This window comes from Tubulanus polymorphus, chromosome 5 (genome assembly GCF_964204645.1).
Source record: "Tubulanus polymorphus chromosome 5, tnTubPoly1.2, whole genome shotgun sequence".
Lineage (NCBI taxonomy): Eukaryota > Metazoa > Nemertea > Palaeonemertea > Tubulaniformes > Tubulanidae > Tubulanus > Tubulanus polymorphus.
In genome coordinates, this window is record NC_134029.1 from 20,218,016 (window position 1) to 20,338,478 (window position 120,463).

The 120,463-nt window shown below is 40.3% G+C and overlaps 3 protein-coding genes across 3 annotated transcripts; all 3 read left to right on the plus strand.

The window, feature by feature from the left end:
* The first annotated feature begins 25,226 nt into the window (after positions 1 to 25,226).
* Positions 25,227 to 26,470, plus strand: LOC141905940 (death-associated protein kinase 3-like). Its single transcript, XM_074795054.1, has one exon. It carries the CDS (start codon positions 25,270 to 25,272, stop codon positions 26,227 to 26,229), a length of 960 nt encoding a protein of 319 aa, XP_074651155.1. The 5' UTR covers positions 25,227 to 25,269; the 3' UTR covers positions 26,230 to 26,470.
* A 28,322-nt stretch (positions 26,471 to 54,792) lies between these two features.
* On the plus strand, positions 54,793 to 81,580 carry LOC141905072 (uncharacterized). The gene is made up of 20 exons (XM_074793807.1): positions 54,793 to 55,015; positions 63,685 to 63,801; positions 67,429 to 67,592; positions 68,039 to 68,141; positions 68,903 to 68,954; positions 69,749 to 69,862; positions 70,133 to 70,240; positions 71,694 to 71,828; positions 72,078 to 72,197; positions 72,872 to 73,005; positions 73,128 to 73,344; positions 73,853 to 73,936; positions 74,145 to 74,249; positions 74,653 to 74,812; positions 75,188 to 75,354; positions 75,454 to 76,132; positions 76,335 to 76,520; positions 76,629 to 76,799; positions 77,099 to 78,336; positions 78,469 to 81,580. The coding sequence occupies exons 1-20, from the start codon at positions 54,897 to 54,899 to the stop codon at positions 79,276 to 79,278; spliced, it is 4,983 nt and encodes a 1,660-aa protein (XP_074649908.1). The 5' UTR covers positions 54,793 to 54,896; the 3' UTR covers positions 79,279 to 81,580.
* Positions 81,581 to 83,844: 2,264 nt separating this feature from the next.
* LOC141906470 (HEAT repeat-containing protein 5B-like) lies at positions 83,845 to 113,030 on the plus strand. The gene is made up of 36 exons (XM_074795771.1): positions 83,845 to 84,016; positions 86,332 to 86,477; positions 86,715 to 86,926; positions 87,387 to 87,495; positions 88,080 to 88,229; positions 88,865 to 89,033; positions 89,527 to 89,696; positions 89,785 to 90,034; positions 90,624 to 90,770; positions 91,206 to 91,459; positions 91,957 to 92,068; positions 92,168 to 92,320; positions 93,017 to 93,116; positions 93,485 to 93,594; positions 93,980 to 94,143; positions 96,131 to 96,214; positions 96,641 to 96,916; positions 97,363 to 97,484; positions 97,818 to 97,977; positions 98,152 to 98,341; positions 98,713 to 98,882; positions 99,240 to 99,573; positions 100,186 to 100,425; positions 100,962 to 101,062; positions 101,149 to 101,226; positions 101,331 to 101,399; positions 101,614 to 101,790; positions 102,366 to 102,570; positions 103,043 to 103,279; positions 103,362 to 103,524; positions 103,930 to 104,036; positions 104,475 to 104,756; positions 105,938 to 106,165; positions 106,345 to 106,502; positions 107,141 to 107,354; positions 107,851 to 113,030. The coding sequence occupies exons 1-36, from the start codon at positions 83,908 to 83,910 to the stop codon at positions 108,177 to 108,179; spliced, it is 6,279 nt and encodes a 2,092-aa protein (XP_074651872.1). The 5' UTR covers positions 83,845 to 83,907; the 3' UTR covers positions 108,180 to 113,030.
* The last annotated feature ends 7,433 nt before the right edge of the window (positions 113,031 to 120,463 follow it).

Consider the following 120,463-nt stretch of genomic DNA (forward strand, 5'->3'; position numbering starts at 1 on the left):
CGGCTGGGTCATTTTGTAAACTGCAATAGAATTTGTCATCAGTTCATTTCTATTACTGCCGGGTCTGTTAGACCGATCATGATTTACAGGTTATACAGGCGGCCGGGTGGTCGGGTCAACTTTATAGCTCAGCAGAAATGAGAAACAAGGTATGAATTTTTTAAGCCTTGGGGCCATTTTTCTGAATCACGTCCTGCCATCTTACCGCAGAATGGAATGTCGCGGACTGTAAAAAAAAAGAAAAAACTGTTTACAGCTCGATGAAAGGACGGCGCTGATTATCAGGTAGAACGAGAGCTAACTGATTGATATATTTGTGTGTGTTTTACAAGCAGGACACGAAGACGAATCGATACGTTGAGTAGAGTTAGTGACACACACACACACACACACAACTCGCTGGCTCGTTCGCACAACACATTCTGATTGGATTCAGCTTTCTTTCTTTCAGCGCGCGCTCTCTCTCTCTCTCTCTCCTGCCGGCGACTCGGTTCGGATTATACGCAGCCAGTTTGTTGAAATGATGGGATCATGTCGCGTTAGCTCTACTGTCGTGGACTTATGGCGCAGTCACTTCATCGTAGGTACGGCGTTCGCAGTTTGAATCTTACCCTGCCGCGCGGCTGGGAGGCCAGGCTTACCAAAACTGGCCGGATTTACTATGCAAGGTAGGTGGTTATTTTTTTTTTTTTTGATTATAAGATCGTAAAAAATCGGGCTTTTTTGTTTATTTTTCTATCCAACTATAGCTATGAGTCACTTTTACCTTTTTGGTACTCGATGATATCGGGCATAGGAGTCCTGAAGGTACAATGTTTTAAAATGTTTGAAAGTCTCGATATATATATATATATATAGCAATTGCAACTTGTTTTCAGCTACTTTCCTATAGGTTTTAACGATATTGCCGAGATCGATACTTTTTAAATCGAAACGCACGTATCGAAATATCGCGTCATGTGTCCTATGATAACATTCTTCGTATATCATTCATCGAGTTTTTTCTTTATCGAGTTTTAACGATAAATCTTTAAATCCGATGTATTATTATTCTCGTCGATGCCACCGGTAAGAGTTGGTGCTGGTTACGTTTCGGGAACCCCATCTGCGGGCGAAACTATAACGCGATTATAAAACCGGCGCAAAATTCCTTTCATCAGACGTCGGTTGAGAATAATTCGATTATTTCGACTGTTGCGCGTTCATTTCATCGATTATTCGACGCTTTTTTTTTTCGAAATCGTGCTAAAAACAGGATAGGATATGTAAATTCGAACGAAAAAAAAAAGAAGTTAATTCTTTGATGTTTGATGATTAATCTCTGGGACGGGTTTGATTTCTCGCAAGCGCAGCGAGACTACATGATTAAATGCGTTCTGGTGTAGTCAACCCATGTAGCCGCGCGATCGAGTCGGCGTCTCCAGTTTATATTTCACCACCACCGCCACCACGCATCCGACTGACACAATATTCGGCGGATAATTGAGGTTGACAGATAACTAAGGGTGACTGTTGATTGAAGGCTAAATGAATCAAATATAACTGCACCTCAGGAAACTTGTAGCTGACAATGAGGAAGTGCTTTATTAAATAAGCGAGAATGTACTTTTCTCTATTTAACCTCATCAGGGCTGACTTAATAATATCCAAATGTGCTGGAGATAATTTGAAAATTTTAAAAATTCCACCTCAGTGTGGGCATTGCGCTATAACGTATCTACACCGCCGTGCGGCGTATCTTTAGTTACTAATATTTCACCGTTTGACAGGTGCTGCCATCTTTCAATAGGCAATTACAGAACTAATACTAATGACATCAATACAAAGTTCATATCGCTGATTTATACACCGCACTGTGGTGTAGACGCATTGAAAGGGTTAAACAAACCCATGTATTGAACATTCTTGGCTTCGATCATTGGTTTCATTGTTTTCATTATCTTATTAGCCATTATTAGCTTTAGATAATGTTTTACTAATTTCGTGAAATAGAGTGGTTTTCATTTTCTAATGGGTTTAGATATAATCAGAACTCATTTACACAGTTCAATGAGATGCGAAATAAAATGAGTAGAATTGAATTTCGAAGCCAGTGAGCTACTTGTTGAAACAAGTCAAGGTCGTTTTGTAACTGCAAGTCTAGTTTGATACTGCCTGGATTATGTTAAGCTGAGCGTTTAGTTAAGCACCATTTCTGTATGCGCAGCAAACAATCTTTTCGGCGATGTTCTCTCGATATACTCTCCTAAATGGCGAGTCTCTTTACATAAGAGCGATGAATATAAAAAAGCCAATGATCTTCTTTGATCTGCACCTCATCAAAATGAGACCATGCTTCTACGGCTTTCTACAATTGCCTGGATTATTCATATTGGCTACTCGGTAGTCGGTCGACCGCTGGATCCCCGTAATGATTTCATAAGCGTCTCTCTCTCAGGCAGACGCAACGCCAGATGAATGAATATTTTTCCAGAGGCGTTGCCATTCGCTTTGATCGATTTCCTTAAAAAAACCACGTTGAAGTTTCCGTCTTTTTTATTCCTCGAAGTTTTTTAGACGCAAAAGTTTCATCTTTTTTTTACTCATTTTATACGATCTGCCGGTCCAACTGGTCAAAGCTGATGTTCCATTTCATTTGTCTAAACGCGGGGCCAGTTTCTCAAAAGTTGGTTGGAGATAACCTGTGGATAGTTGACACGGTGACAATTTAAAGTCCATTGTCGCTATCCACCGGTTATCTTTAACCAACTTTTGAGCAACTGACCCCTGTTGTTTTTCCATAGCGCTTTTTGGTAAGCCGATCAAAGTCGCTTCAACAGCAATTTACTGAAAACGCGCGTAGACGAATTGCCTACTTAAGTCGCTGCTACTAAATCTTCCACGCAGCGATATATTTTCAAAGGCAGAAACTGCGATACTCTCGAAAACAAAAATACGCAGTTTTCGCATAGAATCCCCGCGCGGAAAAATCGCACGGCAGGTTTGATTCCCTCGTACGACCGGCAATTTCGTCGCGAAGAAAAGTAACCGCCTAAACGCCGCAATTTTCTCGCCGTTGTGAATACCAACAGCGAATATCGTACGTTCGGTTTAGTCGTGTAGTTTACTTGATTGCTACGCGGTTCTGAATGCGGCGTTCTTTTGATAATGACCACCGCGAGAAAAAGCGATTCGGATCCAATTTGGCGACAATTCGCGATGATTCGTGAACGCGCGGCGCGCTCGACGGCGCGCACCGGGGGGAAAAACATCGAAATCGACAAACCGCTGATGCCCGACGTAAATCTCCAGAGAAATACATTTCGAGCTTATTGAGCTTATTGTGCGGCGTTAGTTGTAATGAAAGTAGTATTATATTAAGGAAGAAGTCTTCAATATTGTATTTGTCAGATTTAAGTGGCAGCTGATCGGATGAGTGCTTTGCATTGCTGAATGTTGCAGATGGTAAATGATGACTAAGGAAGCGGGGGGGGGGGAAGGGAGAAGGGGGAAATGACTGCAGTCTCCGATGATATTGGCATCCAATCTCCGCTTCGAAATCACCAGGATATATTTGGGATTCGTCTTGGTCTTAATTCAATTGTCTGTCGAGGGGGGAGGCGCTGACCTGGACAAACAGGAAAACCTGGACAAAACTCTGGGAATACAAAAAATCTAGTTAAAGGAAATCTGGAAAAACTCTGCAATTCGGATAATGCTACTCATTTCTTTATCAATACTCGATTCATAAGAAATGAATTGATTGTAAAATTTCAAACCAAGAAATTCCTCACCGGATTTACTTGGGAATTGTTTCTCGGAATAATCAGAGAAAACTCTAGGGATTTGGGAATTCCTGATGGAGATTTAACCAAATATATGTAACCATTTTTTCATTCAATCGAATCACAACTTTTCCTCGACAGGCTTTTTTAAATCTTTCTTTGCCGAATAAGCTTCGAGCCTTTTTTGCCTCGCAAATCTTGACGACGAGAAAGTAGTAAGCGCGATGTTGATGACTGAATCAGGGAATCTAATGTATTTTATCGTATATCAGCGTCAGCAGACGTATCGTTGCCTAATCATCGATACCAGACGTTAATAACATTTTAATAATTAATCGTATTCGCCCGTATCTGCAGCGTGAGGCGATGCTGTTGCCTCAGCATCCTCCCGAGCGTCGAAACTACCGGGTTACATCTCCGAGGATTTTCATCGACAACTCAATGCCTTATACCAAGAGTGGATCCAGGTGGACTTATTGATGATTGGTTGATTTCAGTGCGGGAGTAGTGTACTGCATTTTTGTACATCGAAGTGCCCTTTTTTGGATACAAGGTTTTCAAAATCAGCCCCACAGTGCAGGAGTACACTAATCTTTTTGGGACATCAAGTGCCTTTTTTTGGATGCGACAAGTTTCTCTACATTAGCCGCTCAGAGCAGGAGTACACTAGTCTTTTTGGGACATCAAATGCCCTTTTTTGGATACAAGTTTTTCGAAATCAGCCCCTCGGTGCAGGAGTACACTTTTGGGACATCAAAGTACCCTTTTGGGAAATGACATCTTCAAAATGTTTTTCAAAATCAGCCCCACAGTGAGTACCCTAGTCTTTTTGGGACATCAAGTGCCCTTTTTTGGATACAAGTTTGGATACAATCAACCCTTCAGTGCAGGAGTACACTTTTGGGATATGACACCTTCAAAATTGCTCTCTGGATCCGCCCCTGGTCTGGTCTGGATCAGATAGAAAATTTCGTGAACTTCTCATCGTGAAGTTCGAACTTTCAATATGAATGAGAGTCCTAATATCTCGAGACCTACGTTATCGAACATGATATTACCTTCCCTGTTGATATAGAATTAAACGACCATGCTATATGCTGCTCAGTGAGTCTGCATCGTGTTACTCTTAGTCACACTCGTTGCGTGTGACAAATATAATTAATATTTCAGACGCTAAGCCATTTGCGTTTACAAATTTAATCATCGCGAATGATTGAAATTGAAAGTTGCTCCGTGCGTTTTCAATTATGTCGCTGCATTGTTGAACTGTCCAGATAATCACATGGTCAACATGAAACGACAATGTATTCTGTATATGAGTATTATAATCAGATGTTATGGTAGATTATAGCTGCGATCAGGCGAAGATGATTTGGCCCGGATCAGACCCGTGTCCAATTTGGCCGGTGCCCAATTTGGCCCGTGCCTAATTAGAGAGCGCGTTTACACGTAAACCATTCACTTGATACTAAACAATGCTATGACAAAGCGAGGTCACTTCCAGAACCAGTTTGATTTACACGCAATAATTTGACCCGCGCTAAAATTTGGCTCTGGCCTGGACCGACATGTTTGGTCTGGCCAAATTTGGACAGGGTCACGTAGGCACGGAGCCATTTTGTACCCGTGTCAATGGATGGCCCCCAGGCCTAGGCAAATAGGCTTGTGTGATCGGGGCTAGATTCATTGTGCATTGTTTGGAAAATATTAGAGATTCAGTTTGCACAGTATCTAATTCAAATTCTCACTTTATCTTCATCCTCCCTCGGCAGGGATTCGAGCCTGATGGCATCGCTACACTCACGAACCCCTGCCGCCGTAGACCGGGTTCACAGATACAGGCGCAGCTTTGCCGCACGAAAACTTGCGGCACCAATCAGATTGCTTGTTGTATAATCGCTGAGGTAAATTTCACGGAAGAACTTTAGATGGGAAAACCTGGCTAGAATAAAACGGGATTTCTGATTGGCTGATAATGACATCATCTAAGCTGCGCGTTTAGCTGCACACTGGGTCTAGTGTGGCAGGGTTTCATACTGTGGCAATTTCTACGCCATCAGGTTTGAATCCCTGCCGGGGGAGGATTATTATCTTCGACTGAAAACGATCTCTTCAATCGGTTGATGAAATTTTAGGGATAAAACTCGCGTGGAAAAGACCTGTGCTTTCAATGCGAGCTGTTACTATTCTTATATTAGCGAAATCATTTCTGTGCGTTATACGCGGCGTCGTCGTCTGTCCGCGATTTCGTATCGAACTCGGATATTTTAGATGGTTATTTATTATCGTCTGATTCGATTTACACCTCGCGCGTCTGTGAGATATTGCGCCGAGATTATTAACCGCGCGCGTAATTGACTACGATACGATACTCCCGACGAACATTGCGCCGGCGTGTATAACTACAATCGATTAAGCCTCTGATTTTACGTGGTATAAACCACCAAACGATGAAGAATACGAAAAATGAATAGAAATATGAATAGAAAATTGCCTGCTTGAAAATCATCGACGTAGTTTATTTGTTGAGCTGGAAGATGCGGAGAATCTTAAAACCCTTTCAGTGCTGGCTAATTAATACCCTATAGTGCTGAAGATAATTTGAAAATTCTTAAAAATTCCACCCTAGTGTGTTGAATAACGAGAATACCGCTATAGTGCGTCTACACCGCGGTGTGGTGTATCGTTAGTTACTAATATTTCACTATGTTTGACAGGTGCTGCCATCTTTCAAGAGAGATAATTAGTAATTACTAATTAAATCAATACACCACAGTGCGGTGTACTAGCAAAATCCATCACTGATTCGTACACCGCACTGCGGTGTAGACGCACTGAAAGGGTTAACGCGGTATAACTACGCAAATGAAGCGCGAGATACGAGTAAAATATAAATCCCACAATCACGAGATCGAAAAAGTTTTTGAAATATCGAAACTATTGAAATTAATTAATTGAGAACCCGAATTTTACGCGTTACTTGAAAATGGTTTTCAGTGTAAAACCGAAAATTCGGGCTCTTAAAATGAATTTTAATAGTTTTGATTATTTTGAAAACTTTTTCGATCTGAGTTATCATTGGCTGAGCTGGATCATCGTTGTATTGCGCGCTGGCGGAAAGCGCATTGTCGTTCTCAGTTTACGCGACGTTCTTCGGAAAACGGAATTCACGTCCCCGCGTCGGCGGAATCGTGTTTCTTTACGACACGCTATTCTAATCCCGACGACAAGATGTTATTGTACGGGAGATGATGTCGTAGATTACGATTATGAATAATTCATTCTGCGATGCTCGCGCGCCGCGTACCTCGTCGCACGGATTTTGTTTCTAATCTTTTCTAAGTTTTTTTTTAATGCTATTCAGATTTTTTGTTGAACTGTCTCATTCCGAACTGGATTTCAATTTATGATTTTTATGTTGAATTATGTAGTTTGGCTACAATATCTCAGAATTATATACATGCACTGTTTTTTTAATGCTATTCGTTTAGATTTTTTTTAACCCTTTCAGTGCTGACTAATCAATACCCTATAGCGCTGGAGATAATTTGAAAATTTTGAAAAATTCCACCCTAGTGTGTTGAATAACGGGAATATCACTATAGTGCGTCTACACCATGGCGCAGTGTATCGTTAGTTACTAGCATTTTACTGTGTTTGACAGGTGCTACCATTTTTCAAGAGAGATAATTACTAATTACTAATTAAATCAATACACGGCAGTGCGGTGTGCTTGCAAAATCCATCACTGATTCATACACCACACTGAAAGGGTAAAAGAACCATCTCATTCCGAACGGATTTCAATTTACGAATGTTTGTTGGATATGTAGCATGGCTACGATATCTCGGAATTAGATACAATGTACTGACTCTAGTTTTTGATGCTATTCCTTTTGATTTCTCGAAGAACTGGCTCATTCCTACGACCGACCGAAATTCAATTGGTCCGTACGTAATTTCATGTTCTTTCGGCTGCGTTGGCTTTAGATTTAAGGTGATGGACTAACGCTGTTCTTGATGCCGTTTCTTTAACGGTTTCTTTCTTGTCATTGTGTTCATACAATATTCAGTATAATAGTCAACGTGTGAAGGTAAAGATTTCCTATTACCGGGCACACAGGCGCTAAACCTCGTTTGAAGGCAATTTCCATCGCCGTTAATCGTCGCTGTTGGATTCTTTGATGGAATCTCTGTACAAACCCCCCGCCCATATACCGCCACCCCAGCCTACCGCCAGGTTTTCTCAATGTACATCTCAATACAAATACATAGTAAAACACACCCCGATGTACCACCATACTCTGTATACCGCCGAAATCATTCTGCATCGATGTGGCTTATATCGGGAGTTAACTGTTATTCGGCATACATGTTGTTTTACCTGTCACTGATCGTGGGGCCTTTGATTGCTACGGCGAGTAGGGGGCGCAACTGCATTGCCAAAATCGGAGGAAAAGGGATAAAAAGAAGTTGTAATCTAACAACAAAAGTATATTTCATGGTTTTTAATAAGGGTCATATTTAGACTGAGACACAAGTTGCACCCAGGAAATCAGCGTGTGAGTGCGCTCTCTTTATTAGGCTCTCTTTACTGGCTCATTCCCACGACCGACCGAAATCCAATTGGTCCGTATGTAATTTCATGTTCTTTCGGCTGCGTAAGCTTTGAATTTGAGGTGATGGACTAACACGGTTTGTGATACCGTTCCTTTAGTGGGCCGATTTCGGCTCGATGATGCGTGCCAATTTGGCCCGGGCCGAATCGTCTCCGCGTGATCGCGGCTATATACGCCAGTTTTACGTTGTCATATGAACATAAGCTGAGTCGACTGTTTTGAGTTAATTTTCATCAGATTTTTGCAACGTGTCGCGATCAATTGATTATCCGTCAATCGAAGATGCGATGACCACGATGCCGCAACCGCGTTTCGCGCTAATTCGATTTGCCAGCGCCAATTGTCGTCGACGGCGGCGTCTGATCATACGTTTACGCCGGAACCGCGCCGCGCGCGAGTCGCAGACGCCGGTTTCCCACGTCCAGTCGACTAGAAAAGATGGATAAGCCGACGCTCGGCGGCGCGGAGTATACCGACGACGATAAAAACAGCGCCGAGCGAATGCCGCGCGCGTGGAATCAGCCGTGAAATGGGCCACAGTTGACGGAAAATTTGCCAATCTTCGGGAAGAACGGCGGCGTAAACGACGCAACATCGATCGTGTAAACGGTTGGTGTTAGTCGAAATCGTTGCTCCGTGGAATAATTCCATTTCAATTATCATATTCTGTATCAATTACGGCGATTTTTAGTCCCAAACGGAAAACCTTTTAATTATCGGCAAATCTTTTTTGAATCGCCATCTGCCGCCCTTGACAACTCTTATAGCCTAATAACGTGCCATAAAGTGGCGCCACTAGTTGCACCGTTTTGTGAGTCGCAGGTGGTTTTTATCTCGGCGCTGATTGGCTGTATTTCATGTGATTCGAAGCGACTTCTGCGCACTAGGCGACTGATGGTGTGATTTCATTGCCGAATATACCTAGCATGCTAGAGATCGTCAGCGATCTCTTGTTGCCGTCGACCATTTTCGGTCGAAGTTGCCATCGGCTGCACGTTTTAGGCGATATTCTAGCGAATTCGTCGCTTGTGAAGAAAATCAGCAACAATCTGTTAAGAAATCGCTTTGTTAGCGGCGGACTTTATAGATGAGGATATGGCCAGGTAGTTGCGGTATGTAGGTGGTGCATTCAGGAATCAAAATGCTATCGATGGTTTTTATCTGTTGAAAAATGGACTGGATCAGGGGGATCGCACATATAGGATCAGCTCTGGGGATTGATAAATCAGGGAGAGATTTGAAGATCCTCAGCATTGATAATCTAAAGTATAACCTGAATTGATGAAATGGGGGAGATTGGTATACTCAGCGTCGTTAGGGTATATCCTGGGGATTGATAAGTCAGGCATTGATAATCCCTGTGTAACCTGAGTTGAGGGGGTGGGGATCGGAGGTATGCTCTATAGTCGTTAATTAGCCGGTGATGATGTGGGATTTATGGTAATGCAATGAGACTAATGAGACTTAACATATATATACATTCGCGGGACTTCATCATGCATGTATTCAGAGACACTTACTAAGCAGACGGCTACACGCAGTCACACTTTATCAGTTTCCCATTCGAGAACGTATGAAGATCATTTTCATCAGCCCGAAAGTGTTTCATTAAGGCATGAAGTATAAAGACGAAGAGAAAGGCCTTATGTTCGTTTTTTTTAATGAATATTCAGATTCTTGTCAATCAAATCCCATTTTACTCAAAAAGGAGATACTCTAAAATATGTTCACAACGATAATGATATTGTTTGGAACTGGTATATATAATTTTAGCATTTTTAGCGGGTGAAAAAATAATCCAATTTTTTATAAAGCGCGTAGTACAGCACATGTGGATCGGTATTACGCAAATGGCCCAGGCCAATGCATCGAGACAAACCATCGACAGGAATGGGTTAATTAATTGATTCTGTAAGCCCTCAATGCTGACCACGTCGGGAGTGATTTTTTCAGCTGACTGCCGCCGTCGTCTAAATAAAACGCCAGACACGGATCCAGTAGTCATAGATACGCGTGTAACACGCAGGCACGCGGATCCAGGGTTAACACTACAATTAGGCACTACCCGTATCCATAAAAATGCAAATGTCGCAGGTGTGAAGCCGTTGGCGTCTCTGCAATGTAGTTTTGAATTTCTTGGACTGGGGTTGAAAAGTATCATGATCTGATCTCATTTCATGGTATCTATAGGGGCTTTCAGAAACAAACCGGTCACTTAATGTGGTCGGTGATATGTCGAAGGCTACTTGAAATTCTAGACCCATCCTCCCACGGCATGGATTCAAACCTGATGGCATCGTTACACTCGGCCACAGCACAAACCCCTGCCACACTAGACCAGGTGCGCAGGTACATGCGCAACTTTGCCGCACGAAAACTTGCGGCACCAATCAGATTGCTCGTTGTATAATCACTGAGGTAAATTTCAGGGAAGAAGCTGTGCACTCGGTCTAGTGTGGCAGGGTTTCGTACCGTGGCAGTCTCGATGCCATCAGGTTCGAATCCCTGCCGTGGAGGATGTTCTAGACCATGCAATACACACGGCTATCACGGCCTGGATCCGCACCTGGTATATATGTGGATAGAATCGACGCACTAGAAGACACCGAACAACCATTCACTGACATTGGATCATAAAGATGTGATTGAATGGAAGATGTGATTGAACGGCTAAATGACTTCCGCGAACAGACAAATTGCTTGATTGTAGACTATTCAGCTATGGTTAGGTCTGTTTTTTTGTTCGAATGGTCAAAGAGCATTACCGCCATCATTGTAGAAATGTTGATCGCGTTGCCTGTATTCAGATCACCAAGATGAAGTTTCTACGTTCTACGACTTACTGAAGCACTTCATATTTGGTCATTTGAACCGCTATGGGGCATTTTGTAAGCATTTTGAAAATACAGCGATATTATGTCAAGTAGTTGGTCTAGATACTATCCCATGTCAGCTTTTAAGTTAAGGTTCAGAAAAATGGAAGCATTGAATGGCCTGCGTGAAACTATGAATTTTCAAACTTAAGAAATTTTTTAGTTCTAAGAAGTTATTAAGTTAGTCTAGTTAAGTCTTTATTTCTAGTTAGTCTAGATACTATCCCTTGTCAGCTTTTTAGGTTCAGAAAAAATGGAAGCCTTGAATGGCCTACGTGAAATTATGAATTTTCAAACTTTAGAATTTTTTTAGTAGTTCCAAGAAGTTATTAAGTTAGTCTAGTTAAGTCTTTAGTTCTCATTACTCTAGATACTATCCCTTGTCAGCTTTTTAGGTTCAGAAAAAATCGAAGTGTATAGTGACAATGCATGAAATTTATCATGAAAGTTAGAAAACTTGTTAAGTTTGAAACTGTACTTAAGTTAATCTCCAACTTGCCGGATGCGCCAGATGTCGGACAGCGGCTCACGTTGATACGGAGCGGATTAGTAGAAATTGTTCGGAACTACTTAATGACAATCCGCGAGCGCGCGCGCGTGATCGATTATCCGTCTGATTAAGCCTTCGTTTGAAGATATAAAGCCTGACCTTATCAACGCGATCGGTCAGTATCAGGTATATACGAACGTATCGATCCGTTCTACCGGAGTCCCATTAGTCATCGACGGTATCACCCCCGCGGAATTATGTATTGGCTCGTGTATCCGCATATCCGCGTGTGTATCGATTCGACATTAGTTTTTTACGTTTGCGCGCCGGTAAAATTCAATTAGACGATGTATATATATATATATATATATGTGTGTTACGTTCATCTATTGCTGCTTCATATTGGTTATCTGACTTCTGAGACCCTTATTTTCATCCTGTCTTAGCTTCCTTATTAGTGGGTCGATCTTGGTGAAATTGGGCCACAATGTTAGTATGAGGGCCTACTTGTGTGGTGCATATAGAATGGGCCCAGTGCACCACCTAGCAACAGAACTAGACAGTAAACAAATTTTATGTGACATGACCCTGAAGATGACCTTATTACTGAGCAACAGGGGGGGAGGGGGTCGAAATTCAATTAGTTGTCTTGACAAGGTTTAGTTATTGGCCCTAGATACAACGTATCCAATGGGAACTAACGCATGGTAATTTGGGGCTTCAAGATTTGAGTCTGAGCCCGAGAAGCGCTGTCACCTGTGGCTTGTTTTAATGTCTCAATGAAAAGTTTCTTGAGTATTTATTGTGGATTTAGTGGGAGAAAATATTGAGTATCTGTGTCCGATGATTACTCTCTTTTCATCTTTCCCTCAGACTATATATTTAGGATTATTTTAGTTGAAAATACAGCGAATGCTATAGGCCTAGAATCTGAATGGCCGGCACTTACTGGAAATCGGGGTAAAGTCCGGGAAATTTGTTGAATTAGTATCCTTGTATCATTGAAAACAGTTTATGTATTTGACCGGATTCTTAGCTGATCAAGTCAGGGAAAACAACGTTCATGTCGGGGAAAAGCGAGCCAAATAAGAGTGGCCACCCTGAAAATCATTCATAATCAATATCATTAGTATGATCTAAAATCCTTAGCTCAGAAATACACTGTGAACATCAGTGTTTCTGGATAAACCTAATTGCTGCATTTTTTTTTCAATCTGTCTTTTTGACTCGAAAAATCCCTTGAAAAAACTCCACGCAAGAGAGATGATTGGGAAAATGGACATTTTATCTCTTAAAACTAGCTGATGAAATAACTCGGGATTATAATCGACCTTGAAAGAGGTTCTTCTCTAGCAGACGACGTCGATCGGGAATTTCGATGTTTTTCGATCACGTCGTCGGCATTTTTAATCACGATTCCGTTCGCTGAAAGGGATTAACAATTATTGCTCCACCGACGACGGTTCGATGTCTTTTCCTTTCATCGCGCGCGTTCGCGTCTTAAACAGCTAATCTCTTGCGGGCTTTTCGCTGAAAAGAAATCTAATTTTCGAAAAATGGATAATGGTTCTTTATCGCGCGAGTTTGTCGTTTCTGGCGCGCGCGCGAGTGCAACAATGAGAGAAAAGACCGTCGTAACGTCGCATCGTCGGCGGATGAAATGAAAGCGTATCGGGAATCGGATATTTTCGATACGGGATTTCTATTCACGAATCGAAAAATGAAATTTCGTAATCTTCTTGATGTGTAAGAATCTCTATTGATTGAGTTGGGAAGCGATGAAGTTCGGAGCGATTCTCGTCGTGGTTTTATCAACCACGCGAATTCGTTCATCATCGAAAGTGTAAAATTCGTCCGTATCTTCCATTGCTGGTGAATATTATCGATATTAATGTATTCCTTCGATTAAACATTACAGTGAAACCTCGCGTTGTGTAATGAGCTCGGATGAAACTGTTTTTCGAATCTGAGAATATTATCGGATGTACTGAACTGAGAATTTCAGTCCACATGAGACCGTTTGATTAATTTCGAACTTGTTACATTGAAGTATTGGGTATAGAGAGAGCGGTCTTTCTTGTCCCTGATGTTGTTTTCAACGACAGGCCCAGACTTAGGGGGTTCGTTCATTTAGGGGTGCGTTAGATTTCAAAAGATTCACTCGACCTTTTTTCATTTGTTTTCGATCAATGTACATGCTTTCAAACTTGATTATTTGAAGCCAAATTGTGAGAAAAAAAGCAAAATTTTCGCCCCACATATGCTAGAAGTTGGGAAATTGCTTTTAGTTTTTCCAAAATTCTTGGCAAAGAGCCTTTCGGAATGCCGGACATATGTGCGAGCACCTTACAAAATGTTTCGCTTCCATGAAAACTGTTCCACTCATGAAAATAAAACCCCCACCAAAGACATGGCTGGCTATGGGCCTGAACGAGGTTAGACTGTACTACTTATGATGATTTGAAAATATGCGAGGAAGGTACTCAAAAGCTGTACGCACCGCTGGTACACTGAGGTGCCTGATGGTATATTTCTCCCTTAAGAACCGGGTACAAAATATGAAAGATATTTCATTGCCATTGGTTCTGTGATATAAACTTGCTTAAGACAGATATGGATGGCAATGAGGGATCTGGAAAATTGGGCCAATTCGGTCAGAAATACAAACTTCAGTAAATTCCATATGAGAAGATATTAACCGGATGAAACCCTTTTTTTAAGTACAGCGCATCGAGAAAGCTTAATACATGGTAAATAAGATGATTGATAAAACTGTCAGACGCAAGATTTAACAGATGATTGATAACTTTAATAACGACTGAAAGTGTGTTTGCTTATCATTTCCCAATCCTGCCTTTTTGAATTGCCTTGGAAACATTTGAATTGGCTGACAAACCAATTTATGTAGTGTAGACATTGGGTATGGGTGTGGGTGTGGTAGGGTAGGGAATGGTCTGGTATGGTATGGTATGGGGGTATATATAAATGTATGGGTATGGGTATGGTAGGATAAGGTAGGGTATGGTATGGTACGGGTAAGGTAGGGTATGGGAAAGGTAGGGTATGGGTAAGGTAGGGTATGGGAAAGGTAGGGTATGATAGGGTAAGGAAGGGTATGGTTGGGTAAGGTAGGGATATTGTGGGGTATGGTATGGTATGGTAGGTTATGGTATGGGTAAGGAAGGGTGGTAGGGATATTGTAGGGTATGGTTGGGTAAGGTAGCGATATTGTAGGTATGGTAGGGTAAGGTAGGGTAAGGTAGGGTATGGTTGGGTAAGGTAGGGTATGGTAGGGTAAGGTAGGGTATGGTTGGGTAAGGTAGGGTATGGTTGGGTAAGGTAGGGTATGGTTGGGTAAGGTAGGGATATCATAGGGTATGGGTATGGTATGGTTGGGTAAGGTAGGATATGGTTGGGTAAGGTATGGGTATAGTTATGGTATGGTAGGGTATGGGTATGGTAGGGTAAGGTAGGGTATGGTTGGGTAAGGTAGGGATATTGTATGGTATGGGTATGGTAGGGTAAGGTATGGGTATATACCGCTTGCTTTCTGGTAAACCGTCGAATATACACTTTTGTCGAAACTGAAAAATCAATTTGGAATTTTGATTTTTGTGTCATACTCTTGTTTCCGATATCAGATTCATTTATCTCTGATATTTAGTGACAGTAAGCTGTAGGTCCCTTATTAGCTTATTAAATAAGCAAATACTGAAAATCACTCGCAGTCTCCTTTATCTTTGAACTGAAAAAAAGAGGTTGCCATATTCGACGGGGAAAAGAAAAACCATTTTAGATGGAGTGACCATATTCTACGGTTCAACAAAAAATCATCTAATTGATTTTCTATATTCAATGCATATATCGATGTTTTATCGATAATTTAATTAATTCCCCACATTGACCAGAATATGCCCATATATGGATATTTATGCATATTCAGTTGTTCACCAAAAAGATAGAAGATCCATATTCAGCAATAATATGAAAATTCTAAAAATGCCAATTGCCAATTTTGATAACATATTCATTCAGTTCAACTGCGACATGAAAGTGCATATTAGTCGGTTTGCAAGAAAGCCAGCGATACACGTCAAAATATTAAAGTTTTTTTAACGAAAAATGCCCACTTATGTTCTTCCAATTACGGGGTTCTGGCATTGAAAGATATTACCTCTTCGCCGTCAATTTCAACGTTCCTTTCGGATCAGATTTCTGCGCTCACAGCTTCGGCGTGTGTCGTCAGTCGGTGAGTCGGTCTGTCAGTCGTTTTGACTGTGCGTCATCATTTTCAAGAAGATGAGCTATTAATCTCGTAAAATTCAATCGTGAATCGTCATCTTCGTGTCAGCTTGATCAATCTTCGACGACGTCGCCGAAAATGAAATTCTTTTTTCGACGGTCTTTTAACTTACTATTTAGCCGAATTTGCGACCTTGACAGTAACGCGGAGAATGGCCTCCGGATTAAACAAGCTGAGAATTATATTGTAGATTTGAGTTCCGAAGATTTTATCGAAAAATTTGATCGAGGTAAAGGAACTGAATTTAACTCATTTGATATGTCTGGGTTCAGACATCAGGCATTTTTACCTCTGGCATTATTACCTGGATGCGTTGCACAGTCACAGCTTAGGTTTAAGACCAGTCTAAACCCGTCTATGGTTCTATAGCCAATTCAACTACTGTAGATCTTCGGGGCCCGGTTTTATAGACTGGTATTACCTTTAACCCGGGGGTTAACTCAATTGAAAATGAATTAAATTAGCTCCTGGGTTAACCCTTTCAGTGATGACTAATCAATACCCTATAGCGCTGGAGATAATTTGAAAATTTTGAAAAAATCCACCCTGATGTGTTGAATAACGGGAATACCGCTATAGTGTGTCTACACCGCGGCCCGGTGTATCGTTAGGTACTAGTATTTCACTATGTTTGACAGGTGCTGCCATTTTTCAAGAGATATAATTACTAATTACATCAATACACCTCAGTGCGGTGTACTAGCAAAATCTATCACTGATTTATACACCGCACTGCAGTGTAGATGCACTGAAAGGGTTAAAGGTAATGCTAGTCTATAAAACAGGGCACTGGGGATCAGAAAATCTGTTCTTAATAACTGATAGTTTGTTATATCTAGTATGAAATTATCCCATTTGGGATGAAATTATTTTTTTGTAATAACTGATAATCATTATTAGTCTTTGTAACAAGTTTCCACTGTATAAGGAATCGTTTACGGTATTTGAAAGCTTTGAATAAAATGAAGATTTTCATCAGATAGCTATGCTTAGCACTGAATCGGGCTGATCAGTTGATAGTGAAAGACTCTTCTTTACTCTGTCGTTGTCATCTGTCGACTATACTGTTTGAAAGGGTTAACACCGTCCGTGTCTGTTGGATTGATGAGAATTTTGATTTCATTTCATGCATTTATGATCATTTACTACGCAGAACTGATCGTATAAAGCCCTGTGCAGTGTTATCATTGATTTTTGCTTGCACCCGATCGTACCGAGATAACGGAAATCCTTTACGCGTCAGACATCACCGTTAAGATAGCCGAAATACCGTGAATCAAAAATTCGGAGACTCAAAAAAAGTTGGAGATTTTTTACGATGCGTATGACTACATGAGAAAATGTAGTGCGCGTCTAGTTATTTTCACTTCGTTGAGCATAAAAGTTGCAGTAAAAACCATTTTCAACGTATAGACGAAGTTTCAGAATCAAGTCTTGGCCCTTTAGAATCTTTAACCCACATCCGCGGTTCATATCGAAGCCAAACGATGAAACTTTTAACTTCACAATATTATCTATACGATTAGTTACTTCTCTGTGCTATCGCAACCACTTGAATAAAAAGACATTCTCAACTAAGACTCCGTTTCAAAATCTAGTCTTGGGCCCTTTTTAAGTGTTTAACCCAAGTATCAAGTGGATGTGACGTCCTCATAAATTTAGTTTAAATCGAGACCAAACCTTATACTTCACTATTATCCATGCACTATTGATCAATTTAGTTAGTTCCCTGTACATGCACAGCCACTTAACCCTTTCAGTGCGTCTACACCGCAGTGCGGTGTATAAATCAGTGATGGACTTAGCTAGTACACCACACTAGGGTGGGATTTTTCCAATTATCTCCAGCACTATAGGGTATTAATGAGTCAGCACTGAAAGGGTTAATAAAAAGACATTTTCTACTAAAGACTCCATTTCATAATCTAGTCTTTAACCAAACTATCGAGTGAATGTCTTCATAAATCTAAATTATGTCGAAGCCAAATGGGAAAACTTTACCCTTCAAAATTATCCACTATTGATCAAGTTACTTCTCGGTAATATATCGGAGCCACTTAATAGACAGACGTTTTTTCTCTCGCTTGTCACAGACTGTCGTCTCGTCAGTAGCATCTTCTTACCGTGTTTTCTTATTCATAATCGAATTTGGCACATTGTCAAGCGCGTCTGTTTTTATGATAGAAACTGACGTGTGTTCAGCCGCGACGTGTCGGAATACTGATGTAACTAAACAATATTACCCGTCGATGAAATATTTACGATTCGTCGTTGCGTATTACCTTATGCATTGACATCGCCCGTTATCAGATTACGCCTGACTTTGTTGATACGAACCCGGAGGTGTTTGACGCGTCGCCGATATCTAGCGAAAAGTAAACCGACGTTAACGGGGCTAGTAACGACGATGATCGTAAAGCCTAGCGCACATCGACACTGCGATTGGAGACAACTAGTTGCAAGGCAGTTTTCGGCGCATGAGAGGAACTGGCTGGATACGATCAGTTGCTTGAACGTGTCGATGTGAGCGAGCTTGCAATTGGTAAGCGTCGATCTATCTCCAGTTCCACCCAGTTGCTCATGTTCTACTTTTGAGCAACTGGTTGTACTCAATCGCAGTCATATCTGTCGATGTGCGCGCTCTGGATCTCGACGATCGACACGCGCCATGCAGTTGCTGCAACTAACCGGTTGTAACTAGATTTCGATGTGCGCGGGGTAATCGTTCGGTAGCAACTAGTTGTCTCCAATCGCAGTGTCGATGTGCGCTAGGCTTAAGGGATGAACGCTCGTATTCTCATCGGTATAGAGGCTGAATCTTCGTAGAGAAGAAAAGATGTTTGTATCAATGAAAGATCCCCCTCCGGCATGAGTACTCGTCGTAATAACAAGGGTATCATCTATTAAACGCAGTCAGCCATTGATTTCTGATTGGGATAATTGCTTAAGAATTTTTCACAAAAAAAAAAACATTTGATGATGGCTGGACGATAATAGTCGGTATGGCAGTGTTTTCAGAAATTAACAAGCCAGGTCCCTTTGAAAAACAGGAGGGTCCCATCATATGTCACAGTCCCGGAAATGAAAGCTGTTTTGAAAAAACAGGCGGGTCCTTTACAAACGACAGACGGACCTGGGACCTGGCTCTTATTGAAAACACTGTATGGGCCTCAATGGATTCTTCAAAAATGATGACGACGAATATGGATGAAGCCGACACTTTTCTAACAGATCATTCATTCGAATTGTGTTTCAAATCATGCATATTATTTAATACTTCGTCACGTTTCGGAAGGGTGGGGCCACTCACCTGAAAATCGGGGAATAATCAATAGTCAGGGAAATTTCTTTTCATTAAAAAAGGTCGCGGAATTTTGTAAAAAGAAAATAAGCTGGAAATCAGGGAATTGTCACAGCAGACGTGTTGGAAGCAATTTGTGATTGCCGTGGCCAAATGCCGATTTTGGACAGGTTCTAAATATTTCTGCAGCGAATTTACTTAATCTCTCCAAAAACGTGGTATTCAAAGAATACCGTCATTGAGTAAATTATTGCAGCAGCTTTCGCCGCTGCCGTCGCTGCACTTCCAACGACACTGCACAGGGAAATTTGTTTAGATTCCTAGGTTTAGCGTGAAATAAAAAAATCAAACAGTTTCCATCTATGTATTTGACCGTGTAAATTGATTCTTAGCAGGTCAAGTCAGAGAAAAAAATGCATGTCAGGGAATAATGGCCACCCTGCTTCTGCCATTTTTATAATTTTGGTGGGTATATATACATGTATAAAGAATTGGTTACAGTATTTGAACGATATGAACGAAACAATGATTGTCATCGGATAGCTGTAGTTAGCGCTGAATCAGCCATCAGGAGCCATTTTAGTACCTAAACCCTTCCACCCTCGAGAGAGTGAGAGAACTACACTGATTACCGGGGACATGTTGATATTGTTGCCGACGGGCAATCAGCTTTCCCTCTCATTCTCGCTCGGCGGATTTATATTATTAGCTTTTCACGTCGCATGTATACACAATGGGTTTCGTTGACACCCGTTCCGCACGATACACGATACACGATACGCGTATCGATACCGCGTGCGTCTGCTCCGTCGACGTTTCGGCAGCGGCGCGGCGGCGACGACGGAGTTACATGCGCCAATTTGACGCCCGAAGCGCCGCGTAATGAAGCCTCGTGGCTGCTCGAACTATGTACATAACGAAAAGGAAAAAAACGAACACTACGTGATTATCGACGATCACGAAATCGCGCACATGAGATCACCTTATTTCGCGTCGATTTCTGTACTTCGAAAATCATCTGCCCGAAGTTCAGTTCCGACTTCTAATAAGCCGGTATATCCCGCAGTGTTAAGCGCCTTGTCTCGATTCATTTGTTGTTGGGGCTGCACGTTGCGTTATTGCTGCGTCTTTTCATTCGGTTTCGGTTTCAAATGAATTTGCTAGGTGGTGAACGTCGATAGTTTGCGAAATGTTTCAAATTTCGCGAATCGATTAACATGTAAGCCGTGAACGTGCACAGACTATAGCCGCGATAACACGAGCATTTTTGGCCCGTGCCAAATTTGGCTTGGGATAACTGCTCACAAGGGTGCCAATGGGCCTGAGCCTTTTGGGCCAGGGCCAAATTTGGCCGACCAAAAACGTCGGACCAGGCCCGAGCCAAATTTTAGCACGAGACAAAAGATTGCGTTTGAATTGCAACTGGTTCCGGAAATGACTCACTTTGCTTTGAACATTGTTGAGTATCTGATGAATGGTTTGCGTGTGAAGGCACTCTCTAATTAGGCACGGGCCAAATTGGGCCTGAGCCTGATCCGTGCCAATTTGGCCCTGGCCAAATCGTGTCCGTGTGATCGCGCCTTATTTTAGCCCGCCTTGAAACTTGTAATCATTAGAATGGTCCTTGAATCATTTTGATTTTACTGACATTTCTGGTTTCAGCAGCTATACACAAACTTTTCGGTATCATCATTAATGTTTTCAGATATTCCAGGCATGGCCCGGATCAGACCCCGGTTAAATTTTGCCCGTGCCTAGTTAGAGAGCGCGTTCACGCGTAAACCACTCACTCATACTATTAACGATAAAGCAAGGTCACTTCCGGAACCACCGTGCATTTGCACAGAATTTAACCCACGTTGAAATTTGGCATGGGCCTGAGTCTGATGTTTTGGTCAAGCTAAATTTGGCCCGGGTCAAACAGGCACGGGCCCTGTTGGCACCCATGTGAACGTTGGCCTGCGCCAAAATGCTTTAGTGCTCGTAGCTATCATTAATATCGTGCTCTCTCGCTTTGATTTGTTTTTTTTAATGCTTTCCGCGTCTTCAAATATTTGATCCACGTTACTCGATGGTGGTTTTTCCTCCGCGGCATTCAAGTAGGGCGAAGGGAATTGTCACAAACTGATAAAAACCATTTCATGTGTTTATAATGAGCCTGTTTTTATTTCGTCGAACCTCGTCGGGTTGATGCGGTTTCAGCTCACTCGACTAGCGGTTTCTACGTTCACAGCGGTCGACAGTGGAAACGACGTGTTCATCCATTAAAAATGGATAGGATTGCCGCCGCCGCCTTAGTCGTTGTCGTCGACGATATCAAAGATTTGGCTCATTACCATTCCTGTGAGCAACTTCCTTTCGCGTTTCGTAGAATCGAAGCGTCATTCCGCAGTTACACGAAGAATTTCACGCTGGAAATGAACTGAGCGCGGCGCGTGCATACGATCAAACAATCTTGAGAAAAAATACTGAAATGATCTTCACTGCTGCTGCTGCTGCTGCTGCTGCTGCTGCTGCTGCTGCTGCTGCTGCTGCTGCTGCTGCTGCTGCTGCTGCTGCTGCTGCTGCTGCTGCTGCTGCTGCTGCTGCTGCTGCTGCTGCTGCTGCTGCTGCTGCTGCTGCTGCTGCTGCTGCTGCTGCTGCTGCTGCTGCTGCTGCTGCTGCTGCTGCTGCTGCTGCTGCTGCTGCTGCTGCTGCTGCTGCTGCTGCTGCTGCTGCTGCTGCTGCTGCTGCTGCTGCTGCTGCTGCTGCTGCTGCTGCTGCTGCTGCTGCTGCTGCTGCTGCTGCTGCTGCTGCTGCTGCTGCTGCTGCTGCTGCTGCTGCTGCTGCTGCTGCTGCTGCTGCTGCTGCTGCTGCTGCTGCTGCTGCTGCTGCTGCTGCTGCTGCTGCTGCTGCTGCTGCTGCTGCTGCTGCTGCTGCTGCTGCTGCTGCTGCTGCTGCTGCTGCTGCTGCTGCAAATGGTGCCGGTAATTTGTTTTCGCGTTATTTCACCGTGTTTTGAATTACGGGCCGCGTTGTCGCTAATGTTTGTCATCATCGAGTTGAAATTAAGAATAAAAAACACATTTGAAGTCGGTGCTATATTATTACTACTCCGCTACACTGCTATCATCACGGAGACGATTTGGCACGGGCCAAACTGGCACGGATCAGACTCCAGCTCCCTCCCCCGAGTCAAAATTTGGCCCGGGGCCTAATTAGAGACCGGGTTCACATGTAAACCACTCACTCAATACTACTTCGCAGAAATTTGGGGGGGGGGTTTCGGCACACCTTGGTGGCACCCTGATTATATGAATGTTTCATCAAAGCTTGTCATATTTTGTATCTGCAGGCAATTATCTTTCATTCAGTGTGTAAGGCATCAAAATTGGAGTAGTTCTGACCGAGTTGATACCATTTTGAAATATAAACTGCTACCTAATTAGCCGAAATAAAGAAATCGCTCGTGCAATGTAGGAAGTTTTTGAATCGAAACGGTAGATACGAAAGGGTTAATGTTAAGATTGCCTCCTGGGTTGAAGCAGTACGTTTCCAATGCTTTATCTTTTAGAGTTAAATTCAACAGAGAACTGAGTAACTATTAATCCGGGGCATTAAACAAAAAGAATCGCTTTTAAGTCACGTGTCGGGGCTGTGCAGTATTCTCCATCTTTGAAGATGATCACTGTTCTGTCTGTCTGTCCGTCCGTCCGTCCGTCCGTCCGTCCGTCCGTCCGTCCGTCCGTCCGTCCGTCAGTCAGTCAGTCAGTCAGTCAGTCAGTCAGTCAGTCAGTCAGTCAGTCAGTCAGTCAGTCAGTCAGTCAGTCAGTCAGTCAGTCAGTCAGTCAGTCAGTCAGTCAGTCAGTCAGTCAGTCAGTCAGTCAGTCAGTCAGTCAGTCAGTCAGTCAGTCAGTCAGTCAGTCAGTCAGTCAGTCAGTCAGTCAGTCTGTCTGTCTGAAATAAATGACTGTCAATCGTTCAGATTTTTATTGGTGCATTCAACGTGTGGGCGCGCGGTTTCAGATCGTATTTATACGCGACGCGAAATCTCGACGATCTATCGAACGCGTTCTGAAAGAGACAATTTTCTCGCTCTGTGTCGGCGGGTAACGAGTTTATCAAACAAAGTCCGCGATCAATTTGAAATCTCCGTAGCGGGGCGCGCGCGCGCGTGATTGATGCGAGTTCCTACGTATATACTCGCCACGTCGTCGGTTTGCGACCCGGGGTCCCGATTATTGCGCTCGGCGGACGGTTTATCGCCGTGGTTACCGCCGGCGGCGGCAGCATCGATTACGCATATGATCGCCTCGATATTTTATCGATGGATTTTTTTCTCTCACTCGCGAAAATTACGAGCGTGAACGGGTTTTAATGAAGTGATGGGTAATAAATTTCCGACTCGACTCGGATCGATGCGATACGGCGATGGCTTCTCGTGATCGGCTGTTTTATCGACTGCGCTTAATACGCGATTTCGGTCGTAGAAGATGCAAACCTTAAATCAACAGTGACTTCGATTGCGACGGGTATCGAGACGTAAGCCACGTTCACTAGCTACCAGTGGTTAGACCGTTCTAAATGGGTCCGTACCTGGATTGTGTAAATTTAGTGCCTAATCAGAGCGCGCATTCACACACACAAACGCATACCTAAAAAGTGGTCAATTAGAATGTGCCGATTGAAGATTGCAGTTTATCAATATATCTTTACACATCAATCTATGGTAAATTCTATTAGGACATTTTCAGAACAACAGATATTGGAACCAGTTTCTGTCCACATACACGGAAATTTAGTCCGTTCCAAATTTCGATGCGGCTAAGGCAAATGAGGCTTAGGTGAAATTTGGGCTAATCTGAATAGATGTTTTGAGACCCGCTCTATGAATTCAATTAGCTACTGAGAATATATGCCCCGCAGGCATGGCCAGTTTTGAGGCAAGGCATAAATCAATGAAATTTTTTCGAATATTGAGGTTGCTTTTATATATTGAACTCATGATATCCTGTAGCTGGTTTTACAGATTGATATTTACTCTAACGAGGGGTTAACTCAATTAAAAATGAATTGACTAAACCCGGGTTAAAGTTGATACCAGTCTGTGGGCCCAGGGGCCCGTTGCAAAGTCATGGCTTAGACTTAAGACCAGTCTAAGACCAACTAAGTTCTAGAGCCAATCTAACAACTTAAGAACAGTCTTAAGATTTAAGACCCTTTTTGGACTTAAGTCACGACTGTGCAACTGGCCCCTGGTGTCGTTTCCATAGTCATGACTTAAGATCAGTCTAAGACTATCTTAGTTCTATAGCTTATCTAACAGCTTCAGACCAGTCTAAAGATTTAAGACCAATATCGGACTTAAGTCTATGGAACCGGCCATTTGATAATGACAACACTTCAGGAAGAATCAGCCCATAGTTTTCATATGTATTCCGAAGCTTTTCTAATGAACGAAATTAGACCCGTGCGACAATCTTGGATACATACCAAGTATGCTCGTTTCCAATTCCTATGTTACTCGTAATTGAATTGAAAATATTTTTGGAATGTTTTCAATCGAAGCCGACAGCTCAGGAATGTTCGGCAGAAGGTGATCTTGGTGTGGGATATAAACCTGAATCATAACCGCGCGGTAGACGTCTTCTTGAGTAGTTTGTATATTACGCAAAGGTTGCGGATTAGAAAATTCTGGAACGCTACGAACAACAACAACAGGCCGACGGTCTATCCTCCTGTAGCAGCGATCGGCGGTGATTAGTCTGATTTTCATATAGGTTCGTAGAGCTCGAAATAACCATCAACTCATCCTCGCCATCGTACGTAGCGCTCATTGGATGCTGAGTCGATCCATCCCTGCAGCTATTCACTCATTATCTATAGCTCCCGTAGCATGCTTATAGTCGATGATACCTAGGATAGGAAAGAGCGAGAGAGATGACTGAGTTGGAATTTCGAACGGAGAACTTCGAAGATTTCTACGAGCTGACCGACGACGTGCTCGGCAACGGCCGGTTCTCGGTCGTGTGGCGTTGCGCGGAGATCGCGACCGGGCGCGAGTACGCGGCGAAAATCATCAAGAAAAAACGCTACAAGTCGAGCAGTCGGCGCGGCGCGCTGTCGATCGACGACATCAAGCGCGAGGCGGCCATTTTGAACGATTTGGCGCACGAGAACGTGATATCGATACACGACGCGTTCGAGAATGGTAACCAGGTCGTTCTGGTTCTCGAACTGGTGACCGGCGGCGAACTGTTCGAGTATCTGTCCGAGAAGGATCATCTGACGGAAGCAGAGGCTGTCGCGTTCTTGAAACAGATTCTGACGGGCGTCAAACATATGCACGAAAAGAACATCGCACATCTAGACTTGAAACCGGAGAATATAATGCTGATGAACCACGGCAGTAACGTTTTGAAGCTGATCGATTTCGGCTTGTCGAAGAGGATGGCTCCGAACGAGGAGTTGAGGGAGATGATGGGCACGCCGGAGTTCGTCGCGCCGGAGGTGATCAATTTCGAGCCGTTGTCGGTGAACACGGACATGTGGAGCATCGGCGTGATCGCGTACCTGCTCGTCAGCGGCCGGCTGCCGTTCCACGCCGAAAACAAACAGGCGACGTACGCGAAAATATCGGCGAACGATTACCGGTTCGCCGAGGACGAGTTCGCGTCGGTCAGCGAACGCGCGAAGGATTTCATCGCGAGGTTGCTGGTGAAGGATCCGCGCCGGCGTATGGACGTGCGCGCGTGTTTCGAGCACCCGTGGATGAAAGCCGCGGACGACGACGTCACCGGACGCAAACAGGAGCTGCTCATCAAACTCGAAGCGATGGATATTAAATCGCTGAGGACTTACGTTACGAACAAACGGATTAACCTAGCTTATCGGTCTTAATTACGATTCATGTTGATACATATTGTATATATCATAAATGCTTCCGGCTTAGATACGGATAACAGCGTGAAGCACGGACCGGATTAGCGACGACAGCGGGCGCCGCTGACAATTTCTTATTCACTCGGGATAACGATGATTTTATTTTCATCCACGGGAAATTTGACGATGTCCACATTCTCTCTCTTCTTGATTATTAATTAGAGACTATAAACGGTTCGGTTTTCCTGTGAACCTGTTCTTTCCATACACTTCAATCGGAATTAATTTTCTTTTACGTGCCATGGAGATATTAAACGAACACGTGATTCTGCGTTGTCTTCAAAACGTCGTTTGTTTCTTCTTTTTTTTTGGTGTATGGAAACTTATTAGAAAAACAATGTACAACTTCACTACTGGGAACATGGTCAGATTTCATAAGATAAAGGAGTATTAACTTTTGAGGTTGAAAACAAACTGTTTTTTTTTTTAACCCTTTCAGTGCTGACTAATCAATACTCTATAGTGCTGGAGAAAATTTGAAAATTTTGAAAAATTCCACCCTAGTGTGTTGAATAACGGGAATACCACTATAGTGCGTCTACACCGCAGCGCAGTGTATCATTAGTTACTAGTATTTCACTATGTTTGACAGGTGCTGCCATTTTTCCAAGAGAGATAATTACTAATTACTAATTAAATTGATACACCGCAGTGCAGTGTACTCGCAAAATCTATCACCAATTCATACACCGCACTGCGGTGTAAACCCTCTGAAAGGGTTAAACTTATTTGAGTTAGAAACACTTTTGAATTGGAAACAAAGATTTTCATTTCGATTTTGACCGGTCTTTTAGTTAGTTATTGAGTCATCGCAATGCATCTGGATCATACAGATGATTTGGTTTCGGTAAAAATGGCTCGGACTAGACCTGAGTCGATTGAGAGAGCATGTTCACTTAAGCGAATCACTCATTCGTTACTCGAATAGCGCATAGGTATCAATGTACATAAACATGATTGTATCAACAGCGTAAAAAAAATGCCTGATACGTTTTCTGACACGGAGCTTTCATATAATTGATAATAGTCGTGGATAGAAATCTTGTTACCGCGCGTGGTTTTTTCTATACGCAGAAATGACTTCGATTCAGTTGATTTACTGAGCGGCCCACGACAACAAATATCGCGTTACTTCTCCCCTCGGCAAACAATACAAATATCTATTGCAAGTTGACAACGAGGCGGGCAGATTATGCACGTATGTTTACAGCAACAAATAGTTGCAAATCACATTGAACACGATCTGATCTGATCCGATGTTCCAGCGAGGAGGAAGAGGGTGATGAGGAGGTTGGAGGAGGTAGACTGATAATTGCAGCAGCAGCAACAACAGCGACGCCGATTGTCAGCCAGGTATACAATATCTAAATACCCTATTTATTGCCAAGAGTATTATATATATATATATATATATATATATATATATATATTACAAGGTTACTTATATATCAAAGACTAATCTGCTTGTAATGTCTGGAAGGTTGAAATGCGCTACATATCCATCCATTAGCCATTCCACGTTTAGTTACTTTATGCCACTATATTCTACTATCCACAAACAAACGCGCCGTTGTAGTATTAACGAAACGATAATTCTTATTTGTTAAGATAGCAACTGAAGGTCGGGCTTTCCTCGTTTATCTCGCTCGGGTTACTGAAAACTCGATCTGCTGGCTGTTCTAGTCACTCACCCTATCACACCCTCGCTTGCCAGGGTTTGATTGCCTACCGCCGAAGCTCGCACGAACACAAACCCTGGCCGCAGCCCAAGATTTCTTGGGCGGACAGGGCGAACTTCGGTTATCGGAGTTAGTCGACTATAGTCAAATTAAACTGAAACCAATTGTCATTAGTTGGAATTATGGTTCGAAAGTATAGTGAAGCCACCAGATGAGCACAGCCGCTGTTCAGACTTTGATTCCAAGATGGCCGACACTATGAAATGTGTTAAGACCAACCTATAGTGCGTCAAGTTATAAGCTCCAATGACTAGTCGACTAATTTGAAAACCAAAGTTCGCGTATTAAGCCAATCAGATGGGTTCTTTTTCATTGGTAGGTTCGCTCTATCAATACCACGCATTTGATTGGCTGTAGACTGGTGGCCGCTGAGCGGCAACCCCATTGTGATAAACCGATGAGGGGTTCGTGTCCAGGGTCCGCATTGGCATAACTTCGGCGGTAGGCAATCAAACCGTGGTAAGTGTTGATGAGCCAATCACTGAACGAGGTGGGAGACTGTGTTGATGTAACACGAGTAAGATGAATTACTTTCGTCCATAACGCGATCGTCGAAACAAGATATTTATTTTTCGAAACAACCTGCTCTTGCCGATAATACTTTTTTGTGTTGACATTAGTTCTTACCGACGGAGTCGTGCGACAATCAAGTATAGCAAGGTTCGCTTATGATTTATTCACGTCGAAATGCCGACGCCAGATTGAATGAGCTAATATTCGGAAACGACTATGAGCGGGCGAGGGGGATATATCGTACGTCCCAGTGTTATACGCACGCACGGATTCTCGACCGAGAAGCGAACGTGGCCATTAGCCAGCGGTGAAAACTCATTCACTGTACACACACACACACAAACGCCCGGAGACGTGATAAATCATAAACCGTTCGTAATAAGACGTTTTCATATCGCGCGATCGGGACTCGAAACCCGATGTTCTGAGACCGGTAGAAATTGCGCTGTTCAGCGCGAGCGCGCCGATGATGAATCCCATTTCTGATCCGACTAACGCCGATGTTTATCTTTGTGCGACACACGTGGGAAGTTTTCATCACCTTCTGACTGTTTAGTGGTATTAAATGATTAGGATCTCGGTAATCGATCCATACCTACTAAATATTTGTTTTGACATGTATTAAGCCGACAAAACATCGATATCAAACGCTCGTTCTCGTTGTCGTCATGACATTGATGTCGTTGATACGTCTGCCCACCCTGGTAACCGAGACCCACTTGTGATAAGCAGTGTTTAGATTTCAGGTAGAATATCGGATCGCGAAAACTAGATCGGATGTCGATTTGGGTATGGAGAAACTAGCTAGCTCCCTCGTACAGATTTGTGGCGTGAATCTTTTTTATCCGATTTGAAAATTGACCAGTGACCGATGAGAGGGACGTTGGTTATCGGGGCTATTGCTCGTGGGAAATCAAATCTCGGCGACACGTTATAACCCGGGAACGCCGCTCCGTCGACGTTGTGAAATAAATCATCGCGTTTCTATGTATCTCGCAATTGACAGGAGTTCAGTTTTGCCGACCGTGAAAGATTCATGGATGCAGATTGAGATCGGGTAGATATAGAGTACAGATCTAACTACGACTACTGTTTGGGAGTAGTTACAACTCTTTACAGAGCTCAGTTTCTCCTTATGATATCAAAATATGCTCAAAATCTGAATGGTACTGGGGTCGAGATCGGGTAGGGATGGGGTAGATACCCCCACAGTGTGGGGTTGAGATTAAGTGGAGATGGGGTAGATATCGCTATGGTACGGGGGAGGGTAGATATCGCTGTGGCATTGGGGAGGCTAGATACCACTTTGGAGTGGGCGCGGGTAGATACCACTGTGGCACAGTGGAGGGTAGATATCGCTGTGGTGCGAAGGGGAGGGAAGATATTGCTGTGGTACAGGGGGAGGGTAGATACCGCTGTGGTGGGTGTGGCACGGGGGGGACGGTAGATCTGTGGCACGGAGAGACTGGGTAGATATCGCTATGGTACGGGGGAGGGTAGATATCGCTGTGGCATTGGGGAGGCTAGATACCAATGTGGAGTGGGCGCGGGTAGATACCACTGTGGCACAGTGGAGGGTAGATATCGCTGTGGCACAGGGGAGGGTAGATATTGCTGTGGTACGGGGAGATGGGGAGGGTAGATATAAAGCGCGATACGCCTCATTATCGTAAGATGCTGTCAAAGCTACCGTCGATTTAATTTGTATTTATACAATCCGTCTGCCACGACCTGCCACGATCTGCCACGACGGCAGCAGCCGCAAAATCAAGCGGCGTGTTTTGAATCGCAGCCGATGGAAAACCAATAAACATAATCTTTCACCTTCGTTTGTCTTCGGTCTGAAATTAGTTTAGCGTTTCACGTTCTTCGCGTTCGTTCGCTCTCTCACTTGGCTTTTTCGCTGATTAAACTGTGTCGCCGTCATATTCCGTGTAATTTGGAAGAATTGAAATCATCGTCGATTCTTCGTCGTCGTCGTCTGCCTGAAGATTGTGAACGTCGTCGCCCGATTGAAACGAGTCGCGAAGAAAAATGATGAACAGGATTTATCATTTAATCCGTCGTGAAGGCGATCTTTGAACTTCACGAGTCACGTTTGGATTCGCGCAAAACAAACAGCGTTCGACGATGAATTCGGAATGAAGTTAAGAAAATAAGACGCTTTTTTCGCTTAGTTTCAGAATTCGTCGAAGTTGTTGAAGTCGCGCACTGATTTTTTTTGCGTCTTTGAAGTGGAATAACTTTGAAAATCTCGTGTTATCCTGGTCCCTAAGACTCCTTGATAACTCTTTCAAAATAGAAAAATGCTTTAATGATGCTCCATTGATTCTAAACAAAACGCCCAAAATTCTTTCAAAACTTCAATTTTGAGGAATCGGCAATTAGAAATTTTTGTCTAGTTTGTAGTTATACATGGGCTATACCCGTAATTCAATACAGTTGGGACCTGGACTTTTGTACTCTTTTAAGTGGTTACCAAATTAGTAACTGAGTTTAGGTAGTCCATAGGATAAAAATTTGCTTACAAAACCACTGAATTAATGGTTAATTGAGATTGTAATTGGGATATGAAAGTGATGCTGATGCTTCATTGAAATTTGAAATTATCGGCGTAAGACTCCTTGAAAACTCCTTATATCCAGGAAATACTGATCTGTAGGGACCTTGCTGGTTATAATCATGGGCGGAATGTTATCGCGCAGAATTTTCTACCAGCTTTTAATAATTAGCGATTATTACTGTAAGTTTAAAGGTGAAGCCGAAGACCGATGAATATACCTCGTGGCTGGGCGAGATTGCGTCGTCGTCGTCGTCGTCATTTCAGAAGCTTGATTAAATCAGAAAACCATTTTTCGCTCAGTTTGCGAAGTGTGCTTCGCGAGATAGGAAAAGTGTTGAAGGCTAGCTTTCATATAAATGCGTAATCGGGCTTTCTCGTATAGGCAGCGCCGCGGTACTGCCGGGCAATCGAGCGAAATATTTACGACCGAAATTAAAACGTAATTCATTCGCCATTTTGCCGCGTTCGACTTCATTAATCTATGGCCTCGATTTCGCTTTGAATAATGAAACCCGATTTATTATGAAATCTCGACGCCAAGCCTTGGTAGTGGGGGGATATTACCACGCTGAGACACCGATGAAGAAAGCTGATTCATTCTTGGCTCGGAGTAGTAAGACTTGTCTGCAAGTTCCTGGTAAACCCGCGGCACCATATGTCATCCAATTCCTCGATACCTCTCATTAGTAACCATGAACTCAAATAGTGTTATTTCTAATTTGAAGGTGTTGTTTCCTAGTCTTGCATTTCGTTACTCATGATGAATGGTAGAGTTTTTCAAATTCTAAGGATGGGTCCCAGGAAATATTTCGATGCGCCGATTATTGCTTTTTATAGCTACAAAAACCTTCTGAGCTATAAGCTGATTTCTTTTTATGGTTCGGATGGTTTACTTTACTTGAAATACCATACTTTTAGTTGACTGCAGTGGATCGTCTTTCAACTATCAGTGAAATCATGGTTTCTATTTTGCCATCTGGTGGTGAATCAATCTAACTTTCCGCAATCCACAGTCGTTTCCGAGACGGCATCACTGAGCGAGCGATCACCTTCCAGCATTGTGCATGCACAAACCGGACTGCCATCTTTTGCATCAATGCGCAGTGTCATTGCATTTTCGTTCGGTCGCGTGCTTCACTAGTAGTCGTCTGAAATTTCGACGCAATGAAGTACCGAGGCGCCATCTCGAGGAGTAATCTGAAAACGAATGAAAAACTGAAGTGTCTGCAACTTCGACGCACTCGAAGTCAAAAATGCATTTAGGCATGACATTTTAAAAGCTTGGACGGGTTATTTATTTAGATCGGAAAAATTATTCCGCTTCTTAACGTGCTTCTTAACTTTTTTCATCTTTGTAAAAGCTGTCTGTTTATTTTTTCCCGATAATGCGCATGCTTCTGAAAAGGAATCTTTTGCAACAAAATGATTGTGGTGGGAGTCATCAGTTTTAGAAATACCTGAAAAACATTGTTTTCATATCCTCTCATAAGTCTACACTGGTGGATGTGCTTGCTACGCCTGTGGCGGAATGGACTTCGTGGTATCGCGAAATCTGACTAATCCACGCAATTAGATTACACCAATGCATAGTGATGTATGAAATTATGTCTTGTCGATCTCTCTAACTCTCATCAAAGTCTACCAAATTAAGAGAGGCGCAGTGGCCAAGTGGTTTAAGCCGCCGGTCACTGGTCTGTGTTCAAACCCTGGTGGCGACAGAGTTTCTTGGTCGAAGGTTCTTCTCTGGTCTCTCCCTCATTGGGAAAAAGAAACATCGAACCATGCGTGGTGCTTAGCGGATTGAGGGTGTTAAAAGATTTTTAAAAAAGAAAGTCTGCCAAATCGGTCAATTTGGGCGTATCTGTGACAAACTCGAATCCACATCCGAATCTATAAGAATCGTCAGATCAGTATGTGTATACATATGTCGAGTATGATTCAATCGACGATTCGACCGTCAACGACGATGTCGTTACATTTAGATATTCGATGGTGAACACTTGTTTCCCCGCTGTCGAGAATAGCGATTCGCTTTAGTTCGCCGCCAGCATGAATACAGCCTACATCATCATCATTCGCTGTCTGTAAGACGAAATCAATTACACTTAGCGTGTTTCGTGCTGTTTCCTCCTTCGTCCTCTTGCTCTCGTCGTCCTTGAGAGCCGCCGGTTAATGGCAGAAGAAGATTCGACGCGCTATCCGTTCTTAATCAGTATACGCCGTAATTCGATTGCCTCTTCGCGCCACTAGAGGGAGTTCTTTCGGGTTTGATGGACGCATCTTTCCGCGAGCGACGATTTGTTTTGTACACATGCTCGACACGAATAGAGTCGCTCAGCTCGAAGCGAGTTAAGTAATTCAAGGGACTCGAGTTATAAAGGCTTGATTCGAGAAACTGGTGTTAATGGGATTTGGTTAAGATCTTAGCCTGACCGTGAGCCTAGCTAGCACGGCAGGATATTAATGCGAAAGGTTTTCTGACTTCGGTGTTTGTGCGTCGCTCCGAAACAAAGATATCAGAAACAAGAAACACTGATATACAATGATCATTTAGTGACGACAAGTGGATCACATGACGGATTCAAATCACTGCCATTTTATATCAAGTGATCGCCAGTGATGCTGTAGTTTTGTTTCGATGTGTTTTTTTTTTAATTCACTGATGTTTAACAAAACATAGGAACACAAAATCTGTTTCTCGTTTTGAAGTTTTCCTCATTGCGTGCCCTAAGCCTTAGATCTCTGGTCACAACTGACCTCGCGTATATATGTGTCGACCACCATGTTCCTCTTCATAGCTGTCCGCATCCTTTCGGTCAAGGACTGGCAGAGTCAATTGACCCCACAATCTATATCGGGTCCAAAATAACATCTCATTTTTCAATCATTTTCCGCCATAAAGTGTAAATGTCACCGTAGTCATGCTTGTCTGGAATAATCAGTGATTTTTTGGTCACCTCTCTGAATTCATTGTGCAGTTTTTCTTCCATTCATTCTCGTGTTTGATGGTGTGTATTCATTGCTCACCTATCATCATTCAATCAATGTAATCTGTTATTGGATCATACTACGCTACTCCATTTCCGTGTGAAATTTCCCAGATGTTACGGTGCTCGAATTGGCGGCGGCGTTTCCCCCTCGAAAAACCACGATCTCGAATATCCTGCTCCATCCATCATGAATCTAACTAACATTCTTAAAGCTCACACAACACACAGGGAAACAGAAACATGAAACAGAAACCGAGTATTTCCCTGTGTCGGAAATGAGAAACATGGTTTTGGGGATAATGTATCTCAGATCAGATATGTTTCAGAGAAACAAGAAACATTTTTTTAGGAACAAAGTTACCGATATCAGATATGTTTGAGAGAAACAAGAAACATCGTTTCAGGAACAATGTTTCTCAGATCACACATGTTTGAGAGAAACAAGAAACATGGTTTCAGGAACAATGTCACCAATATCGGACATGTTTTAGAGAAACAAGAAACATTTTTTCAGGAACAAAGTTACCGATATCAGATGTGTTTTAGAGAAATGAAAAACATGGTTTTGGAAACAATGTTTCCGCGATCAAAGGTGTTTGATTCCGCATTTTCGCGCGTCATGCGCGTCGGGCTTTAAAGCGCGCGAGCGCCGAGCATTCGCCATCTCTGACAATCGCGATTATTAAAAAGGAACGAGGAGCTCAATGACTGATAGCGTTTTAATATCTCGTTTCCGCGTGGTTTATTCACACCGACCGAGTAATGAAGACATTAATGGCCACCGATACTCCTCGATATAAACGTAATCGGTGATTAATAGATCGGTAATTAATTACCGCTAGTTACGTTCGATAGTCTAGCCGTCGTGGTAAGTAACTATCTACTCGGCGAGTAGGAGAAGCACGGCTGTCGTGTCTTGTCCGTGTTTTGCCTCGCGTGTGTGAAATGCTTATACCGCGCCGGAGCCGTGCGAGCCACGCAACGCATGCACGCGCGCATCACCGGTGCATTCGAGAGTGGAAGAGCGCGCCGACGGTCGACAACAATGACAATGATAACCGTGGAAACGAACGCGACCAAACTACGCCGCGGCGTTTTCGCTTTTGCGGAAGTATAATCTAATAAGAATAATTTCTAGTGACCGAATACGAAAACTAATTAATTTTTTTTGCGGCGACCTGTTTTTCGCTGCGTACCTCCGACCCGGCACCAGGCAATCATCGATTTCGGGGACGATGATTACTTTACTCTTATTAATACCGATAGAATAATGGAATATCATCGGGATTATTTCGTAATAAGCCTACACTCGCGGGATAAGGAGTCGCATCTCTATTTCTGAGTATTCGAACCATTGTTCCTACGTCGTCGTCGTATGCATCGTAATGATCACGTATTTTCGACGGGGTACTTCGTGTTTCTCTCTCTCTCTCTCTTGTACCGAGTCGTCATTGATGTCGTTTCGTCGTAAAAGCCGCTGTCGGTCGCCGGCGTCGTCATCGTCATCGTTCTGAATATGGGTAACAAACATTCGAATTCGAAACCGTGCGGCTGTCTGTCGCCGAAACGACGACCACGGCTCATTCAAGTCGAACCGCAGTATAAAACGTAAGTTCATCTTTAACCTTATCATCAATCTGTGTCTTATTACTACATTTCGTTTGACGAGAATCGAATACAATTTCAGATTTCATCAAATTTGCGTTGTTTACATTTTTTCGTTTTTGTCCTTGGGACCAAGTTGCCTAATGGGGAACCAATAGGGAACCTACCAATAGGGAACCTACCAATGCTACTGTGGCAATCGTGGATTCCACTTATGGCAGGCGAGGATCCACCAGGTTCGCTAGTAGTTAGCCTGTCTTCCGCATTCGATTTCTTCTGCATTTCAGTAAAAACTGAATGAACGTTTTTGTTGGATGATTAACTATTATAATTAGTGATAACTATACCGACCGCTGAGTGGGAAAGAATTAAGCTTAAGTAAATTTAGTTGGTCTTGTCATAACATATGGATTTTGGCGCCTGAAAATGAACTAATTGATAATAAACTAGTTTGATACTGAGTGCTCGTCGCGCCATCTGGTGGTATAGCTGGTGTTACGGGTCCCTATTGCCTGGCCGGTTCATGTTGACTATAACCAATGGATTCTCACAGCTGCAAAACTGGACCCTGAGCCAATTTGAAAATGCAGGCGTTTGAGCAAATAATGCTTTCAGTTGAGAAAAATTGGAACTTTTTTCCCGTCAGTTTCATCTTGGAGGCAAGAAATATGAGTTGAAAAATCAAAGTAATCTACAACTGCAATCAGTTACTAGATGTCTTTTCATTTAGCGAACTTTAAGGTTCATTAATTACAGATTCCTCCACATTCGACAAAAGAGCGCTTTATCCTTTGGGCTATGATGCGTAAGTCGATGAACCTTTCCATTTTTACGCGACCGTTTTTTGAGGACGCAAGACACGTACGTAGTCGCGGAAACCGACGTTTCGAACGATCAGTATTCGGCATCGATTGTAAACTGATAAGAACTGATATTTAGACGCGACTTCCATTCGATATATTCTTCTTTGATCTCGCCGAAGATAACGCGAATAATTTATATATCATCGGCGTTGTCAGCGGCGGCGTTTCAATAGTTTCAGTCGATTCGCTGCTCTCGTCGTATTTCAATATCGTATGCAAATATCTCGACTATAAACGCATAGCATTATTAGAGCCACGTGTAGATGATCCGGCCCAGGTCGAATTAGCCCGTATTGGACCCGAGTCAAATTTGGCCCGTGTCTTATTAGAGAGTGTGTTCACTCATAAACCACTCACTACATACTGAACAATCAAAGTGTCAATTCCAGAACCAATTGCAATTCACATGCAATAATTTGGCCCATGCTAAAATTTGGCTGGGGCCTGGTCTATTTTTTTTTGGATGGGCCAAACAGGAACGGCTCGCTTTGCTCCTATATGTGAACAGCTGGTCCGGGCCAATCGCGGCTATACTCCTGATTCAGTACCAGCACTTCAATCAAGTTTGAATTGACCATGTAGACCTTCGAAATCAAACCAGGGGCCGGTTGCATAGTCGTGGCTTAGACTTAAGACCAGTCTAAGACCAACTTAGTTCTATAGCCAATCTAACAATTTAAGACCAGTCTTAAGATTTAAGACCACTTTCGGACTTAAGTCACGACTGTGCAACTGGGCCCTGGACAGTATGAAAACATTATCGATAGAGCTGGGCCCATTGTCATGAAGCCCATCCAATGCATGGTGAATGCGCTTCTTCATTGTTTTTGAGTCTGCCTTCTAAGCAGTTAGAATTGAACCTGATTCCGACCAGGACAGTATGAAAACATTATCGATAGAGCTTGGCCCATTATCATGAAGCCCATTGGTTGCATGGTGAACGTGCTTGTTAATGGTTTTTGAGTCCGTCGTCTAAGCAGTTAGAATTGAATCTGATTCCGAGGCCATTCTGCGACTCTTCTTGCGCTGGCGTCTTCACATTTGAGCACAGACGCGAGGGTTTAACGTAAACACAATTCAATTGAATTCGAGCTCGACGCTCGTCTTAAGGGCTCGTACAATAGGTCGCGTAGAGAATGGAACTGACTCGAATAATCGATATCGCCGAAGAGATAAGCACGCACTTCGCCGACGCAATCCATTTAGGAAGAGCTGGTATTTGATTGTTCGCATGACTGATCCAGTGATCATTCGACTATGTGGTTCAATAAATTGAATTGCCTGTTGAACCTTGTTCGAGACTCTATTTATTTCTACAATATGAACTGCCTCCTTATCCAGCGCCGCAGCCGCTGAGCTCGCAGCGCTCTGTATTAAGCTGTTTATGAATGACGAGGTTCAGCCCCTGGTTGTAGGTATTTGATGATTATGAATTTACTGACGCGGCTGCATTACCTATATCAACGATTTTCTCACAGCATCGGCAAATTGGGAAAAACTGACATTTCAAAAATTGTATTTCCCCGTTTGGTAGCGTTTGCAGGTTTGGAAATATTTTAGCATGAGTCAAAGGATTGCATGTCATGGTTCCCATAGAACAGGGAAATTGGGAAAAACAAAGGAATTTTGAAATGATGATTCCCAGTTTGGTAATATTTGGGAATTTCGAGAAATTTTCCTCAAATCGGGGAAATATTTGGGAAATTCATTTACATTTCACGTATCGTATTTGCCACGTGCAACTTCCTTCAGCAATTTCCCTTGAGAATCACCTTTATCAACCAGTCACCACTAAAATGTTGACTGTAGTATATGATCGTATCTGTTCATTTCCATTTGGGAAAATTGAAAAATCACCCATGAAATATTTGGGAAAAACCTTTTAATTCATGTTACTGCGGGAACCATGCCATGTGTATGCTTACCGGTTCGGAAAGTGACTCAAATCACTTCAGTCTTTCAAATTTGGTATGAGCCATATATAACTCAGGGGGTCTGATCCGTGCCAATTTGGCCCGGACCAAATCATCACCGCATGATCGCGGCTAGCCTCGAGTAACTCGCTGTTCATACACGCCGATCAATCTTGATATTTTGCGTCCTCAAATCTTTACGCGCCGATGTTGTTTCTGTATTTCTCGTGTTGACTAGGGACTTTTTCTGTCGGCTTCCAAAATTCGTGATCGATCGCCTTGTAATCTATCATTGTAGTTAAAAATGCCTTTGTTAAAAGAATGAAGCGATAAATACTTGTTATTGATTTAACTGTTTAACTGTGTAATTGATGATCTGGCGGCTTTTCTCAATTTCGAAGCTTATCAATTCATTTCGATAATGGTTTCCCTTAATATGATCCAGTCTTCGGGGAAAATAATAAATCTCCTCAACGGCGACGGCAAATATTAGAATCCAGGGAATGATCTGAATTTTTCCCTCCAGGGTAGTGGTGGGGATACGTGAGATAGTGGGTACCTAGGAATAAGCGGAGTCTTCAGAGACTTTTTAGATGTAATGTAGTTATTATATTGTAATACAGTATGTATAATGATGAGCCGAGCGGGATCAATTTTGTAAAGAAATCTTAAGTTACCGAAAGAAACCATTGATGAAACACTATTAGTCTTAAGTTGTAATGATGATGTGGAGAAATCCCATTCTCGCAAAGAAAAACTATCCAGAAATGGTTTCCTCTATTTTTGTTAATGATTTATTTTCAATGTTTTGACTATATCCTTATAGTCATCTGAAGGAATATTACAGTATTCATGAATGTTAAAAATGAATAACACACATGACAAGGAAACATGGAAACAAGAGACAGAAACATGTTTCCTACATACACAATGCAAGGAAACATTGTATCAAGAGACAGAAGCATGTTTCCAATGCACAGGATGCAGGGAAACAGAAACAAAGACTGAAAAATGTTACCAATGCAGACCATTCACGGAAACAAGAAGCAGAAACATATTTCCAATGTATACGACACATGGAAACAAAGAGACGGAAACATGCTTCCAATGCATACGACTCAGGGGAACATGGAAACAAGAGAAAGAAATATGTATCAAGCGCACAACACATGGAAACATGGAAACAATCTATAGAAATGAAATGTTTTCGAGCGTTTTCCTGTGAAGTGGGCGTATACGCTAAACGAGAAACATGTTTCGATTCTGTGTTTGCCTGTTTCCGTCGCATGAGTCGGGCTTCAAGGAAATCTGATCTTTTCTTCCCGAACGCGGGATTTTTCTGTATTACCGAAAGAAAACCTGCAAACGGAATCGGTCGAATCGAAGAACGAACGAACGACGCTTCAGCGGTATCAACTCGAAATGGAACCTAAACTCCTGGCGTAGAGACTTCAAACGAAAAAAATAGAAACCCACCTGACGACGAGACGCGAAGATATAATCCGATTGATAAACTCTAGTTACCGTGGAAACAAATACAATACGGTTCAGCCATTCGAAGAGCGATTCATGCCGTCGAATATAAAAGGTTTATCAGGAATTTCTGCGCGAAATGAATTCTATTCAGTACCAGAGACGACTGAACGTGATGAAACGAGATATTGTAACCGGGTTTAACGACCACGAGGAATCTAAGTCGTATTGAATCACGAATAAGGTGTGATTATGAATAAAACATTTGAAGTTGACTGACGAAGATTAGTTCCGACAATCTTCAATTCAATTAATATTTATCGCAGACGCGACGAGTAATTACTTTCTTGTCTCACTTTGATTTTTTTTTCCTGACGTAATATGTCTTGTCACGTACCTTGCAAAACCAAACCGTATCAACGCGTTAATGATTTATGTCTATTTGGCAATGTGGAGTTATGGATCCCGTCGAGTCAAAATCTTTCAACTCAGGAGATGAAATTATTCGATTTTCAATCTGGGTCATAATGTATGAAAAACCGATTTAGTCGACTAAATCCTATTCAGTCAGCTGTTTTGTCAGTTGGTTGCTAAGTCATGATAAGCCCGAAAATAAGCTAGAATCTTAAGACCATTCAAGAGCGAAATAACTGAACTGGTCTTAGTTAGATCTAATGGCTGGCATAGGTCTGCAACTGCTTGCACGCGAGGGCGCAGATCTAGGGCTAGCAGATGCAAGTTGACATTGGCCTGGCTTGTATCATCCTCCCCCCGGCAGGGATTCGAACCTGATGGCATCGAGACTCGCCACAAACCCTGCCACACTAGACCGAGTGGACAGCTAAGATAATGTCATTATTAGCCAATCAGATATTCCGTTTTATTTTAGCCCGGGTTTTCCTAATAGTTCTTCCGTGAAACGTACCTCAGCGTTTTTTTTTCTTTGAATACCATGTTTTTGAAGAAATTAAGTAAATTCGCCGCGGCAATATTTAGAACCTGTCCAAAATTGGTATTTGGCCGCAGCAATCAAAAATTGCTTCCAACGCGCCTGATATAGCTGGCAGTCGCGAGGCCAACCTACGCTCGGCTTAAGGCGTGATTGCGTATCTAGCCGGTCAGATTTGAGCATCGTCGAGTAATAAATGAGACCGTAGCTTCTTTCCGGTGCGATTAGAACGGTGTTTATACCCCGATTGCTGGGTGCGGAGTGTTACGGTGTGATTAATGACACGATATGTCTTTCTCGTGACCTTTCCAAAGGCTTTAGTATGTCACGCGTAATCAGTAATCACTGGCGGCCAATTCGTGACGAGTTTGCCCTCATGTGCGATGCGTCTAGGATTAGACCTGTCCGGTCAATGTTGACCAGTCGCTCGCCCGATTATTTTCCAATCTAGTGATCCATCATTAACGCGTTGACACGAGCAAACGAGGAAACTTTCTAGATTACGAAAAAAAACCAGTTCCACATTTGATATCAATATAGCCGCGATCACACGGAGATGATTCGGCCCGGGCAAAATTGGCCCTGATCAGGCCCGAGTTATATTTGGCCCGTGCCTAATTAGAGAGCCACAGAAACCACTCACTCGATACTAAACAATGCTTAAACATAGCGAAGTTTCAGCAATTGGTTCAGCGTGTTTCCCATGCAATTCACATGCAATAATTTGACCCGTGACCCAAAAATTTGGCTCGGGCCTGCAGTGTTTTCGATAAGAATTTAACAAGCCAGGTCCCTTTGAAAAACAGGAGGGTCCCCCCTAAGTCACAGTCCCTCAAACGAAAGCTGGTTTGAAAAACAGGCGGGTCCTTTACAAACAACAGATGGGTCTGGGACCTGGGTCCTGGTTCTTATTGAAAACACTGGCCTGGTGCCATGTTTCAGGTCGGGCTTAACAGGCATGGGCCCATTTGGCACTTATGTCAGCAGTGATTCTGGGCCTAATTTGGCATGGGCCAAAAATGTGCGGATGATCGCGGCTTATATACCCTGTTACCAGTCTAGCATGTAGTTAAACTGGTCCGGAAGTTGATGTTTTTACTCTTTAAATCTGGACCAGATAATTAAATCAAGGAACATAGGTAGTTTTTTCTTCTCTAAAAGAAGCGCATTCGATACTCAATAACATCTAATGGATCGCGAAAACAAACGGATTTCGCCGAGATTCTACATTTATATCTTGTAAAAATTAGACACTCTGCACTTATTTTTCAAACAGTTCAGAATGAACATCACATATGAAAATCTGCCTTTTCTGTATTCCTCACTTCAGCTCCTTCTGCTGACCTGAAACGAATAGACTTTAACTGTGTTTTCTTCCAATTCCACGATCAGCAGAAAGGTGTACTTTCGTGCTGGTCGACCAGTTGATACCGTGCGTATGTTGTAGAGAGACTATTAAAGAGGTGTGCTCTACAATCGGAAGCGATCCTTTGTCGAACATCTCTTAAAATCCGAATCCAGACGAGGAGAATACTAACTAGTATATTTTCGATGATCTGATGTGAATATTATTTATTGATGTATGTCAAAGCTCGCAACTCGCAGGTCGGCCTTTTTGTTATAGTATCCGGAGCTCACGACTCGCAGGTCGGCCCTGTTCTGATCTGATCTATCCTGAGCTCAACTGAACTGAGCTGGACTGGACTTTCTGAACTCTCTCAAAAATGTTAATTAGATATTCTTTAGTGATGACTAGAGTTGACATAAGCGTAAAACTGACATGTGAGAGAGTGCCAAACTTACATTATACTATACAGTTCATGATGATATTAATTATCTTTCTCCAAAGTTGGTAATTACTAAATCAAAAGAGTATCTACTACAATTGTTATTTTACTGATAATCATAAGATATACATCTGACATTGAAACTATAGTGTAAAATCCTCATTTCATAACAGACCTCCTCTTGTACTGGCTGTAGGGCAGACAGCTCTGGAACTTCGACCAATATCCCCAGACATTTCCAGACATTTTCGGAATTCTAATGATATCTCTTCCAAATTCAATGAACGTTCTGCCGACGGACATCGCCTATTTTCGTCAAACATTGTTACAACAAGATCTAGAAATAGTTTCTAAGTGCTTTCCTCTGATAGGCTATAATTTGTCTGAAGCTCTAAGAACTCCTAAGACAGGCATTTATCGGTTTCAGTATTCCTGAAGATGACGACACGTCGTAATGAACCACTAGCGCGAGGAAACCAATTCAGATTCTGAAAATATTTTCTTAGAAAATCCCACTGTACAAAAAAGAAGAGCTTTTTGTATTGTCATGGATCCTACAATACAGGACCCAGTTCCACAGTCGTGAGTTAAAGATTTGACTCTGAGTTAGAGCATTGAAAATGAACTAATTTTAACTCAGAGTTAAATCTAATTCACAACTGTGGAACTGGGTCCAGGATGGGAAAAACTTTGGAATTTCGACATGATAATTTCCAGTTTGGAAATATTTGGGAATTTGAAAAAATGTTCCTCAAATCAGGGAAATATTTGGGAAATTCTTTTACATTTCTCATGTTGCATTTGCCAAGGGGAACTTTCTTCAGCGATTTCCTTGAAAATCACCTTTATCAACCAGTTTTTACGCATATAGGACAAGCTGTATAACCACTGGCCAAGTGAACTAGTTCTAATGGTTAGCACGCTTGCTTTCTATGTACAAGACCCGGGTTTGACGCATAATTTCACTGTCATTTCTCTTAATCATTACATAGTCACCACCAGTACGATTGTATTTGTTCATTTCCATTTGGAAAAATTCTAAAATCGCCCATGAAATACTCGGAAAAAGCCTGGGAATTTTTGATTCATCAAACTGTGGGAGCGATGTATCGCGAGATTTTACCGTATCGTTTTTTTGGCTACCCCTGCAATATGTTATGGAAGCTTGTATCGCGAGAGTAGTCATCGATATATACGGTACTTACTGCTGCTATTTTTGAGAGTTCGTGATCAGATAATGTATCAGGGGGGAATCGAAGAGGATTCATGTCACGCTTTTGTGTGTTGTTTGTCTTATTTCTATGACAGGACGTTAATTCTTTTCTTTCACCTGGCCAAACAAAAATTCCCCGCAGTCCGGGGATAACGGATGACTTGTAGCCGCCGTCCGTGCTCACGGGTCTCTGCATCACTTTCTTTTTTAAGTAATCAATGCCTTTCTATTCGACGTGTGGATTCTATGCGTGGGCAGCGTATTTCCTTGCAGTGCGTTGAAATTCTCAAGTCCCACGGTCGTAAAGAAAGCCGAAAAGTTTAAGAAAATATGAAATCGTTAGAATTAATCGTAAGATCTGAATTTTTAGATTTCCGCTAAAAACCATTTTCGTCTTTTCGGCATTCTGCTTGTGGAACTTTGATGTATTATTCACTCGTGACTCGGTGCGAAGTTCTACCTCGTATGCGACGCGTTGTGAATCTCGAAGCTTTTCCTTTCGATGTTCATGAAATATTTAGCGAAAAAGAATATTCGAAATCTGTTACGAAATTTACTTTCATGCCCTGTATCAAATCTCTGTTAAACGTTGTCATTTCTGCATTAGCAGGGGTGGATCCAGGGATCACTGTCGGGGGTAGCACAACTTATAAAATGGGCATTTTGAAATTAAAAAGGGCATTCTTAAATTTTGCTTTTCGCCGCAAATTCCAAGTAATCTAAAGTCCTGACCCGAAGTGCTTTCTAGTATCTTAACTGCATTGAGATGTAGTTTCCAGGTAATAAAGACAGAATCTTGAAGAATCGTGTGCTTATTGTTCGAAATTATCTACCTCGTCTTGTAAAAAAGTGCCCTTTTCTACTTCATGGGCATGACCAAAAAAATTTCAAGAAAAAGGCACAAGATTTTCGCGGCGGCAGCACGTGCTACCGTCTGAATCGGCGCCTGATCAGTAGATTAGTTTTATCTTTGAAAAATTTGACGGTCTAAAACTTCCTTGCGGTTCCTTTTCAACCAGCAAATACTCCTTCAGACGCAAAATAAAGTACATTCTCATATCCAGCTATACTCAAACTCCCATCTCTGCGATGACCCTTTATACTGATACAATTAAATCGCTCTTCTTTTTCATTGTCTTATTCTACTCTTCTCTTGTTTCCTCTGTTTTTCGTTTCAAGGGCCTTCTGGCTTTTGCTTGGCCCTCATAAGAAAGAAAGCCTCCTTTTATTTTTGTTTCGTTTGTAAACAGTTTTTAACTGAACTATCAACATGAATGATGTTGAAAATGAATTTTAGGCATCGAAATGTTACCTTACGGTGCAGAGAAACTGTGCATTCATAATCTAGGCGCAGATACAGGATGCAGATATTCGTCTGATTCTGTGACAATTTCTTAGAACTCTAGAAAACCCGATTTTATCAGTTTATTTTGAAACAGCAATATCGAACTTCTACGAGGAATATGTCCTCGTTTCCAGACGATTTCCAAGAAATATTGGAGAACAGAAATTCTTAGAGGAATATATTCGCTTGTTCAGAGTTGGTCGCATTCAAGGCTAGAGGATAAAATGTGCTGGAGGGTAAAATGTTTCGACTCAATTTGCGTGACCTTCTTAAACGATATTCATCTATCCAATTAAAATGTTCTCTTGCATTAATAGTGAGACTAGAGACTGCCCTAGAGGTAGAGATTATACCGAGCTTAATGAAGAAACACTTTTTTGCTTTGTCAGTAGAACTGTATTTAACTATCTCTATTTCACACGTATATATATATTTATATATATCAAAATATGTCAAGTAAACGATCAAAATGAATCGTTCAAATTTTTAAGATATTTACTCATAGCTGAAGAGCGCTACCTTGCCTGTTATTGCGAATCATAGAGTCCATGGGCTACTGAGGGAAATATTTGGGAAGTTTATTTTACACTTCACCTTGCATAGTTCTGGGATGTCGATTGCTCGCCCAAGGGCAACTTTCTCCAGCAATATTTCTTGATGACCACCTTCATCAACCTATCACCTCTAAAATGTTGATGTTCCTGTTATATGGCGGGTGATATGTGCGCTTTTACGATTAACCCATTCCGTTTGGGAAATTTGAAAAATTGCCCATGAAATACGTGAGAATTCTCTCATTCATATAGCTGTGGAAACTATGTGTTGTGAGTTGGATTGAAATGAAGGGTAATTCGATTAAGCATAAGAGTGTAAGCTTATATAAATACAGCTGAAACCTTACAAGATGAATATCTGTCCCTCCCAGTTTGACATTCAGCTTATGATACTTTTACCGTTCTCAATATATATAAATATATAATAATAATAATAATATGTGTCTTATATAGCGCTAAATCCAGCCAGGCTGCTCAGAGCGCTTTACATTTTTCGATATTATTAACCCGGCCAATTTTATACTGTAACATGTATCAATCATCTCTCCCTGGGGAGAAGTAACACCGAGCTACTAACAAACGCTCAGGAGTCATCTATCGGGCCAGGTACCCATTTACTCCTGGGTGGAGAGAGGCAATGAGGATAAGCGTCTTGCCCGAGGACACTACGGCAATGAACGGGGTTCGAACCCACGAACTGGCTTCCCAGAGTCGAACGCTCTAACCACTCGGCCACACCGCTCCATATTGATGTTTTTTTTTACGTGTAGTTTTATTATCTGAAACGCGATTTCACCTTTTCCAGGGTTGTACTAGATCTTACAGGTATGTGACTTAGACAGCCGGATGAGAAAGAATGGTGAATATAGTGGTAGTGCATGTTTTGGCTTGTCTAGGGAGTGTTGCTGTATGTGTCCGGGGGGGGGGGAGGCAGGCAGTGGGGGAAGTAATGGAGAATGTAACAGACAGATCGATGAAGTTCCTGTTGTAAATATATGTGACTTAAACAGCCGGATGATAATGAATGGTGAAAATGGTGATGGTGAAAGCGCATATTTTGGCTTGTCTAGGGAGTGTTGCCGTACATGTGTCCGGGGGGGGGGGAGGCAGGCAGTGGGGGGAAGTAATTGAGAATGCGACGGATCGATGAAGTTCCTGTCTATGTTTGACGTCGGGATAACGACACGGGAAATTAGAAACACCGCCAACAGTGGTAAAACATTATAACCCTCGAACGATATGATACTCGTTCGAGCTTTGAGCTCGGTCGGTTCATATATTGAAACGGTGCGGGGTTCTTGATATCGTCTCCGTGTTTCGTAAAAGAAACGAGGTTATACAGAAATTAGGTCTGAACAGAAAGCAGATATATGGCCCTAGATGCTTCTGTCTTAGCGACAGACCCGGTAAACGCAGGCATTTTTATATTAGCGAGAATTAAAAGGCTCGTCTCGATTCGTGAGATCAGGAAACTAATGGGCTTAGTATGCTATTGACTGTAGACAGCCCCGAAGACTTGACCAGCACTACAGCTATTCGTTCATTTGTAATGAGGTACTAGCGCACACCAGATACATTGAGTTTTTTGTCGTGAAAATGTGTTCAATTGCTACGAAAATTGATTTTTCGGCTTTTGAATCTGAAAATTATCGAACGAGTGATCGAATGAATATGACATTAGGTGTACGGTATGGATTTCACTGACAATTGATTTACTGATTCGAAACGTCGGACCACTAGTGGACCATTTGCCACAGTAAGTCAAGTGGTGCTGGTACCCCGTCGTAAAACTGACTCCAGGGGCCGATCTAACAACTTAAGATCAGTATTGATATTCAAGACCACTTTTGGACTTGAGTCTTGACTGTGCAACTTGGCCCAGAGCTATACTATACTATAGTTTTGGCAAAGGAATAACTGACAAATTTTTTCAACTCTCCCTTTTAAGTAACTGAGCTCAGCAGATTTTATGTTTACAATATGATATGTATTTGTGTAGTATTACGTCCCGAGGTGTTTTCTACCTCGCGAGTAGGCAGCTGATTTCGGAGGTGTTTTCTCCTCCGTCGTCGCGAGTAGGCAGCTGATTTCGGTGGTGTTTTCTCCTCCGTCGTCGTCGTCGTGAGTAGGCAGCTGATTTCATCTCGTGGTCGTCGTACATCGATTTTATGGTTATGTAATTCGACGTCGAGAGAGGATTTCAGCTGTGCACCAAAAATTACCGTCCGTTAATCGGGTAATTATCGATTCGTGTCGATGTTGGGAATCGAAAGAGACGGCAGCCGCGCGCGCGGTTCTGCGATCAACCGTCAGCCTGGCCGACATTGATAATATACCGATTAATCAATACCGTCGAATATCCATGCATAAATACGGCGCGCGTATTTTCGAAGTGCCGTCAACTTACCGTCACCGGCTATTATCGTCTTAGCCGCCGATTTTCGCCGGTGTCGCATTCTGCGAAATCCTGATGGATTAATCCGGATTATTCCCGACCGACGCGTTTCGAAAAATATGCGCGAATCGACCGTCGAGTTAGCGCCGCGTAATTTCGTTCGCTCGGAATTTTCTCCGTTTCGTTACGAGATGAACGACGGTTTTATCTCGAGTTTGTCTTTTTTCTTGCGCCAATTGACAGACGCGCGCGCGGGAAAAACGTCTCGTTATTGGATTGCTTTTTAGAGGCGCGTTTTTTTTTTCCGTCGCAGTTCTCTCCGAATAATGCAAATTTAAGACAACAGGCCCCGGGATATAAGCCTCGAACGTCGAGACTTTTTACTTTAAGCCGCTTACATCCGATGAAACCCTTCTTATTATGATCGTCATCCTGCGGAACTTTATTCAGATTTCGCTCGGGGCGAAATGTAACTGTCGTTAACAAGTTTTTTTTTTTCAAGTGCGTCTGTTGTGAAAACGTCGATATCGAACGTCGTGCGATTCGCGCGACAAACTGAGCCAATTTGTTTCGACGGTCTCCGCCGATCGGGGAGACTAAATTCGCGCGAACGCGATTTCGATAAACCAATTTCGTGTTTTCACTTGTCCACAAGCGGTGTTAAGTAACGGGTAAGCGGTCGACCGTAATCTAGTCAACTCGTACGCCGACGTCGGTTCATCCGTCTGCACGTGTCATTCATTCCGGAACAGTCCCGTCATTCGTGGAAGATCGACAGGACGAACATCGGGCAAACGAATCGTCCGCACGCTAATCGTTAGCGGGAAGAAAAAAACCTTCTCGAGCGCGTGTCACCTGGCCGCCGCCGCGAAACGGTTATCGCCATGGTAACTGTACCACGTCTTCGGCAGCAGACGGCTGACGATATCTCGATGTGCGGTCGGAAAACGCAGCGGCAAATTGAATCGGCGTATAGTGGATTATCGAGGCCGCCGATCAAACAGGTCTAAAACAGGTCGTTACAAGAAATCACTGCGTATTTAATTCATTCCCGCCGGAACCGAGCGACACGTAATTTCATCGCGCGTTTTCCTCCCGACGGCTGCGAACTCGATGGGACAATTTCCGCTATCGATTCGACGCTGATGAATTATATTCGCGAATTCGTCCAAAATGTCGTCGGAACATTACGTTTTTCAAAATGTAAGATAAAAACCCACTATCTACAGATTAAAAGAATTTAAAAACAAGAATTTATTTATTCAATCTAAAATATATATAGAATACACTATTCTACACTATTTAGTGTATTCTATATATTTTAGATTGAATAAATAAATTCTTGGTATTAAAATTCTTTTAATCTGTAGATAGTGGGTTTTTATCTTATTATCCGTTCACCACGTTTGAGAGTGGTTATCATTCTATTTCAAAATGTGTTTGTTGCGCATCGGGTAGATTTGTAACAAAAATTACGCTTAATCATAGAAACTGATTGTGGGTAATTCGGTGTTATCGTTGTCAGTATCGAACGTTCGGAAGTCCTGTCACCTCTAAAGCTAAGCTCAGGTCGACTAACGACCTGATCGGATCATCGAGAGGCGATTCTGCGATCTTTTCATTGTGAACCGTTTTGACGTGAGTGTACTTATGACCGCGACGGATTGATCGGTCGTTAAGCCGAATCGCTCAGATTCAACCAGTTCTACTTTCTACGACCCGATCAGATCGTCGTAGCCAATCAGCGACGAGTTATGCGTCACATGACCTTTAGACTCCGCGATGATTGAGATCGTGCGACGAATGAATCGGCAATCAGTGGTCACGTGTTTACTGTGGTTGTTTTTACGACGATTTAGTCGACCTGAGATTTGAGCTCAAAATCATGAATTTTTGATAGATCAGATTTTGGACCCCCTTTCTATCAAATCTTGTCCAAGACCTAATGGACCATATTTTTTCATAGCCAATAGGTATATCTATCTATATATAGGGAAAAATATTCATTCTGGTGACATTTTCGCCTTTTCAAAACCATTTATTTCTCATTTTTTTGCATAATTTTCACCAATTTCATCAATTTGGGGGTCCTTCTTATCAAATTACTGAGCTACAGCACTAAGAAAAAAAAACAAAATAGGCCCAAAATTAAATGACATCACTTCAGACGTTTTTCTGAAAAAAAGTCGACACTGAAAGGGTTGAAGATTAATTCCAGGCTTTGCATACTCGAGTATGATGGTTTCATTTCCCAGGTCTCGCATGTCTAAGCATGGACGACGTATAAGCTAGAGTTTATACATACATTCATGGTCTAAGCCTGTATGCCTGTTGTTACCCTATTTGACAACTAAAATCCTCAAAAATCATTTTGAAAATCAGAATCCATGTTTAGACATCAGAATATATGAATATATACATGTTCGCTTCAATTTTTGGGAAGCTTGCCAATGGAAAAGGACCCCATTTACAAATGAGCTATGGAGCTATAGGTGAAAAACTTTGTTTATGTTGGTTCTTATATGAATTCGCGCTAGAATTCAAATCATGGTCATCCACGTATTAAATACCCGATTGCTTGCAGTGTTCTAAGTTCAGTGGCATTTCTATTGAACTCAGTCAACTGAACCGACTAACTTACATAGTCATTAGAGGATCTTTTCACAGATAAGTGGCTATACGTCTTACACTAATAGAGTTTGAGGTGAAGAGGTGCCTTCAGTTTTGTTTGATTAATCGCTGAATTATAAAAGTTTGATCGAGGTTGTATTTCCACACAGCGGTAATACAGTTTGTTTGCAGATTCTGCATTTTTAGGATCAATTGTGTTGATCCTTAGATGATTCTGAGAGTAACTTTCAGTTAGCTCTTGGTGGCACAATTTGTAGCCATTGGATATATACATCTAATATTTTGTCATTTGGAGGGAAATAGGTATTGGAATTAATATGGAGAGTTTCATCCGTCAGCTCTAAGCCGTTTGGAAGTACTGGGAGAAAATGTGCAAAATTTCAACGAATTTTCCCCCCATTCTACTAATCGATGCTTGACCTTGTTTCTTGATGATTACATCACTGGGAAAGCCTTCGGCATCCAATATTGAACTAGGACACTGAAGGGCTTTCCCAGTGATGTCATATCAATAACATACATGCTAGTGAGTCATGGGGAAACCCATTACAGTGGTGTTGTGCGCCAAGATTTCATTGCGAATCCGAGAACAAATTATTATTGTTCTCAAAACTAAAATGTACTCAGTTGATCCTACTGGAACAATTGTCCTTATTGCTTAATGAATTTCTGAACATGCAACGCAGCGGTCACAAATCATCGGCATTGATTCAGAAATGATCGTTGGAATGATATCTGTCCGAAGCTTTTATGTCCCGATGAATGGATATCTCAGTTACCATGGCAGTAACATTTTCCTCTCGTACCTCATCTCTGAGAAAAATTGGACGATGATATTCAATCACGATATTCCTGATATCACAGAGCTCCTCTGGTGAATTGTCCCGTGACCTCGACAGATATGATGGTATTTTTAGGTGCGTCATAGTAGCGTGTTTCTTGTGGTTGAAAATGTATATCCCGATTGTTCCAGATATTGGGTCCGTGCCACAAAACCTGTTGAACGAGTATTGGCTTCAACTTTTGCCAATCACTTGTTTGCGCTGTCATGCGTTTACTATAACCATGTGTATAATATACTCATCAATCTTACTTCGTTACGTGCATTGTTTCAGTGACTTATGGTTTCAGCACGGGTAGTTCACTTCATCTCCCAAATATAATCAACACCAACCCTCTTTGACATCGGAACCTTTTTCTAGAAAGGGCAAAACCACCGAAAAGGAGGATATTACATCCTTATGAACCCTTTACATTTTCGTCATCAGCAGAAATTGAGTTGTTTAACGCTGAAGATATCACATTTGAGTCAAGGTCATCCGATCCGGTGGATACCCAGTTATTTCGGATATATCTCGTCAATGATCTGCACCAATTATAGCGGCGTAGTTCTACCATTGGTCGTAATTGAAATGGTTTCCTCATCACAAATCAGCTTATCGGGACGTTCTGACTTGGTATATTGATGAATACCCTTGCGAAGCCTCTAGACTACACCGAGCACCTTGATTTTTTGGAGAAAATATTTTTTCACTTTTTCCCTATCCACCTACCTTACTAAATTGTGGACATTAATGAATTTATATTTTTGGCCTTATTTGACTACGAAATAATTTGTGAAAAAGATAAAATGCAACATGAAATAGAACTTTGAATGCTAAAAAACTCTCAAGAGGGATCATGCCCTTGGCAAACAAGCTCCTGTTGTCAAGGTAAACCACTTTGCCCATGGGCAATTTATTAGTACTATTACTATTGTATAACGATAAAAAAGACCTCTCAAAAAATGATTCGAAAAGAAGAGACCTCCGTGGCAATGATCGATGCGTGAGAAGCTATAAATACTTTATCATCTGCGTGTTTCTCTCGTTTTTCCTCGGCTGCCTTTTTCAGGTAAAACTAATCGAATCACGCCTCGTGCTGACGACACGGGGCTCCATTTACTGCGCTTGTCTACCTACCCGGCGCGGCGTTCCTTGCCGGAAAATCCATTATCGCAACATTTCATATCTTCCCAGTAACGACGGATTTCTGCGCATGTCTTCGAATCTCGACATAGGTTTTGTCTTCGTGCAGTGTCCTCGCACAGGGTGGCCACTTACCCGGAAATCGGTGGAAAGTCAACAGAATTTATTTATTTTCTTTAAAAAAAAGAATTTAATTTATAAAGAAGTTAAAATCTGGGAAATGTATCAAATTTTGCACACAATCAAGCGGTTTTCTGTCTGTGTTGTATGTATTTGACTGTGTTAATTAATTGATTGGATTCTTAGCAGATCAGGGAAGACATTGTGCATTTCAGGGAAAGGTGAACGAAAAAAACAAATCAAATATAAGTGGCCACCATGTTGCGTGTTGAGCGCCATGGTTCTGTAAAAGGAAAGAGTTACGATAACAAATTGTTTGACATGCAGTGATTTCTAACCGTCGTACCTCAGGCTGACGAGACAGTATGTAATTATCGAGAGATCCATCACTAGCTCAGCTCGGCCCTATACTCCCCGAGAGAGAGAAAGAGAGAGTGGTATATGCTTTTAGGCGTGTCATTGATTAGCGTGGAAATTGGAGGCTTTTAAACTGAAAAAGGAAGTATGCGCCGTGCGTGTCAAACGCAATGTCGGCAGAAATCGAGAAAAAAAAACGCGCAAAAAATATTCCTCGGTTAAGCTTTCATCTCGCGCGCGTTTATTAATTCCCATTTTGTAAACGGAATATCATGTCGTACGCCGAGCACATCTGTTTCGCGATGTTTGATTTCCGAAATTTGATCCGAGCTGCCAAATAATAACGCGGAGATTTTTCGTCGTCGCCCGGTCGGGTTTGATTTATCGGGCGGGACTTTTTTTAAAAAATCAAACGCGGCAGGAAAGCAATCAGCATTTCTCCGTTCACTGTTATATCGTGTGACGCAACTTGCAGTTTGCGGTTTCCTGAGAAAATGCTCGCGACCTCATCATCCGTGAAGTTTGCATAAAGCATGAGCCACGATCCCACAAATGTTTTCCACTGGGGCCAAATGGACACGTGCCTGTTTGACCGAGGCCAAATTTGGCCTGACCCACGAAAATCAGACCAGGTGTGAGCCAAATTTTAGCATGGGTTAAATCATTGCATATGAATGATTCTGGTTCCAGAAATGACTCACTTCGCTTTGTTTGAGCATTGCTAAGTATCGAGTGAGTGGTTTATGCGCTCTCTAATAAGGCACGGGCCAAATTCGACTGGGCTCGGGCCTGATTTGTACCAATTTGACCCAGGCTAAATCGTCTCCGCGTGGTCGCGGCTATAGCTTGGAAAAGTGGGGTCGCATTTTCATGTATCATATCCATATAATAGATATCAAATCATCATAATACTAGCTTTCAAATAAAAAGATTTCTCGAAAAAGAACCTGCCAGCTCGGTGTGTATTATGTCATCGGGCGGAAGAATGCCGGGCGTGTTTTCCGAGAAATTGACACGAAAACCGAACTTAAAAATAAAGAGTCGCTTTATACTCGTCGGGATCAGTCACAAAATCGAAAACTCAAATATTTATAAGTCAAGAGTTAAACAAATTTAAAGAGAGGAGCGCGCAGAGAGGTTCTAGATCATTACCGGTATCAAAAATTTCGTTTTAAATTCTAGTCCATGATCGCGATTGTATCGTGATATCCGCGAATACGACCCTGCAGAAAACACGTTTAGCTTCTACCGAATTGAGAATTAAGGTCGTCCTAATTGTATAATCTATCATTGTTTCGTATTAATGAAGATCGATACCGATGACATATGTTGTGTTGTGTTGTAGTTAAAGCTCCCGTAGAGCGCCTCGGCTATCTACGTAGGGGACCCGTTAAGTACTAATAGCCGAGCGTGTCAACCACGCAGACTACAACGACGTTCAGGGGAAAAAAATACAATCGTAAACCTACGAACAAACGTGAATAAAATATCGCTGACGAAAAACATTTTCGACGAACTCACAGCCGGCGGCGCTATCACGTAGTCGCCGAATTTGCGTTGTCCCAAATTCGGGAGCGTATGCGAAGTGACTCTTGATGGCTTCGACCACGACGACGACGACGCGGCTCGTACGGATTTAAAACGGACGATGTTGAAATTTGTCGAACATACGCGAAACAACGGTTCTCACAAAACGGATGTAGTCGACATCAACGATAACAATGAAAACGACAATACGAACAACGTCGCGTCGTACGTAGAAGAAGAGTAAGTTGTTTACTGTATTACTGTCCTCGATGGCAGTATTCAATCATTATCATAAGACATAATCTTGGACTCTTCATTTAGCTAATTTCAAGGGCAGATCTAGAGGGCGGTCTTGGCGGTCCGGACCCCTGCCTTCCCGCTGAGGTTGCCCTTTTTATCAAGAGATAGTTAACACTTTAAAATTGGACACTCATCCTCGCTAAATTTGCATCTTTTAGGAGGTATTTCTTCAAAGATATCTTAACACCGATGTTGGGACTCACTAGTGGCCTTCGACATTTTTTTCAACGCTGTTTTATCAGAGAAATGCCCGTTCTTTTCTTCTGGACCCTGGCCTGCCAATTTTCCGAGATCCTGATCTTTCGTGTAGATTTTGATTGATCTTGATACGTATGGAAGACTCGATGTCTTTTAAGAGCATTTGATCTATTTGCTGTGAAGGATTTCGTGGTGGTGACTCTGAGATCATCCAACTCGTGTATCATGCAGAATGGCCAACATGGCTATTCATAAGTTTCACTTCTGTTTTTCAAGCAGGGCATCCCACTTTTCCGATACGTTTTCCAATTCCTTATCGACCTCCATTTTACGTCGGTAGCTTAAAGTTAGTAACTAACGCAGGATTTCATTATATGTCGTTGAAAAGATATTCGACTGACGATTTATTGAAATATTCGGTCGGATACATAAGTCATTTTATTCGTTTGAATGGAAAGAATTTTTACGACCACAAGGAGTTATTTACTTCGACATCCGTTTCAAAAGTGAAAATGTCAGTACAATAGTATATTCCGCGCGGGGATTGCCGAGACCGCGGAGAAATTTTTTAACATTGTATTCAAAATGTTTCGTAAACATTCTTCGAATGATAATGAACTTTTATTCGCATTATTAATTCATGTATTCGATAAGTATTTCATCTCTCGGTTAAATATTTTGATATTCATACGTAAAAACCGTTGGCAACGTTTTCATTCCCAATTTGGCGAACGGTCTATTCTCAAGCTGATGATTATTCCGAGGTTAGGATTGTCCGCTATAAAGACTAAGAATTTCTAGAAGTCGACTAATGCGTGCGTGCGTATATATGCGCGCAAAGCGATGTGTACGTAGTGGAACCTCATTAAACATTAAGTAGAAGGTTATTAAATATTAACTTTATTACCGTGTATATGTGTATATAAGATCTATTTATTCTTTATGATCGCGGCGGTCATCTCTTACAGTTTAGCGCGTCCCCGTGTGAAAAGTACTTAGCTGTTTATATATGCACTTCTCGATTTTAGTTATTCGCTGCCGTCTCAATTTAAGGTTCATCGGATTGAGACCTGGTGGCTACACGTCCTCAATCCTCCCTCGGTATGGATTCGAACCTGATGACATTGCTAGACTCAGCCATAGAAACTCTGCCACACAGACCGGATGCGCAGGTTTGCCGCACGAAAATTTGTGGCGCAAATCGGATCGCATGTTGTATGGCTGAGGCAAATATCACAGATTACTATAAACCCTGGCTAAAATAAAACAGGATTTCTAATTGGCCAGTATAATGGTATCATCTAAACTGCGCGTGTTGTTGCGCACTCGGTCTAGTGTGGCAGGGTTTCATACGGTGGCGATGTCTCGATGCCATCAGGTTTGTAATCCCTACCGAGGGAGGATTGTGGCTACATGGTTTCTACTTGGTATCTTTATAATCTCAATGATAATGATTAGATGTACTTAACCCTTTCAGTGCTGACGAATAAATACCCTATAGTGCTGGAGATAATTTGAAATTTTGAAAAATTCCACTATATACTACTATATACCACTATAGTGCGTCTACACCATGGCCCGGTGTATCGTCAGTTACTAATATTTCACTATGTTTGACAGGTGCTGCCATCTTTCAAGAGAGATAATTACTAATTACATCAATACACCGCAGTGTGGTGTACTAGCAAAATCAATCATTGATTTATACACCGTACTGCGGTGTAGACGCACTGGAAGGGGTAAACAACTGTTTAAATTTCTTGACAAAATTTTGCATTTTTCAAACGCTGAACGCTGTTTTTTATTTGTAAGTGACAATGTTTAGTATTTGTAAGTGAGACTGTTTTAGTATTTGTAATTGACACCGTGTTTACGTTAACTCCCGGTGACTCACGACGTGCGCGGTTTGACAAATTGCCAATCCCCTGGAATTACTGCCGCAGGAGATTCTTAAAATACTCCTCTCTGATCGTCGGTTGTCACCGATATTTCGAGATTCTATTCAAAAGCTTTCACCGATCGACCTGGAAATCTCGATTAATGCCCATTGAATAAATGCGTATTTTCTTCCTGGGATCTCGTAGATTTGACCTACGATATGTCGTAAACTCGAGCGAATTGAGAATTAAGATCTTGGAATAGATTTCTAAATATATATCTTGAAATCTCAATTGACCTAGAAATTTCAATTAACCTCTCGAGTGACTTGATCGATAATGATAATGACATGACAATCGCGCAATTCATGTTTGACCTGAAATCTCGTTCGTACCCGGATTGGATTGATTGATCTACGACACGAAACCGTAAGCTCGTAAACTTGTTCGTAATCTGTAAGTGCGTGTGGGTATTTGGATTGTTTTTTAGACGTGCTCCTGACCTGGAATAAGAAAAACGACCCGTTGACTTACTTCTGTAGTATTATTCGTAACTCAATTCAATTTGATCTTGTAAATGTCATTTGAGTTGTTTTATATTTAATAGATCAATAGATTATAATTGATACACATTTTCAGTAGAATATAAAGGTAGAATGAGGTCATAATCTTAAACACCAATGAAAAGTATGGACATTCTGTTTGCATTTCTATTTTGCCTTTTCTAGTTTTTTCTATTATTTTTTTTTTTTTAATTCTAAAATAGGGAATTTCCCTGTTATTTATTTGGCTGGCAAATTTCGTTTGATTTTTGAGTTGTTAGAAGAATGTCTCTGTCCATGTTTCGGAGCCAATGTTGACAAATGAAGCGAAAATCTGGAGCACTGTCTTTTAATTTTACTCCACAATGTTGCAACATCATCTCAATTGTCAGTGCTAAGTAATAAAGGATCAAGGCCAGTTATTTCATACCAGTTTAATAGGAGTTAATTTCTAGTGAATTCCAAAATCTAATATTGTATTGCTGCTCATGCTGCAGAAGTGTTTGAATATCGTAGTTTGACTGTACAGCCTTTATGGCTCTGTCCAGGCACCTGTCATAAATTTACCAATTCTGTCAAGTTTCATGTATTCCTTTCAAAATTTTGAAAAATGTATTCTTTGATGACATTAATTGATGGAATGAATGCCATAGCTAAAATGAAAAAAAAAGTCATAAAAATTGGAAATTAATTAAGTCAAAAGGGTCCTGATTACCTTTACTTATCTTTAAGTAAAGATCACAAGTGAAGTTCAAAACAGATGAGAAATGTTTCAATTTGTTGAATATTTGATTAAACCAGGCGATGATTGGATTAAAACCCGATGAAAAGAACTGGTGTAATTAGTAATTAATTAGATTGCATAAGCACTCACGCTCAGATATTAATATTTATCCTAATGCACTGTCGACATCACTGATTTCTTCTTGGAGAAGCAATTTCAGCTTTGAACTAAGCCTTTATCGGTAAAAAAAAAAACTGTTAGGCCTACGCACAATAAAGACTCACCATTTTAAAGCTGCTATCACACGGAAACGATTTGGCACGTGTCAAAAAGGCATGGAGTCAAATTTCGCCTGTACCTAATTAGAGAGAGTGTTCACATGTTACAATGATAATAAAAACAATAATAATAATAATTATTATTATTAGTATTATTATTGTTATTATTATTGTTATTATTATTATTATTATTATTATTAAATCACTCACTCAGATACTGAACAATGCTTTAACAAAGGGAAGTGAGGTTGCTTCTAGTACCAGTTGCAATTCACATGCAATAATTTGACCCATGCTAATATTTGGCATGGGCCAAACAGGCACGGGCCCATTCGACACCCGGGTGAACAGTTGTTCCGGGCCAAAAATGCTCGTGAGACCGCGGCATAGGTCTCTTCTACTAGAGGCTAAAGGTACTTCAGGTTTTTCGCTCGCCCAATCGTCCTTCATCAATCAACGGTAAAAAACGATGACAGTCACTTCGGCTTCGACCGTAAACAGTGAAATCGCATTACAGTGTTACGAATACCATCGCGTGGCTGACGGTCGCACGATGCCTCATTCCGCGGTACACCGGTCGTTAGAGAGCGATTTTCTGCAGACGGTATGAATAGTGGCAGACGCAATAATGAACACGGCGAATAATGGTAAAAAGGAAATTACGACTTGCAAAAGAACGGCTATAATTGCCGTCACGACCACCCGTGCACAACCAACCAGTTGCACGAGGTTCGGTCCATGGATCGATTCTTATCGCGGACTTATTTACAATCGTCACCATTGGCGATGTAAGGCGCTCTTTACAACCGCGGTCATTTTACGCCGAGTAAACAGATGAAACATTTTCCTCGGCGATACCCCGTGGAAACGTCGAGAGGAACTTTATAACCGACAGTTGAAGCTATATAAGTTGCGATCGCACGGAGACGATTTGGCACGGGTCAAATTGGCGCGGATCAGGCCCGAGTCTAATTTGGATCGTGAATTACTCACTTGATTCTAAAACAACAGCATTGTTAATGCTGTGGCAAGTGAGGTGAGATTAGATCAAACAAGCATTCGAACGCAACGATTTGACCACTACTAAAATCTGGCATAGGCCTGATCCAAATTTGGCACCCGTGCAAATGGTCAGTGCGGGGCAAAAATGCTTGCGTGATCGCGGCTATAACATGATTCCCACAGAACGGGGAAATTGGGAAAAACTTGGGAATTTCGAAATAATAATTCCCTGTTTGGTAATATTTGGGAATTTGAAAAATATTCCTCGAATCAGGGAAATATTTGGGAAATTCATTTACATTTCGCGTATTGCATTTGCCGAGGGCAACTTTCTTCAATGATTTCCCTCGGAAATCACCTTTTAATCACCCAGTCGCCGCTTAAATGTTGACTGTAGTATGATGATATGTGTTCATTTCCATTTGGGAAAATTGAAAAATCACCCATGAAATACTTGGGAAAAACTTGGGAATCTTTGATTCATATAACTGTGGGAACCATGCTATAGAATTGTTAAGAAGAAGGCATTTTCAGGAGTTAGAAACTTACGATAACTTATGATTTTTTATCAATCTTTTCCATTCGTGTGTATTGAGAAGATTTTTCGCATATTCATTCTAACTCGCTTAACACTTTCTACAACGTGACAACAAAATCGTCCTATTCAATTTTGCGACTTTATTCCGTAAATTGACATAATTTATTCGCGATATCAGAGGACTTCAGGGGTATTGAAAATCAGAATATAGGCCAGATTTCATTTCAGTGACGTTGTTTATTAACAGTATATCCAATTGAGGTTTTTTGAATGATATGTCGTTAAAGAAAAACAAATCTACAATGAATTTTTAGGGAAAATGTGTCAAACTTGTTTTACAAGATATGATTGTAAAGTTGCGAACAGAATTTTGGCTATAAGAACTTATTCATTTTTAATCAGCTTTGACAAATTTATGTCATTACTGTTGTCAATCATATTCGAAAAAATAATAATGAGGTTCAAAATTTTAGATATATGATTTTTTCCATTTTTTGGATAAGAAGGATTGGAAAATATTTTGCTAACAAAATGACAAATTGATATTCTGAAATTAAAAAACCGTATTTTGAGATATTGATCACGATAGGTAGAACACAATATCCGTGTTGACGCGATGAGGAGAGAATCCCACAATGGTAATAAAAAGTCCGAAAATGAAACTTCGAGATAGTAGTTTATTTCAACGTTTCGACTATATCCTAATAGTCATCTTCAGTTCAGGAATAATGAGATATTGATTTTCGGCGTTTCGAAAGGAAATAAGTTGTTATTTGAAATATTTTTCCACCAAAAAAAGAGATATCTAATCGTATAGCCTATGTTGGGTCGCGGATATTTTTATTCTTTGTAGAACCGGCACCTTCTTAACGGTTTTCGTCGTCGGCACACTTCCCCGACGAAAATCTATTCTATTCAATTTTTACCAATAGAATCCGGCCAATTTAATAGCGATTTAGATTGAAGAACGCCACCGAACGAGCGAAGGGACTTACTTGGCCTAAATACTTCGACAACGACGACGATTTGCTGTTTATCTTGTATATATTAACGCCATGAATGACATACCTGCATTCAATGTATACATATCGCATATATATATATATATATATATATATATATATATATATATATATATATATATATATATATATATATATATATTTATATATATATATATATATATCTTCTGCCTATATTCGTTCATTAATGAAATCGCCCGGGCTATAATCATTTCGCGAATCGTTTATATTGTAAAGACTATAAACCGTTCAACGGGGCACGGAATTTAACTTGACTTTTGTCTATAGGTCGGTACGACTAATTACCGGTGTATTTTTACGAGGTGAATAGGCCTGCTAATTTCTCGTTCGGAAATATTTCGTATATTGCATGTAGTTATTACTGGTTATTACTACTACGCGGGTATAATCTCGGTGTCATCAGGAATATGTGTTGTGTTAATGTATGATTTGTTATGAGTTGGTAAAATGAGAGGCCTTTCTTTCTATGATGGTAACAGGTAAAAAGTATTTGTAATTATCAGAGCTATGATTTATCTATGAATGTTTTATGTAATTGCCTTGGAACAGTATTCTAACGAATAAGGCACCAACTATGGTAAACGATAACAATGGCAATGATTAAGGGAATTTCTTTTCTTATCTTTTCCTTAAACCTTTTCGTGCTGTTTTCTTGATAGCGAAATGAAGATTTTTGAATATTTGTCATTATCAGAACTATGATTATCTATCAATGTTTCGTTAAGTGCTTTAGTACAGCAATTTTTATGATTAAGGCACCAAATATGGTAAATAATAATAATGACAGTAACTAAGGGCATTTCTTTTCTTATCTTTTCCTTAATCCAACCTTTTCGTGGTTTTCTTAATAGCGAAATGAAGATTTTTTCGAATTTGTACTAAAGATTGTTATTCTTTATTTACGAATTAGATTACATTAGAAAATTACAGGTGATAATATGGTAATGTTATTTTAGTCAGTGGATGCCACCAGGAGAAGTTAAAAACTTATAACCATAAAACATGGCCCTGGCACCCATGGAAACAAGATTCTTGAATTTTTACTATGAATCGCCAACTTTGAGGGTGGATTTCTCAGTTTTGCAATCGTACAGTTTTTATCTATTGAAGGTAGTACCGATTTCTGAAGTATTTTTCCTCGGGAAAACTACGTTTTCGATCAGGAGGCATTTTTCATGAGCGGCGTCATATTTCGGCGCGTTCGACTTAAGAAAAAAATCGGAGACATTTGATTCTCGATGATCGCGCGCGATTCTTTTATTCGAATCGCGAAGAATCGTTTCAAGGATAGACTATATCGCGGTGTCACAGATCATTACGGGGATTGTTTGATTAGTCAGTTCGGGTGTCGTCGCTGCGAGCGAATTCCATTAAAAAGTCGCGTCGCGTCGAACGTTCGCAATTACGGAATATGAAAGAAAAATGTAATTGCGTTTTTGCGAAATAATTTTCAGATGAATGATATCTTAATTGTTTGGACACTTGAACAACGCTGGTGTGATTTACTCGCATCCGCGACGTTTTCTTTGTGTACGCGTTGAATTTTGAGTTGGATTTTGTTGAATTTAATTCAGGATCCAGTTCTGAAGACAGTTTTGGCACCTTGGTAATAGAGCTGCCAACTGTTCCTGATTCTCAGTATTTGTTACTATTTTATGGTAAGAAGTACTGATTTGATTTGTTTGATATGTACCGAAATATGAAAGATGTTACTGAAGGTCTCACTGTTGATTACTGATTAATTTGAACAGAAATATGAAAGATGTTACTAAAGGTCTTACTGTTGATTACTGATTTATTTGAACAGAAATATGAAAGCTGTTACTGAAGGTCCTACTGTTGATTTCTGATTAATTTGAAAATTATCTTTCATATTTCAACTAAAATATTATTCCATATCAGCCAATCTAAAGAGCATTCTTGGATACATGTTCTTTGATTTATAATATCAGTAACGGAAGCTTCAAGGCCCTCAGGACTCTTGTTCATTACTGGTGGTGGATTTGCTATATTACCGTGATAGCACGGACATTGTGTTTCATGGATGGTTAATTTTGGCATCTTGGTCCAGAAGTCAAAAGTATTCAATTACCACAGATTCAGAATTAAATATGATTCAGGGGCTCCTTGCCTTAGCACTTGCAGCTGTGTACAGCTTTGAAGCTTGCTTGGTGTCCCTCTCCATATTTTCAATCAACTATTTTATATGTTTTGTTGATTATAGAAATTTTTATGGAGAAAATAAATCATATCATATCATGTATAGGTCTGCGTAAAGCTTGGCAGAGGCTATGCCGGTCCTGTATGACCAATCAGGTCTAAAAGACTTGAGCCTTTTTCTGGACCGGAATCAAGCTCTCGGGTTTCGAAATATTTCTCAGTATTTTTTCTTGTTTATTTATTACAGTCATCACACACAGACATGCCACTGGCTACCACCTGCGGAGTGCTGGGACAAATCAAATGGCCTTCCGTACGGCTGGGAGAAAGCTGTCGACAGCTCAGGAAAAACATACTTCATTAAGTAAGTCGAATTTTGAAATTTTTTTTCTTATTTCTCGACGCTTGGCACAATTTTTTTGTTAATGGCAAAATTTCGCGCTTCTCGCAAAGATCATGATGAAAATATTTTTCTCGTATAAAGCGGTAAAACAGGAACAAAAACTATAGCTCTAGAAAACCTTCTGAACTCATTGTTCTTTACTGTATGGTGGGATCTTTTTCGACGCGGACTCTAAGTGTTTCATCAAGATTAATTTGTTCGTATTCCCCCCACACACATTACCCGAGCATCCTGCTTAAGCGTGTTCGACTGCTTCACTTCAAATAATAGTTCAAAGGCGACACCAGCTATGTAACCGTTAAATTTTCATGAAATTGTCCTCTTTGATGCGAAACCTCGGTTGGATCGATGAAAACAGCCGCCACCTTTTGACGAAAAAAAAAAAAACTCCGAAAAATTGTATCTCTTGACCTTTGATCGCTGGTAATACGTTTTATTACCGTTCACTGGTACAAACGCGTATTACTACCCTCGTCGTATCGGAGTGATGCGGTCGTACGTGATTAGTCAAATAGAGAGACGTTCACGGAGTGAAATCTCATTCGGCCATTTTTTCAGATCGATCACGGGTGTCTTATCGATGCCCCGTTACGACACACGCGACAAATTGGGTGATTACGATGACACGTAATTTGATGTATGCGTCGTAGACGTATTAATTACGATGCCAAAGGGAAGAACGCAGACGCACTTGTGCCGTGGCTTCACCTTCAAACGAATAATCGATCGGAATCGGACTAAAAAACGTCTGCAACGGATAGCGGATATGTGCCACGTATCTTTACATTTTGTCCATTTCGACCGCTTTCATTAGTGCGACGTTCGTTTGCTTCGGATTTTATATCGATCGTTTGACCTTGGATATTTCTAATATTTCCTTCGTTATTTTTGTAGAGAATGCCACAACTTCCACGATAACGTTCAAATAAGATCAATTGGGAATATTTCGGATATTTACACGGTACCCAATGAAATTGGGGAAAAACTTGGGGATTTTAAAATAGTGTTCATTCCCAGTTTGGAAATATTTTGGAATTTGAGAAATTGTTCTCTTATCATGGAAACATTTGGGAAATTCTGGTACATTTCACGTATGGCACTTGCCAGGGGAAGCTTTCAGGAAAAGGAAGATTTTTCAGGAAAATCACCTTAATCAAGCAGTCACTTTTAAAATTTCGACTAGTATATCCTATGATTGTATCCCATGGTACGACGGTATCTGTTCATTTCCACCGAGGCCCCCATTTCCCATGAAATACTTGGGCAAAAATTGGGAATGTTTTAATTCGTGTTACGGTTGGGACCGTGTATTCAGCGTTTTAGTACCTGTAACTATGAAACTGAAACTGGAATAGGAATAGCCTTGGTATGTCCTCAAAATTTAGTAATAACGACCCCTTTTCGTTTTGTCCAAAAATATAATCGGTGCATTTCAGTTTCGGGGATACACTAAATATTGCCTTTTTGGACATCGAAGTCCCCTTTTTGGATACGATAAGTTCTTCAAAATGGACCCCCGAAGTCTGCGTTGCTTTAAACTCTTCGGTCTTGCGTTCTCATTCATATGCTGTACTTTTTCCGATCAGATACGCCGAGAATATTTGTGGCGAATTTCGCCATATTCCATTGAAAATTACGAAGCTAATTAGCGCGTTTTATTTGCTCAAATACACGTCCGCCTGCCCACCACCGACAGTAGAACAGTAGATCAAATTCATATGTCGTCAACTCAGCGAGCGCACAGCCTATATTCTTTTATTACTTCTTACACAGAACTGTATTATTCTAGTCGCTTGCGTGTACTTTCAAGGTCTGAATACTTTAATGTACCTAGAGAAGACTGTTGTGTCAACTGACAATTTAATGGCCTCCGATCTGATATTTATTACGCGGTAAACCAGCCGAATTGAGCCATTCCTGTTCGTTTTCACAATCACCGGCTGAATTGATATCGATGCCTTAAAAATATGATTTCGAATAACAACTCGACTGGTATCCCATTACGAAGCATTGTCTGCATTACTGGCCAAATTCTGTTATCAGAAATCTTCTATGATCGGCAGAAATTGTGACTATAGCCTCCTAGAATCTGTATGACCTTGTATTAGGTCATACTTGAAAAGGTCAAAATGAAAATAAATGGATCAAACTCCAGACAGTCAGAAGCTTTTGGTGATTATGCCTTAGCTTGAACATCCCCCGCTTAGGGATTCGAACCTGATGGCATCGAGATTACCACGGTACAAAACCCAGCCACGCTAGACCAAGTGCGCAGCTTAGATGATGTAATAAGTAGCCAATCAGATATTCCATTTTATTTTAGCCCGGGTTTTCCCACTAATAGTTCTGTGAATCACCATGTACCTTGATGCACTAAACCTGCGCATGTACCTGCGCACACGGTCTAGTATGGCGGGGTTTCGTGCCGCGGCTGTGTGTAGCGACGCCATCAGGTTCCAATCCCTGCCGCGGACGGATGTTGCACGAAGAGTCTGGCAAACATGCAAAAATCCGTGTAAAAACGTAACGGTCTTGGGATAGAAAAGAGCAAATTTACGGTTTTCTCATTGATCTTTCTTGCGATCTTTAAAACCGCCCTAACCCGGTGCTCGACCTGGGATCGACGACTCCGCCCTCCGGCTAGTAGCGTCTTTCCGATAATTTTCGTTTCTAAGGTCATCTCTCTGCAGAATCCGACCAGATCAAATAATTATTCGCGCGATTTCGTTTTTTCGTCCATACATTTCGTCCGTTCGTCGCTTCGACAGAAGGGACGCGGGAAACTAAAGCTTCGGGCATGAATAATGATCTATGACGGAGGATAATGTCCGTTAGGTAATTACGGTCATTGACTGCGCGTCTTTGGTGGCTAGTTGCGTCATTACCGGCGCGCGAAAAAAGATAATTCACTTCGTTAAAAAGTACATTAGCAGCTATTACAGCCTCGTCGGGAATCGCGGATGGCGGCGTTTGCCATCGAGATTTGTAGATTGAATTGAAGACGCTGGACGATATTCAATTATTTGATGAAACATGCCTGAACTTCTTAGCGACTTACGCGAAAAGTATACATTACTTTCAAGTTTTCATGAAAATGATGAAAAGAATCATACAAACGATAATGATAATGATGATGATAATGGTGATGATATTATGTAGAAAATACTGGTCGACCACTTATCTGGAAGTCAGGAAAAAGTCAGGGAATTTTCTTTTCTTTTAAGAAAGTCAGGAAATTTTTGTGAGCTAAGAATCAGAGAAAATCAAGGGAAAATCAGGGAAATTAGTTGAGATAGCTAGAGCTTGAAGTCAAATAGTTTCCGTCTATGTCTTACGTATTTGACTGGGAAAACAACATGCATGTCAGGGAATAGTTGGGGGGAAGAGCAAAGCAAATAAAAGTGGCCAACCTGATAATGATAATAATAATAATGATCATGATAAGTCTTTATTTCGTAAAAGAAAAAATCAAGACTAGGAAAAAATAGAATAAATGTATTTGGGTTCTTCCCCATTTTTCCATTGACTCGAACTGAAAAAGACTTCCTTCTCGATATTTAATGCGGTGTTGTTTTCATATTCGTACAGTCACATGACAAAAACTACCAGTACCGAACTACCTCCGCGTAATGAATTAGAATCATTAGAGCCACCAGTACCGAGAGAAGTTGAACTGTACCGCGATCCGCATCTCGGCTTCGGTTTCGTAGCCGGTAGCGAAAAACCAGTCATCGTACGGTTCGTAACCGAAGGTATGTGTGGAGTGAAATAAAGAAACGCGAGGTGTTGATAACGTTGAATAATGTAAAAGTGGAACCTCAAGTTACGACAAACTTCAGCGGACAATAAGATATGTTCGTTATAACCGATAGTTCGTTGTATCCAGTATGAAACCTAGAAAATACTAAATGTAACCTAGGAAAAATCTGTGATGCGTAATACCATGTTATAATGGAGTGTACTTCTTTCGGAAGTTTAAGAACAACTATTAACTTTCCCTATTTTAAGAAAAAATTTTGCATTATGAAAATAGATCGCAGAATTGTCTTTTTTGGGACGAAATTCTACATTTGCAATAACTGATAAATCGTTACAAAGAGGTTCCACTGTACTAACTTAGTCCGACCTGTTAATAGCTGTCTAATGTTCTGTTACGTCACAAACTTCTATCATCACTAAATCGGTGTTATTTTTTCAGGTGGTCCCAGTGTTGATCAGCTGCTTCCCGGAGATGAAATCATCAAGATTAATGAAGAAGATGTTAAGAAAGCTCCCAGGGAATACGTGATAGATCTAGTCCGGTAACTAATATTTAACAAGCATTTCATAAGCGTTTCGTTTTCATGAATCGAAATAACCGACGTCTTCATAATGCTTGTAACGACTTCTTCAGCGACTAGGAAAATGCGTACCAGATAGTCTTTGCGATCAACTGATAGCTCTTCCTCGTCAACACATAAGACGTGATCACACAAGTTTGGCCCAACGAAAAACGTTGGGCCAGGCCCGAGCCAAATTTTAGCATGGGTCAAATGATTGCGTTCGAATTGCAACTGGTTTCAGGAGTGACTCACAGAAATTTACTCGTCAAATTTTGCTCGGCCCTGATCCGTGCCAATTTGGCCCAGGCCATCTCGGTATGATCGCGGCTGTAATTCTCACAGTTTTCTCATTCCCCGGATATATTGTTAGAATGATGGCGATTTATAGGCCGGTGCCAGTGCACCCCACTACACTTAGGTGATGACCCCGGTACGACAACAGCATTCTCCCATTTGCTTACACGCTTGACACACAAGTTGTCCTGATAAGTCGCAGTAAAGTTTGCCGTTCATCCATCAGTTATTGTATCCAGGGGTTAATCAAGCATTTCTTGTGTCTGGCGATGAATTCGTTATTGATGTTTAACAAAGATAAATGAAGATTGGATGTGTAAACGTGGTCGCAATATCAGTTAATCGAATGAAACTCACCATGGTCAGGTCATTTACACTGTGCGCTGCCCTTTGCCGACACATCGAGTGTGCTTATGCTGTATTTTTTCCGTTTCTTCTTTTTACAGTTCTTGTAAAGAAACAATTAAGTTGACTGTTTGCCAACCGCATTCTGGAGATGTAAGTAAAACATTTTATTTCTTTGCTTATGATATTTTCTTGTGGATCTCGTAGATCTGGCCAACTTCAAATTCTGCGTTTGAACAGCATTTGATTAAAACTATGTTTTCACAGTCTAAACACTGCGTGAGTTTGTTTAACCCGAGTCATCTCAGATGGTTTCATGCACTCGAGATATTTTAAGTTCTCGTACGTGGTTTGCTTAAATCAACCTCATATTCCACCTTAAAATCTACAACACTCGACAACGCAAACTTAGCCGAATTTGACAACATTTCAAGTTTATTTCACAGAAAGAAATGCAATTTATGTGGAGATTTGAAAAAAAAGACATACAATGAAATGTACAAACATTCTAACAAGCGCAACTACACCAAGAGAAAGAAAAGAAGCAAAGCAAAGCCTTAAAGGCCACTGTCGCAAACATCCAGTAGGATAGAAGATTGCCAGCCCTGGTGCACCTGAGGCCCTGGTGCAATTTGTTTGTGATTCGATTCCAATTCTTTTATAGGTTAAATACTTATAATTTAAATGTCTTTCCAAAACAAGTCTTTCAAGTATAACAATAAAACTGTAGTTTCAATTCTTAGAATGTCATAATCGGCCTTTTGTTTAATACTACAGTGTTTTATGTTTTGGTTGTAAAATTGGTTTGCGTTAAGCGCAATGAGTCTTTTTAAAAATAGCATATATAAATCCATATTTTATTATGATTATTATTATTATCATTATTATTATTATTATCATTATTATTATTATTATTATTATTATTGACATTGTTATGGCTATTGTAGACCAATCATAAGTCGGCGCTTCTGACTGCTGCAAAGAAAGCGCGTCTTAAAAACCATCCGTCGCGGGTACGTTTCGCTGAATCAGTGGAGGTCAATGGGGACACAGTCATGTCGGTAAGTCGTAAATCAACATTCCCTATGACAATATTATCGCCGGACAGTGACTACAGTCCATGTTCAGCATTGATCAAATTGTCTCATGAAATCAAAATCTGTCTATTGATGCTGATTGATGTTGATGTAAGCAGCTTTCAATCTAGGCAAATTATTTCCATAACTTTTGAGACATTTTTCGTCGGGTTTAGATCGATATTATATCGATATTATATCGATATTATGCGAGGGATTATCAGTGAGGTTTATTATTGTTCTCATTATTCGCAGGTGCCGTCGAGTGAAAGTTGCATTCCATTTATGCCGAATGTTCTCAAAGTGTTTCTCGAGAACGGGCAAACTAAGTCTTTCAAGTATAACAATAAAACCGTTGTTAGGGTAAGTTGTTGTTTCGAATGCGAAGTTTTGAAATAAAAGCCGACCAGTTTGGCTGAGAAAATCCTTGCCAGGGTGGCCACTGACCTGGAAAACCTGCAAAATTAAGGGAATCAGAAAAACTAAGGGTTAACCCAAGTTATCGAGCTACCCCCTGGGTTTAAGGTTAATACCGGTCTATGAAACCAGGCCAGAGAATTTTGCACACAAAAAGAAAACATGGAAAACTCCGGAAATTCGGATATGTTATTGACCGCATGTTTCTTTATCAATACATGATTCAATGAAACGAATGAATTGTAACATTTTAAACTCCTTGGATTTACTCGGGGAATTTTATGTCATAACACGGAAAACTCAGGGAAAGTGGCCGCCACCCTGCTTGTTTTTCTTGAAATGAAGAAGCTGTACTCGTAATTAAACATTTGAAATATGTATCTCACATGTCGTCGGTTAATCTTTCCAATCTGAATTTTATGTACTTATTTATTTCCATATCCAACGTGATTGCGGTATTTAACATATATAAACCTTCGGCGTTGAAGCCTACGGGTCCCAACGGGGACGCCAAATATATCGCAATTCGCTAATGAAGTTGCGCGCCGATGTTCAAGGAATTTAAAAGATCAAAAAGACGGTTTATTCAGTTGATTGATGCCTACTCGACGGCGAGTTTGCGTTGGGCATACATAATATAAAGCAATCACGAAAACATTTCATTTACATAACAGAAAATTGCACCGATAAATTTCGGTCATTTGTTACTGGTGTACTTAATAAACGTCAACTCGGTGTTTACACGAGCGGATATAAATTCTGAGAAAAATATTTCCGTTTTATTTGTCGAGACGTTCATTTATGATTTCCTCCGCTGTTAGACCATGCTTTGGTTATGTTTTGAGCTTAGATAGTGATGTTGGTAAAATTGTCCTGATGTATATGTATATGTACGTGTATTTCAAAATCTTATGTAAATGGGTATATCATTCATGGAATGAGTAAATTGTAGTTTGAGGTTTTTGCTAAAATCGCATGGTCATGACATAATCTGAGCTCTTTGATGTTAAAAAGTGCATCTAATCTAATTTCTGACAGTGAAGAAGACAGAAACTGGACATAAAATGTCCTTACCCTTCCAGTGCGTCTACACCGCAGTGCGGTGTATGAATCGGCGATGGACTTTGTTAGTACACCGCATAGCGGTATATTGATGTAATTCGTAAATTTTTTCATCTCTAATGAAAGATGGCAGCACCTGTCAAACGCAGTAAGATATAAGTAACTTACGATACACTGCGCCGTGGTGTAGACGCATTAAAGCTTGCCTGTTATTTGATGCACCGGGCTGGAATTTTTCAAACATTTTCAAATCATCTCCAGTACTTAAGGGTATTAATTAGTCAGCACCGATGGGTCAACCGTTCGCTGCAACTCAGTTTCGTTTATGTCATTACAGGATGTGATATTCTCGCTGCAAGAGAAATTAGATTTCACAAGTATTGAACACTTCGCACTGGTGCTACAAAACACACAGAATTCAAACTGCCACAGCAAGATGACGATTCTTCAAGAACACGAGCTGCTCTCCGAGGTAAAAGATAATTTCAGAATAAATTTCCTTTCAAACTGATTCCTCCTGGATTTCTATTGCTCATAACATGTCAGTGGTGCGGGAAATGATAGCCGATTTAACGAGTTTAAAACGATGAGCTCGGCGCTACGAACGCCGACTGGTCCTGTGATGTGTTCAGACACCAGATATAATTCCGATATCTTCCGTTTGAGCGCGATATCGACTTTGTAATATCGTTTTACTGTAGCGATGTGTCTCGTTTTGTAGATTGCTTCGAGACCAGAGGCAAACCATTATAAATGTTTGTTTCGTTTGGCGTTCGTGCCCCGCGACGCTTACGACCTGCTCAGGAAAGATGCGATCGCGTTTGAATATTTCTACTTACAAGTAAGTATCGGGGGATAGCCTGCGTCTGCTGAGTCTTCTGAGTTTATAAAAGATACCTAAATCTTCTGATAATGATAAAATGATTAGCGCGTCATTGTCTAAACAGCGCCTTGCGTTTATACTTTTTACACTGAAAAAAAAGCAATTTTGAATCACAATGATAGATGGGAGTTGATATTTTGAGAAATTCACTACAGTGGAACCTTGTTACGAAAACCTTGAATATAACGATTTATTGGTTATTACAAACCTAGAATTTTGTCCCATTATTTCATACTGGATCAGTTTTAACAAACAGATTTTTTGATCCCCGTGAAGTTTGTTATAATGAGATTCTAGTATAATCCCTCTGCATAGTCTTTATACGGGGTGGCTTCTTACCTGGAAATCAGGGAATTTTCTTTTCTTAAAAAGGAATCGTGGAATTTTATAAAAGAAAAAAGCTAAAAGTCAAACGCAAATTTGTTGGGATTGTTAGATCACGTGTAAAATCAAACAGTTTCAGTCTTAAGTTTTATACGTATTTGACTGTGTTAATTGATTGGATTCTTAGCAGATCGAGTCAGAGGAAACAACATTCATGTCAGAGAAAAAGCAACCAAATAAAAGTTGCCAGCCCGCTGTTATGATTAGTGATGATTACGATAGTCATTTTTAGTTTCGATGTGTTCTAGTGTTGCAATGACGTAGTTCAGGAAAGATTCTCCGCTGAATTGAAATACGACACGGCGCTGCGACTGGCGGCTTTACAGATCCAGCAGCACGCTATAACCAGTAACACGAACAAATTATCGTTAAAAGCAATCGAGTAAGTGCGCACAATGAATTAGAGATTTTCATCTCGGCAGGGTTTCGATTTAGAAAATGAGCTCGAATAGAATTTTAGATCTCGTACAAGGTAGATTATTTATGCATTTTCATGTATTGTAGGAAAGAATGCGGCCTAAGTAAATTTGTAACGAAGTCGATTCTGGACAGTATGAAAGGCAAAGATTTACGCAAAATGATAAGTCATTACATCAAAGTGAACCAGAATTTGGCGCCCGGACAAAGGCAACTGACAGAACTGCAGGCGAAGTTGCATTACATGAAAATAGTCGGTGATATTCGGTCATTTGGAGGAAAATATTTCATGGTTACGCTTGTAGTAAGTAAATGTGTGAAATTCATTTGCCTTTCTACAATACTGTTCATTAAGGATTCACATCATCCAGCCACGTCTGATTGAGTTGTTCTATCATCTGACAGAGTCTAGGTGCTCGAATGGTGGTTATAGTTTACTAGTGGATAGTTGATATGGTGACATTATATAAATCATAACATAACCCAACTAACCCTGGAATGTAATATCAAGACCATGCCTGTGTTGAGATGCAAATGAACACCTTGTCACTTTAGGCTGGTTGGAAGATTGTTTACATGAACCGAAACTGAAATTTCCAAAAAAATCTGTGAATTTTGGCAGCCAATCACACTGTTATATAGCTGTACTTCGATTTCCATCGAACCCCCTATTTCATTCCCGGCAGGTGTGGCGGGTTTGTACAAGGGACACCAAATGAAATTTATCAATCTGATAAATGAGGGGGGAAATCCATTTTTTAAGTTTAAAAAAAAGACGCAAATGAACCAATGAATGAATTGCTTATTTTCAGGATCCGTCGACCGAAGCGATGATTCTCGTAGGCTACAGAAATGGCATCAGTTTGGTTCCTGTTTCACAGATCAAGAACAATGCGGTATGAAAAATCCATTTTCATTTTAATCAACTCGGAAAAAAGTCACTGTCATTTTTGTACCAAGTAAATGTCGTGTATATTTTTTTAAGTAATTTCATTTGATTTTGAGAATTTATGGATCGTCACGTATCCAATTCGAATTCGGATTTTCTTTCCGCGGCTATTATTGTTTTCTTAATTATGATTCTATCGCGCATTTTTTCTTCAGCTTACGGCGATATGTGATTTTTCCGATATCGACAACGTCGTGATCAATCAGGAAACAGAGTCTATGCAACGAATTCAAATCAACGTCTTAGAGCATGTTATGCAAGTAAGTAGATGACGTCTAGGTGAATGCATAGAAATAGCCATATTACGGCAGGTCGCGGAAAAGCTTATCATAAAGAAAACGGAATATAGTAATAATAATTACAATGATGATAATAATGCGATTTATGTAGCGCTCAACCCAGCGAAGTTGGTCCATGAGTTGTTATTTTGCTCATGCTTAGTTAGATATCATCAAAAATTCATGAAGACTAGTCTTTATGAATTTATGATATCTTTCATCGTAGAAATGTTTTAGCCGGTTTCATACTGAAACAGATAAAAATCTAGGCGCGCTTTAGTACTGGCAGTCTTAATAAGATACAGGCCTTTATTTGAACTCATATTTCCCCTGGCACCTGAGCAATTGCTTTCATTAATTTTTTTTTCGTTATCTTTTGCAACAGCCGAGCTCATCAATATTCCTGATGCTGAAACCAGATGTGCATGATTTTGTGTCGTTGGTCGAGGGATATTGTCGCGTATTTCTGGATATAGCCGACCACAATATCGTCATCATGGAAAACGGAGAGGAGACTAAAACCGACGATGCGTTCGTAGAAAAAGGTATCCGGCATAATTTCAGATGCGTGTTTTCGGCAAATTGTCATAGAATATTCTGATTCGTCTTTGATCAATTTTTGTAAATGATAAAATGCGAGTTTCTGTTCTGGCGCCGAATTTCCGAGTTCTGAATAAGATGAAGTCTAATTTCCTGGTAGTTTCATTCTATCAATTTAGCTGTGGAACCGGGGTCCACAGTTGTGAGTTGAGATTTGACTCGAGAGTTAATTCTTTGAAAAAAATAACTAATTGTAATTTAACTCTGAGTTTACTCTTACACTGTGAAACTGGATCCTGGCTTACCATATCTATCTCATTAGATATCGAACAGGGTCCTGAATTTTATATCGTATTTTTTCTGCATTTTCGTTTTTAAAGTACCATACCATGCGAAGCACACGGTTGTCCCGTCGTCGTGGAGTTATACAACTGAGCAGACCGAAACGGCAGATACCGGAGATGGCGAACGAGTTGTAGATTTAACGTCTGGACCACCTTCTTACGTGGAAGGTGATACAACTAGTGATAATAACGATCAACTTAAGGTAATTCAAAAAAATTTGTCCTCACTGATCTGTGTTAATGATAAACTTGATTTGTATAAAGCCAAATCTACTGAGATATTTCTATGTTACGTTTCACAGGGACAAGATCTTCACCTTGGAATCGGTAAAGAACAAATCTCGATACTAACGAACGCCATTTTAAGCGGCGTCGGTCCAGCGGTGTCTAGCGTCGAAATAACGAAATCGAACGAAACGATTACCGAAACTGCCGTACAAGAAGAATTCGAACAGACTATAAATCAGGAGGTAGCGACGACGAACGTCGACGCTCAAAATATCGGCGCGGATGATGAAGATTCTATCAGTAGCACGTCGACTTTACTGAACAGCAAAAACAACTCGGAATCGAACGATAAATTCACCGATAGCGAAAATACGGAAGTGGATATCGTAATCGAACAATCTCGTCTGTCGAGGAAGGTTTCGAAAGTCGACGAACTCGAAGGATTACGGCGAGACTCGAAATCGATGGACGATATGAAACACGTCGCGGATAACGACGATCAGGATTCGATTCCGGATAGTATCGAAAGCGAATCGGCGATCAGCGATAATTCGGCGGACAACGAAACGAAGCCGCTGCTGTCCGCTCCGGCGGAAAACTATCACGACAATTCGATGAAAGAGATTATTTGTTCCGCTCAAGCGTTATCGGAAAGCGACGATACGGACAGTTATAGCACTCCGACTGATAGTCCGGCGAAATTGCGCCTTGATCACGTGAATTTAGTTCCACCAGCTCTTCATTGCAAAACAGGTTTGTAACGTCAATCATGCAGATCATGTACAAAAAGTATGCTCAAAATTATTAAATTTGTGCAGTTACCAAAAGCAATTTCTGCAGAAACTTACAAAAATCTATTGAGAAATTGCCATTAGATTTATTGCTGTAAGCCTAAAAGAAGCAAATTTGTAATTTTGTAATTTTGTGAAATAATCAACTTATTTCTTCTAATCAGATCCCGAGCGTCCAACATGTTTGCCCAAACAGCCGGCTGCGGTTATTCCTGTATCCGAGCAAGAATACAAAAATATCGCCTCAAGTTTTGGATTACGCAGTCCTGACCAACTCGAACTGCTCGACTTTAATTTCCGTGAGAAACTGCTGTCTGTTGGAGGAATAGAACTCGATCCAGATATTATAGGTACGCAGTTTTTGTGTTATCAATCGCGTTTGACCGACAACTAAGGAAATGAATCATGAATCCATATTCGGAAACGACCGTTGGACATAGTATTTATCTTCATTCCAGACCTGACGATGATTCCGCCGCCGAAAACGCCGGATGTCGAACAAATGTTAGACTTCAATGGAATCAGTGAGCCACCTGCTGGATTTACTGACGACGTCGTAGAACCAGAACAAGTAAAATCCCTAAAGCCGGACACAGCTACGAATGAACTCGAAGAATTTTCTTACCAAAGTACGTATGGATAAAATCTAAATAATTAATGATGTTCAGGGTTGGCCCGGTTCCACAGTTATGAGTTAGTGAACTCTGAGTTAAAATCAGTTCATTTTCAATGTTTTAACTCAAGAGTCAAAGATTTGATTTTGAATAAATAAATTCTTGTTTTTAAATTCTTTTAATCTGTAGATAGTGGGTTTTTATCTTATTATCCGTTCACCACGTTTGAGTGTGGTTATCGTTCTAGGAATTATGTTATTGATTCTACGAGCTAATGTTCACATGATGATATTGTTGATAATCCTGACTTTTAGGAACTTCGAAACAAGATCGAGAAGAACGAGAAAGTGAGACTGATTCAGGGAATGAGACGATCTCTTCAGAAAATGTGGAATTGTTGGCGAGTAGTATGAGTGAAAATATGGCTGGCCACGTCGAACTGTCATTACCTCGACCTGTGTATGAATGTTCGACTCGAGAAACGCGTGGATTAAATCAAATAGGATTAGATACCGATATCGAAACGTTAATCGCTAAACTAACCGTTCCGCCGCCACCGAGGGATCTCTCGCCAGTTGCGCAACAGACTCCCATCATTCCCGGAATATTTACAACTCGATGCGAAAATCCTCCGAGCGAAAATATCGAGGATTTCGACAATAGTACGCTCGGACGTAAAATCAAGGGCAAACGATTGGTCGATAAGGAACGACGATTAACGGGACCGGTCGTCGCGTCAAATGTCGCGATGGCAATGAATGAAATCGGACCTAGGTCTCCTTTATTGCCGATAGTCGATAATTGTGCCAAAACCGCGAACCAGATTCAAACTGAAAAGGTTTTCGCATTCGACGAGAATACTGTGTTCGACGAAGTAGACAGTAGTCGCAATAGTAACTCGGCACTGAATTCCTCTAGTACCATTACTACCTCGCGTTCGGATTCGATTCTGAAAGACCCATCGGAGTCGTCAACTACACAACAACCTCAAATCTCATTAAAGTATTCAGTCGATGACTCTAGTTTATCGTTACCCGACGAAACCATCTCCAGTATTCGTAGTAAGGTTATTCGTACTCGATCGGTAGATCGTGGCCGTAGTAATAATCCTGTACCGTCGGACATGCGAACGCATTCCGATGAAAACATGTCGAAAATGAATCGCCGATCCGGTACGCTGGAAGACTTAAGGCGGCGTTCGGCTGCAATACAGCAGAAATATCTCGCGGAACGAGAAAGTCGTAGTCGAGCGCGCGTTCATCATTCGAGTTTAGAACAAACGTGGCCACTGAAAGGAAACGATTTACTGTCAGATCATGAGCGCATGTTGTCTTCAGGAAATATCGATTGTTCGAAATCCTCGTCGAATGTTGATCGTTCCGATGTTGCGAAGTTGACGTTCAATCTGAATGGATCCGAGCCGAAATTGAGTCCACGGGATCCGCGCGTTGAAATGCTCAGTCGACATCAGCGCAGTGCCTCGGCTGACATTCCCCAACAGAATAAAGCTGTTCCGTTCATTCGACAAGCTCTACACCCAACAGGTCGTTTGGTAGGTTATTATTAGATTGCTTGGTTTTTTATGCGAGTACTTAAATAGAATTTCCAGATTTAAGATTAATTTGGGTTCTTGATTGAATTATCTTATGTATTATGAATAAATGGTTAAATTTCATGATTTCAGACTCAAGATCTCTCGCCTCGAACATTCCACGGTTCATATGGGAAATTTGCGTCAAACGACGCCGGTGATTCGTATAAGAACTTAGCCTCGGCTATTCAGCCTCTCCGATCTAGTCCGCTCTCCGTCGATGCGTTTGACAAGCCGCGATCGTCGTCGCTTGATCTCGGAAAAAACGATTATTCGCCGACAGCGCCGATAACAACTCCGCGTACGTGCCGCGATAGTCCGCGCATTCAGAACTGGGTGAAATTTACAATGAGTTCGACGGTTCGTAAATTAATGAACGACGAATTCAGCGGACCGAACGCGATGGTCTCGCTCAACGACGGCATCGAGCAGCTTCTCAACGAACTCAACGAGAAAATCGAAAGTTTTTCGCCCGCGGAATCGATACGCCGCCTGACGGAGTTCAAATTCTACAAGGACTCGCTCGTTTACGAAGCGCGTCAATTCGTCACCGATTCTAAACTGCTCGTCAGCAGCACGACGCAGTCGAACGAAAAACTTACCGAACACATCAACAACAGCGTGCATACGCTGGCTAAAGTCGTCAACTACATGTATATAACCATATCAGTAATGCTGTCCAACGAAAAAGCTGTGATGTTAGCGTCGTGTATATATACGGTTTGCGAAGCTTATCGTACGACGGTGAACGCGGCCGATCAAGCGGTCGGTAAACCGATGTCCGATCCGAGTATGAAATTTCTCATGAAGCAGGCGACCGCTCTCGCGAATGTGCTCAGTCAATTGATGAAAACTTTAAAGACGCTGTCGGACATCGACGAACCGGTTGAATCTAAGAGTTGATGGATTTTCGCAATCTCGTAACAAAAGCATTGTAAAGATCGGCCATCTTAAGAAATATTTTCTGTCCAGTAATTGAAACATGTATCGTATTGTGTCATAAACTGTACAATACAAGACAGAGTCATATTTCTGTTTGCATCGGCTTGTAAGTAAACTTGTACATATCGATAGTCTTCCACAACGGTACTCACGCTATTTCACCTGAATCACATTGTATGACAAGGCTAAAAAATTGATACCTTGTTTCTCATTTCTGCTGAGCTTGAAAGTTGACCCGGCCGGCTGCCTATCTACCCTGAAGCTAACCATAACAGACCTGGCTGTTATAGAAATGATAGCTAATTTTTTTGCAGTTTAAAAATTGACCTGGCCGATGAGAAACTATGCATCATTTTTTTAGCCAAAGAATAAACCATATACCAAATAAGCTCATTATGTATCTGTCTCCTATGAGTACATGTTTGCGCATACTTGTAGCGTGTACGGTACCCATGCATTATGGGAGGCAGTCTGAAGCCAGCGGTCTGAAGGACCGGTACACACAATCATTCGTAAACCGAGAAAAAGTCGAAAGATGAAAAATCTTTTGATAGTTATCCATGGAAGTAAAACGTTTCTAATGTTTTACATGTAGCTGTATCAATATTGATCAAAAGATACGGTACTTAATATATTCGTCCATTTATCCGTTATGTAAGCCGCATATCAAAGCCAAATGTATCCATTCACTAACCAGAAAATTTGTACGAAACGTTTCCCCCTTGTTATTTATTTTATTTATTCATCTGTTTATTTATTTTGTGTTGATTATTTCTACGTTCGTTGAATTAACTGTTTATCCTCGTACGACGACGTGTAAATACGAAAATCATTTTCCATGAATTATTCGCGAATCTGAAAAAAATACTGTGATACGAAGCGAAGCATTTGTCGTAATGTTCAGAGTTTGAGGTGGTGTACTACTTAAAAAAATTATATGATATTATTGCGTTACAAAAAATATATGTACAACATTCGGCTACGCAATTGGTTTATTTGTTGAAATTGTTGACTGGGAATTGTGCAAATGCTGGGTAACTTAGGATTTTCGTAGCTGTATCGCAGAAGCTCGTATTTGAAGTTTGGGGGTGAATATCCCAGGAACTTTTTACATAAAAAGATCCAAAAATAGTCTTTTTATATGTATAGTACCTGGGATATTTGATGGTCTAAGCTACAGTTATTCAACTTCAACTACGAGCCCCTGTGGCTGTATAAGATTTCTTTGGTCAGAGTATATCGTAATGTCTTAATCTGAATCTCATTGAAAACTTGAAAAAAGTTTATTAGCAATATAGATTTTCCTGCAATGATTATTTGTTGTCATCTGCAGCATCAAACCCCCAAAAGTCTGAAAAAGCGAAATTCGAGCAGTTTTTTCACAGGATTAACAACATCACCCAGGTTTCCAATAGGGAAATTGCGATCTTTGGTCACATGGTTCCCACAGAACTTGGAAAAAACTTGGGAATTTTGAAATAATAATTCCCATTTACAATTCACTTATTGCTTTTGTCAAGGGTAACTTTCTTCAGCGATTTCCCTCGAGAATCACCTTTAACAGCCAGTCACCACTAAAATGTTGACTGAAGCACGATTGTATCTGTTCATTTCCATTTGGGAAAATTGAAAAATCACCCATGAAATACTTGGGAAAAACCTGGGAATTTTTGATTCATGTAACTGTGGGAACCATGTGGTAAAGACATGTAGCATGTAGCAATGTAGCAGTTTAATTAATAGAAAGATGTTGTGTTAGATAAATTCAATTTTCAGATAGACTAGAATAGTTATTTCATGTATTGAAATTAGTTTAAAGGTCCACAGTTATGGGTCTCTTAGGATACCAGAATAACCAGGGATTTTGGGTGGAATGCCCTCGAGCATCAGTCACTACATTGTACTAATGATTTCTATCGCTTGTGGTAGATACCTATATGTGTTGTGTTGATGCAAAATTTGAAGAACAAGCGCTTGAACTTCCATTCCGTTACATGATTTATCTTTTTTTCGAAAAAATTGTTCATGTTATCAAAAACATATTCAAGTTGTGCTAAAAACAATATTTAATACATACAACATGCCTGTGGCTGATGTTAAGTGTTTACCAGTTGCGGAAGATCTCTCAAATACTATTGGGAGAAAAAGATCAGTAACATTCGTGAAAGTAATTTCACACTGAAAAAAATATTTTGTTACGGTTCAAATGATGATACGTGTTGCTTAAATTGTTTATTCGTTATTACGCGGTTTCTTGTGAACATTATCAATGACTATTGAATAAATAAAGTGAATAAGTTATTGCACTGAATCTATTTATAATTTGTCATAGTAGATCCAGGTAACTTGGTGATCTTAAGGCTAGTTTATGTCGACTTGCGATGCAACGCCTACCGACGCAACTAAGAGCACCAGTGATTGTAGCCCAGCCTACATCGACTGCATTCCCCATCCCCAGCAACTGAGCCCGAAAGTCGGGCATTGTATACATACATTGTATATAGTGTCCAAGGTAACAGATATCAGCAAGAAGATCCTTCAATCATGATATTCAAGTTCAAGTTTATTTCACGGAAAGCAAAACATGCAAGTTCGATGATAAGAAAAAATTTTAAGCTGCCTCAATATACCGTAAGTCCCATAATTCAAATTTCATATGATATAATTTATTAAAACAAAACCACACCGTTTAAACAACAAATTATATCATACAAAATTTGAATTGTGTGACTTCTTTTATTAGTCAAGTCAATTATCTACACTGACACGGATCATTACACGGATTAATGTTCATTCGACTAATACCGTAAGGTGCTGCCGCTACGATGATCGTTAGCGGATTTTTCGTACACTAATACTGACACGCTTTCGAACCGACTCTGGCAACCTATGTGCTGTCCAACTGCACCGTGAGGTGCTGCCACTATGCAAAGCATTAGCGGATTTTTCAAACACTAACATTAACAGCCCACGTCCGATGCTCAGTCCAGATCTAAATCCGTAAATTACCGATGCCGTGGGTTGAGATTACCATTTTGCATTTTGACATTAACTGGTGGTAATTTTCTTTATCTTATCGATTCTTATCAGTGAATATCAGTGAACCGGATTAATCGATGACGTTTTGATTACGGAGTACGACGAGTAAGTTTGATTTTAATCATTGATTCATTTTACTTACGTAAATTTACAGTGAATAAAACGCAAGAGTTTAATGTAATTTTTACTTCCGGGTTCTAAAAATTCGTTGCACCCAAGACTCAAGAGTCGAGTATCAGTACTCCTATCTCCTTTCTCCATCCATACATGTGTTGATATTATAATTATTCACTAACCCAGAGTTCTTATCTTCTTAGTTAGTTCCATGAGTAGATACTCACTTGGCTTTTATTTACTAACAATAAAATACGGAACAGGTCAACTTGGCGTACCCAGACATCAGTCCATGCCCACCATTCATGTCCTCCAGGGGATTCAAACCTGATAGTATCGTGAGACTTCTACAGCACAAAACCCTGCAAGGATAGCCTATTTGCCATTTTTGAGTTGTTTCAAGTAGGCCTAAGCCTAAGGCGGTCTGATTCTCAATCTTATGGTTTTGATATGGTGAGAAAAGTGGGATAGGAGGGTCAGAAGGGTGTAAAGAATAGGGTCGTGTCTTCTGTAGTTAAGTTAGGTTTTGGATTAATAGGAATAGCCTTCAGTATGGCCAGCCTTCAACTGTTAACAACTGGTTACAAAATATCCATCTTCAAGATGCTGTAATCATGAAATCAACCTGAATTTCATGTGAAGGAATCATGAACTTACTCTAGGTCTATATCTTTATAGAAAACCTAAAGGGTGTAGCCTAATTGGGCTATTAGGTTACTACTGGGGATTTACAGTCATCTAGTACCAGAATCAACTTGTACCTGGTCAACTCATAGGGCCTTCCTCTTTTTGGTCTTAATAGGCCTATATCCAACTATGTTCAACTTAAATCCTGTTTAAGTTTCTCGGCATTTCATAAGCCTATTTTATCTTGCTGGTATTATCAAAAATAAGAACATAGGCCTACTAAATAAGGCCTAAAACCACTTGATTGATCAGAAAAAAGAATTTTCACAAAAATAAAAAATATCTTGTATATCTTTTAAGGGCAGGTGAATAGCTTGTCAAAATGCAGGGACAAGTCGTCCGCAAAAGACTACTGAGTTGACCCAGATCTGAGTTGACCTGCTACCCTAGTCAGCCATGGCCCAATTCGGCTATTCATCTATCTTTTCATTTTGTAGATTCTCATCTTCTCTCTCTCAGATGAAGCTCTTGGTGCTAATATATCGAAAGATGATTCTCATTAGGCTATGATATTTCTCCATTAAATATATCTTGAACTGTTTGTTTTTCACAACTTTTTTCTACTTAATCATCGCAGACAGTGACATTGGAAATACCTTAGTTGGTAATGTGTCATACCGTCCAAAGGTCTTTTCCAAAGGTCATTAGGATAAGAAAAATAAAGTAGGAAGGGCCAGTATGTAGATATAGCATTCGTAGTTGCGACGTTACTGTTGTACTGATCGGGATTTATTTCGTAAATGATATGATATGATGTGGTTTCGAAGGAATGTATCGTCTGCATCGTTACAGACTCAGCCTCAGGAATCGTCGGCCGATACCGGCATAATCGGAGAATTCGTTCTGAATCAGTTTTCAGGTACGAAGCGCGGCGTTACTAGTGTTACACGCTTTTGGTAGAAAGATATTCAAATTATGAAATAACGGATTGATTTAAGAATGATCCTGGATTTCGATCGCATTTGCTGAGAGTTCTCATCCGTCATTCTTTTATTGAAATAGAATCGTTAGCTGGGATGGCTAGTTCTCTTCCACTGACTCTGATTCTAAGAAATGTTTATTACTAGATGGTATAGGCTTTATAAGAATTTCATTAACTAAACAACAATGAATCAATCTTGAATTGTTGCTTATCCATTTGAAAATGCGTAGCAAGTCGTTTAATGGTATTATGATATATGGAACTGCAATAACGGCTGTGGCTGATATATAGATTTTAGTTCGTTATACGCGACGATACGAGAAGTTTTCTCCGTATTTTCTTAAATGGCTATATCTTACCGAGTATCCCTAGTATCTATTTCCGAGAAGTGGGCATATATTCGTTTACCCTTAGCGACCGTGTCCTAAAGTGGCCGTATATATAATGACCGTACTTTTATCTAATCTGTCGGGGGCATATACTAGCGGGTGTATTTGTGTTTGTATTTGTCATGATAAATAGCCGTGATTGAAGTATTGCGTGGCCTGTAGCAGATCTCCATGTACGCATATATGAGCATCTCGCGCGCCGTATAGGCCTACATCGAGGCGAATGGATTTTATCGATGATGATGGAAAAATTGTAGCGCGTTTTCTATACGCGATAGAAGCTAGTTACTGTATGAGAGGCATTACTAGTCGGTATTAGCTTTGATTAGGCTGTAATGTTGTTTCTAATGCGACGTCGTCGTAGTCAGTCTTTACCGATGTCTATCAACGTAATCAGACGACGCGCATCCAGATGCGAGCGCGAGTACTGTCGCAATTATCTCCAGCCTTTTTGAAAAACAATGGTAATTTTTTTGTGGGCGGAGCAAGTTTTCTTTAAGATTTCCTTTAATTTCGCTTGATACCCTTAATTTCTCCTAATGTCGCTCAAGTGTTAAAATTGCATTAAAATGCGCTGAAATTTCAAAATTTTCGAGACCTTCTGTTTTGGCTAGGCGCTAGCACTATGTGCAAGCTTATCCCTTTTATCCCAGTATGCCCTTTTCATTTCTTTGTGCCCGTAGATCCGCCTCTGATGATCGCATTTTTTCACCTACTCAGTGGCCTGAAATTTCTGTTCAGTTACCTTTCAATGTTGGTTACTAGTATAGTAGTTAGTATAGGTATATAAAGCTCTGAATGGAATGTTTATGGAGGTGGAATGTTTTAGATAAGTATAATGATCATACTGGTGCCTCTCTCATATTATTACCTGCTGTTTGCTGCCAAGAATGCGCCAGACAGGTAGAAATAATATATATGATCGACCCGTATTTATAAAATCTCTGAAAAATAAAGCTCCTCTGCGTATAGTAACCTACTAAAGATACTAAGGAATTTGATACATATCCCTCTGAAAAGAAATCGAGATTTTTTTATTTGAGCTAAATTTGCGCTTAGTTTAACACAGTTCGAAAATCCATGAGGGCATTTTTTTGTATTACATATAATTTGGATTGCGAATTTGATGGACTTGAAATAATTGGGAAGGGGGGAAATTGAATAATGAGACCTGAATATTGTTTATCTATTACCTACCAACGCTATTTACTGAATGAACCCGACATGCATTGAAATACCATTGAGATCTGTGAATTTTTGTGTGTGACGTCAAAATATGACACGGCAGTGGAAAAATTATTAATTTCTATAGGCCTACTTCATATGCTTAAAAATAAGGGAGTGGTGGAAAAAGTTTTATTATAAAGAATTTTTTCCCTCACTCCCGAGTTCTAGTAAATTCACCAAGAACTCGGGAAAGTTTATCAGCGGATCTGTAATCTAACTAAAAAAAAGCCTTAATTTTTGAAAAAATTATTATAGGCCTTGATTGCTGTTACTTTTTGATTAAAATTCTGTAGTGCTGTAAAGTAATTACTTTGTAGACTTAATATCATCGCAGGGAATTTCTGCTGAAAAGTCTTATCGCGGTCTTTCAAAATATGAATTTCAAATGCATTTTCTTATTTGATCGGTTTATAATGCCAGGACTAGTCTTCGGATTCAGCAAGAAGGTTCTCACTTGCCTCAGTCTAACGGCTAGAAATTCTCTATAAATATCTGTTTCGTTTCTTTTTCGCTTCTCGCAAATGGTTTTCCATATTCAGACACCGCAAAAATGGCGCCATGTGCCGTTGAAACCTTACAACGATGATATATACCTTACAACGATGATATATACTCTCTCTCTCGCGTTTGTTACAGCAATAGAACCGGCCTTTGTGATGGAGTTAGCTCACAGTTTGTTGCTGAACGAAGAAGCCCTGAAACGAATCTCCGAAAATAAGCGGCCCGTGTTCGTGTTCGAATGGCTGCGTTTTCTCGACAAAGTTCTCGTCGCCGCGCAAAAGGTTTGTCGCGCCTAAAAATAGGTTTCCTCTTAAACCCGATGCTTGTGATGCAGGGAAACCGAGAAACAGATCTCGGAAACGTAGTTTCCCGAAACCCCGTTTCATTTGAATGTGTTTCTCTGTTTCCCTGTATCATGTACGTTGGACTTTAAAAGTATCTAAAACCGAATATTTTTAGATATCGTTACCCTAATATTTTTTCTAAATTGTCTAATTTTTTTTTTCGTCAAATTTCAGTCGGACATCAACGAAAGTCAGAAAAAGCTCGTCGCCCAACTGACGAATCAGATTACGGAATCTCCCGGGCCGCCCACGCGAAAACTGCTCGCGCGTTGCTTAGCGACGTTGTTCAGCGTTGGCGACACGTTCGAATTATTCGAGACAATCAACTTTTGTAATTCGATCATCAAAAACAAAGATGACTCGCCGAGCTACCTTCCCACACGCTTGTACGTATCTCGTATTAAACATCGTAACATCCTCATGCGCCGCCAGACTTTGATGATCGTACCGCTCGGTTTTTAACTCGCGTTGAAAGCTTTTCAGATCAACAACGACGTTTTCGACGAGTGAATGTTAAGAAATGTTTATTTCTTTAAGTTGCTCGTAATATAAAAACTCCTTTAAAAAAAACTACCTTTAAACTTAAAACTAATCCACATGAAGCAGGAAAATACAGAAACATGGATTCAAATACGTTTGATCTCGGAAACGGTTATTTCCAAACACCATGTTTCTCGTAAACGCTCATGACACAGGGGAAAGGTCCCCTGTGTCTTACACATTTGGCTTTAACGCACATGACACGTTTCTGTCTCCTGTTTCCAAGCTTCCCTGTGTGTTGGGCTTAGTGTATTCCATTTTTTCCATCTGATGATTTTTTTTTATCATACGTGTATTCGTCTTTAGGGCTGCCGTCGCCGCAATCGGAGCCATGTATGAAAAACTCGGTCGTATGGTCGGACGGTCGTTCGAGGAAACCATTCAACTTCTCATCAAAGCTCTCAAAAATGCCGAGGTACCTATTTGTATGTCTCGTAACTTTAAAACGATAATTATTTACCGATTGATTAATTATCCACGGTAACTGAATTCAGGATGATAATTGCCTATAGCGTTTTAGCTCCCAGACTTCGGAATCAGTACATCGACTCTCCACGAACTACACTTGTAATGATATTATCTGAGTTCAAAGCGTTTGTTAAAACAAAACTGTTCCACGCTGACTACAAACACTAATAATACCCTAGGGGCCGGTTTTATAGGCTGGTATTATCTTTAACCCAATCTTTCAATTGAGTTAACCGGGGGGGGGGGGGGGGGGTTAAAGCTAATACCAGCCCATAAAACTGGCCCCTGGAGAAGCACATTTCAACTTTGCTTGCATCGAAATTTGTGCCATATCAATTCTTACATATATCATTATTATTATCTTTATCTTGAATATTGGGTAAAAGAAACCCTTTCAACTAATGGCAAAAATTCGTCTTCATGAATTTTTGCTAATGGTCATCAAGTGGAAATTTTCATTTACGATGAAAATTTAGATTAAATGTGGAAGGATTGAAATGTTTTTATTCAATTACGTGCATTGTTTTTCAGTCGCAGGGAAGATGTGAAATAATGTTGACGTTACAGAAAGTCCTACTCGGACTCGGCTCGGCCGGATCGGCGTGCCACAAAGATATCTATAAAGCGGCTAAAAATTGTATGAACGATCGATCGATGACCGTACGCTGCGCGGCGGCTAAGGTTAGCAGTTTGACTCTCTTAATCTCGAGCGCCGCTATCGAAAGGAAAAATAGCTCGGCGATTACTTTTTGCGTCTAAAAGCTATAATCCTAACTAAGTGTGGTCGTCGCGTCGATGCTAATTTCTGATGAGGGATTTACTGAGCTAGAAACAAATGGAACGGCTGACCATTATTTTTTGTAAAACTCCTTAAAAACTTCTAATACACGAAGTTATGTAATTATTCATAGCCATATTTTCAACGACTGCATTGTTTGAAATTAGTTCTGATTTACTCGATTGGGATAAGGGATGATGCTGTGTCCTATTCACAACTGTTAGTGCTCAGAGACAAGCGGGTTCGAGTCCTACTGCCTGCTTACAGTGCGTGGGCAGCACTTCAAAGGCCATCCTGTCATGATATCCAACAAAAAATCCAGTAGGGTTAGTCTTGGGAAACCAAAATCCGAATGACATAAAGCAAAACAAAACAAAATCAAAAATGTATACAAGGTGCACCTATGACTCATTGATTCTTTATAAACTTCTAAATGGAAAATGCTTTTAAAGGTGCTTGAAACTCCTTTGATTTGCGCAAAATTAAAGCAGCGATTGACGTCTAACGCCGACAATTTTGATGACGATTTTTTTTTCAGTGCTTATCTGAACTGGTGAATCAGGCTCCGTTCACGTATAGCACCGAAACCGAGAACATGGTATCGCTTTGTTTCCGCGCAATGGACGGTTCTAACTACGACGTTCGGTGCTCGGTGGCGAAACTTCTCGCTCAGTTATTAGCCGCCGCTCTCAATCCAAAGTCTTACAGTAAGTATTCACATACTTAGTCATATTGAAAGTGCATTTTTTATAGCTACCTTAAAATGGATTTTGGTTTGAAAACCACAGCCAATGAAGGCTGTGTGTCACCAGCTGTACCATTAAATGGCTTGCGTTTCGATGCGACATTTTGGTCTAAATTTAGTTCATTTTCGATGAATTTTCATCTAGTTTTTTGCCTCCCACATCAGAAATTTAGGAAACTCATGTCTATAGATGAACTCCGATTGGTGTTTAAGGTCCATGTATAAAATAATATTGATTCATCATTCATAGAATTTGAGAAATCATTTATTGATAGATTTTAATTGAATCTGAAAAGAAATCTGGGAGTTGTCGTCTGAATTCACACTTGCAAACGTGGCAGATCCTCGATTGCCGCGGTCGAATTTAGAGTCGTCAATCTTGGTCGAATTCTTACCTGTTATTTGTTGTCTGTACTATCAACGTTACGTAAACATTTCGTTTGCTTCATATTCAGTGCCGGGAAAAGCGGCCAATAAACGATTGGGTCTCGACGACGTTTTCAATTTGTTGTCTACTGGTTTTCTGCGAGGAGGTATGGGATTTTTAAAGGGTTCGACAGCTGGCGAGATCATGAAAGGAGGAGGCTCTGGTGTGAACAGAGAGGTTAGAGTCGGTGTTACTCATGTAAGTACGCGGAGGTTCGTTGGGTTCGTTTTTTGTCGTCCGGTCGTATTTCAATGGGTTAAAAAAATGGTATGACGTTCTATTTCAGTCGTATGTTGAGTTCGTGAAGGCAATGGGCGGACTGTGGTTGGAACGGAATCTGGCCGATTTTCTCAATCACGTGCTGTGTTTGGTGCTGAATCCCCGCGCGACGCCGACTCACGTCGACGCGGTGTACGCGCGCAAATGCGTCAATTTCATCCTGCGTCAAACGATCGGCGGTTTACTGGGAGAGAAGGCTCAAACGGCGGCTGCGCGAGAAATCTGCGCGATCATCGTCAAATATATGAACGCCTCGGGTAATTCTTACAAGTCATCGCTCTGAGTATTTTGGATGTCCAAGTTAACTTTCTGCCGAAGAATCTGGACTCCTTATTCCTCACAGTGCTTTACACAGGAACCGTTAATGTATGAATGCCTCGTCTAATCCTTAATTAGTGATGGCTTGGATATCCAAATGCTCTAATGAATTTTTATATGAGGGACAACCCTCACCCTTCTACGCACAAGATGCCTTCCTTTAACCCTTTCAGTGCATCTACGGCGCAGTACGGTGTATAAATCACTAGTGCGCCGCAATGTTGTGTATCGACGTAATTTTATCTTTATCTCTATTAAAAGATGGCAGCCCTGTCAAAAATACTGAAATATAAGTAACAAATGATACACCGCATCACAGTGTAGTCGCTTTATAGTAGTATGCCGTTATACATCGCACTGAAGTGGAATATACCAAAACTTTAAAATTATCTCTAGTACTTAGGGTAACAATTAATCTGCACTGATAGGACGTTAAGAAATGGTACTGGGATTGGGAACGTGTTTGGTCACTTATTCGCCGTATTTCACAGGCATTTTTTATGTGATCATATTTGCTTCATTTCGTAGGAGATGCCATATTTGAATCGGTCGGTGAGAAGAGTTCGGACGGCTCGACGACGCAGCACGTGCTCGTCTGCGCGCTACAAGAGTTAGGAAGTCTCGTTCAACGGTTGGGAACGTCTGCTAGTAGACTGCTGGCCGACCAAGCTCATGGTATGTTTCGTAAACAAGCATTATCTGAGTTGCCAAAAGCTCCTAAATGTTTGACGTCCCTGATTATGGCACCTGTTTGCTTATCATTATCAAGAATCTGATAGGAAAATTTCTCTGACTCATGCAGCTATATACTATTTAACTTTAAATTGATTAAATTGAGGTCTTGATGTTACCTTTTGAAGCATATGCTTACTTTAGAGTGTTATGGCTAAGTGATGTACATGCATATCAAAATTCTAGGTGCAAAAAATCGAGCGTTGAACTACGAATATTATAATCTCACCTGAAACTGACAGTTTGTAAAACGGTGTAAATGGGAAAAATCTCATTCACTCCAGTCAAATGAATCTACTTAATTTCTCAAACATTGCCGAACGATAAACGCTTTTGATTTTATCCGGAAGATTCATGACGTTTGTTTGTAATTTCTAGGTGGTATTATAGAACCAGTGATGTCTGTGTTGATACACCCGTGTGCGTGCGCGCGATTGACCGCCGCGTGGTGTCTACGCTGCATCGCGGTGGCGCTACCGTCTCAAATGACGCCGTTATTAGACCACTGTATGTCGCGTATGCACCAGTTGAAGTCATCGCCGGAGGCTATCTCCGGGTACAGTTTCGCGGTAGCCGCGTTGTTAGGCGGCGTACAACAGTGTACGTTAGGTATACCGCACGCTAAAGGCAAAGTAAGTGATGATTGTTTCTTTTTCAATTGTTTAAAATGAAGTCAAAAGTTAAGGATATCTAACACCCCTGGAGAAAATGACAAAAATCATTTATGGTGTCCCTGTATGTATTATTGGACAAATTTTATTTGTGTCCAAATGCCCCATTGCGGCAAGCAGCCATTAGTCTCGGTTGTGTAGTTAACCCTTTCAGTGCTGACTGATTGCTGACCTAAAGTGCTGGTGATAAATTGAAATTTCACCCCAGTGCGTTATATAATAAGTGTACCACTATAGCGCATCTACGCCGTATCGATTTAGTTACTAATTTTTCAACTTGTCTGACATGACACAGCAAAGTTAATCGCAAATTTATACACCGCGCTGCAGTGTAGACATAGGCCTACTGTAAAAGGGTTGATACACTTCAGAAATTCATTTCATATTAGTATCATGAGATGCTGCGCCTCATTATTTATCTGATCATCTCATGGCAGTTTTGGTTTATATATTTTCAGCAAATATTTGCTATTGCTGAAGAGTTGTTGCGTACTGCAACTCAAAATAGTCGTCTGTCACTGCAAAGAACTCAAGCTGGATGGCTATTACTCGGTGCACTTATGACATTAGGTATTTTTCTTCTTAATTTCCAAACCTACGAGAAGATACATGAGATGACGAAAATTTGAATTTGTTTATCTCGGATGTTGTCTGTTTTTTGCGCTGTAGGACCACCTGTTATTCGAAATCATCTGCCTCGAATGTTGTTGCTGTGGAGAAATGCGTTCCCGCGATCGACGAAGGAGCTGGAAGCCGAGAAAATGCGCGGAGACGCGTTTACCTGGCAGGTGACACTCGAAGCCCGTTCTGGTGCTTTATGCGGTAAGGAAATGTTGAACTGTATTGTATTAATCATCTTTGAATAGATGTGGTATTTGGTCCCGGTGGGTTTTCACAGCAATAGAATCATCTGTCATATGGACAATAATACTTGAATTTGAACTTGGACCTTAATTTTAAAGTGGAAAATGTTTCTCGTTTTCTCATTTTCTACTAAGTATTCTTTTAAGGACATTTTACTCCTCTTGCAAAGATCTGCATTGGGTTTTTTGCCCGCAGTTATTTTGCCTGCCATTGAGAGTTAAGGATCATTTTACATGCGCCTACAGCCTGAATGGTTTCCTGATGATGATAACCTGATCCTTATCTTTAAATGATATTATTTGGATATAAAAGCTTGTAAGAAATTATTGTATGAAAATAACCATGTTTCTAGTCCAAGTATAGTTCATAGTCTGGGTATTCAATTACTCTGTCTCAGCAGACGGACAACTTGAACTTGAACTTGAATTTTTTTCGCTCCATATAAAACAACTAGCTTTATATAGGATGAATACTTGCAATGAAATAAGAGATAAAAAATATAAACAGAAAATGGGGCAGTGGATACTTAAGCAAAAAGTGGACTTCTTCATCAATGAGCTTGTGATCAGGACAATAGGGACAGTATCTGTTGTCAGCTAAACTATATCTCTTTTGAAAGAGATATGCTGATAATCTTTGCTTATTGTCTTTCAGCGATGCAGAGTTTCATATCTCACTGTCAGGAATTAGTCACCGAGGACGTTACGCGAAGATTAATGCCACCATTAGAGTGCGCTCTGACGATGATGGGCCAGTAAGTGTTTAATGTGCTGCTATTATTCAATTTGTTACCATAAAACGAAACCAAACGACCACCCATGTTGATTATGATCGATCGTACAGATAACCGTGATGTCTTGTATTAGAGAAAAGCTCTCCTGTAATTAAAACTTATTACTACCTTAAAACGTTCTTAAAATTCTATTCTAAAAACTATTATCTCACTTTTAGTAGGAAAAAATATTGCGTTATACAGTAATCTTTTATGTTTAAGAAATTGTTATCTGTAATCAAAAATAATTGTTGCCTGTTAATTGTTCTGAAAATTCCTATTAATATCTCACTTTTAGTGAAAAAATTAATCATACAGTGTCCTATGATTGTTTCTTTTCTTTATGAAAGGATGAACAGTATAATTAAGATGTATGGTGCCCACTTGAAGGCTAGTGCTGCCATGGTGCGAGTGAGATTGTATGGAGTATTACTGCATTTACCTCCGGAAACTTTTGAAGGTGTGTTACCAATGATTCGCACCCGACCACGGGGCTGATATCACCTATGCCATATTAAGAAAAATGTCAGCTTTCGATAAATGTCGGAAATAGACTGACTAAAAGTTATTGTCGCATTATCTTGTAGTTTGTTGATAAGGATTTGAACTAGGCTACTCTGTAAATCGGGGGGATAAAAAGATGCAGAATAATTACAGATACAATATGTAAAATATAGATAAACATTTTGCCTAAGATTTGAATTTTGACTACAGTTCTACAATCTTTGGTTCATAGACCCAATGATTGCTTTGGTAGATAAAATCTCACGATGCAAGGGTGTCTCCAATTCGAAGTTAAACGATATCATGATCTACATCGACGTTTCTTTTTCGTGAAATTTTAGGAGCCTACAACGCGTTGTTACGAGAGCTGGTCGCCGAGTTCACGTTGACGGATAACCCGGCGAACACGACCACGTCGTTGCTGCGTTCGATGTGCCACGTCGACGATAGCGTTATCCTCGGTTCCTGGTTACAAGAAACCGATCACAAAGCGATCGAAGACCAGGTAATATTCGAAATATTCTTTCGCGTGCTTTGACTGCTAGGTGCCTAATAGAGATAGCGTTTTCCGAGGTGTGTTAAGGCGATGAGAATAAGACTTACGGTAGTTACTAAAAAGAACCAAAAACCATTACTAATATTTCCCTTTTGAGCACCTTAATATCTGCATGGTTGACTGACCTGGTTTAGATTAGTAGTGCATCGGTCTCTCTCTCTCTCTTGAGCATGTTTTTTCATCCATACCAAACTGACGACATAAAACACACCTCATCTCATACCTCATTTCATCCATTCATTCTAAAACTCTTTTCAGAAAATTTTAAAAATTTTTCAATGTATGTCGGCATAGTTATTAACCAACTAATGGACGAAAGTAGGCATTCGAGATGTTAAAGATATTTTATCAAATAGAAACATCTTTTTATTAATTCATTTCATCGTTTTTCTCAGTTCGTCGACTTACATATACATTTATTTCACTCCCTCATTCCCTTGATAGCTGTTCACCTCTTAATTTGACTTTTCATTAAAGAATACAAGAAAAATAGAATACAAATCTAGCGTCATATCATTCATCATCAGTTCTATTTTGTCATCATCGAAATCATTTATTGAATGTCAGTCTTCATGTATACCGGTATATATATATATGTATACTATATGGTAAAATCATCTTTAGTGATATCGTGTTGTGGAAATGTTTCTGTTTTTAGCTGGAGCCCAATCGTAGGTTGGATGTAGAAAATGTGAGTAAATCGCCATAATCAAATCATCGTGTTCTGTACAAACTTGCTTGCCAGCGGTTTTCTAATGAAATTGTCATCCTCGCGCGTGCAAAGTCAGCAGCTCAGTCGGAAAGTTTTTCAAGTTTGTCAGTAGCTCAAAAAGGCATATTCGGGTCATACCACCGGTTAAGTCTTTTTTTCATTGAGCGTTATACCGGTCTGGAGTCTGTGGCTCTGGCAAGCAAGGTCACTCATAAAGCATGCCAACATAGATGTCTAGGTGCATTGCTGCTAGCTCGTTACAGAATTCACACATATTTTAACTAAGCCAGTGTTTTCAGGTCGTTACGAAGAAGAGAAATGGCCACGCATGCTAAAACAAGCTTTAGATCTCGAATTCTAACTATATTATCATCTAGATGCACACATCAGAGCTTCAGTTATTTGCATTATAGTAGTCATTTGAAAACAGCTGCTCAAAACGTGGAATTTATTCGGCTGTTCTGTCTGTATTGTATTTAGTTTTCATTAAATGTGCGTAGAAATATCCCAAGTGTTTAACACCGTACTACACCGATCTCACATGAACTGACAATGAAATGAGTTTGCTTCAATGTTTCATGTTTTTTTTGGTGTTATTTCATTTAGTGTGACCGGATACCTTGTCTTGTTTTCTTCATTTCTAGTGCATTTTCTCGATGGTTTTCTTTCTCGCGGTCAGTCAACCATGTTACTTCGTTCAATCTCGAAATACGTACATCGACTTCGTGTTTCACGCTTGCCCTATGATTAGCTTTCGTAGATTAACCGTGACAGTATGAAATGATTATTTTTTTCAGTTTTCCTGATGATATTCCATCGTTATATATCTCGGATGTATTTGTCCGGAGATTTTGCGGCGGTTCTGCCTGTAACCCACTACCTCAGACATTCTCACCATTTGTTGTGTGCAATCTTTCGTTGAAAGTCTATGATCAAATGCAAATACATAAGGTCCATTCGTTGATTTATTTTCGACTAAAAATTTCTGGTGAAGTCCTCATCATTTGATGTCCACATGATCATAAAATGGAAGAATGCAGAAATTTTTGCCAATGCCTAAGGAGGAGGAAGTTGGTCACCGCTGCAGATCAATGTTATTTAAATATTTCAGTTTCATCGGTTCATATAGATGTCTTACGTTACTATTAACGGGGATGTTTTTGCTCGCCGTTCTAGGATTCGAATCATGAATACCGGTATTTATTTTATCGTTTCTGTTTACAGTTACAACCGAACAGCGCCTCCGGATCCGGAGCGTTAGAACATGACGCCGCATACCTATTCATCAAGAATGTTAAAAATCATAGGGTACGTAACTTACCAGGTATTCGGTCTCAATTCATTTATGCAATCTTAATATAGCCCACGATGCGGCGAAACACAGAAACAGGAAACAGGAGAGAGAGACATGTTTCTGAGCGTTTCCTATTTTGTGTGTGTTTATGAGAAATGAGAAACATGGTTCATGAACAATAGTTTTTCCAAGATCCAGCATGTTTGATTCGGTGTTTCCCTTCATCATATGAATTGGGCTTTAGTGAAATTGATTTCAATTTCAGTTTCTACATGAAACCGGTCTTTTCTTACTGTAAACTGTAAAATTGTAACTGTAAAATTTACATGGATTGTTATCATTCAAATCTAAACTTTGCGATATAATTCGATCTCACGCTCAATCTAGAATCTGATCCTTCATTTCTTTATTCGAATCGATGGTTGTTATTGTATTTGTAGGATGAATCGATCCCGGGGCCGTTACCCCTCGGCGTGGCCGTAATAGACCGCAGCGTTCGTCTGTACGGGGCCGTGTTTCCTCGCGTCGCGCACAAGCATCGTCTACAGATGTTGGAACATTTCGGCGAATGCATCAAACAAGCGAAATCCGCGCGTCAACAAGCCGTTCAGATCAATATTTTCACCGCCGTTTTGTGCGCGTTGAAAAATCTCGCCGAATCGAAGGGTATCTTCGGGCAAAACGACGTTCGAAAAGCTGCCATACAACTAGTCCTGGTAAGACATCAATTCAATCGGTATCCAATATTCCGAGTTTAGATTTAAGATGTTATAACCCTTTCAGTGCTGACTAATTCATACTCAAAGTGCTTGAGATCATTTGAAAATTTTCGTAAATTCCACCCCGGTGTGTTGAATAACGGGCATACTGTCTTAGTGCGTCTACAATGCAGTGCGGTTCAGTCGTTAGTTACTTATATTTCACTATGTCTGAATTGTGCTGCCATCTTTCGCTAGAGATAACAACTGCTGAATAATTGAATCAATACACCGCAGTGCAGTGTATTAGCAGTCATCCCGGATTTATTCACTGTACTGCAGAGTAAGCGCTCTGACAGGGTTCAAATGTTAATTTTGGAAACTTTTTGGTTGCTTTAAATAGAGCCGAAGCCTTCTCGAATATAATCAATGGTTTGTTCACTTTCATCGTTTTCCGCTTGCAGGGTGCTTTAAGCAGTTCGAACCCTATTTTACGATGCACGGCAGGAGAAGCCTTAGGCAGAATGTCTCAAGTTATCGGCGAAAACAAGTTCATCGCCGAAATGGCGCAATATAGTTTCGACAAGTGAGTTTGAAAAAAAATTCGATAAACTAAAGGATGATGTAATTGATCACAAGATACCATAAAGAGAGAAATTAATCTATGTCGCAAGCCATGGAAGCCTTGGAATGTCCCAAGTAGTAGAATAGCCACACCTAATGTGGGGAATAGAATAAAAGTTTAAGACCCACTTCGTACAAATTCAAAATATTTAAAATGAAATTTATTATCAAACCTGGCGATGATCTTTAGAGAGAGAGTTGGAAACATTATATTTCTTATATTTAATTCTTGAGTAATAGATTTCATTTTCTATAAGATGCAATTGATTCCTACAATGTATTATGTTCTCCGTAGGTTGAAGGCGGCACGTGATGTCGTAACGAGAACTGGTCATTCATTCGCTCTCGGCTGCCTGCATCGTTACGTCGGTGGTATGGGAGCTGGACAGCATCTAAACACCAGCGTCAGTATTCTGTTAGCTCTTGCGCAAGATTCAACATCGCCAGTCGTTCAGGTAAATAAATCCACTACGATGCCCCGTGGAAATTGAAAATCGACAAAATTCTGGGTCATTCCATAACTATTGATTATAGAGATACCTGGGTGAAATGGCTTCTTTTCTTGCGATGAAATTTTCTCAAATTTTGCCGTGACTGTTGAAATATTTAGATTTATCTTTCTGTGATAGGTTTGGGCATTGCACGCCCTTGGTTTAATTGCCGATTCTGGTGGACCGATGTTCCGAGGTTATGTGGAGCCGACGCTATCTTTAGTCCTCACCCTGCTGTTGACAGTACCTCCGTCAAACGTCGATGTACATCAATGTCTGGGCAAGTGTTTGGGAGCGCTGATTACGACTATAGGACCAGAAATGCAGGGTAAGCTTGGAAAACAAATGTACAATTCCGACTAATTGATTCATGAAATCTTCATTACAATTCGTCTTCAAATTAAGTCGATAAGATACTTAACATCCATGTAAGATGAATATCCGAGAATGATTATTCAACCAAAGATGTAAAGTTCTTGAGCACTGTTTCGGCTAAAGAATATTAGAACTATTGCTACTACTAGAATAGAAAGATTGTTATTCATTCTGTATCAGTACGCCAGATGATGGCTGTGGTCTTTAGTGGAAATGTTGCTCACATTTATACTCATACTCAAGAACTTCAAATCAATTCGTCATTATCAACTGGGAATCAGTTTTAACTCATCTGAATATAGTTTTGTTTTTTTTTTCATGTAGGAAACACTAGTGCGGTTGCGACTGCGCGTCTGTCATGTTTAGTATGCTGTGCTATAATGCAGGATCACTCCGATTCGCTTGTACAAGCCGAAGCCATTTCTTGTCTGCAACAGTTACATATGTTTGCGCCGAGACACGTCAATTTGTCAAGTCTCGTTCCACATCTATGCGTAAGTTACTTTTCCTACGGAGCCAAACTGCCAGTATATCTTATAAAGATGACAACTTTTTTCACTATTCAAGTATTTTCAAGTAGAATAAAAAAGGATTGAAAATTGTGATTAATTGAATTCAAATAATGGGAGAAATGAAGAAAACTTTTTGCATATCACTAGATTGAACATTAAGACGGGCGATATGGAAAGCAAATTTTTTGTGGAAAATAGTGATTGAAAAAATGAAGGAGGAAAAAAAATCATATACATTTTGATTTTGTCGAATCTGGGAGCGATTTCACCCCTAAGTTTTTATAAAGAAGGCCTAAGTAAACGATTTTCAATACATTTTCTGGTTATGTTCGTTTTTAGGAAACGTTGAACAGTTCTCATTTGCTGCTGAGAAGAGCCGCCGTCGCATGTTTACGACAGCTTTCTCAACGCGAAGCGAAAGAGGTCAGCGAACACGCGTTGATGCTCGCCACCGATCCGAAAGACGCTCCGAAAGACCAAGCTTCGCTCGGACGAATCGTAATAACGGAACTCGGCCTAGAGGGCGCTCTATTTCAACTGCTCGATCTGGAGACCGATAATCAACTGTGCTCGAACGTGCGCGATACGCTGATCAGTATGTTGCAGTCGATGGCTACGACTAATCTTAAACGATGGCTTTGTTTACTTCGAGAAGTGCTCTCTGCCTCCAGCGGTAAATAGTCTTCAATTATATTATGTACATGATCTAAAAATGAAAAATATCTCTCGATAAATTCTTAGTAACCGCCCACCTAGAAAGCTCCAGATTGTGGTTTGATGAAGAAGTTTATGTTTAAAATAGGTATTATTATTGCTGCCACTTACCTTGAAATCAGGGAAAAGTCAGGGAATGTTCTTTTCTTTGAAAAAATCAGGGAATTTTTTAAGAGGCTAAATAGCTGGGAAAATTCAGGGAAATAAGTTGAGATAGTTAGATTGCACATATAATGAAATAGTTTCTGTCTACGTTTTATGTACATGTTTTTGACTATGTTAATCGATTTAGCATGTTAAGCTGGGGAAACAACTTATATGTCAGGGAATAGCCAGGGAAAAGCCTTAATCAAATAAAAGTGGCCATCTATTCATATACCATATACTATGCTGTTCATATTAAGTTACTGAGACTAGGCCTTAGAAAATATCATTATTGTGCCTGGTGACTGTTGAAAGATTGTTTTATTGCTTTGCGGCTTGGTATATTCATTTATTCTGGATGAAAAGTTTTAGTGATCCCTTAAAAAACCCTTCATGACTTACATAGTTAGTATTATGATTTATTCAGAATCGTCGAGCCTCGACGAAGAGGTAACAGAAGGCGATGTCGACGAAAAAGATGACGAAGTAGAGGACAGTAAATTCAAGGCGGCCGAGGCAGAGATGACTCACCCGACGGTGGCGCCACGATGGCCGACGAGGGTATTCGCGATCGAGTGCCTGCGTAGGATTAATCAGGCTTGCGAGGGTGATGAAACTAACTACGATCTGATCAAAGCCAAAGAATCAAAAGATGCCACTTCTAAAGGTATGTGGTCTTTTAACGTGAAACAACCAGGACTAACAATTCAAAGAAAAACTATAAGAGGATTTTGATGTTTCAATGAGCCAATGAAAATGGCTCGTAGCGCTTGAGTTTAAACCTCAAAATCATTTCGTAGTTCTTGATCTTTCTTATTCTTCGATTGAATTAGACAGTTATTTGTCTATGAAAACCAACCAATCAAGGTTTATATACCGTAAAACTTATCGATCTTTATCTGATCTTTATCGTAATGCAAATGGCATACCAATGAAATGGCGTACCATCCTGAGAGTAGATCAGGCTGCTATTTGAAATATTCAGAGTTACTGTATTCTTGGCTTTCCACATCCAGAAATGATCAATTCACGCATTTAAGTTGATCTCAGTTCTTTTTCAGGTTCATGCGTTTCATCTGAGAAATATTCGACAGTTTTGTCTGACTGCGCATCAAGGGATATTTAGTTTCAGACCGAAGCAGTGCTACTACAGTCTCAATAATTGCTTGTCAATGAACGAACGTAAACATTTTGTCGTTGTAGATTATTTGGTGTTGCATTTATCTGAACTTATTCGAATGGCATTTATTGCGGCCACATCAGACAGTGATAAGTTGCGACTCGCTGGATTAGCCACTTTACAGGTACAATGCATCGTAAACTCATCGCATTCGGTGAATAATTTCCCGAACCTTTCAGTATCTCGTAATATTTTGATTTTATCTCGTAGGATATCGTCAGTCGATTCGCTACCGTTCCTGAACCGGAATTCCCCGGTCACGTTATATTAGAACAGTACCAAGCTCAGGTAAATAGAATTCCGGAAAGAATTCAGCTTCAAAATTTATAGGATTCGATTATGTAATGACCTGTCTACTTCTTGAGTCTGAAAATATTCATTTGATTTGACAGGTTGGTGCAGCTCTTCGGCCAGCATTTGCTCCTGAAACGTCATCTGATGTCACTGCTGCGGCATGTGAGGTATTGTACATACCGGTATACTTGACTCAAATTCTTGAAAAATTCAGTAAAAAATGGAGCTTACAGATAATCACTGGACCAAAAATCTTTTGATTAGAGATTCAGTATCTCAGTAATTGCTACTTCTTTCGTTGAACTTCGTTGAACTCCAGCACATATCAGTTATTGGCATATTCTATATGTAATAGAATTTTTGTTGTTGCCATTATTCCAGGTGTGTAGCTCATGGATCGGAAGTGGAGTCGCTCGCGATCTGAACGATCTACGCCGAGTTCATCAACTTCTCGTATCGTCGCTCGCCAAACTCAAAAACAACAAAGGTCAATCTCAGCTGTACAGCGAAAGCGCTTCTACGATGGAGAAATTAGCCGTACTCAGAGCCTGGGCAGAGGTGAGTTGATAATGGATTAGGATTTTCTATCCTGTCCTCAAGGACTATACTGGTCTAATGAATAATTATAGCTACGCATAGGATTGAATTTACAATATGGGCCACAACACATTCGATGGTAAAATTTGAAAAAGTTAGTGACTAATCCATTAAACTGGGCGCTAAGGTCTTAAGATTTTCGTGAAATTAATTCTTGTTAAAAGTCTGCTGGGGCCGGTTGCATAGTCATGGCTTAGACCAGTCTAAGACCATCTTAGTTCTATAGCCTAACTAACAGCTTAAGACCAGTCTTAAGATTTAAGACCATTTTTGGACGTTAGTTGCCAAATTGAAGTTAACCTTATTGATGAATCTAGGATTGGTCCAATTTGGATATGTTAGTAGAAAAAAAAGAGTTTCTGCTTTCATGTAGCAGAATTATGCTAAGTGAGAAAGAATTAACTTTTCGTCAAATATTCTTTTGGATGAAGATTAGCTTTGTGAAACTGTGAAAATTAGCCCTGTCTAAAGGAACTGGAATGAAATGTTGATAAATGACACTATGAACTGTAAATGCTTCTATATGTATATTGTAGGTGTATATCGTAGCGATGCAACGCGAAGATGAGAGAAAAAATCAACTGATGGCGTGTGCGGCGCCCTCCGACGGCGACGATCTACCCCAGAACGATTATTGCAGCGGCGAAAGTTTGTTGAGTCTCGTGCAACCGGAACTGGTGTCGCTCAGCAAACACTGGCTCGATTTACTCAAAGATTATGCTCTACTTTCCCTCCCACCAGGTACCGCGTAAAATCAGCGAATTTTCATTTCGCTAGTCAAAATTTAAATCAGCTACTGGATCCAGTTTCACTGTTATGAGTTAAGATTTGAATCACCCCGTGTCTAAAAGTTGACAACTAAGCAACTAAATTTTGATGAAGAGTTTACTCACAGCTGTGGAACTGGACCCAGTTCCACAGTTCCGAGTTGAGATTTGACTTAAGAGTTAACTCATTGTAAACGAACTAACTTAAACTCAGAGTTAACTCTTACTCACGACTGTGAAACTGGGTCCTGTGTGGATCTTGTGTGGATCGATAAATTGTTATGATGTTTGAATTGATTACCCTGGTTTCAAACAATAAGTGTGGATGATGCCAACTTTTTCAATGACATTGAAAATTAGAATCAATCGACACTATAGCTATGTGAAACAGGACCCAGGCTTTTAATTGGCACATTCTCAATGTATTTTCAATATTCTCATTGTAGAATTGCACAGTCAGTTACCACCGGAAGGAGGTGCGTTTTACAACTCAGAAACGCGCGATACGGCGCGACCTCACTACAAACGTACGTGGCCGGCCGTATTACACGCCTGCACGCTGTGGCTGAGCGTAACAGGGTTCACTACGAACCATCCGAGCTCCGAGGGCTGCAGTTCGACCAGCGTGCCCGCCAATATGAATCCCGACGATGTCAATTCGGATAGATTTCATCTGATACTCGGTAAATCATTCGCGAATTTCAAACGACATTTTCGAGAACGTAGCCATTTCTTACGACTGCGATATTTTCTGTTTGAATCTAGGAATTTGCGTGGAAGCTTTGTGCAACCCGACGTCGACGCAGCCGGTTGAAACTGTATCGATGTGTTTACACGCTTTGTATAGTCTATTGAGCACAACATGGCCGAGAGCTAAACTCATGATGGATAATTCATTAGCTATTGAACTACTGAACGTCATGCACAGGTTCGTTCGTTTATAGTAATTTCTATAGCGCCCTTTTCACTGTGGTGCAATGTTCAACGGCGCTTTCCCTTCAATTGGCATTACAAGGTTTTACCCCAGCCTACAACTAAGCATGTATCAGTCGTCTCTCCCTTGAGAGAAATAGCATCAGAGCAACTACTGGTTAGATTGCTAGATCGCACGTAAAATCAAAATCAAACAGTTTGAAATGTTTTACATATTTGACTGTGTTAATTGATTGGATTCTTGACTAGTCAGGGAGAAGAATGCGCATGTCAGGGAATAATCAGGGGAAAAGCAAGTCAAATAAAAGTGGCCACACTGTCCGAGTCTTTTTAGAATGATATGTTGCTTTTCTCACATATTTCTGAACTTGAACGAACTGAATGTTGTGTCTAATTGTAGATTATTGCTAACGAGAGAGTTATCGAGTACTCATCCGCTGGTTGTGAACGTCGTGAAGCAAGTCGTCAAAGCAGCGCATGAAGATCTGGAAAAAGCTAAACAGCGAGGTGCGTACACCACAACTACGCATTCATTACTGGCTAATTGTATGAATTGCCATACATCGAAATCAGCAAATAGTCGGGGAATTTTCTTTTTAAAAAGCTAAAAATCATGGAAAAGTCAGGGAAATTTGTTGAGATAGTTAAATTCCGCATATAATCTAACAGTTTCCATCCATATTTTGTGTATATGACTGTTAATTGATTGGTTACAATAGTTAAAGTTAGATACAATACTTAGCACATAAACTCAGGGAAAACAACTTACATATCAGGGATCAGTCTAGGAGAAACCAGGGAAAAAGCAAGAAAATAGAAAAATAAAGTCTCCCTGAATGAGAGATAAAGTACCAGATAACTTAATGCAACTAGCCTCTTCTGATTTGAGCTTGTGTTTTGATTTTCGATATTTCAATGTTTATTGATCATGTACGTCTGCTGTAGATCCTCGAGCTGAACCGGTCGACGCTGATGATCAGACCGTAGCGTTGATTGGCGAGGGCGGAGAAAGCGGCGATATTGTACCCGGCCAGTCGGTCTCGTTCGCCGTTATGGAAGTGTGTTTGTGTATTTTGATTCATCAACTGCCAGCGATCAATCCGGCCAATCCGAGCACAGGATTTCAAGTTCCCAGTCGACTCGGAAAACTGTCAGAAGAGTCGATACTCCTGATCTGCAGCGCCGTGCAAATAATGGCCGAGTTGCCAACTTTATGTTCCCCTGCAGGTAATTACAACTTTCACTTGCTTTATTTTGTGTTGTCAGTTGTTTAGCAAATCAATAACTTAATAGTAGAGTTGGCCCTACACTCAGACGTGAAAATAAGATTAACAAATTTATAAGGTTACAAGCAAAACTTGTTTCGGACTCTCGCTAGAGACCATTGTCAGTGTAGGTTTTCTTAAAATCAATGAGTTAGTTTGGCATTCCCTTAAACATATAGCACCTCTACTTAAGCCATAGTTCACTTGTGTCCTGCTCTTTTAAGCTCTCGTAATTTTTTCACATACCCCCAAAGTAATATTTCCATAATGAAGAAAAATTTTGTAAAATGTGTTCGTAATAATATCATATTACTTAAACTTAATTGTCAGTTAATAGACTTTTGAACAAATAACATGCATATTGACATGTCTATATAATATTTGTACATTTGTAATCAATCATTATTATTATTATTATTATTATTATTATTATTATTATTATTAATCAATCATTAATATTATTATTATTACTATTATTATTATTATTATTATTATTATTACTATTATTATTATCATTATGAGTATCTTTACCTAAATTACTGAAATATTAATGGTTATAGTATATTGCCGTAATTATGATTATCATTGTATTTGTATTTGTATAAGTTATTGTTGTCATTATTATTAGAATTTGTATTATTATTATTAGTATTATTATTATTATTATTATTGATTAGCATTACATGTATTATTATTGTTAGCATTATTATTATTATTATTATTATTATTATTATTATTATTATTGATTAGCATAATTATTATTGTTAGCATTAAGATTATTAATAGCATTATTTATAAGTATCACTGCACATTCCCCTGCACTCTGCACGAGGTTCCAGCGCCTTAATTTTATGTACAGCCTGTTGGCTTGCACTGGATACCTCGTAACCGGTTTACGAAAATAAATTATTATTATTATTATAAAGTTCGAACAGCACACACAACATTATACAGCTAGTAATCGAGTTGTCCTAAGGTTTTCCTTTAAAAGTTTTTAACTTTTAAAAATCTAGAGATGTTTTGAACATTTGAAATAATTATCATTTGTTTGATTCTATATATCTCATTCACTGGGGTGTTGATTATAAACCCTATCATCTGACTGTTCATCTGATTGTATATCTGCTATTGTTTTCTATACAGGAAGTATATCGATACTGCCGTCTATATTGTATTTAATGACGAGCGTATTACGCGAGTTGTCTACGAGCGCGGCCGTCGAGACGAACTGTCCGACGTGTACGACTGCTGTATTACAGAGTTTGAAATCGCTGGTCGTCTGTCCAATCATGAGAGATCCGCTGTGCATCGACGACTGGGTGAAACTACTACAGAGTACAATGGTGTCTTTACTCGATATGGCAAAACCAGGTATTCTCTTTGTTTCGTTGATTTATAGATAGCTATGTAAATCAAAGACCTTACGACAAAAATAATATCAGTATTATATTCTACATCATGTTGAAGTTGAGTATTTGAATAGAATTTTTTCGGTCGGATTTGTTTTTGTGAAATTCATCTGTACCGAAATTTTCTCCCTTCCATCTCAGATGAAGAGCGCGAAATGGCTGCGATGGATCGATGTACGTTGATGTTAACGTTGACGGTGTTCATTCTGTCGTGTCCACCAGAGGTCGTGTGTGTGCCAAACGTACGGGTACCGTGCACTGAGATTTATATTCAAGCTTGGGACTCGACTAATCCGCAGGTAAATAAATGTTTGTTCCATTTTCAACCGTCCTAGATCTCCGTTGAGGATTTACTTTCAAAATCAGTTCTTAAAACAATTTAGTTCCTATTCATCTGTAGTTCGAAAAGTAATCCATATCTATTTGCCAGGGTATGATATCTTCAGGTCCAGGGTTAACATTGTAGAATTGGAAGACAATTTAGGGGACTTTTGTTAAATAAGGGCACTTCCTCCGTCAATGAAAATGCAAACGTTGCAGGTGTAAAGCCAATGCGGGGTTCTGGGGCATCTCTGCTAGAAAATAGCACTATCACAGGTTGAAAAGTATCATGATCAATCCAATCACATTTCATGGCATTTAGAGGCTTTTAGAGGCAAATAGATGGTGAAATATTAGACCGTATTGGAAAATCATATCAAATTTTCAAATCATTTCAAAGTTCATTTCCAATTAAAGTATTATTTTCGATGTGAAATTGTTCTGAAAAATACAACATCGGAAGACATCCAAGGTAGTCAGGTTTGCAATATGGCAAATATTGACCTGGATCCCTACCTGATACATAAACATGATCTGTAGAATCCTGATGCGTATCATTATTATGATTACCGTATATTCTAATCATGCTTATTTATTCACTTTTTGCACATATCAGGAACGTTTGAAGTGCGTTCAAACAGTGGCGTCGATTTTCCAACATCCGGACCGTACAGTATCCACTCCGTATATACACTCGCTGAGTCCGCGGTTCATCGAATTATTGTACGCGACTAGTATGAACGGCGTAACGTCTGAACAGGATTTAAACCTAGCTCTAGAGTGTATACGAGCAGCTGAAACGTTAGTCGGTATAACTGATGAAGGCACCAGTACGTATTCTGTATAGCATTATATCTATTCAACCCTTTCAGTGCTCACTAATTGATACCCTATAGTGCTGGAGATAATTTGAAAATTTTGAAAAAATCTACCCTAGTGTGTTGAATAACGGGAATACCACTACAGTGCGTCTACACCGTAGCATGGTGTATTGTTAGTTACTAATATTTCACTATGTTTGACAGGTGCTGCCATTTTTCAATTGTGATAAAAACTAATTACATCAATACACCGCAGCGCGGTGTACTAGCAAAATCCATCACTGATTTATACACCACACTGCGGTGTAGATGCACTGAAAGGGTTAACCCGACAAATCCCTTTAAAATTTGTAAACCAATACGAACCAGTACCGGTAAATTTAAGTAACCGCGGTGTTGAGGTAAACTGTGTTATATATATATAGGATGGGTACGTCTTATCAGTTGTACTTTTTATTTAATTTATATTCTTGATTCTTTATGTTACTGTTTCTTCATCTTCCAGGAATCAATATGGCGTCGTTGTTCGTTCCGCTTCTTATTTCATTCTTACTCGACGATACCAAACTGGCGACGGCGTCCCGGCTGCGGCGCCAACTACACGATCACGCCTTACAAAGACTGATGGCGTTCGGCCCGATGTACCCGGAGAATTTCCGCACGATCATGTCGTCGATACCGGATCTGCGCACGCGGCTCGAGGCGGCGATACGCGCGAAAAAATCCGATCAAGCGCGCGAAATCGAGAAGAAACCGACGCAGGCCGTCAAATCGTCGGTACCGGCGAAACCGACGATCACGCTGAAAACGGATTTCAGCAATTTTACCGGATGATGATGATGATGATGATGAACGCCCCCGTTTCTGAAAGGTTACGTTTACGTACGATACACTCGTGTTAGGATGAAGAAAAGCATCCACGTTCCTACTAGATTTTGTATAGCCTCGTCGTCGGAAATAGTATTCGTTACGCAACCGGTCGTAATCGAGTTTACTCGGAAATGAAGATTTGATTTCTTCTTCGTTCGCCTTTACGACGGTTGTCATGATATCAATTACTACTACACGTGCGCAGTGAAACCCGCTTCACTTTTGACATTTACGTATGCTTTTGTTTCGTTTATAGCTTAACTGCTATGAAGATGTATAAGAATAGCTCAGACTAGTAACTTGATTTGCTAGTGTTTATTACTGTTTACTGAATCTAGGCGTGTCATTTACGCGTAACAGTTATTTTTGACTTGGAGACCGCGTTCGGCTGCCTCGAAAGAAAAGCCTCTAACTTCAACGCTTAATTGATTGTACAGGATCAAAATAACCATAGCGCGGCGTTGTTTCGAAATGATTTCTTTTTCTAGAATAGCATCGTTTCAGAAACTGTCTTTTTCGAGTAAAGCAGGTTTTACTATGATTCGTATGGGTTGTTTTAATGGTTGTTAATTGTAAATACCGTAGTATATTGTAAATAATCGACTTTTATTTATTCATTATCACTGAACAGAGGTGCTCAGCCGTTTGATAGTGTCGAGCTCTGGGCTGTGAAATAGCAGTAGACTCGGCTTTCAACTGGTTAAAATCGTGACCTGACAAAAATTCTCCTCCTCCCAGAGTTTCATATCTAGTGTTAAGACTAGAAAAATGTTATTAAAGATAATGCTACCATATTTGGTATGATGATATTCCACAGGGGCGAGTTTCATAGAAGTAGGCAAATTAATTCCTGGAAATATCTTCTGGTAATTTGTCAGTTTTGTAAACACAGTTCCTTATTGTCACCCAGACTAAGGATTTTTACGCCAAGGGGGTAACTTTGATACCCAGGCTATGAAACCGGGCCCAGGAATTTTGCCGTAATATCTGTTGTAATAATAGGACGAGTTCATCGTATTGAATTGTCATGTGAAAACTTAGAACGCATCTTGCTCTTTTTACCGTTACACTGTGTGTGTGTGTGTGTGTGTGTGAGAACTTGTAGACTTGCCTTGTCTGACTGCTTCCTCTTAAATATTGATTTTAAACTGTACACGCAATTGAAATTTAATGATTTTTCTGCTCCGCGCTTCAATGAGTTACAACATTTTTCAAAAATAGGTTTTAAACAAATTCACCGACTTGAATATAGTCTGTGAGAATTATGATCATGATTTATTTCTTAAAAGCGTTTTACATTGAAACATCAAAACAATCTCAAAGCTCTTAAACAACAATTTTAACCGGAAAGAATTGACACAATTAGTAGAAATGAAATAACACGTAGTCACTGTAGAATTTTCTAAGTAAAAATCTTTTTGCTGATGATTTCAAAAGATGATATATAGCCCTGTGATTTTCGTTCGCGCATACTGTTCCATGCAAGCTGACCGCTGAACCGGAGTCAGCTGAACCTTGTACATGGATTACTGGGCTACAATGCAATATCTGAATATCTTATTTCATTTCTCGTTAGTAAATGTAGTGCATAAAGTTGAATTGGGGATGTATTTCATTCCCTAATCAATTACACTTAACAGGGTGTACTTCAATAACTATACCCTCATTGACAGTATCAACAGTATTTCTGGCTTAAATGTTATGTGTGTGGCGTCTTTCACTTGTAGTAAAATAGTAGTTTGTAAATAGAATGAAAGAATTTGTTGTGGATAACAAAAAAATCAATTGATAAATACAGATAAGAGGATTTCAACATAGCACAATTTTATGAATAATACAGCGGAAGAACATAATCGAATGCTGTATGATGGGATTCAGTGAACTTGACAAATTTTCTGCACATTAATTATCATCTCTGACCGCGTAATCTCCTGTCTGGTTTTAAGGGCTTCTCTTTCTGATTACTTGGAGCACGGATTTTTTAAAGAAAAATATGGGAGAGCGAGCGAAGGGACAAAAAAATAACAACAGATATTTTTTCTATTACGCGAGTATTTTTTCCACGCAAGGACTGCAGAAAAAAAGAAAAAATTAGTAAAAATGGGGATGCATTAGATTTAAATGATGAGGGAAATGAAAAAAAAAGATTTTTTGCAAATATCGAAGTTGAAAAGCAAGATGAACATAACTTTTACAAGTTACTAGATTGAAAATCATGATGGACATAACAAAAATCTTCTCTTTTTTAATTCAAAAATTGTGAAATGAAAATGATATTTGTAGAATTTTGTGGGCAGATCCATACTCCAAGTACTTACAAAAAAAGCCTTAAGAAGAGCTAGTGATTTTCTCAATGAAAGAACTCACAAATTCTTCCTCTAAAGCTGGTATTTTCTGTTGTACCCAATATGAAAAATATGTCAAGTTACCTGTTACCCGATAGAGCTACCGTAAATATCTAATCGTGTTAACGAATCTTACAAAGAGCACAAACATCTAACAATAATTTTTAGAGTATGAATTATTTATACACATGGGACTGGAATAATATAAGGTGTAATAGATACATGTATTGTAACTATTAGATGTCGCGCATTCTGTGACTGGTAGACTGATGTAATTAAACATTACCAATTGTGGGCTCATTTGTCACTTTCTGTGTACAGAAAATGCTTGTAATGCTCTTAATGCATTTAGTTAATCGCGTTCAAAGTAGTGTAAACTACATTAGTGAATTCGTCGTCGAAATGCCCATAACATTATTATGATAGTGCTAACAATAAAGGTAATAATTGTATTTGAGCTTTTAATGAATTGTTTCGCGTTTCTCTGGTTGGCGTTTAATGCGCTCGAAATCAGTGACAATTCCCCGATTTAGTAAGAAAAATGGGGGTGTTTTCGATCATCCAACTACATCTGTACGTACATTTCCGGTTTCAAAATCGTTCCCGTGGAAGTGACTGGTGGGTTTGTAATGGACATTAGTTAATTCATTAGTTAATCAAATAAATAAGCGGGACAATACTCAAGAAAGCAGCGATAATGGGTAAAGGCCTACTCTGCGTAGCTGCACGCCACCTTCGCTTATCTGAGTTAGTCGACTATAGTCGAACTAAACGAAATCGAATGTCCGTTAGTCGAACTATATTCCGGAAATAGTTCGAAGATCAATCGACTGGTCGACTAGATACTAAAACCGAATTTGGCCTAGATTGTCGTGCATGATGCAGCACGTGCGATAGTCGCCATTTCAAGTGACCTCGCGAAATATCTTATAATTAAACAAGTTAATCAAGTATATAAATGTTCATTCAATATGATCGGTTTCCATAGTTGGTTGGCATTTCTTGTATCTCAAGTGCCAGGAAAATGCATTAAATTTCAAAACATTTCATGAAATTTAGTGTTAAAAGCGTTGGTTGCACTCATCATTCGTGTCACGTGACGGGCATGATATCACCCTCCGAAATTCACCGTGCAAAGCTATATGGGTAATCGGCCATGCAGCTGCGCCCGTAAACGCTAACATTTCGAGAACGTTCTTCAGGTGATGATCGTTCATTTTTGTCTCATCCATCATAGTGAATAGCCGTATAACAAGAGCTGAGCCGAAGCTTATCAAAAACCAAATCGTGGCCACTAGTAAACCGTTCATAACTCTTTTCTGCCGTCGGATACTGAGTCGATTTTGCCAATTTGTAGCCTTGCGAATAGTCGTACATACATTGACGTAACAAAAGCAGGTTGAGACCACTGAAATCAATAGGATGGCCACATGTAATACGAGAGCCAAGTAAGGCGCACGAGTTCCACCAGAAAACGACACGTAGCAATTCTTTCCATCATATCGTATATAGATCCATTGGGGCTTTATCACAAACACAATTAATACATGTACTACCACCAACGACCACGAACATGACAATAAAAACGTAATCCTAAATCTAGAAAACATCTTCTTGTAGCGATGATTCGGCAAGCACATCGCCACATAATGATCAACGTTAACGATCTGAAAACTCGTCAGCACGGCGAGCATCGTACCTTGGTTTACGGCGAGAAAAACTTCGCAAAGTGTCTCGCTTCCTGACCCTACGATCGAGCAAATCCAAATCGGCATACTGATCCCGCAAATAACTATACACCCCGCGCAGATGTTCACGACGAATATGTTGTTTTTCTTGCGTAGTTTCTCGCTGCAAAGGATTGTTAGTTTTATGATAATGTTGCCGGCGATCCCAGTAGCGCTTGCAAAAAGTATGTATACTGCCATCAATGTGTGAGACAATGTAAATGAGCTTTGCGCAGTTTCGTTGACAGCTGCTGATGCGGTCATTTCCTCTCTAAGTTGGACCATACGCAGTTGACTGATTCACCAGAATCTACAACGTAAATTTTCCCCTGTTCCAAACAGTAATATAGATGCAGTTACCAATTTGCCACTTTGACGTTGATGTTGTCGTTAAGGAAACAACGAGCGATGACATTTTCAGTGTATTTTTTATACATATTATGACGTCGTTTGGTCGTTTCTCAGTCAGTTATATGTAAATCTTGTCTGAGATAATAGATTCATTTAAAGTGGGCACTTCATTAGTTTCCAGATAACAAAGAACAGTTTATCGATCCCATGAAAAACTATAAATTCAATAGTGTATTACTTTATAATATTGTCGACAATGAATATCATTATGATATAAATAATGTAATACAAATGATCAATAAAGTTTGATTTTAACTCAAAATAAGTCTACAATTGAATTGAATTAATATGAATTGACCGGCAACCAGCCTAGCGCAAATTTGAGGACGTAGTCCACATCCACTCACGCAATACTGTAATTTATTGTCAAAATGCATAAAAATTCTTTCAAATTGAAAATAAGTCATGAAATCTCATAATTACAAAAAGCGCCAATTTTTTTACAATTTTCTATCGCTGCTTTGTAATTGTTATTTCTGATACTTCTCCAATATTGATGACGTTGAGGACATCAAACAACCATGAATATTGTCAGCCAATAAATCAAACGTCGAAAATATTCACCACCTTATTTTTATCTTAAAGCAGGGATTTACCCAGTTATTTATTTAACTGGTAGATTCGATTTGGTTCTTACAAACCCACCAAAACTACAGGTGATTACAGCAGGTGTTCTTCTGAAATGATTTCCGGTCACTGACGCAGCAATCTTACCGGTCTAAATGCGGAAAAAAACGCCTATAACGAAGGAAACATTGATATCGAAAAAAACTTTTATTGAATTCATACTTTGACTCTATTTGTATAAACTATCATCAACCCAATAGCCATGATAAACAGTGCCATCACTATACTGATTATTAGTGTGAATTTGAGACATTGGCGACGCCTTGCTTTAGCCATAGTCGCTCTTTCCACATTCTCGAACGCGTCGGATAGATCATGATGTGACGCAGGTACCGTCGAATCACCCTGAAAAAAAAACAATAGTTCAAGGTCAAACTGTATCAATTGAATATAGTCCCATCTTGTAAAAAGAAATCTTGGAATATCAGCAAATCATTTTTTACGAAACCAACATTCACTAGAAATTAATCAATTTGTTAATGATTAATATCAGCAAATCATTATATTGACAAACCCAACATTCGCTTGAAACTAATCAATTTATATCTACATTTTAAGAAATTATATTTTTCCTCTTTTTCGAAAATAGTTTTTGTTTTTGTTTTTCGATTTTCTATAAAGATATAGATCTACTACGGATGAGGACGGTGCACTCGATTATCAGACTTGCGTTATTGAGAGATACCGAATTCGTCGTTCTCATTAAGTCTTTATGATGAACGACTCAACGGAGAAAGCCTCTCCTTGCAAGCCTTACAGTACCGTCGTCGTTCGTTTTTCCATCATCGATGCATCGGGACATTTCAGGCTGATTCTAATCGTAGCTAATATAGTTTTGTTGACGTTCGGTTTATTCGGAAACATGGCCAGCGTCCTCACAATGGCCAGTCAACGATTCCGCAACCTGTCGTACGCGAACTATCTCATCGCGCTTGCCGTTAGCGATTTAATCGTCTGCGTCAATATGCTGGGTATGCCTCTGTTGGAAGTAACGAGTAAAAAACTATTCGGAAGACTCGCCATCGTATTTAGAAACCGCGTTCAATGCATCGTTTACGAAATGTTTTTTCAGACCTCGGTCGCTTTCAGTATCACATTAGTGGTGGTGATTACGTTAGAACGTCTGCTTGTAGTAACCTTACCCTTCACAGCCAGGGCTGTTTGCACGGCTAAATTTGCGCGCGTTGTTATCGCTTTTATGTTCGTACCAAACATTGCAAGCGCCAGCGGAAATTTAGTCGCCGTACACTATTCTAACGAACAGTGTTACTGCAATCACGCCAGCCAACTAATTCTAGTAAAGGTCGGGATCGTCTACCATTTCATGTTACCGTTAGTGATCATAATTATCAGCAATTCAACAATTATATGCACTGTATATGGTAAACAGAATTTCGGGTGGACAGAATCGAAAACTACCAATGCTAAACGTACAACGATAATGCTATTGACTGTTTCGGGTGTATTTGCGGGTTTAATGTTGCCCTCGGTGTTGATTTGGTTAATACCGATGCCGGGAGCCCGGCTTACAGCGATGATTACTTCGTGTACCATCGTTCAGAGTATGAACCACGTAGTTAACTTTTACATTTATCTTCTAACGGGTAAAGAAGTACGCGCTTATGTGTTCAACGTAATTCGATGTGTCAAATAAAACACTATGCATAAAAAATACATTCAATGCCCAGTAAGTTCCTTAAGGGAACGTGCACTAAAAAGCACCCATAGAATATTTCCAAATACGTTTCATGATTCAAACTACGTATCATGAAAAGATATCTGCGTTAAACGGATGCCAGTCCAAGTTGGCGCTGTTATTACGTGGAGTTTTGACTATTGAACTATAGTAACAATCCCACTTCATCACATTTTTTCTATAGTTCAATATTCATAACCCACTTCATAACAGCGTATTAAAAAGAGGATTTGAATTTACCTGTTCCGGGATTTCGATTATATCATCTTCATCAGTCGACTGCTCTTTTCGAACTGTTTTCGATGGCGGGTGCGGAGCGTATTTTATTGCCCTCGGGACGTATTTGAAAATATCACCGTAATTAGCGTAATGAGTTTTTCCGCATAAATCTCCATTGTAAACCGGGTTGACGGTAACTGTTGAATCTCGCGATATATTCCTTGATCCATAAATACTGCTCAGCTTTAACGGACCTGAATATGGGTCTTGACGTCATCCTCGGAAAATGAAAGCGTTTTCGGCTTGTAATTGTTAAGAAGACTACCGCCGCTTATTGTAGTAGTGGTAAGGGCAGCGTGGTGTCGTTTGTTTTCGAACTTTTTTCTGATACCCTACACATTCCTTTGGAAATAAACGAAGAATCAAATCGGGATATAAGCGAAGCGGAAATTGCCCGTGCGATCAGACGTTTGAAAAAAAATAAAGCCGCAGGCATCGTTGAAATTTTCAACGAACTATTGATTCCACTATACACTAAGCTTTTTAACTTGGTATTACGTAGTGGAAATGTACCGTTCCGGAGTCTTGGGTAACAGGAAAAATCAAACCACTTTTTAAAAACAAAGGAGATCCCCAAGATTCAGACAACTATCCTGGTATCACTTTGCTAAGCTGTGTTGGAAAACTTTTTACGTCGGTGCTGAATGAACGCCTCGGAAATTATGCCGAACAAGTGAGATTAATTGACGAAAATCAAGCCGGTTTTAGAAGTGGTTATTCAACTACTGATCATATTTTTTCACTGAAGTGTCTAATTGACGTCGTAACTGCCTACAGAAAATCACTATTCTGCTGTTTCGTCGACGACCGAAAGGCCTTCGACACCATCCCGCACAATGAACTGTGGACTAAATTGCTAAACTATAACACATACACGGTAACGTGTTCACTGTTGTTAAAAATATGTATTCAGCCGTCCGTGTTCAAGGATGATGTATGCTCGAATTTATTCAACTGTTCAATCGGAGTCCGTCAGGGAGAAAATTTATCGCCGTTTCTTATTTCCATTTTTATCGACGACATACAAGCTAGCTTTAATGATAATGGATTTGAAGACCTAAAACTTTTTCCGCACGGCTTTAAGATGGGAGATCGGATGTTTCGAAAACTAAAGTCATGATATTCAACAAAAGCATAAGAATGCCACGCTGCCTATGAATTTACATTGCACAAAGACACTGTTGAGATAACAGACGAGTATCCGTACTTAGGAATATTTTTCCAAAAGAACGGCAATTTCGCCAAGGCGAGAAAAGAATTATATCATAAAGCGCAGAGAGCAATGTTCAGCCTGATGAACAAATGCCGCGATTTAAATCTTCCTTTTGACATCCAACTGAAAATGTTCGATTCCACTGTTTTACCTATTGCTATGGTACGCCTCTGAAGTGTGGGTCTTTGAACATCTTAAACTGTTCGAGACTTTGCAGTTAAAATTTCTGAAATATGCTCTTAAAATCAAATCACGTACACCATCTATGGTGGTATATTGCGAGACTGGCAGGTTTCCGATTGAAATCTTTGTTAAGATTAGAATGATAAATTATTGGAGTAAGCTAGTCAACTGTGAAAATCAATGTAAACTTAGCAAAATCTTATACAATATAATGTACAACTACCATGCAAATAATCAGTATAGTTCCAAGTGGATCAGTAACATACAAATAACTTTAAATGAATGTGGTTTAGGTTATTTGGCTTAACCAAAATCCAGGAAAACCAGACTGGATAAGTCAGTCTGTTAAAGCAGCTCTCCAAGACCAATTTATTCAAACCTGGAGTAGCGAAATAAGGGAACAAGAAAAATTTTATAACTATAGATTGATTAAAAAGAACTTTGAACTAGAAGACTATCTCACTAAATTGCCAATTAAATCACGAGTATTACTAACAAAATTCCGCACCAACAACCACAAGCTTCCTGTAGAAAAGGAACGTTTTAATCTTGCAAGGTATGAAAGATTTTGTGAAAAAATGTAACTTAGGCGATCTAGGTGACGAATTTCATTCTTTATTAATATGTCCACAACAATTAGAATTAAGGAAAAAGTATAAACCAGACAAATTCTGGAAACGTGTTTACTTTTAGCGTCGCTTTGACGCAACGCCGGAGATGATGCTGTGCAGCACGTCATTTTTTTTATAGAAGTACGAATTAAGTGTTTATACAATGACACTTCAAGTTAAAATCGAACTGAACACCGCTCACAAAGCCTTCACGATACAGTTTGGACAGAAAAAAAAACTTTGATTATTCAGTTAACTTCATAACACAGCTTTAGAACAATCCTAATATTGGGTCATCAACAGTCATTATAGCACCAGCATCAGATAATCCCGGAGAAACTTTGTGTTTTTGCTGTTACTCAGTATAACAACAACCATCAATAAATAATTTTCAAAATATTGTCCACCTTTTTATTGTGGTATAGCCGGATAGTCCCAAAACTTCTGTTATATGTATAACGATTGGGGGGGGGGGGGGGGTAGAAATGACTTCCGGTCACTGACGCAGCACTCTTACCGGTCTAAATGCGAAAAACTACTACAACGAAGAAAACTTTGATGATATCGAAAAAAAACTTTTATTGAATTCATACTTTGACTCTATTTGTATAAACTATTATCAACCCAATAGCCATGATAAACAGTGCCATCACTATACTGATTATTAGTGTGAATTTGAGACATTGGCGACGTCTTGCTTTAGCCATAGTCGCTCTTTCCACATTCTCAAACGCGTCGGATAGATCAGGATGTGACGCAGGTACCGTCGAATCACCCTGAAAAAAAACAATAGTTCAAGGTAAACCGTATAGTCTATAAAATGCCTATCGAAGCTGTATCGTTTGAAAAAAGTCCCATCATGTAAAAAGAAATCTTGGAATATCAGCAAATAATTTTTTTACGAAACAAACATTCACTCGAAATTGATCAATTTGTTAATGATTAATATCAGCAAATCATTTTATTGACAAAACCAACATTCGCTTGAAATTAATCAATTTGTATACGTACACGTATTTTTAAAAAATGCAACCACTACGAGTCCTTTTTTGTAAAAATAGTTTTTGTTTTTGTTTTTCGATTTTCTATAAAGATATACATGTACTACGGAGGAAGACGGTGCACTCGATTATCAGACTCGCGTTATTGAGAGATATACCGAATTCGTAATTTTGATTAAGTCTTTATGATGAACGACTCAACGGAGAAAGCCTCTCCTTGCAAGCCTTACAGTACCGTCATGGTTCGTTTTTCCATCATCGATGCATCGGGACATTTCAGGCTGATTCTAATCGTAGCTAATATAGTTCTTTTGACGTTAGGTCTATTCGGAAACGTGGCCAGTTTCCTCACAATGGCCAGTCAACGATTCCGCAACCTGTCGTACGCGAACTCATCGCGCTTGCCGTTAGCGATTTAATCGTCTGCGTCAATATGATGGGTATGCCTCTGTTGGAAGTAACGAGTAAAAAACTATTCAGACGACTCGCCATCGTATTTAGAAACCGCGTTCAATGCATCGTTTACGAAATGTTTTTTCAGACTTCGGTCGCTTTCAGTATCACATTAGTGGTGGTGATTACGTTAGAACGTCTGCTTGTAGTTACCTTACCCTTCACAGCCAGGGCTGTTTGCACGGCTAAATTTGCGCGCGTTGTTATCGCTTTTATGTTCGTACCAAACATTGCAAGCGCCAGCGGAAATTTAGTCGCCGTACACTATTCTAACGACCGGTGTTACTGCAATCCGGCGAGCCAACGTATTCAAGTAAAGGTCGGGATCGTCAACCATTTCATATTACCGTTACTGATCATATTCATTAGCAATTCAGCAATTATCGGCACTGTGTATGGAAAACAGAATTTCGGGTGGACAGAATCGAAAACTACCAATGCTAAACGTACAACGATAATGCTATTGACTGTTTCGAGTGTATTTGCGGGTTTAATGTTGCCCTCGGTGTTGATTTGGTTAATACCGATGCCGCGAGCCCAGCTTACAGCGTTGATAACTTCGTGTACCATCGTTCAGAGTATGAACCACGTAGTTAACTTTTACATTTATCTTCTAACGGGTAAAGAAGTACGCGCTTATGTGTTCAACGTAATTCGGTGTGTCAAATAAAACACTATGCATAAAAAATACATTCAATGCCCAGTAAATTCCTTAAGGGAACGTTTTCGATACCTCTGCACTAAAAAAGCACCCATAGAATATTTCCAAATACGTTTCATGATTCAAACTACGTATCAAGAAAAGATACCTGCGTTAATCGGATGCCAGTCCAACTTGGCGCTGTTATTACGTGGAGTTTTGACTATTGAACTATTAGTAACAATCCCACTTCACAACATTTTGCTATAGTTCAATAGTCATAACTCCACGTGTTAACAACGTATTAAAGAGAGGATTTGATTTTACCTGCTCCGGGATTTCGGTTATGTCATCTTCATCAGTCGACTGCTCTTTTCGAACTGTTTTCGGTGGCGGGTGCGGAGCGTATTTTATTGCCTTCGGGACGTATTTGAAAACATCGCCGTAATTAGCGTAATGAGTTTTTCCGCATAAATCCCCATCGTAAACCGGGTTGACGGTAACTGTTGAATCTTGCGATATAATCCTCGGTCCATAAATACTGCTCAGTTTTAACCGACCTGAATATGAGTAAGACGCCGACGTTGGGCCGTTATTGACGTCATCCTCGGAAAATGTAAGCGTTTTCGGCTTGTAATTGTTAAGAAGACTACTGCCGCTTACTGTAGCAGTCGTAAGGGCCGCGTGGTGTCGTTTGTTTTTGAATTTTTCATACCGGCTGCTCGGATGCCTGTTGCTCGCACGGTTATTGAGCAGGTGATTTTCTTGTTTTTTCGTCGATACAGAATCGTGGCGGACTAGAGACGGCTTTTTGACAACATTTACAGAGTTATCGCAACGATTTCTAGTCTTTCTAGAATTATCGAGTGCCAATTCATCGATGTTAGGCCATTGGTTTTTAGTTTTGTCCCCTTTGTGTTTCGATCGGTAACGTCTGCTGTACAAACCGACGTAATCCTCGGCATCAAGTCGCTCCTCGCGGACATTGATTTTACCAATCCCGTTTGGCTTGTCCGCGACGAACGTACCCTTGTAAAAACTGGGCAGTTCCCAGTAAAAGTA

What these genes read in the sequence shown, in the direction of transcription:
- LOC141905940 (XM_074795054.1), top strand. Translation starts at nt 25,270, where the DNA reads ATGACTGAGTTGGAATTTCGAACGGAGAACTTCGAAGATTTCTACGAG.
- LOC141905072 (XM_074793807.1), top strand. Translation starts at nt 54,897, where the DNA reads ATGTTGAAATTTGTCGAACATACGCGAAACAACGGTTCTCACAAAACG. An exon ending in ACAATAAAACCGTTGTTAGG is followed by an intron (nt 70,241 to 71,693) that starts GTAAGTTGTTGT and finishes ATGTCATTACAG; the next exon opens with GATGTGATATTCTCGCTGCA. An exon ending in TTGAATATTTCTACTTACAA is followed by an intron (nt 72,198 to 72,871) that starts GTAAGTATCGGG and finishes GATGTGTTCTAG; the next exon opens with TGTTGCAATGACGTAGTTCA.
- LOC141906470 (XM_074795771.1), top strand. Translation starts at nt 83,908, where the DNA reads ATGATGTGGTTTCGAAGGAATGTATCGTCTGCATCGTTACAGACTCAG. An exon ending in CCGTTCTGGTGCTTTATGCG is followed by an intron (nt 92,321 to 93,016) that starts GTAAGGAAATGT and finishes ATTGTCTTTCAG; the next exon opens with CGATGCAGAGTTTCATATCT. An exon ending in TCTACTTTCCCTCCCACCAG is followed by an intron (nt 102,571 to 103,042) that starts GTACCGCGTAAA and finishes TTCTCATTGTAG; the next exon opens with AATTGCACAGTCAGTTACCA.